This window comes from Bos indicus x Bos taurus, chromosome 1 (genome assembly GCF_003369695.1).
Source record: "Bos indicus x Bos taurus breed Angus x Brahman F1 hybrid chromosome 1, Bos_hybrid_MaternalHap_v2.0, whole genome shotgun sequence".
Taxonomy (NCBI): domain Eukaryota; kingdom Metazoa; phylum Chordata; class Mammalia; order Artiodactyla; family Bovidae; genus Bos; species Bos indicus x Bos taurus.
In genome coordinates this window covers 57,033,154-57,177,332 of record NC_040076.1, presented here as the reverse complement: position 1 = coordinate 57,177,332, position 144,179 = coordinate 57,033,154, and the positions used below count along the sequence as shown (strand labels likewise).

General features: G+C 38.9%; 3 protein-coding genes across 11 annotated transcripts; 2 read left to right on the top strand and 1 right to left on the bottom strand.

Moving 5' to 3' along the window:
* The first annotated feature begins 2,139 nt into the window (after window positions 1–2,139).
* On the top strand, window positions 2,140–38,543 carry CCDC80 (coiled-coil domain containing 80). The gene is made up of 8 exons (XM_027519411.1): window positions 2,140–3,011; window positions 3,426–5,326; window positions 13,299–13,455; window positions 24,301–24,437; window positions 26,191–26,339; window positions 34,121–34,224; window positions 36,663–36,743; window positions 37,462–38,543. Exons 2-8 carry the CDS (start codon window positions 3,437–3,439, stop codon window positions 37,806–37,808), a joined length of 2,865 nt encoding a protein of 954 aa, XP_027375212.1. The 5' UTR covers window positions 2,140–3,011; window positions 3,426–3,436; the 3' UTR covers window positions 37,809–38,543.
* Window positions 38,544–50,331: 11,788 nt separating this feature from the next.
* SLC35A5 (solute carrier family 35 member A5) lies at window positions 50,332–70,990 on the bottom strand. Of its 9 annotated transcripts, XM_027518960.1 has the most exons (9): window positions 70,750–70,947; window positions 69,763–69,908; window positions 64,906–65,004; window positions 63,447–63,580; window positions 62,181–62,227; window positions 61,091–61,154; window positions 60,712–60,779; window positions 53,640–54,420; window positions 50,332–52,010 (listed from the first exon to the last, which is right to left on the bottom strand). In XM_027518960.1, the coding sequence occupies exons 6-9, from the start codon at window positions 61,091–61,093 to the stop codon at window positions 51,942–51,944; spliced, it is 921 nt and encodes a 306-aa protein (XP_027374761.1). In that variant the 5' UTR covers window positions 61,094–61,154; window positions 62,181–62,227; window positions 63,447–63,580; window positions 64,906–65,004; window positions 69,763–69,908; window positions 70,750–70,947; the 3' UTR covers window positions 50,332–51,941. The 9 variants fall into 9 exon arrangements, with proteins under 9 accessions (XP_027374761.1, XP_027374842.1, XP_027374521.1 ...); XM_027519041.1 differs by lacking the exon at window positions 62,181–62,227; XM_027518720.1 differs by lacking the exons at window positions 61,091–61,154; window positions 62,181–62,227 and having other exon boundaries at window positions 70,750–70,990.
* A 90-nt stretch (window positions 70,991–71,080) lies between these two features.
* On the top strand, window positions 71,081–105,680 carry ATG3 (autophagy related 3). Its single transcript, XM_027519324.1, has 12 exons — window positions 71,081–71,571; window positions 74,445–74,486; window positions 78,333–78,382; window positions 81,257–81,327; window positions 91,940–92,047; window positions 94,727–94,776; window positions 96,848–96,929; window positions 100,924–100,958; window positions 101,196–101,351; window positions 101,999–102,126; window positions 103,834–103,902; window positions 105,414–105,680. Exons 1-12 carry the CDS (start codon window positions 71,500–71,502, stop codon window positions 105,493–105,495), a joined length of 945 nt encoding a protein of 314 aa, XP_027375125.1. The 5' UTR covers window positions 71,081–71,499; the 3' UTR covers window positions 105,496–105,680.
* Window positions 105,681–144,179: the final 38,499 nt, after the last annotated feature.

Below are 144,179 nucleotides of genomic sequence, written 5' to 3'. Positions count from 1 at the left end.
TTGCCAACAAAGGTCTGTCTAGTCAAGGCTATGGTTTTTCTAGTGGTCATGTGTGGATGTGAGAGTTGGACTATAAAGAAAGCTGAGGGCTGAAGAATTGATGTTTTTGAACTGTGGTGTTGGAGAAGACTCTTGAGAGTCCCTTGGACTGCAAGGAGATCCAACCAGTCCATCCTAAAGGAGATCAGTCCTGGGTGTTCACTGGAAGGACTGATGTTAAAGCTGAAACTCCAATACTTTGGCCACCTGATGCGAAGAGCTGACTCATTTGAAAAGACCCTGATGCTAGGAGGGATTGAGGGCAGGAGGAGAAGGGGACAACAGAGGATGAGATGGTTGGATGGCATCATCGACTTGATGGACATGGGTTTGGGTAGACTCCGGGAGTTGGTGATGGACAGGGGGCCTGGCTTGCTGCAGTTCATGGGGTCACAAAGAGTCGGATACGACTGAGTGACTGAACTGAACTGAATGTTAAGGACCTATTAAGAAAGGCAAAAAGTACTGCTACACAATTATTTTAGAAAGTAGGACTCTAAAACTATAAGCTCTCTGGTTGAACAAATTAATGAGACTTTTCTATGAATCTGGGAAACAAAAACAAATTGAAGGAAAAGAAGAAAGAGAAGGTGTGAGAAGAAAATGAAAGGGGGAAGAGGCAGGATAACCCAATGCTTTGTAGACAGTTCTACATCTGGGTTCAAATTTCAGGGCCACTTCTTAGCATTTGTGTGACAGTGAGCAATTGCCTAAATTCATTCAGTCTCAGGTTGCCCATCTGCAAATGGGAGATGAGCCCACCTGTCTCTTGGGGATGCTGTGAGGGTTAAATAAAAGCATATATGAAAGTGCCAAGCCCAGAGCCTCATGTGAAAATGCTCAATAAATGGTAGTTATTATTAGCAGAGAGAAGACAAAAGGAAGAGAAAGGAAGGAAGACAGGAGGCTCAGCAAGGGATTGTGTAGAACACATTATGATGTGAGAAAGGAAGTCACATCTAGGACTGTGCAATTCACCACTAGGCATTTGATCAACTTAACAGGTGAATCCCATGAAAGGAAATCTCTGTCTTCAGGGGACAGAAGGTCTCTGCCTGAAGCCCACGTTTGTTCTGGACTTACAGAAGGCCAGAACAGAAAGGCTCCACAGAAGGCCCTTCCTCCTTGGCACCCCCCAGGTCTTCATGCTGTGAACTTACAACCTGACACTCAACCCTCCACAGATCTTCAATTCAGTGCCGGGAGCTCATGTGAAGGAAAAGTAAATGACCAGTCAGAGATGGTGCTGATGAAAAGGAACACCCAGGACCAGGTTTTATCTAGAGAGGGTAGACATTAACATGATCTAGCTTACAGGAGGCCTCCTGAAAACACTGATTCGCCACTGTCTGGGGCAGTTAATACTGACTGAATGCACTTGGAGAGGCTGGAAGAAATATCTGTATAACCCGAGGCACCTTCCTTCCCTGCTAAAAGCTGATTCCTCATGGCAGATCTGTGAGGTGGATCCACAGAGCTGCTTCAGTATCTCCAATATAGCTATTTCTAAGGATTGTTTAAAGCCCTCTGGATACTGGAAGCCTCTGGAGTGCAAGATATTGCAACACACACACACACACACACACACACGTACATACACTCGTGCCCTCTGAGGAAGCTCTTAGCCTACCACAGCCAGAGCTCAGAATTGGAGGTCGTAGTGGCCTTTCCCTGTGTAATGGCTGACCACAATCTCAGGGGAACAGCAGCCATTGCTTGCATTTCTAACCTTTTACCAGCTTCCTTTCATGCCAAGGAGAAACTAGGAATAAGAATACAGTAATATGATCCCCAATTAGCATAAAATAAAAACAACCCAGCCATGTTTTCCATCGGCATTTCCAACCTCAAATGAAACACATGAAGCAGGGAGAAAGAGATAAAAATATATTCATAAACCTATAAATATATATCTACTGTCTGTATATGTACAGCCGAGCACTCTGACCCCAATGACTATCTGTCTCTGGAAAACCAAGCAGTCAGATGTAGAAATCTGAGAATTTTCCCTTTCCCAAGCACAATGTGTGTACAGACAGGAAGGGACAGTGTCCTGATGACTCAGTAGGGAAGGGGTTAAGTTCTCAGCCATCCTGTTCCAAAGTGATTTATGATGATGTTCAGTGTTTCAACACCCCCACCCAAAGAACAGCCCCTTCTCTCCCTCCCAGTCCAGGCTCACCGCTCACCATGCTGAAATGGGAAGGAGGCGGTGTTTTGCTGATCTGTTAAATTCTTAGTGAAGTTTCCTTGATTTCCAGTGGCTGCTGTTGTTTGAGTTTCGTTTGGATCAAAACTGAGGTTGTCCTGGCATTTCTGGGACTGAATCCAGGCAAGAGGAAGAAGAAAAAGGAGAAGGAAGAGAGGAGAGAAAAGGTGGGAAGAAATAAAGGGAGGAGAGAAGCGTAAGGAAAAGAAAAAAGTCCTTTTCAACATCACATTCCTGTGTTTTCCCTCGGCCTGGAAAACATATTAATCCCAGTGCTTCTACGCTCGGAAACAAAGAGACTAAGCCAGACTGTGGGGGAAAGGGTGATAAGAAGGATCCTGGAACTCGAAAAGGAGAAAGAGCGAGATTTAGAAATAGCTGGGACTCCACTTTAAGGGGCGTCCAGCGCTGTCGGCCGGCCGGGAGGGATTGGCATTCGCAGACACACAGCCCGAGCAGAAGCTGCAGACAAATGGAGATGCAAAGACTTAAAAGGACAGCTCCTTTCACCTCATTCTACTTGTCAAGAAGGTAAAAAAGCACAGCCAGAAAGAAAAGAAGAAAGTTCAGCCCTCAGGACCGGACAGGCGGTGGTCTGTGTGCGGCTCTAGGAGCTGGGGCTGCAGCACACCCCTTTGTATCGGCCAGCCTTGCAAAGGAGAAAGAGAATTGGGAGGAAAAGTATTTCATCTAGGAACTGTCCTGGGAGCACACTTCAGATTGCTGTTTAAAACCTCTGCATTCCATCTCCATGAGCCACTATGTAAGTGTGTGATCCTGCCTGTCTTTACTGTGTTTGTTTCTTTGTCATTTATTTGAAGAAATGAAATAGGAATGTTGTCATAATTAATATGCTCAGTGTGCATTTTCTCTGGAGCATCAGACAGTTGAAACAGTGCAAGCATGCTGAATGGGGAACTGATTTGAGTTTCCTGCTTAATGTAAACTGTCTCTGCTAAGCACTGACAAATTACAGGGACTTAAAAGCAACAGGATCTCATCCGATTTTCCATTCTCTGACCTCCCTCCTTCTTCTTCTCCAACTACCCCTTCCCCCTCTCCTTGGCAAAGATAGATAAAGAGATAATGCCCAGCTCTGTTTGCAATTAAATGATTCTTTTTTTTTTCTCTCTCTGCCCTCCCCTTTCTGTGTTTTGACCCTGCTGTCTCCCCAAAGAGGACTGCACAATGACATGGAGAATGGGACCCAGTTTTACTATGCTGCTGGCATTGTGGCTGGTGTGTGGATCAGAACCCCATGGGCAGACCATGAATAGAGGGAGCCGCGGAGGGCAGAAAGTGCCTCTGGTTTCCGCCGTCAACAGAAGGCCAGCTCGGTTACTGAGGCACACGGGGAGGTCTCAGGGAATTGAGAGAACCACTCTGGAAAAACCAAACCTTCAGCCTCTCCAAAGAAGGAGGAGCATACCGGTATTGAGAGTAGCTCATGCCACCGCACCGCCAGCCTCGCTGGGCATCCATGGGGCCCCAGTAAGAACTCAGCAGAGCCCAGGAGCTCGGAGCTCTCCCCGTGAGATGGTCCGAGATGAGGGGTCCTCAGCTCGGTCAAAAATGTTGCGCTTCCCGTCTGGGTCCAGCTCTCCCAACATCCTTGCCAGCTTTGCAGGGAAAAACAGGGTATGGGTCATCTCGGCCCCACACGCCTCGGAAGGCTACTACCGGCTCATGATGAGCCTGCTGAAGGACGACGTGTATTGTGAGCTGGCTGAGAGGCACATCCAGCAGATCGTGCTGTTCCACCAGGCAGGCGAGGAAGGAGGCAAGGTGCGAAGGATCACCAGTGAGGGCCGTGTCCTGGAGCAGCCCTTGGACCCCAGCCTCATCCCAAAGCTGATGAGCTTCTTGAAGCTGGAGAAGGGCAAGTTCGGCATGGTGCTGTTGAAGAAGACCCTGCAGGTGGAGGAACGCTACCCTTACCCGGTCAGGTTGGAGGCCATGTATGAGATCATCGACCAGGGCCCCATCCGCAGGATAGAGAAGATCAGGCAGAAGGGTTTTGTGCAAAAATGTAAGGCCTCTGGAGTCGAGGGCCAGGTGGTAGAGGAGGGGAACAATGGTGGAGAGGCAGGAAGGCCAGGCCTGGGCAGTGAGAAGAGGAAAGAGGAGCAGAGGAGAGCCCAAGTGCCACCCACCAGAGAGAGTCGGGTGAAGGTGATGAGAAAACCGGCCACCACTGTGGGGGCCCCTCCCCCACCTCCTCCAACCCCACGGGCCACCACGCTGCCTCCAGCTCCGGTCACAACAGTGACGCGGGCCACGTCTCGGGTGGTGACGGCAGCTGCAAGACCCACAACCACCACGGCCTTTCCGACCACCCAGAGGCCTTGGACCCCCCGAGTGCACCTTTCTTCAGCCCCCCACAGGCCCCCCGCAACAGCCGAGGTGACCACTGCCAAGGGGCCGGTGGCCTCCGAGAATCTCTACCCTCCGCCCAGGAAGGAGCAGCCCAGGGAGAGGCCGCTGACCACTAGGAGGCCCAGCAAGGCCACCAGCTTCGAGGTCTTCACAGCTGCCCCTTCCATCGCCATCTCCGAGCCCAGCACCAGGGCCGGCGCGGGCCGTTTCCGGGACAACCGCACAGACAGGCGGGAGCATGGCCCCCGGGACCCCAACGTGGTGCCAAGTTCTCACAAGCCAGCAAAGGGGAAACCTCCCAAAAAGAAAGCCCAGGACAAAATTCTTAGCAATGAGTATGAGGATAAGTATGACCTCAGCCGGCCGACCACCTCTCGGCTGGAGGAAGAGTTGCAGCGGGGAAATATGCCCCCCAAAAAAGCGAAGGAGTCTAAAAAGCACGAAAAACTTGAGAAACCCGAGAAGGAGAAGAAAAAAAAGGTGAAGAGTGAGAAAGCAGACAAGTTACTCAAGAGTGAAAAGCAAGTGAAGAAGGACAAGGCTGAGAAAAAGAGTAGGCAGGAGAAAGAGAAGAACAAGAAGAAAAAAGTGGGGAGGACAGAGCAGGATGGCCACCTGAAACCCACAAAACCCTTCACTCAGAATCCCAGGAAGCTGGTGACCGACCTACTGGGGCCCTTTGAAGGCAAACGAAGGCTGCTTGTAAGTAATCTTCTCCTTGGTATTGTTCTGTAGGCTGTGGCAGTGTTAGGCCTTGGAGTGTTATTTTTCTAAAATCACATTATTGGATAGCAGGCTATGGCTAAACAGGTAATCTGTCAGGAAGATCAGGAGGTTTGTCAAAGAAGGACAGCCAGGCCAGTAGCTCCTTTTGACTTAGATATTCTATGACTTAGATATTCTATTCTCTATCCACACAGACCCATGGCCCTAAGCAGTCGGTGACTGGGGGATCTTAGCCATCAGCCCAGGGAAGCACTCAGCTTCTTCTGTGCTCAACTTCTTCCAAACCCACCAGACCCATCCCCCTCTTACGACTCTCTTCCACAGGACAGTTCTAGATACACCTCCCTTCTGCCAAGTTCAAAGAAGAATAAAATAATTAATAAAATGGAATGCATTAATGGCAGTCACAATTTAGGAAAAGGATTTCTTTCTGCATGAGCTTAAAAACTAGAAGCATGTGTATGGGAAAATAGCAGGTCTATATCAACAGTTAGATCTATATCAACAATTGGGAGACTCAAAGGGGAAAGTGTGGCAGCCTGGTTGGGGAGTGGGTATGACTGGTAGTGGGGAAGGGTCCTTGTTTGTCTGGCCCCACAAATATATTTTTAAAACCAGCTAGCTAAAATTTTTCTCCTAAAGCCTGCCTCCCCCACAACTGCCCGACTACCAGTAAGAAGCAAAACGAATGAAGTGTGGAAGCTGGGTTAATTGCTCCATTTTCTGATCCCTTAGAGGCATATCTGAATTTGGAGTCAAGATGTCATGTCAGTTTCTCCTGGGCCTCTAGAATGTGTGCGTGTGTGTGTGTGTGTGTGTGTGAAAAAAGACACGTGAGGTCCTATTTATACTTTGCCTGTGATTCTGAGTGCCCTGGGTACTGAGCAAGTCCCAGGTCCATCTCAGTAACTCTTTTGGCCATTCCTTGCCACCATCCAAAGAATGACACCAGAATCTAGTCAGACCCCAGAGGGCTTTGGGCAAGAATAAGCATCATCTTAAATGTATGGGAAATTTTTACCATCGATGGGAATGATTCATCTTTTCTCAGTGTCTCCTTGCCCTTATTTTAGTGCCCTTCTAAGATTTTGCCCCTAGCTTCTTAATGCTGCATTTTAATCTAGGCTGACTAGGAGGAAAAGGGCATGATGTAGTTAATTCAGAGAAATAGATCTGTAAGTTAATGCTGGGTAACCTGAGTCAGGAATAGTTCTCTCAGCTAGCTGGCTGGGAGGGAACTGCCTCATGCCAGTGAGGACAGCATCTATCCTGCTGCAGACACAAGGTGACTCCATGCCCTGCATTCCCACAGCCAAAAGAGATAGATGCTCATCTCTCAAGGCATCTCTTAGAGAGTCTTTTCATTTTTCTAACTAAATTTGGATTAATGATCTGAGCAAAGTGACTCTGGTGCCCATTTATCTTTTAGGGGTTTCAAAAAGTTCAATGTGCTCACTTTGAAATGTTATTCAGAGCAGAATCCCTTGTGATAGTTATCATGGATGGGGCTTGTCCCCAAATTCTCTTAGCTGTTCCATCTAGTATATCTTTGTAATAGAACAAAACCTAAATTTTGATTGATTCTACAGATTCATGTGTGTATGTATGTCTTGTTATATATATTTTGTATGTTGGTACTTGTTTCTAACCAGAACCTTAAAGTAACTATATAAACTTAGGTTAGCAGAGGATAGGCTGACTATTAGAGTAGTTTAACAACTATTTGGTTATTGCCAGAGTACACAGGTTTGAATGGGAATGTTCCAGCCAAAAGCAGAAGAATCACTGATTTTAGAGTAGAATTCTACCTGGTACAGAACTGTTGGAGGCAGACTGCTCTCTTTGGGGTATGAGAAATCATCAGTAGCATTTTCTGTTGGTCTCTTTCTGAGTACCTGGAACTTTGTCCGGCGTGGTCAGGTTTTAACCAGGGGGGAAATAATCATGGGTAAAATGTCCGGATTGTAATTGTGCACCCATCTGGCAAATACTTCCACTGCCTCTAGCTCATGAGTCAGAAGAAAGGGGTTTTCATACTATATCCCTGATATTAGTCATGCCTTTCATTTCTTTCCACTCCCTTAGTCAGGGATTTGAAAGCCCGGCTGGGTCTTTTCTGCTTTTAACAGTATCCCTGATCATAAATTTCTAGCGAATGAAAACTCAGACAACAGCTTTTGCTGATGTCATGTGAGGCAAAACAGAAACCAGCTGGGCTTGCTCATGGCAGTGTTGCTCTTTGGGGTTGGACCAAGATCCAGGATTGTTATTAGAAAGAAAATACCAACAGGAGGCATTTTAGCTTTGCGTTTCAGTCCCATGTGTGCCTGGCTGACGATCGTATCAGAACTGTGTTCTCTGAAGAGCTAATAATGTTGAAAATAAAAATGGATTAGAAAAGACATTATAAAATAAATGCAACGGAAAGTCAAAAGATGGAGAGGAATCTTTAACCAGACAGAGAGGAGACCAGTGTCTCTGGGAGAAAGATTTTGCTGGTGCCGCTTATCTCTTTTCCATTCATTTTTCCTGTCAAACATGGCTGATGTTATTCAGGAAGTTTCAGTGATTTAATTAATATTCATTAAAGCATAGCAGCCTCCAAGCTATTAAAGTACAGATGACAACATAGCCGCCCCCCCCACAACTGGCCTCAACCTAACCCAGTTTGCTCAAACTGAAGTGAGATTTGCATTCCAAGAAATTGTGCAGGCCTTTTAGCTTATCTTTCCAGATTTTCAGTAACCTGGTGCTCAGTGACAATAACCTAGTCCTTTGCATTTATTTATATCCTTCTTTAATACTTAACTACTTAGAGAAACACTGGCAGTGATGGTACAGGTTATAGTTGGATGAATAGCATCCTAGTGGTCTTCAGAGGAGTTACAGGTAGAGCTAGGTCAGAGGTCACACCTCCAAACCTTCTGTCTCTCAGCCTGTCAACCAACAGGGGCACATCCTGCAAGGTGCTTTGCGGAGACTGTGGGTTAATTTTCACAACAATCCCATGAGGAAGGACTAATTAACTCCATTTACAGAAGCTTAGACAGATTGAGAAATTTCCCAAGGTGTATAGCCAATACATGACAAAGCCAGAATTAAAACTGAGATATGTTTGATTTTAAACTCAAGGTCAATCACTTCCCCGTTCTGCCTTCCCAGGGATGTGAGCTTACTGTGGGCTTGTGCCATAAAGGGAACCAGAAACTGAGAAATGAACCTGTTAGTAATACAAATGTTTTAAAATTCCTTTTCAATCTTGAATTACTCAGAAAAACAGTAAGATATACCAATTGTCAACATTTTGTGCTAGGCAACAATGTAGAGTTTCTGCCTTTAATACCCAGCTAGTTCTTTGTACCTCAACTCACTGGCTTTCCACCTAGTCAAGTGGAGAACAATAGATTGAATCCCAGTTAATCTAATCCCTCAGACTGATTGATGCTGGTCTGGGGATGACAAAATTGAGAATATGGATGAGTCTTTTATCATGGAAACATTGGAATACGTGGGGTATAGCTGAAAAGTCATCATGCTGTGCTCTGCGCCCATTGACCTGTTTGTCAATGAACAAGATGCCTCATCACGCTGAAATACACAGATCCAAGTTCAAGTATTCTTTGGAGATTGGATCTCCTGTAATTCAAGTATGTTAGTACTTTTAACCTTACTACAGAAATTTGGATATTGGGACAATAATCTACTTACTTGGTTTAATTTTAGAAAAGAATATAAACCTCCTATTTACTGAGGCAGACTACCAGCTGGAATGCCTTTTCTCAGAATCCTGTAAAAGTCTAATGTTTTGAGCTTAACACAATACTTGGAGTAAGCTGACTTAAAATATCCTCCCTCCAGCATCTTCCCACTCCCATTTGCACCCTTTACTTATGCAAACTAGCTTCCTTATAGTCTGAGGCTCCTTGTGCCGACATGCCAGTTGGAAAGTTGGAACAGAAACATAAAAAAGAACAACACAATTCTAGCTTCATGATACATGCCCTGATTTATCACCACCAGACTAGAAAGAGGCCAAGTGCCAGACAATAATGTTTACTGGGAAGTTCTGTGCTCAGTCTCTTCAGTCTTCTAAAATGCTCTTTTTAAAAAGAGGAGACTGGAAATGGTTACCATTTTAAACACTGTTTGAAGTACTGCCACGCTAGAAAATGAATGGGACATAGATGTCAATACACAGGGAAAGAGTCACTGAAATATGTTCGGATGATCAGCCTCCTTCACTTTGCAGCACTTTGTGTGCTGCAAACTCAAGGAGCAGATTGAATGTAAAGGAGAGTGTCTTTACTAATGGTGTGTGGGCTGCATCGAGCAGGGAATCACACCTCTAGCAGGAGTGATGGATGTAACCTGAGGAGCACTATGCTTCTACTACCTACTGGGCAGTAGTGGGGCTGGGGCTTCAGTGCCTTGATGAATTGGTACTGTAGTTATGGAGATGTGACATAAGCGTAAAACAAAATGGTAAATCAAGGAAATACATAAATTCCAGGTAAGCCATGCAGATAATAAGAACAGTAATTAAAAGGAGAAAGTGATCGTTGTGGAATAGATGAGACTTTAAGGAGGATGCTGCATTTGAAGAATGACTCCGATTCTGATAAGGTGGAAGGGAGGGGAGGCGATTCTGGGTGAGAAGGGTGGCATGGATGAAGGTAAAGGAAGGAATGTGAGTGAATTATTCAGAGGCAGCACACATCCATGATGCTTTGGTGTACACTGCCTGTATATATTTATATAATATATATACTAATATGTACGCTTGATTCTCACTATTTTATGAGTTCATAGGGAAGTTGTTCCAAAGGTTAGAAAACCAAGGTTTAGAAGGTTAAAAGGCTTTGTTGAGGCTACAGAGTAGCCAGGGGTTGAACTAGGACAAAAATGCAGGTCTTCGGATTTTGACTACAGTCACCCTTTCTCTGTGCCCTTCAGGTTCCTCTCATTTCATAATTTAGCCCAGTCCAGCTACAGGGTGAAGAGGTCACATAAGGGAGGAATAGGAGGAAAGTTTAGCAAGAGAGAGCCTGAGGCCAGGTTGTGGAGGGCTAGAATCTAGGAAGTGAGTCATGCTAAATGAATGTCACCTCCCAGGTGGGTTAAGGCTTCCCTGGGCAAAGGGCTTGAGGTGAAAGTAAACTTCAGAGCCCTCTACTTATTTAAGTGCAGTTCCCACTGGGTATCCCCAGCCTAAGGCTACTATGTTCAGAGATACATGGGAGAAGCTGCCTGGCAGGATAAGGTTCGGTATGATTGTATATTCTCTGAAATTCTGTTATGCACAAGGGGAAGAAAGAGACCAGAAGGGGCTTTGAGAACTCTTAAAATCCTGTTATAACATGATCTGTCTGTGGACTGTAAGGGTCCATGAACGGAATGGAGTCTATGCATGGATCTGAAGTTTCAGAGCCAGGTAGTTATCAATCATCTAGCATATATTCTAAATATGAGCCTATCCTTCCTTGGGGGCTTCCCTGGTGGCTCAGACAGTGAAGAATCTGCCTGCAGTGCAGGAGACTGGGTTCAACCCCTGGGTTGGTAAGATCCCCTGGAGAAGGGCATGGCCGCCCACTCCAGTATTCTTGTCTGGAGAATTCCATGAAAAGAGGAGCCTGGCGGACTACAGCCATGGGGTCTCAAAGAGTCTGGCAGAACTGAGCAACTAACATTTTTACTTTCTTTCATCCTTCCTTTAGGTCAGGGAGTCCAAAATCATTACCAGGACATGTTACTTTCATTTTTTTTTTTTTTTTTTTTTTACTATTTTGTGTTCTCACTTAAATAGTCATTTTATGTATTTCAAAATAGTGTATCTATGAGCAAAGAAAAGCCAAAAATAAAAGACTAAAATACACCAACTGAAAACAAAACACCTGGATGTGGACTACCATCAAAACTAAAGAAATATTTTCAAATGCCATGTAGCTAATTAAAAAACTAACAAAGCAAAAATACCATCACTGTATCTTTCTATAGCCTCCTTAAATCTTTTTTAAGGCTAAGTGTGAATGAATAAATTAAGGGAAAATTTTATTATTTTTCCTCTTGGGGAATTATATTTCTAAACCAAGCATTTCCTACCCACCCTGTCCATATGAAAAAGTACATAAACACAAAATCAAAAATAGATGAAATCACGTCTTCTTAAAATAAATAACAATCTGAGAAAACATAAACAAATGCTTCATCGTGGAAAAATCTTTGTTGATGTTCTACTCAAAAGCTATTGAACTCATTTTGATTTCCATGAGGGATAGTATTTTTGACAAGTACAGAGAATTCTTCGAAGGGAACGCCTGCAGGCCACAATAAATACATTTTGGACAGAGCAAAATAAACAGCAAAATGAGCTGGGACCAGATTTATTACTATCTTGATAAAGTATTTGATAAAGAGTTTAACATGGTGAGACTTCCCTTCTGCAAAATGCCAAGCTAATAGCCACAAACTTCAGGAATATTTTGTAAGGTTAGACGGAACTAACTTTTTTTAAGCACTTTTTTTCAAAGTAGAACAGTGCTTGATAAATTGATCAAATGAAAGGAAGTGTATAGATGGGGGAACTCTCTGGTGGTCCAATTCAATCCCTGGTCTAGAGGTTGGCCTCTGAGCTAATGAGAAGCCTGCATAGGGTGACTAAACCGTGTTTTTTGCAGACATCAGCCGATTAAGCTGTTTAGGGTTAAAGAGATAAAAAAAAAAAAAAATCTAGTCATCATCAGAATAAAATTTCATGTCCTTCCACCTCAGGGCAAACAGCACATGCCCACACATTCGTCAGACGTGCTACACAATCCTGGTTTCTGCTCAGGAAGAAGCTAGTAAAATTGGAGAAGACTCAGGAAAAGGCAACAAAAATAATCACCATAGTAGAAAGGCTTCTATATCTGGCTAGATTACAGCGGTGAGGCATTCTTAGGGAGAGAGTTCAAGAGGAACCTTGAAAAATAAGAGTATCCTCATTTTATCCAAAATAGTGAAGTCTGTGTTTTCCCAGATAGCTGGTGACTAAAGCATCTCTTTTTATTGCTCTGTCTTCTTTTTCCTCAGGGGAAGTGAAGGGGTCAAATTGAGTGAGAGAGACACAGGGGCTAGGTGAAAAATGCCAGGTTTGAATTGGAAAGAAGACTGAACAGAAAGAGAAAAATTCATCCTCTTGGAGGGTTTTAGCATCACAGACATCCACCACGAGCTGCAGGCCCAGTGTGACAGTGATTATGTTCTGAGACAGAACTGGGCCAAAGGGCCATTCTAAAAATTCTCTGAATTTTACCTAATGAAAATTCTAAGCCGTGGAGTGTTTCATAGTGCCCAAGACCTGGCTATGAAACTCAGCCCTGTAAGATGTGAAATAATAGTGGTAGCCACCGAATTCACGAGTGTCTGAGCAGCCAATTAAGGCAATGAAGATCAAAATAAAGGGAGAGAGATAGCATTTATTGGACAATTATTGCATGCCAAGTGTCATATAATGCCTACAACAAACAGCCTTGTGAAAGAAGTATTCCTGTGCAGAGTTCATAAATGAGAAAACCAAGATACATGGAGACTGATAATGAAGGCAAATGATAGTGGAAGTGAGTAGAAACTCTAAACTGTCTGGAATCATTTTTTTAAAAAGGCCTTTCCAAATGGTCTCTTTTGGCTTTAATTATGCTAACTATCCAACAAAATGATCCAGTTTAGGTGTCAGTCTAGTTTAGGAATGGCAACCTACTCCAGTATTCTCGCCTGGAGAATTCCCTGGACACAGGAGCTTGGTGGGCTACAGTCTGTAGGGTCACAAAGAGTTGTACATGACTGAGCGACTAACACACACATCCTGTCAGTCACCACCAGCCCTGTAGTCTAGATCATCCCTTTGATTTTTCCCTCAGTGTGAAACTATCACTGTGAGTTAATTGTTTTGCTTGCTTTTGCCCTCCTCCAGCTGATCACTGCTCCCAAGGCTGAAAACAGCATGTATGTGCAGCAGCGAGATGAGTATCTGGAAAGTTTCTGCAAGATGGCCACCAGGAAAGTCTCCGTGATCACCATCTTTGGCCCTGTCAGCAACAGCACCATGAAAATCGACCACTTCCAGCTAGGTTCTCTGAAACAACTTAATGATTATATTACTGATTTTCTCTTAGCTAAGGTGGGGCATGCTTTACGGGAGAGGTCGGTGGGGAATCAAAAGGAAAATTTGGGTTTCCAGAGGGCTATTTTCTTGTGGTAACAAAGGTCAGTCTGCCTGACTACTTATATAACTGTCCTGGATGGTTCTGGCTTAAGTTTTGGACACTAAAATGAAAAATTTGCAAACTGTCTACAGTTTGAAAGTCAGTAAGATGGAGGACAAGGAGAGAAGTAATTCAGTGGGGCAGGGTGGGGGAGGTATTCTGATATAGAATAGCCAGAGAGGTATTCTGACACTTTCTTCTGTATCCTGAGTCTTCTTGCCTATGAGCAGCACCATCTGATCCTCCTTTAGCCTCTATGCTGTAGGTAACTCCCTCATAAATAGGGTCCCACACACCCTTCGGAGTCCTTGACTCTGGCCAGGCTTGGGGAGAGTGAGCGGGGGCTGAGAGAAGCTGTGAAACTAAATGGAAAGTCACTGGAAATACGGACTGAACGGCGCCCACATCCTTTTGGAAAGCAGAAGAATTTGGCTGAATGTAGAGGTTTCACAGTTTTTCATATTAATGATGATGTGAGGCATACAACTCAGTGTTGGGCAGCTAAGGTCTAACTCGCCGCGGTTCTTGTGGGAACATGGCAAATTTACTGTGAGTAGTTATGCCTCATGGTCAGAAGCCCCAGATCTGATCCACCCAGTTTCTTTTATAACTATTACATCTCTAGAGCTTTATTTTAAAACAAAAATCTTTCTTTCTTACATAATTTCTCTACTTTTGTTTACTGTTGTTTCAACTATAATGAAAATCCTTTTTGTGTCATTTGCATATCCTGCATATTTTTCATAAAATATATTTTGTCTGAAAGCACATAAAACATACTTTTTCCCATTAGTTAGCAATTTGTGAGGGAGTGGGGGGCCTTACCGCGGCATGTGGGAATCTTACTTCACCTACCAGGGATCAAACCCTTGCCCTCTCCTGTGGAAGTACAGGATCTTAACCATTATATCACCAGGGAAGTCCCTCCATTAATTAACATTTAACTTCATTAAATATAACATGTTACTTCATGGATTTTTCTGTCACATACTCTTAGTGCTATGAACATGTATCGTTGTAATTAAGTCATGATAATGTCAGTTGATTTTTAACATAGTCTAGCTTTCTAAATCATATATATTTTTTTACTTTTGTAAAGACACTTAGTGTGAGATCTATCCTCAACTAATTTTTAAGTGTGCAATACAGTATTATTTACTATAGATACAGTGTTGGCCAGCAGGTCTCCCTAATTTATTTGGGTATGAAGTTTCAGCTGTGCATTCTCTATTTTTATTAGCTCATTTTCCCCTGAGATAGTTCAAAAGGAAAATAAATAGCATCCTTTCCAATGTCTTAGGAGCCCCTGGTGGCTCAGATGGTAAAGAGTCTGCCTGCAATGCAGGAGACCCGGGTTCTACCCCTGGGTCAGGAAGATTCCCCTTACAATGCATATGTTTTTCAAGGAGAACAAAAAGAGAGAGTGTTCTTACCAACAACAACCAATAACCATACAGGCAAAAGACACAAAAGAGGTTCTAGAGTCAAAGAGGTTCAAATCCACAGTCACAATGTATTTGCATGTAACCTTGAGCTAGTTAATGGTAACCCACTCCAGTATTCTTGCCTCGAAAATCCCTTGGACAGAGGAGCCTGGCAGGCTGCAGTCCATGGGGTCGCAAAGATTCGGACACGACTGAGCTTTATCATCTTTATCATCATCTTGAGCAAGTTACTTCCTAAGGCTCAGCTTAGAACATTGTTATATGCATTTCATAGGTGATGATGAGGATTTAATGCTGTTACTGTGGTCAATGAGCTGTCAGAGGGCCTAGAGCACTATAATTGAAAAATACTTGTAATTGCTTTCTGCTCATTAACAAGGAATCCTCACAGCTGCTCCTCAGGGTCAGGCTGCATTAATCCTGTCGGTGACAAAACTGAAGGCCTAGAGACTAATACTGCAAAGCCACATATTTGGTGCTTAACTGGGAGTCAACCTTTGGCTTCCAGTATTGTCAAATGGTAGCAGGAGCCAGTGAGCTTGATTATAATCCAGATGTCTTGAGAGGAAGTAGGCATACAATCCATTACAGAGACTTGCTGGCTGGTGATGAAAGGCTTCCTCCACCAGGTGTTCCTGGTGGCAAATGTGTCACCCATCAACTCACACAAAGAATTCTCGATCCTTATTTCAGAGAAGTTTGGAAAAATCATTATGTCTTCCACCTCGACCTGTGCATGGTCCTAACTGCTACAAACATCTGGTGCTGCCTTGGCAACATGTTAGCATGAATCCTGCTGTCTTTTAGACATCTGGATTGAATATGAACTGTAGAGGATGAAGATTTTCTTTTCTGCCTTATTGGAAGTCAGGTATTGTGATTTGGGTGTTTGCCACTCATTGAATGGCAGCTTGGACATGATTTGGGGGGCCTTTGATTTTGTTCCTCATCTAATTCCTGGAAGGCCTGTCTCTCCTTGTGTCATGTCCCAGGTTACCCTTATGGGAAAGGCTGTAATGCATTCAGCCAAGACTGGGAGTCAGCCATGAGAAAATAGAAGTTGGCATGCGCCGTGGTCTCAGTAAACCAATCTCCAGCCTTGACCGATTTTCAGTTGGAAATCTATCAGATGGCCTTACTTTCCTTAAAAATAAATCAAGCACTCTCTACTCTTCCAGACTTTTACGGGGCCTTAAAAACAAAGGCCCACATCCAGCTACAGTGTAGGCTGTACTCACCAGCTGGTCCATCTTGCTAAATGTATTTGAATTATACGTGATGGACCTACAAACACCAGGAAGAGTTAAGATTTCAGTCATTAGCCTAATGAAAGTTATTCATTCTTAAGCAAATTCCAATGCAGAAGAAGCCTATCCAGTTTTGGCAGTCCAGAGTATATTAAATGTGAGGGTTTAGAATGACCTAACATACACACACACACACACAAATTAAAAATAAAGAAAAAAAATTTTTTAAGATAAAATATAGAGTGACCTAACACATAAAGGCATTCTTAATTGTCAGACATATTTAAAATATCAATTTGAAATAGGAATATTGGTGTCTGTGCTAAAAGGATGGATTATAGAGGAAGTTTGTCAGGTGGGAAGGAGTTGCTGGCTAAAGGCATTTTATTACAGAATGAAAAGAGAAGAGGGAGGAAAACATAGCGGGCATGTATATATGTATAGATGCTTCCCTGGTGGCTCAGACGGTAAAGCGTCTGCCTGCAATGTGGGAGACCCGGGTTTGATTCCTGGGTCGGAAAATCCCCGGAGAAGGAAATGGCAATCCACTCCAGCACTCTTGCCTGGGAAATCCCATGGACGGAGGAGCCTGATAGGCTACAGTCCATGGGGTCGCAAAGAGTCGGACAGGACTGAGCGACTTCACTTTCACTTTCTTTCATATATGTATATTTATATGCTTAGCAAAATATATAGGTGAAAAATATTTTTGACGCTGGTATTGATCACTAAACTTTAAGAGCTAAAACATAGGACATTTTTGCGGGGGGAAAGGCAATTTTTTGATAGCTTCTTCTAAAGGAAGGAAAAAAGGAAGGAGGAAGAGTTGGTGGAAGTGGAATGTGGCAACAAGGAGAGGCAGTACTGATTCCTTATTCATATGAGTAGGGAATTTCTAGGTGAGTCTCTGGAGTAACTTTTATACCTGAGTCTGATAGAATCCATTTCAGCCTATAATACTCTGTCTTTGATCCTGTTGAGAATTGTCCTTTATGGACAACCTCACAACCATCTGGATCCATAAGAAGGCAGAAATACTGCTTCCCCACAGAAGCATCTGAAAAATTGACCCTTTGTCCCAATTCCTCCCTTCTTCAGTGGTGACAATGCCTAGCAGCTGCCTTCTCTAGACCCTGCCATTCTGTGCTAGGAGACAAGGCTGGGTGAGTGATCAGACTTCCAAACAATGCCTTTGGTGTCCCTCTCTGTTTGTTCAGGTTTTGATTATCACTCTGTCCCCTAACTTGTGTCATCACCCATTGCACTGCCTCTAACATCAAGCTTATCGCTGTCAAGATCAACGCCTGACAAGCAAGGGGTTAAAAGTGCCTGATAAGTCAAGTGTATAAAACAAGCGCTTGAAGAATGTGGTGAAGGGACAAGCTTATCCAGTTGCGGTTATCACAGTATTGTATGTATCACAGAGTTTTGAAAAGGGAGCGGATTTAAAGGAAGAGCCTTGAAACTGAGTAGATTTTTTTTGATAGATGATGACTCTATCAAAAGTACTTTTTGTTTTTATTCAGTTTTTTAAACAAATGATACATTTTTTGGATTCCAAAGTCAAACACTATATAAAAAGGCATTAACAGACAAGTCTTACACCCATTCTTGACCCTTATTATTCTCTGCTCGCACAGTAATATTTATGATTCCTTGTTAATCTGTTTAATGGCCTCTTTATGCAAACACAAATAAATATAGATACCTATAATTCCCCTTCTCTTTTTTAAACAGAAAAGTGTTTTATTACCTTGAGTAGGAAAAAAAAAATTTTTTTGTTGTTGAAATATAGCTGATTTACAATGTTGTATTAGTTCCAGGTGTATAGCGAAGTGATTCGTGTATATATAATTATAAACTCTTCTTCAGATTCTTTTCTGTTACAAATTATTACAGAACATTGAATTCAGTTCCCTGTGCTACCCAGTAGTTCCTTATTCTTTTTCCCTTCTTTTTTTTTTTCCTTGTGTTGTTTTTTTTTTTAATTTTATTTTATTTTTAAACTTTACATAATTGTATTAGTTTTGCCAAATATCAAAATGAATCCGCCACAGGCATACATGTGTTCCCCATCCTGAACCCAATCAGTTCAGTTCAGTTGCTCAGTCGTGTCCAACTCTTTGTGACCCCACAGAAGCATCTGAAAAATTGACCCTTTGCCTCAAAGGGTCTGCAGCATGCCAGGCTTCCCTGTCCATTACCAGTTCCCAGAACTTGCTCAGACTCATGTCCATAGAGTTGGTGAGGGCATCCAACCATGTCATCCTCTGTCGTTTCCTTCTCCTCCTGCCTTCAATCTTGCCCAGAATCGGGGTCTTTTCTTATGAGTCAATTCTTCACATCAGGTGACCAAAGTATTAGAGCTTCAACTTTAGCATCAATTCTTTCAATGAATATTCAGTACTGATTTCCTTTAGGATTGACTAGTTTGATCTCCTTGGAGTCCAAGGGACTCTCAAGAATCTTCTCCAACATCACAGTTCAAAAGCATCAATTCCTCGGCACTCAGCTTTCTTTATGGTCCATCCATACATGACTACTGGAAAAACCATAGCTTTGACTAGACGGACCTTTGTTGGAAAAGTAATGTCTCTGCTTTTTAATATGCTGTCTAGGTTTGTCATAGCTTTTCTTCCAAGGAGCAAGCGCTTTTAATTTCATGGCTGCATTCACCATCTGCAGTGATTTTGGAGCCCAAGAAAATAAGGTCTGTCACTGTTTCCATTATTTCCCCATCTATTTGCCATGAAGTGATGGGACCAGATGCCATGATCTTAATTTTTTTGAATGTTGAGTTTTAAGCCAACTTTTTTACTCTCCTCTTTCACTTTCATCAAGGGGCTCTTTAGTTCCTCTTTGCTTTCTGCCATAAGGGTAGTGTCATCTACATATCTGAGGTTATTGATATTTCTCTGGGCAATCTTGATTCCAGCTTGTGATTCATCCAGCCTGGCATTTTGCATGATGTAATTTGCATATAAGTTAAATAAACAGGTGACAATATACAGCCTTAACATACTCCTCTCCCAATTTGGAACCAATCTGTTGTTCCATGTCCGGTTCTAACTGTTGATTCTTGACCTGCATACAGATTTCTCAGGAGACAGGTAAGGTGGTCTGGGATTCCCATCTCTTGAAGAATTTTCCACAATTTGTTATGATCCACACAATCAAAGACTTTAGCATAGTCAGTGAAGCAGAGTAGATGTTTTCCTGGAATTCTCTTGGTTTTTCTATGATCCAGCTGATATTGGTAATTTGATCTCTGGTACAAATATTGTATATCTGTTTTGTATTTTTTTTTTCACCTAAGTGTATTTCCCGGAGATCTTTTCTTATGAGTACACAGAGATCTTTCTCATTCTTTATTAAGTCATACTGAGATTCTACCATAGTTTATTTAACCACTCCCCTTGTTGAGTAACATTCGGATTGCTCTCAGTATATTGTTATTATAAACAATTTCAGACTTAACCTTGTACACATATCACTCTATGTATGTGGGTATTTCTTTACAATAGATTCTGAGAAGTAAGATTGTTGGGTCAAATGGAAAGTGTATCTAGCTTTGGTAGATATCACCAAATTTCTCTCCATGTAAGTTGTATGATATTGCAAAACCACCAGAAATGTGTAAGAATGTCCATATCTCCAAACATCTTCAACAGAATATATGATTAGACTTGTGAATGTTTTTAGCCAGTGCTGTATGTGAAAAATGGTATCTTAGTGTGGTATAGAATTGGGTTGCATTTCTCTTTTTATAAATGTGATTGAAGATTTTTTTCATATGTTTCAGGCAACTTTATATTTTGTTTTTAGTGTCCTTTGCTTATTTCTCCATTGGGTTGTTGGTCTTTTTAATCTCAATTTATAGGTATTCCTTATAAGATACTGACCCAGTTTGGGGGTGGAGTTCAGGAGTTTGTTTTAAAAGTGTTTCTCAAGTGATTCTGATTTGCAGTTAAATTTGGTCTAGAGCAGAAAGTTGAGTGGCAGAGAGAAGGGAAGAGAGGTCTAGAAATGTAGATTGGCACCAATTTTAGATAATTTCAAATACCAGGAGAGAGAATTCAAACTTAATTTGGTAAATTAAGTGAAGTCACTAAAGATTTCTACACATATTTTTCAAATAAATTTCAAATAACTTCTTAGGTTTAGTAGTCAGTCTGTAGGACAGAAAAGCCCCTGACAGGACACATTCTTCATGGATAAGACAAATTGTTCGTTCTAGGGACCAAATGCAAGCTTCAGCTTTGAGATGAGAAATGGCCAGGCTAGTGCCACATACTCATTCAATTCAGTCACTCACTCATCCCACAACTGGGTGCTAGGCAGGGAAACAACTCACTCATAGAGTAAAACAGAAGGGAACAAGCAGATTGACAACAAAGTTAGTTAAATTTATCCATTATCAACTAAAAACAATTCAGCCTCTGCTGGAGTCTTTACTTCCAGATTTATCCAAAATGCAACCAAGAGATTTTTGACTTCTTGAATAGGATAATTATATTTTAAGTGCCTTATAAGTATGTTTTATTTACATTGTGCATTACTTCAGGACAGGGTTTATTAAGGTCTGGTGGTGCAGCAAAGTCAGAATGTCAAAGGAAAATGGAATATATTACTCATTCATTACCCAAAGAGGAAACTGCACCACACCTCACAAGGTCATGGGAGGAACACCAAGTTTTGGTCAGGAAGCAGAAGCCAGAGTGAAGAGAGAGCCTAGACCATGGTTATTATTGGGGTTTCCATGGGAAACACAAGGTGTTCACCCAGCTGGTTAGGCTTGGGGCTGTAGGGTATTACCTAATTGTCCAGTTCCTGGCCCTGAGACAACTGATTGGTGCTCCTCGGGCCATGAGCCAGATAGATCTGGGTCCAAGGATTGTAATTTTACATGCACTCCAGGTGCTCATGATGAAGGTATACAGTGAATCCTACTTTGAAAAACTGCCAGAGCAGATTTGGAGCTCCTGAAGCAAACAGAGAGCTGAAGTTGTCCCAGGACACTGGAGGAATGGCCTGAATTTAGGGATGAGAAGGAGGAGGAGGAGAAACCATGGGTATCACAGAGAGGCAGCAGTCACAGCTGGAGGCTTTAGATACAATGCCTGGCATACAGTTCGTATTTAATAAGTTGCCTTTGAAGCTGAATTTTTCTGCAGTGTCATTGCTGTCTATAGTCAGACATGGAAAAACAAATACATGAAGAAACTTCCTACTACCTGAATTTAACCACTGACTTTTTGGAGTTGGAGTTCTTAAAGGGTGAGAAACTAGGCAAGTGTTTCATTTATAGGGCCAGTCCTCATCAGCACACAGCAGAGCTCACCCTCCCTGCTGTCCCTCCTCAAAAATCTTAGGTCCAGGGGCAGATTCTGTGAAATGACCAAATCCCACAAAATGGGCTTGGATCTATGAATCATTTTAGCTGGATTGGGACCATGTGGACAATTTATAGGATGTATTCCAAGGAAATGGCAACCCACTCCAGTGTTCTTGCCTGGAGAATCCCAGGGACAGGGGAGCCTGGTGGGCTGCCGTCTATGGGGTCGCACAGAGTCGGACACGACTAAAGTGATTTAGCATTCTAAGGAATGTTTGCTTTTAAACCCTGTCACCCTTGACGAACACTAGAGAGCTTTGGCAGAATCTGGATAAATTTAATAAGAAGTTTCAAATGAATAAAAGCAAAAATGAATGTATGTTGAGGATTAAAAATAGCAGTTCCTAGGTTCAAGATAAAATCTGATTTGTACAGTGTTAAAATCAGAACATTAGTTGTTAAAGATGCTTACAAATCAGTTTTTTAATGATTTCCTTCATCATCATGCTGCTGCTACTGCTAAGTCGCTTCAGTCGTGTCCGACTCTGTGCGACCCCATAGACGGCAGCCCACCAGACTCCCCCGTCCCTGGGATTCCCCAGGCAAGAACACTGGAGTGGGTTGCCATTTCCTTCTCCAATGCATGAAAGTGAAAAGTGAAAGTGAAGTCGCTAAGTCATGTCTGACTCTTATCGACCCCATGGACTACAGCCCACCAGCCTCCTCCATCCATGGGATTTTCCAGGCAAGAGTACTGGAGTGGGGTGCCATTGCCTTCTCCGATATTAATATTATTAATCACAAAATAAAATATGCTCCTTGTTAAAATTTAAATAATATAGGCTCACATGAAGTAAACAAAGTTTCTACCTCACCTCTTCTCACTCCCCAGAGACAACTATTATTGTTAGCTCTATGTACTTCTGGACTTTTTCCTATGTATATTCCCATATGGATGTATTTTCTTTTGCTTTATTTCCTTTTAACCAAGAATACCATCATACTTCGGAGAAGGTAATGGCACCCCACTCCAGTACTCTTGCCTGGAAAATCCCATGGATGGAGGAGCCTGATAGGCTGCAGTCCACGGGGTCACTAAGTTGGGCACGACTGAGCGATTTCACTTTCACTTTCATGCATTGGAGAAGGAAATGGCAACCCACTCCAGTGTCCTTGCCTGGAGAATCCCAGGGATGGGGGAGCCTGGTGGGCTGCCGTCTATGGAGTCGCACAGAGTTGGACACGACTGAAGCGACCTAGCAGCAGCAGCAACAACATCATACTTCATATTTTATTCTTCAAGTTGCTATTTTTACACAATAGATAAACTAAACAAAAACCAACAGCATGAAGAACCTAACAATTCTTTTAAATTAACATATTTTATTAATGATAGTATTCTTTCCCCTCTCATTATGATCTACTTGGGAGAATCAAGCTTATTACTTATATACTTTCAACAATCTTAATCAAGTAAACCAAAGTAATACCTAAATTATAATTGCCCCCTTTATATCAGTAAAAGCAGAATAGTCTGTGATACTTAGCTACATAAGCTTTGTAGCTACAAAATTGTGTCTTTTTCTACTGTAGTACTATTCATTGGGTAACAGTGTTGATAATAACCAATAAATTTCCTTCTGTAATAGATTTATTATTACATATTTGCTAACTTTAACATTTGTAAATTTTTTTTAAATACAGGGGATTATTCTACCAATAAAAAATTTAATAAGGTTGAGGGAAGCACTGTGACCTGTATGGGAGGAAAGAAGTAAATAAGCCCTTCTATTACTTCCAAGTGTTTTCCAGGCATGGTATTAATAGTTTGTCATGTTCATACTTCCCATTAACCCAGTGGCACCTGCAGGACCCACTCTGAATTATAGTAGTTCTCAGGCTTGATGTTTGAAATATATATATATATATATATATATATATATATATATATAATATTAAGAACTTCTATAAATTGGGTAACATTTTACTTAACCTTGTATTCACTTACAAAATTTATCTTATGAATAGATTGATTTTTTGGAGTCAAATGACCAGATTTGAACATAGGCTTTTTATTTTTCTCTATGGCCATGACTGGAGAATTCCATGGTCAGAGGAGCCTGGCTGGCCACAGTCCATGGGGTTGCATAGAGTCGGACACGACCGAGTGACTAACACACACACACATAGCAATGACGAAGTTCACTGTGTCCCAAAAAAATGCTCTAATAAAAGGAAGGAACACACCAATTTTAGAGTTAAATAAATAACTAGAACTAAAATAAAATTTTAAGTGAAATAAAGCTTAAGCAAAGAATCTGGGTCTGTTCCCCTGGTAAGTCACAGTAATGACTCATCCCCAGATTGAGTTGGCAGTCTTCTTCCAGGAATGACTCAGTAGCTTCATTCGAACATTGCTCCTTCTGATTCACTATAACCAGGGTGGGCAGAGATGGGGTTTGATCATCTTTGGAAGAGTGACTTTCAAAATGAGCTTATTTATTTATTTGTTTCTATATTTGTTCACTTTGGAAACATTAGTTCAAACAAAGTGCTATTTGAATGTGTGCAACTAATGAAAGCAGTTCTGATTAACTCGGGATGGAGGCTCAGATCCTCCACCCTTTGGTTCCCACTGATTTCTGGTCACATCCATATTTATTCACATTTCATTTGCCTTAAGACAATGAGAAACCTATGCGAGTCGTGGATGATGAGGACTTGGTAGACCAGCATCTCATCAGCGAGCTGAGGAAGGAGTATGGAATGACCTACAATGATTTCTTTATGGTGCTCACGGACGTGGACCTCAGAGTCAAGGTATGGGTTCCTGTTTGGGATAGTGCAGTGCCATTCCTTAAGAGAGAAACTCATTTTGGGGGGATCAGTGAGTCTATTACACATATGACTGAGCACAAATTATTTCATAAATGGGAAATTTTGGAAATGGTCCAAATAGTTACCACTGTCCTCTAGAATTTGTGGTCTATGGAAAATATTGGATTGGATGACCCCCTGTAGCTCAGTTACTTGACTCAGACTAAATTCTTCTGTAACATTAAAGTCATGCATTCACCAGACACTTGTTGAATAGCTATGATGTGTCAGACCCTGGTGATAAAAAATGAAGAGCATTTAGCTTCGGTTTTAAGAAAACTCAGATTTAATATAGGCATACTTTGGAAGAACCTGGAAATTTATCTCCTGATTCAGCATGGGCAAGACGGTAGGGCTTTACACCCAATATCTTCCTATGATAGGGACAAAAGTTCTGAACCATGAAAAATTATGCCATGTAGTCATAATAATAATAATAACAATAATAACTAACTTTATTGAGTTCTTTCATTATGCCAAGCACTCACCTCAAATGTTTACAATTCTTATCTCAAACCTCTAAGAGAAATAACAAGTATTATCTTTGTTTCAAAGAGGCCAGGAATCTAGAGTCGTTAAGTAACTTGCCTAACTTCACCCAGTTAATGTTAGACTTCATATGCACACAGATTGGTTCCAGAGCCCATGCTTACATGAAAATCCTTAGGAAAAAGGCTGCCTGGGCTATTAGAATACCTGGTTCAGCCTGAAGCATTTTTCTGGATCTGGAGAGAGATCCCTTCAATAATTCATTCTGCTTTTGTGTTTTGCCACCTCTAATGTGAAAGGTTGGACTAGATGATCCCTAAGGTGTCTGCCAGCTTACACATTTCATGATTTACTAAAGTCCCATTGAGGGCACAGCTCCAAGCCATGTCCAGACTTCTCTCTCTAGCTTACGCTGATTACGCTCAGCCAGCTCTCAAATCCATTTCAGGTTGCTGTTCTAAGTCCAGACAGCTTTGAGGCAGGAAACTGAATTTCATTATCCTTAACTTAGATTTCCAAAATTTTTTTCTGAGGATACATTAGCAAACATGACCTAATTTTAAGTAATGCTCACTCAATAAAATAGTCCCTGGGAATCACAAAGAGTTTATATAGATTGTTTATTCATTTATTTATTTGCTTTTTTGGTTGTGCCACAAGGCATGTGTAATCTTCCCCCAACAAGGATCAAACCCATAGCCCCTGCATTGGCAGCATGGAGTCTTAACTAACCCTGGGCCACTAGGGGCGTCCCATGTAGATTCCTGATGACCACAGAGCAGGCATCCTTCTGGTGGAAAATTACCTTTATTGCTGAGGTCAGATACTCTTACATGTTCTTGCATTTGATTTTTTTGTGTTAGGTACAGAGTTTCTGACTTTCCAATCGTGTAATGAACAGGAACCAGGTTAGTTCCAGAGATAGGGAAGTAAATCTAGGATATGTGTGGTGAAGAAGGCATGGACCCTTTCCAATAAAAAGAGTTAAGAAGAAATCCTCATGGAAGGTAAAGGAAGTTGTTTCATGGATTCAGAACCTCAAAACATCAGCAGAGGTACTATTGCAGGAGAGAGTTTATAAACGAATGAGCCCTCCAGGCTCTGTTTTCCCCAGAGCTCCCATGAATTCTCCCAGGCTCTCCACCCTTTGGACAGAGGGAAGAAACACCTTTAATGCATTATATACTTCTTACTTTTCCTTCAACAGCAATATTATGAGGTGCCTATAGCAATGAAGTCTGTGTTCGATTTGATCGATACTTTCCAGTCCCGAATCAAAGACATGGAAAAGCAGAAGAAGGATGGCATCATTTGCAAGGAAGACAAGAAGCAGTCACTGGAAAACTTCCTATCCAGGTACATCTTTGGAGACACTGAGGAAGAAGGCAGGAGAGCGTTCTGAGTGAGCTAATGAAACCCCAGAGAAACACAAAGCAGACGTGTCTGTTCAGGGTGACCTTCCCTATGAGAAGGGCAAGTGTCTGTGCTTCACAGCACTCTGCCCGGTAGGCTTATTCTTGTCCTGTTGGAAGTGGCTCTGGCTGCAAGGCTGGCTGGGATCAGATCCAAGCTTGAGTGTCGATTTGGTGGCTTTGGATAAGTCTTTTCTTTCTCTTCTGCTTTTTTTTTTGGCACACTGATACATACTTCTGATTTTCTGTGAGGGTTAATTCATTCAGTTAATTTGGGGGGCTTTGTATATTGTATTTATATTTATTGGGGCCTTTCTAGTTCCAAATGGGATTTGGAACACTGCTTGATTTTCTGCTTCCTTCCAACTCTGCAGAGAACAAAAGTTCCACTAAGACCTTAAAAGGAGAAATTCTCTTGACCCAGATGCCTGATCCCTTGGGGAGTGTGGTTTGTTGAAAACCCTTGTAGGGAAACTCCGGTACATACACAAAAAAGTGTTTTTAAAAAAATCACTCTACTTTTTCCCTTCTTCATCCCTTCTCTCATGATGGATGAAAATTCTACAGATATTTGGGACTTTAAGGGGTGCAGGGATGCAGAAATTTCACCTACAGCAGCAAAAATTCTATGATTAGGAAATAGATAATCTGAATTCCTCTAGATTCGGGAAGCTTGGGTCTCTTAGGAAATAACATCATGATGCGTTTTAAAGAGCACAGGACTCACCATTCATCCAAGTTTTCAGTTTATAATTTTCTAGATATGTTGTCTGGAGAAGGCAATGGCACCCCACTCCAGTGCTCTTGCCTGGAAAATCCCATGGATGGAGGAGCCTGGAAGGCTGCAGTCCATGGGGTCGCTGGGGGTTGGACACAACTGAGTGACTTCATTTTCACTTTTCACTTTCATGCATTGGAGAAGGAAATGGCAACCCACTCCAGTGTTCTTGCCTGGAGATTCCCAGGGATGGGGGAGCCTGGTGGGCTGCCGTCTATGGGGTCGCACAGAGTCGGACACGACTGAAGTGATTTAGCAGCAGCAGCAGCAGATATGTTGTCCCTATGCTTCCAATTAACCTGCCTTAAAAATCTCTCACCCATGAGAATAACAAGAGCAAGTAGCCCTACCTCCACTCCAGTGTTGCCGTAATCACCTTTTGTGCCAAGCACTTCATCTTCCTTCCTGTTGTTTCACAACAATCCCATGATCTAAATAGTGTAACTATTCTCACACTAATGGAGACCACTGAGGCTAATGGAGATCAAATAACTTTCATCACTGAGTTAGTGTTAATAATGCTGAAAGCTCGACCTCTTTGCACCGGTGCCGAATCAAATCTTGGAGACAGAGTTTTGGGTGTCAAAACAGTCATTTTACATTTACTATATTTCTTTCAATTGCTTGAAATAAGCACAATCTTTCTGAGTATTTAAATGATCCATAAATTTAATAAGTTAATGTTGTAAATACAGTGAAGTTTTCTCAAATGTTCCAGTAACTGTATATGCTTAGTAAGATTTCAACCTAAAACCATACAACTAAACCACTAAACCACGTACTCAATCACACTTCCTAGTTTGGAGTTTCAAGGCTATCATTTCAAGCCAGATACTCTTAAGTTTCACAAGAACATAAATTCATAAAGAAAATCAGGATCCTTCTTAGAAAAATATATTATTACTATAATTTTGATTCTTTCCAAACTTCCTCTTCTTAATTCTAAATCTTCCAGGACTGAAAGATGTATACCCATTGAACCAACCCATTAAACTCAGATAGCCTGATCTGTAAAGCAGACAGTTATCATCTAGCTCATTGGTATTATTTAAAAATCAGGATTTAGGCCAGCCACGAGACCTGCAGTTCCAGACATTATGATGAATTATTCGTGCCATTTCCGGGCAAAGGTTCTTTTTATAATCACAATGTCACGGGTTTCAAAACTTCAAAGGAAAAGCTGGCATTATCTCACTTTTGTTCACTCACAAAGCTTGCAGTGCTCGTTCAAGTTGATCACTGATTTGCATTTGCATTTTTTTTTATTCTTAAGAAATTATACGTATTTTGCATCTAAAGTCTTTTGAACTAGATGAGGTCCTACAACACACAAGCAAATGTATTTTCCTTCCAGTGTAAAAGGCTACAAGTTCTGATATTCACTGCTGTTTCAGGAATATACATTTCTTATGGATATTCAGAATGGCCTATGATTATAATTTAGATGTCCTATGGCTATCTATGACTTATGGTCACAACTCATGGAATCATTGTGCTGATAATTATCATTGATCTTAAAAATTAAAGTGGGATAGTATATTACTTAAAGGCATGATTAAGACAACCCTGAAGTTGATTCTTGGTTTTCCACTTATCAGCTGTGTGACCTTGGACTTACTGCTTAATCTCTTTGGGATTTAGTTTTTTCATTTGCAAAATGGAGATAATAAGTTTATCTATTCTTAAGATCATTATGAAAGGTAAATTCAATATTAAAGGTAATAATAGCCTAGAACTTAGCACAAAGCAAGTAATTAATAAACATTGGTTATTAGTAGTATTCAGTTCAGTTCAGGTCAGTTCAGTTCAGTCACTCAGTCGTGTCTGACTCTTTGTGATCCCATGAACCGCAGCACACCAGGCCTTCCTGTTCATCACCAACTCCTGGAGTCTACCCAAACCCATGTCCATCGAGTCAGTGATGCCATCCAGCCATCTCATCCTCTGTCATCCCCTTCTCCTCCTGCTCCCAGTCCCTCCCAGCATCAGGGTCTTTTCCAATTAGTCAACTCTTTGCATGAGGTGGCCAAAGTATTGGAGTTTCAACTTCAACATCAGTCCTTCCAATGAATACCCAGGACTGATCTTCTTTAGGATGGACTGGTTGGATCTCCTTGCAGTCCAAGGGACTCTCTCAAGAGTCTTCTCCAATACCACAGTTCAAAAGCATCGATTCTTTGGTGCTCAGCTTTCTTCACAGTCCAACTCTCACATCCATACATGACCACTGGACAAACCATAGCCTTGACTAGACGAACCTTTGTTGGCAAAGTAATATCTCTGCTTTTCAATATGCTATCTAGGTTGGTCATAACTTTCCTTCCAAGGAGTAAGCATCTTTTAATTTCATGGCTGTAATCACCATCTGCAGTGATTTTGGAGCCCCAAAAAGTAAAGTCTGACACTGTTTCCACTGTTTCCCCATCTATTTCCCATGAAGTGATGGGACCAGATGCCATGATCTTAGTTTTATGAATGTTGAGTTTTAAGCCAACTTTTTCACTCTCCTCTTTCACCTTCATCAAGAGGCTTTTGAGTTCCTCTTCACTTTCTGCCATAAGGGTGGTGTCATCTGCATGTCTGAGGTTATTGATATTTCTCCTGGCAATCTTGATTCCAGCTTGTGCTTCTTCCAGCCCAGCATTTCTCATGATGTACTCTACATATAAGTTAAATAAGCAGGGTGACAATGTACAGCCTTGATGTACTCCTTTTCCTATTTGGAACCAGTCTGTTGTTCCATGTCCAGTTCTAACTGTTGCTTCCTGACCTGCATACAGATTCCTCAAGAGGCAGGTCAGGTGGTCTGGTATTCCCATCTATTTCAGAATTTTCCACAGTTTATTGAGATCCACACAGTCAAAGGCTTTGGTATAGTCAATAAAGCAGAAATAGATGTTTTTCTGGAACTCTCTTGCTTTTCCATGATCCAGCGGATGTTGGCAATTTGATCTCTGGTTCCTCTGCCTTTTCTAAAACCAGCTTGAACATCTGGAAGTTCACAGTTCACGTATTGCTGAAGCCTGGCTTGGAGAATTTTGATCATTACTTTGCTAGCGTGTGAGATGAGTGCAATTGTGCGGTAGTTTGAGCATTCTTTGGCATTGCCTTTCTTTTGGATTGGAATGAAAACTGACATTTTCCAGTCCTGTGGCCACTGCTGAGTTTTCCAAATTTGCTGGCATATTGAGTGCAGCACTTTCACAGCATCATCTTTCAGGATTTGAAATAGCTCAACTGGAATTCCATCACTTCCACTAGCTTTGTTCATAGTGATGCTTTCTAAGGCCCACTTGACTTCACATTCCAGGATGTCTGGCTCTAGGTGAGTGATCACACCATCGTGATTATCTGGGTTGTGAAGATCTTTTTTGTACAGTTCTTCTGTGTATTCTTGCCATCTCTTCTTAATATCTTCTGCTTCTGTTAGGTCCAGACCAATTCTGTCCTTTATCGAGCCCATCTTCGCATGAAATGTTCCCTTGGTATCTCTAATTTTCTTGAAGAGATCTCTGGTCTTTCCCATCCTGTTGTTTTCCTCTATTTCTTTGCATTGATCGCTGAGGAAGGCTTTCTTATCTCTTCTTGCTATTCTTTGGAACTCTGCATTCAGATGCTTATATCTTTCCTTTTCTCCTTTGCTTTTCGCTTCTGTTCTTTTCTCAACTATTTGTAAGGCCTCCTCAGACAGCCATTTTGTTTTTTTGCATTTCTTTTCCTTGGGGATGGTCTTGATCGCTATCTCCTGTACAATGTCACGAATCTCCATCCATAGTTCATCAGGCACTCTATCAGATCTAGTCCCTTAAATCTAAAGAGGAGACTTAATAAACACATTTCAGAACTGAAACCCAAGCAAAGAGAACCGAATTTTTTTCTTTCTTTTCTATATAAAGCTCTATAAATAAACTAGTATCCAAATGGGAATTTTCCTTCAAATTTGCTGAGTTGGTGGGTCTACACAGCCTGGTTTCAGCTGACCAGACTCTGAAGCCAGTCTGGTCTTTAGTGACACTCATCTGGTTCAGGCTATAATTATCTTTCTCTAAGACAGAAGCCCCAAAGAGTGGGCACATGCACACTAATTTGGGAATGCCAGCTAAGAGAAGCAAATACATACATAGCTTGTAGCTTTTATTTACTGACACTAAAGTGACAAAAAAAACATTTGTCAAAGTAAGTATCTGGGCCACATTCACATCTCTTCTTACTTCCACAGAAGTAGTTCTATTAACAGTTGTTCCTTTAGGGCTGGGAGCTGAGGCCTTGGATCTTAAAATGAAGGTCTGTGGGATAAAGAATCACCACTTAGGGGAAACGACCCTCTCTCCGTTGTGTCTGCCACAAGCCTCAGATCCCAGCCTTCTGTAACCCGACAGCATTCAGTGGTGCACACAGGTAAACAAGCCAAAATAGACCTCACCCAAAATAGCTCCCTCCAGGATACCTGCAGCTCTGTATGGGGGCCAGAAAAGCTGGCCTGGTGTGGGTGCTGGCTGGGAAAGGGTGGGGGTGGGGGAAGCTCGTCTGGCAGGCCTCTTAAGGAACCAGGGAAAGCACAGGAGACCATCTTCTGTGATGCAACAACAGTCCTGTTCCCTTTCCCAGGAAAGCTCGGACAGTCTCAGACTCTCCTCTCCCCTCCTTTGTGCCAGATACATTCATCTTCTATCCTCAGTGGAGATTTAAGTTTTTCTTTCCCTTGGAAGAAAAACAAGCGGAGGAAGCTAACGTAATGTCACAGCAAGCAACTCTTGGCGAGTCTTGCTAAGGCGTCCATTCAGAGGTTGTATTTCATCAGACTATCATTTTCTCTCATTCACCCAAACCACTATTCCCCCAAGAGGCCATTTTCTTTGGGATTGAAAACTCTCCTGTTCACTGAGAGGCTAGAAGGGGCACCGGGAGAGAAGCCATGAATATAATCAACTGGCTTCTGGCTCCTTGAGTGCACTGACACCCTGCAGTCAGCAACACTGAAGGCAGAAAGCAAAAGCCCTTTCTCCAGTGAAGGTGGACTTGGAGACAACTGCACTCAGCCTCTCTCTGGATGCACACCCTCTCTCCTTCATATCCCCTGAGGGACCCTGACAGTGCCCGCAAGCATTAGCTCCTCTGAGAGGGGTAGACCAGGGAAAGCACTGGACCAGGAGTTAGAGAAATCTGAATTTTGGTACCACCTCTTAGATTTACTGGTTAGGCAAGTCACTTCAACACTCTAAACCTTGTTTTTTATCTGCAAAATGGGGAAAGCAAGCTATGCCCTCGATGAACTCCACTGAGGAATGGATGGTTTTTGTTTTTAAATTATTATTTATTTACTTATTTATTTTTGGCTGTGCTGGGTCTTCATTGCTGCACAGACTACTCTTTAGCTGTGGTGCATGGGCTTCTCATGGCAGTGGCTCCTGTTGTTGGGGAGCATGGGCTCTAGGGCATGTAGACTCAGGAGTTTTGGTTCCCAGGCTCTAGAGCACAGGCTCAGCAGTTGTGGTGCATGGGCTCAGTTTCTTGGAGGACGTGGGATCTTCCTGGATCAGGGATAGAACCCATGCCTCCTGTATTGGCAGGCCAATTCTTTACCACTGAGCCACCAGAGAAGCCCTCCAGTGAGGAATGCGTGTTGTGCACGTGAAAGCGAGCTACGAAATGATATACAAACCTGAGGATTAAATCGATTATCATATGGCATCATGATAGATAATGTCCAAGATCTGTTAATGGACAATGGACATTATCCATCTGTCAGACAAAGTTCTAAATCTAAAGCCTGCAGACTAAGACACTGTCACTATCTACACCAACACATGGATAACTTACATTGATGGATTTCCGAGTTTAATTCTTTTTTTAAAAAAAATATTTACTCATTTGCCTGCCTGGGTCTTAGTTGCAGTACTCTGAATGTATAGTTACGGCATGTGAACTCTTAGCTGTGGCATGTGGGATCTAGTTCCCTGACCAGGGATCAAACCCAGGCCCCTGCTTTGCGGGTGTGGAGTCTTAGCCATAGGACCACCAGGGAAGTCCCTAGAGTTTAATTCTTATAACACCTCTTTGAGGCAATACTCTTTTTGATTCTAAAGCTAAGGAAAAACTATGACTTAGATGAATAGAGTGACATGCTCAAGGAACCCAGAAAATGTAGCAGTGAGAAAATATAGATCAAGTTTCTTGGCTACAAGACAAAAGCTCTTTCCACTGCCCAATTATGTTGGAACTATAAGAACAGGAAGAAGTTCACTATACATTCTAAAATCCTATGACTGTAGGTTTAGCTCCATTCTACTTCTTAGGGGTACTCTATAAGTGATGGTTCTTACTGTGATGATAGGGTACATCTTAGAACTAGCATTTGTCTCTGGAAGAACCACTGGCTACTGAGGAAGGTACATAGAGCTTTATTTTTCCAGGAACCTTGCTTGACCCTTTGAGACACTTTTCTATTTACCTTCTTACTGTCACTGCCATCTACTTAAAATTCAGTTCTTTTTTTTTTTCTGTACTATTTCCTGTCCATATTCACCACCACCACCACCACCCCTGCCAAACCAGAGGGAATTCGACCAGAACTTCAGTTTTCTTCAGTTATTTTCTAATTCCTTTATTTCTGTTGCTATAATCTGACAAACAATTTCAGCTATTTTTCATTGTATCTGAGAATTTCTTCTCTCCCTAAGTGACCTCATCAGGCATGGTGACCAGACTCATGCCTGACACATCACGCAAATGCTACAACAGGCAGACCATGAAGTTATAAAGGAAAAAGTGCACGAAATGTGGTAATACAGTTTAATGTTAGGCTTTGAGGAGCTATGAAATATTTCTAAGGTTACTGTTTTTTTATTTGAGGCACAGGAAAAAAGTGACAGTCGACGTTACTCTGCTTTTTCACACTGGCCTCTATTGTTTGAAGCGGTAATTGTGGTCTTCTACTTCTTTTCCAGGTTCCGTTGGAGGAGGCGGTTGCTGGTGATCTCGGCCCCTAATGATGAAGACTGGGCCTATTCACAGCAGCTCTCTGCCCTCAGTGGCCAGGCATGCAATTTTGGTGAGTGGGAAGCCTCGTCATCACTGCTTTCCCATACCACCCTCTTCCTGGTCTAAAATGGAACACAGAAGCTTAGGTCATCCAAATATTCCCCAGCCCAGACTGTAGATTCCCAGACACTTACTCAGTTATATTGAGGATAAAGTTGCTTTCAGACTGGAATCTTAGTCAACTGGGGTCTGTTTTTCTTTTTTCTTTTTTCAATATTCTGCCCTCTCAGGTTTTTTATTGAAATGTTTGAAAATACCTGCTGCTTTACTTACAGTGATCTGTATTATGTGTCTTCTTATTTGCTTTTAAAAAATTTGTCTCAAGATCATAAAACTCAGATATCATCAATTACTTAGGTAATAATTAGGTACCAACACTGAGTACTTTTCCATAGATTTAAGTATTTTTTGTAAGACAGGAATGGCTTTGAGAATTAATTAATGAATTGAACCTCACTGTACTATATTACCAGTCCCTTTGAAAGGATTTTGATCTCTAACTAAGTACTAGGAAGACAGCAAGATTTGTTAAACAGTGCCTTATGCTTTAAGACAAGTAGGTCAAAAAGAAATGCTGTTTATTATTACTATCATTATTTGCAGTGAATTGCTCAGTGTTTTGAAAACTAATGTATGCTTTCTATACCAAACATTATTATTCTAGTGGTCAGAAAGGGCAAATACTATTCTGAATAAATACATATAGAAAGGAAATGCACAATATATAGAACATTATTAATAAGTTCAATGTTGAACCAGAGAGATAATGGTAATTTCAAAAGTTGGAATCACTACAAAAATTTTATTTAAGATACACCTCTGCAGAGGAAGAATTTTTGAGAGTCAGTAGAGAGGTGGAAAGTAGCTAGTGGCCACATATTTAAAACTTCATAATTGGAACATAGATGAATCCACATTATTTTGATATTTCTATTAGGAAGAAGAATCATTTATTAGCTATAAAACTGTGTTTAATTTATAAAAGGGAGGGGTGGTTGTATAAGTTTTGTAAAACATTAACAGAGACTGGGTCCTTGCTATGACCAGGTACCTACAAATAATAAATACATTTCAGTTTTAAGATGTAAAATAATAACAAAAAAAGGCAGAAAACAAGCTTATAACAGTAAGGATAATTAGAAAATTTGTAAATGTTTATTTATACTCTTATTATCAAGATTAATGCTTTAAAAATTTATATCAACATATGTAAGGAAGATTTGATTGTGCCAGTATTTTTAGGCATACTTTAAATTATTAATAGCCACCAACAGTGGTGGGTAAGACAGAAGTTCTTAGAGCAGTTAATGACCCTCCATGATATGAATATATAAATAAGATCATGGCTTGCTAATTTTCTAAAGACATCTTTGCAGCAGCTATTAGGTGATGTTTCATTTTGAATCACTACACAAAGAGTCTAAGTCAAACTCTTGTAGTAGATAGGAAATGTGAACAAGTCATGTTTTAAAGGGATAATTAAATTCATGATCTTCCCTTTTGAAAACATGACTTAACATGCAGAACAGAAATGCTTCACTTCTCTGAGAGAAGAGTAAAGCCCATAAAATTTTTTTGGAATAGCATTTTGCCTGAATTTCAGCTCTTCTTTAGAAGAGCCCTCCACAGTGGCTTTTAGTTTTCTCTCCTGGACAATCAAAACTGTCAGCAATCATATTTATTATTAATAGTTCCAAGTTACTACTGTGACTAGGCTCGGATTTTGTCTAAAACCATGAACTCTAAATAGGATGACTCTACAGCCCCCTTGCCTTCCTATGTTCTTTCTCCTGAATCTTTTCATAAGGGCTTCATCTTCAAAAGAATTCCAGCAAGCTATCACAGCGTGACCTTCTTTCCTTTCCTGAAACTTGAGCTGAGGGTGGGCGGGAAGCAAGCTGTGCTTCCCTCAGTGCCACCCCTTTGAGTCTTCTAAAAAAGGGATAAAAACCCGCCCACTGAGCAGACAAACTTTCGTTTGAGGAAGCCAGAACAATTTCTTCAACAATCACATTGGCTCGCTCTGTAGTCTTTTCTTTGAGAGAAAATTAAATTATCCATGTAAGCTGTTATAACATCAGCCGTGATTTTTTTCCAGAACCAGCTTAGATCATCTCAGATATTTTAAAGTTCCAATGACTTCATTTTTGTTTTGTCATTTAATAGAGTGAGAATCACAGTTTAAGAGCAAATCCTTTTCCAATCTGCAAAAACAAAACTAAACCACATTTGACCCTGTTATTAATCCTAAAATCTGCAATTAGTCTCTTTTCAAGATTTTATAAATGTTTAAATGCATTTTTTATGGAAAAAAATTTTAATGACTTATTTTACCTAATCAGGTTATGTTTTATACTCTTTTAAAACTTGAGATTTTAATTGTCAGATATCCAGTCTTTGGAAGCAAAAGACTTACTACATATTCTATGGCTTTCTTTTTTCTCTCAGGTCTGCGCCACATAACGGTTCTGAAGCTTTTAGGTGTTGGAGAGGAAGTAGGGGGCGTTTTAGAGCTGTTCCCGATTAATGGTAAAATTTTGTTACTTTAAAGAGTATCAACTACTGATAAGTTCAGTTAAGTTATATTAATTCATATGTAAGCAGTGGATGTACCCTCAGTTGAAGAAAGGTCACTAAATGCTCCCTCCTGGTGTGTGCCCCATGCCTGTGTGTGTGTGTATGGGTGTGAGAATGTATGTATACACAGAATGTGTGTATAAGAATGGGAAGGGGAGCATAAGCACTCATATTGTTTTTATTAAAAAACCATTCACAAGTGACAGCAAAGGTATTCATTTCTTAATAGAGATATGTAATTCTTTTGTGTCTGCATAGGGCTTTATTGGCTTACAAAGCATTTTCACCTATGTTATCTCATTTAATTCTTGTGGTAGTTTTATAAGGCACGAGAAATGAAATATTTCCTGCCATGTCAGTGAACAAGGGATGTCAGAGTTGATCTTGATGTGGCAGTTGATCTTGCAAGGATTAAATAAAGGAACTGGTTTTATATTTTATAACATTTCTGTAAAGAGACATTTGCCTGAAAATGTGACCCATGTTGTAGAATAGCAGGAACATTTCATTGCTAGTAGAAAGACCAGCAAAGTTCTTAAATTGGATTTTTAAGCTGTAGAGAATAGATCCTTGGGTCCTTTCTCTGTTCTCACAGTGATTTCTTCTTACTTGATGCTTTCCTCAGTGTTGCCTCTTTAATCCACTAACAACTTTTCTAATCCTATTCTAGGGAGCTCTGTTGTGGAGCGAGAAGACGTACCAGCCCATTTGGTGAAAGACATACGCAACTATTTCCAAGTGAGCCCAGAGTACTTCTCCATGCTTCTAGTTGGAAAAGATGGGAATGTGAAATCCTGGTATCCTTCCCCAATGTGGTCCATGGTGATTGTGTACGATTTAATTGATTCGATGCAACTCCGGAGACAGGAAATGGCCATTCAGCAGTCACTGGGGATGCGCTGTCCAGAAGATGAGTATGCAGGCTATGGTTACCATAGTTACCATCAAGGATACCAGGATGGTTACCAGGATGACTACCGTCATCATGAGAGTTACCACCATGGATATCCTTACTGAACAGAAATATGTAACCTTAGCCCCAGCCAGTTTCCCCTGCAACTGTTAAAGTCACATGTGGCCAGCTACATAAAGGAGAGTTCTTCCACACTGCCTGCACTCCCTGCCTTTTTCTTTCAGTGTTCTTCCAAGATTAAATAAATAGCAACATTTTGCCTACTTGTGAGTTGTCAAGAGACCTTAAATCATAAAGATGTTCAAAAGAATTGCTTCTCTAACTGGAGAATAAGTATTTATACCTCTGTTTTACTTTTTAAAAAGTATTAATTGGTAAGTGAAAACTAGGATTGTTAAAGATCATAGCACAGATGTTTTCAAATAAACATCTGAGCAGATGGAACAGACAGAGCAGATAGCGTCTTAACCCTTTTTGAAATGTCAGTCTAAAAATGATTAAGATGGCTCTGCTTTATACTGTGAGTTTCTTTCCTGAAGCTTGATACCAGAGGAGTCCAGTGATACTGACTTCCAAAGCCAGGGCAAGTACCAAACTCCACTTTGTTACCATAGCTACTTCCTACCCTGTTTCTCTTATCTTTAGTGTCAGGGGAAAGGAAACCCTCAATCACCTCCAGAACTGGCTGTGCAGCTAAAGGTGACATTTTCAGAGTTCTATCAGGTACCATGGAATTCCCAACATGGGAAACCTTGACTCTTCACACTTGACTTCCTGGGCACGCTTGCTAATGGGCCCATTACACACTGGCACCTTGTAAAATAAAATTACAAAGGAGATTATTTCCAGGCATTCTTTTTTTCTTCAAAGGAAAGTGTTCCTAAATTACAGTGGATAAAATTATAACTGGAGTGCAAAATATAATCCTTGTCTTTGAAATAGAGCATTTTCACATATGCGATATAAACTAAATATTCTCCTTTCTTCCCTCCCTCTTTCCCCTCCTTCCTTCTATACTATTTTACTTTTTACCAGCAAACAATGACCAAGTAATATCTACAAGCTTGCCTGAAGGCAGGCAGTCAGAGTCCCTGGATTTTAGCATCCTGACAGTGCCAGCCTCTGTCAGTAATGGGGATGCTTATTTTTTTTGTCACTGTTATTAAAATTGATTTTCCAAATAATCTTGATTATTGGTTATTGATTTAGTGAGTCCAGATATTAATAACTGCATTCAAGTCACATGTGAGTACCACTAGCATTTAACTTATTTGTGCCTATTTGCACAACTCTGTCTTTTACTTCATCTGAACTTTCTTATAATTACAGTAAAAGTGGAATCTCTACCTCAAATGAACTTGAGGGATTATTTCTTTTGCCCCTTATTCTCCATAAAGACCATTCATTCTTACCTGTTTTACAGGTAACTGAAGTTCAGAAAGTACAAGTGACTTCAGAGCATACTTTTCTTATTGTATAAATTATGCTTCCAGTTCACCCCTCCTCCCATGGTGGGCATCTTTCCTCCTCTTTGCTAGAACAGTCTGTACCAGCTGCTTGAGGAGGGCAGGTGCAAGAACCAGGCTGATGTGCATTGTCCTTAAATTGTTGGCAAGGTGAACCACAGTTTAAAATTGCCAATAAAAATGTATTTCTTTATTATTGCCTCTGAAATTACATAGGGGCAATATCTAAGTAAGGGGCCCAAATTGTCTCAATTTCAGGAAATACAATAATGGAGTTTCATCTCCCAAGGAAACTAGGTAAGAATAATAAACATTTTTTTTTTCTATTCCTTCTGTTCTTTTTTTTTAATTTATTTTTTAAATTTACAATATTGTATTGGTTTTGCCATATATCAACATGAATCCGCCACAGGTATATACGTGTTCTCCATCCTGAACCCTCCTCCCTCCTCCCTCCCCGTACCATCCCTCTGGGTCGTCCCAGTGCACCACCCCAAGCATCCAGTATCGTGCATCGAACCTGGACTGGCGACTCATTTCATATATGATATTATACATGTTTCAATGCCATTCTCCCAAATCATCCCACCCTCTCCCTCTCCCACAGAGTCCAAAAGACTGTTCTATATGTCAGTGTCTCTTTTGCTGTCTCGTACACAGGGTTATTGTTACCATCTTTCTAAATTCCATATATATACGTTAGTATACTGTATTGGTGTTTTTCTTTCTGGCCTACTTCACTCTGTATAATAGGTTCCAGTTTCATCCACCTCATTAGAACTGATTCAAATGTATTCTTTTTAATGGCTGAGTAATACTCCATTGTGTATATGTACCACAGCTTTCTTATCCATTCATCTGCTGATGGACATCTAGGTTGCTTATAGAATACTTTTATTAAGGTTCTAGCTCCTATACCTGAAGAAAGAGAACACTTTTTCATAACATGAGGTTACTTTTTCAAGCATTCTTCTGGTTTCACTGGTACTGAGATGGTCTTTAGCAGTCCATTGGAATGGTTCTTCACTCTGATGAGTGGGTGAAAAAGTCGTGGGTAATCATTTAGGGGACTGTAGAATAAAGAAGCCACAGCTCAGCAAAGAGACACATTCGAGGAAGATGCTATTAGTAAATGTCCTTAAATCCTAGAGTCTGGGAAAATACAGAGTAAATCTTAGCAAATGGGAGAGCTGAAGAATAAGGTAACCTGAATCTCTGTTTTCTAGGGCTAGAGATCTGGTAGTTGGAAGTCTGGGTATTTTTTTTTTTTTTTTAATAAAAACATTTCCTTCCCCAAACAGCAACAACAACAACAAAAAAGGTAAAATACAAATAAATTCTAATTTTGGAGAAAGATTATGGAATTACGGTATTTTGAAAGAAAAGCACCCACTGACTTAGGGAAATTTGAAAGACTAAAAAGAACACTGCCTCATCCAAGTTGCCATAATTCCCTTCCATGAAATTCCAAGAACTGTTTTTCATCAGAGAAGTCCCAGGGCTCTAAAAGTGAAATGAAAGGGTTAGTTGCTTAGTCGTGTCTGACTCTTTGCGATCCCATGGACTGCAGACTGCCAGGCTCCTCTGTGCATGGAATTCTTCAGGCAAGAATACTGGAGTGGGTAGCCATGCCCTTCTGAAGGGGATCTTCCCAATCCAGGGAGTAAACCCAGGTCTCCCACATTGCAGGCAGATTCTTTACTGTCTTAGTCACAAGGGAAGCCCAGGACTCTAAGGTGAATGTTAATTCAGCAGAGAGATTCTTCCCCTGCCACAGAGAGTGGTGGCCCAGACATAGCAGTCAGTGGAGCCCGCTGGTCTCATCCTCTACATTATAGTTGATAATGAAGCACGCATCTTCTCAACTCCTAAAACCTTGAGCATAAAAATAGCTCAGGGCCAGGGTGATTGATGGCCTTGGCTGACCCTGATGGATAATCTCAGTACTTAGCAGTATGTGGAGATTCCAGAAAAAGAGAAGCCTCTTGAAAAGAACCTCTGTCCATATCTGTGCCATCACTAATTCCCCTTTGCCTACTGAGGAATCCTTTCTGCTCTGTGGCTGCTCTGTGGTTTGGGGTGTGCAGATAGAGGGTGTAGTCAGTGCATACTCTTAACTTCCAACTCAGGTGAAATGCTAACTTCTCTCTTCAGTCCTCTCAGAGTTGGTGCAAAGCTCCGAGTACAAGATTTTCCTTAGTTTTGTACATGTTACTAGCTACTAAGAATTCAAGAATCAAAGTTAAAGGTGGTGTTTCTTCTGGTCTCAGTCTGAGGATAGTGATGCTATCAGCTAGCAATGCCCGGGGCACTCACCTGGGCCTGCATATTTGAGGTTGCCCCCACAGACATTTTCCAGTAGGAGCCAATGTTGTGGACTGGCCTTTGTGGTTTGTATCATGATCACAAAACGCACCTCAGCAACAACTATGTTGATGAAAAGCTAATCAATAGTTGATCTAAGAAAGAAATAGAAGTTTCTCTTTGAGCCAACCTGAGGATTATAAGCTGGGAGATGGTCTTTCAGAAAGCTCTGAGGTCTGTTCCACCCACCAGAGATCAAAGTAGGCTAACATGAGTTCTTGAGACAGATAATTATGTGTCATTTGACAGTTTACAGATCAACACGTACAGAGCGAGTAGCAGGTCATGGGTCATAGTAGCCCCTGATGGGGTTAAGAAGGAAGGTTATCTTCTAGGGAGGCCTGATTAATCCAGACACACACACAGTACACCCTACAGAGGGTGGGGTCGGGGAGGAAGCCCAAATAGGAAAAGAAAGATTTTATGTTTAAATTTTTCTCATCTTGCCATAAAATATGAACTTTATTTCATCAAACATCAGGAAACTTTGTAAGGAAAAAAAAAAAGGTTTATTACTCAGAGGTCCTGGAGGATATATACACAGCAAGGCTGGAGGGAGAGCAAAGACCTGGGGTTCTGCCTGTATTGGGGTTGAGGTGAGGTTTGTGGGTTACTCTTTATTGGTGAATTTAAAACATAAGAGTGGGGGTCAGTTATGTAGGTGACCCAGGGGTCTCCAATAGGGGAGCTTCATGGGGTTGCTGGATCTTTAGGTAGCTGTGTAGCTGGCAACATGCTTATTCGAGATGGATTCTTTGAAAATGGATGCCTTGACAATCAAAAATTTAATGTTAAGCAGTTACATTACAATCAAAAAAGCTGTCAGGCACTTACACTAAAAGTGACGAGAGGCAAAGGGCCAGTTGTAACCTAATTCGATAGGTGCTTCAAAAAGGCCACTGGACTTGGGACAGCTACTGGTCTTTGCCCTGACCTGTTACTTTCCCTAGGACTTAGTTTCCCATCTCCAAGTAAGATAGGCTTTTAGGTAATAGAATGCAAAGTTCAGAGATTTCCTATCATCCAATCAATGTTAAATTCTCAGAGAACCCAGACTTCATAATTTTGTTATGGGAATGGGGAAGGTATTAAGCAACTTCACTGCATTCTTCCCAGCACAGCCCACTGCTGCGGCCAAGATCCAAAGGTGTCATCACCTCTAACACACTGGCATCCTCATCATTGCCTTCAGGCCTGAGCAAGGAATTCAGGCTGGCAAGGTCTGTGAGCTTCCTGAACTTTTAAAGAGTCCCTTCAACAGGCATATGCTTGTTCTTCAACACAAATTTCCTAATTTGGGAACCACCTGAAGCTTGGAAAACTAGGCAGCCCTTGGGTAGACTCTAGAGTTCTTAACTATGCTTCCTTCTAGAAAGCAAAAGAATGGTCCTCCATCCTCAATCCATGGGTTAATACATATGCCAAGGAGGCTGCTTGTAAAGGGGTGGCATGATTTTAAACATCCAAAACTGACCTTGGGCAAAATTTTCTCTGGCTTTTCTCCTCCACCATAAGCATTCCTTTCCTCTCTCCTGGCCTTTTCCTCCTTCCCCCTTCTCTCATGAACCATTCTGGCTTTCATGAACAGATGGCCACAACTGATTAGGTGTAACTGACAGGCTAGAAGTCCCACCCTTTCCAAGGACATCTACAACACAGGGGAAGTTCCTTGAAGATAGGCAGTAGGGAGAAGGCAATGGCACCCCACTCCAGTACTCTTGCCTGGAAAATCCCATGGATGGAGGAGCCTGGTAGGCTGCAGTCCATGGGGTCGCTAAGAGTCAGACACGACTGAGCAACTTCACTTTCACTTTTCACTTTCATGCGTTGGAGAAGAAATGGCAACCCACTCCAGTGTTCTTGCCTGGAGAATCCCAGGGACGGGGGAGCCTGGTGGGCTGCCGTCTATGGGGTCGCAAAGAGTCGGACACGACTGAAGCGACGCAGGCAGTAGGGGACAGCTTGCCAAGCCATTTCTGAAAGACTGCTAATCTCTGCAAGCAAGCCTCACTTTTCTTCCTAAAAATGTTGGAGAGAGAGTAAATTCATCCTGCAGATTTCACCGTTATTCTGTTTGCTTTCTTTAGTCCTCTTTTCTAGCTTTGACTTGCTTCTTCTTGTGAGCACTCTTCAGAGAGCCATTTTAGAACAAGGTAGGCAGTGTGCTCAGTCACTCAGTTGTGTCAAACTCTTTGTGACCCCATGGACTGTAGCCCTCAAAGCTCTCTGTCCATAGAATTTTTCAGGCAAGAATACTGGAGTAGGTTGCCATTTCCTACTCCAGTGGATCTTTCAGATTCAGGGATCAAACTTGTGTCTCTTTCATCTCCTGTACTAGCAGGTAGATTCTTTACCACTAGCACCACCTGGGTAGGCAGAGGCAGGAATATACCCATATTTGACAAGATTTGATCAAAAATAGCTGAAAGCCTTGATGTATAAAAAGAACCATCTAGTCATTCCAGTTCTTAATCCAAGATACTATTTTCAGGTTATGCTCAAGTTACATGATGAATCTAACATTTATTATATTTATGGTACTTTCTATGTATTCTGCTAGAAACCAGGAATACAGAACTGAAGGACATCTCTCAGTACAGATTAGTAGAGAATATCTATGTACACTGTCAAAACAGTATATAGAAATATAGAATCAATGATGGGGGGAGAGGTGTGAGGAAAGGACCAGGGAGAGAAAAGTGATGACAGTTCTTCAGTTCTTCAACCTTTTGGCAGCTAGAATTATTCCATTGCTCTTCCTGTCAGGTTCCACATGATTTGAACAAGTACCTCATATTGACTTCATTGTCACCATGGGCAATGGCTTTTGGATACTCACAGTGCAGGCACTTATACTCCTGGGAACTTCTTACGTCTCCCAGATTTAAGAAGTTGTCTGGATGTCCATGGAAAGATGGTGGTGCTAATATTAATTCATTCATAAACACTACCCCCTCCCTGAAATAAACCAAAACGAAAAATAAGTATGAATTTATATTAGAAGAAAACTTCTTCAAGATTGGAACTAGGGAATAGCTTTGATCTCAAAGCATGAAATTGGAGTGATGTGTGCCTACTTACCGGAGAAGGCAATGGCAACCCACTCCAGCACTCTTGCCTGGAAAATCCCATGGATGGAGGAGCCTGGTGGGCTGCAGTCCATGGGGTCGCGAAGAGTCGGACACGACTGAGTGACCTCACTTTTACTTTTCACTTTCATGCATTGGAGAAGGAAATGGCAACCCACTCCAGTGTTCTTGCCTGGAGAATCCCAGGGACGGAGGAGCCTGGTGGGCTGCTGTCTATGGGGTTGCACAGAGTCGGACACGACTGAAGAGACTTAGCAGCAGCAGCAGCAGCAGCAGTGCCTACTTAACATCCCCACCTGAGGGAAACTGAACACTAGGAAACGCAAGAAATAACTTGTGGTCTATGGCCCAGGCAAGAATCTGCTGTGGCTGAGAGGCCAAAGATAAGTGACATGCTATATCCTGCCTTTCCCTTCCCCTAACTTCCTAATTGGAAAAAGGAGGTTTGGAGATAAGGGTATAGATATGGAAGATGGAGTTAGTTTACAGTTAGACTAGAAAAGCTCTCTTTATCTCTGGGGACATTATGGTGTCTGTTTTTTTTTACTCTTGGCCAAGTTAAGGGCAGTGAGATTTACGATGTTAAGTTTGAATCTACCCTGGGGATCCCCAGGGTTAATTTCTTTAATGATGGGTTTCCAACTGGCCTAATAGATTATGCAAACCTGATTGCATAGCTAGAGAGGCATAAAAATCCTGGGAAATTCTACTTTGAGCTCTCCCAAAGTCAGGATCCCTCCCATAAATCATGGTAGTTCCAGCTGGAGACACTGCAGTCTTGGTACAATAAGGACCCTGGGAGTTTAGGCATGGGTTCTCTCTTGAATCTCAATGTCTACACTCTCCTTTCTGCACTCTTTTTGCTGCACCTGTATCTTTGCCTTACACAAAAGTCTTATGTAAGTGTGCTCTCTGGAGTCTGGTGAGTCCTTTCAAATACATGAACATGGGAAATCTTTAGCAGGGCAATGACACTCAAATGTTAAGTTTGGAAACAAATATTATGACCATCCCTGTATGCTCAGTCATGTCCAACTCTTTGCAACTCATAGACTGTAGCCCACTAGGTTCTCTATCCATGGGATTTTCCAGGCAAGAATACTGGAGTGGGTTGCCATTTCCTTCTCCAAGGGATCTTCTTTAAGACTTCTCCAGAATCTTAAAGACTTTGCATTTATCATATATATCTTCCCAATCCAGGGATTGAACCCACGTCTCCTGAATTGACAGGCAGATTTTTTTTTTACCACTAAGCCAGCTGGGAAGACTATATACATACAGAAATACATACATGTATAATATAGCAGGGAAACAACTTCTCAGCAACACTAAATGATAAAAAAAAAGAGATTTCTAATGAAAAAAAGGTGCCAAGAATGATTTTTCAGATAAGCCATCATTTATACTAGTTATAGAAAGTAATAAAAATGCAAAATCTCTTTGAGTAGTACTATGACTAGAAAAAAATTCCACTTAGTAAGTAGTTATTAGACACTAAAAAATAAAGAAATAAAAAACCTCAGGAAGTGTATCAAAGACAGTCTCAGAAGAGAAAAATCTATTTTAAGACAGCTCCCAGCTTTTGGGATGAATTGGCATTTAAAAGCCATGAATGAGCAAGTTATGTCATGAACAAATAAAGTTTAATTAGCTATGATAATTGGAACTATAAACTAGAAGGCAAACTGTTAATTCTTGAAAGGAAAGGTACATAATAAAACATTTTAAAAAGAACTTCCGAATTTCATCATTCCAGGACAGCTCAAATCTAAGGGGGACCACCATTTTGTGTCATGCTAAGAAAAACTGTTAAATATATCACTTTCCAGTCATTTAAAATTGTCCTTTTTTATCTTGTTTAAAGAGTCTTAAAGGCTTTGTATTTCTCATGTAGCATTTTCTGATTGCATAAAAAAGGAAACTACAAGTTAAATAAATTAAACTATTTCTAAAACATCTTCCAGCCTGAATCTCTTGAATCACTTCTTGACGCTCAGAGTTGTCGATGTCTGAGGTTTTCCAGGCAGATAGTTCCCTGTACCATTGAGAGATGTGATGATGCTAATGTATTTTAAGAGAGTTTCTTTGCTGTCTCCAAGATCTTCTTCCAAGATATTGACACTCATTCTGTAAAATTTGATGCTGACGTGTTCTTGATCTTACCAGGAGGTATCACAAAAGGCGTTCAGACAACAACCAGGACACTTATTCTCTCCTCAAATGGTCTTTAAGTGGTTTGGTGACTGAAATATCAAGAAGTTGTATGCCCATGCCAAATGCCAGCTTGTGCAAGCAAAGACAACTTCATCCTTACTGCCAGGAGGCAGCAGCTATATTAACATGCCATTGCTTAACACACCCCAACTTCAGATTGTAATATGAAAACATAGGAGTCCTAGAATAGATGAAATACACTATAGTGGACCTGGATAAAATTCTCAGAGCTTATTAAGAAAAATTGGGAGTTGGAAGGAAATGCAATAACCTAAGTTCCACATTTTTCAATGAAAGGAGTCAATGAACATATTTTGAGGTTGAAACATTTTTATAAATGTAAAGTTCGAAGTTTGCTTTTTTAAATGTAAAATACTAGCAATGAAACAGACTAGAAGTGTAAGTTGAATAAATCTAAAATATGACAAGAAACTTTCAAATTGGCGTAAAATATAAAACCAGTATCAACTTTCTCAAAAAGGTTTTTACACAAAGGATGAGTCAAACAATAAAAAAATTCAATAAAATATGCAAATAACAATGGAAAGATTATAGATCTCACCTTCCAACCAAGTGTATAAAAACTAGAAATTAACAAAAGTATGAATGATATCCTCAATGACACTGCTCTTGACTCAAAACGGAATTAGAAAAATAATAACAATTTTATATTTTAAAGTGTTCGGGCTAGAATCTACTTACTCCAGGGAATTTTTATACTAGTTATAAACATGTTCATTAACATGCAAGAAAGAAAATAAATGCATTTGAAGTAGATAAGATGGAAAAACAGCAAATTAAACTTTAGAAAAGCAGGGCATAATAAACTTTAATAAAGTAAAAATTACTTAGAAACTGCTCATTGATCTATTTTTTAAAAAGAGACACTATTCAAACACAAAGTCAAAAATGAGAAAGAATAGAGTAAAAAAGGAAATGGAAAGAATTATGAGAATGATTCATAAATCCCTTTGCAAATAAATTTGAAAACCTAGATGGTTAAAATATAAATGATCGAGTGAATCAAGAAGAGGATGAGATGAAACAAAGAACATTGTGGGGGAAAAAGTACTTGTCAAAAAAGTGCCATGCCTAGGCGATTTTATTGGTGCGCTCTTTCAAAGCTTCAGGGAACACATAAAGCTGACTTTTTAAAAATCTTTCCAGGGCATTGCGGGCAATGGGAGTTGGCAGCTCGACCCACACCACATCCGTATGGGATTGCTGGGGACATGGATTGATAAATCACAGCAGGATTAAATGCATTACCAGCATTGTCAGCAGGTTTCAGTTATCTTGGCAGAGACAGGATGGAGCGTGAAGCTAGTAAAACAGCAAGTGAGGACAGAAATTCCACAGATCTGTTAGGAGCTTATCATTGAGTCCATCTGAGCAAAATAGCACCTTCTCACTAAACTATTTTAATTGAAAATGTACTGGTTAATTTATAGCTTTATTCTTTAAGTGTTCTGTTTTCATATAAAAGCTATAGGCAAGAAGCTACTTTATGTTTGTAGGCATTTATAGTAAAGTAGAAAATAGCTAACTTGAGATCTGTGATTTTTTTTTTTCCTTTAAAGGAGGGATATTTAGTATCAGGGACTTCCCTGGTGACTCAGTGGTAAAGAATCCACCTGCCAATGCAGGAGACCAAGGTTCAGTCTCTGGGACAGATAGAGCTACTGGAGAAGGAAATGGCAACCCACTCCAGTATTCTTGCCTGGAAAATTCCATGGAGAGGAGGAGCCTGGTGGGCTACAGTTCATGGGTCACAAAGAGTCAGACACGGATTAGTGACTAAACAACAGCAACAAATATATTACTCAATTTCAGAAAGTTTGCTCTAGGCTTTAGAGAAGGAAAACAACTCTCTTTCCTTTGGGTTTGACTTTTTCCACCTCTGCTCCATACCAGAATGGTAAGAGTTTGCAAGAAAAATCAGGACTTAAGTAAAGGAGAGGTTGCCAAGGAGGACCTGGTGTGTTTTGGGTCAAGGCTGGGCCTGTACAAGAGCAGGATTCCCTGCAGCCACACATGGTCTAACTTAGCTCCAAGCTGTTGCTTCCCCATGAGGATTCAGGCACAGAAATCCTTAGTTATAAACAAGAAGCTCTTTCCTTAGTCTCCACTGCATATGGACCTTGAAAACCTCTGGCAGGACATGGCTGGCCAAGGATTTGGGATTCTGGGTCTAAGCCATCTTTCCCTCTACAACCAATGGCCACACTCTGCTTCCCCTAGGGATTAGGTGCACTCCTGGATAGAAGTTCGATCCTAGGACCAGTGACAAAGCTGGAATCAGCTCACTGCAGAACATACTTGTGGTCCAACCAAAGACTACTCAAAAACTATGGAGAGAGCAGATTCAGCGCATTAGTTGTAGGTCATAACTGCTTAGAAGAGTATCTAAAAATAGGAAGGGACCTTGGAAATTACTTAGTCCAACTTCTATACAATACCAATGACAGAATCACTTCTGAATCATCCGGTTGATAGAATCTCTCCTTAACACTTCAGTGATGGAGAGTTTACTACTCCTCTCTATCACTCTTCAGGAGGGCCTTCTCCATTGTTGGAAAGTACCATTTGTTAGAAGAGTCTTCTTATACGGAGAGAATAAGCATTACGCCATTAACTTGTTCTTTCGAACAGAAAAGAAGTCTACTTTTTCCACATGACCTTCGTTCTTCTCAGATTATGCACTTGATACAGGAACATCCAAGATGATAGGATGTGGTATCTATAAACTTCGTACCTTACGAAGGTATGAAGAGAATTATTCTCTTATTAAAACAGTAGCACCCACAAAGTACAGGTGTTCCTTGGCATCTGCAGGGGATTTGTTCCAGGGCCCACTGAGGATACCAAAAGCTGAGGATGCTCCAGTCCCACAGACTGCCCTTCATTTCTTCAGTTATGTATCTGAGGATTCAACCAGTGATCATATAGTACCATAAATCTGCATGTCAGTGGACCCATGAAGGTTAACCGTGTTGAGAGTCAACTATACTCCAGTGCATCCACATCAGAACTTAACATTTTATTTAGTTCCAGCTCCTTCCTTCTAATTTGTAAGTTAGCACAAGTAAACCTTACTTTAGGCAAGCAATGCTTTCCTGAAAAGGAGGGTGAAAAAAAGTAACTGTGAATGAGAAAACCAATCTCTATGAATTAGTGGAATCTGCTATTTAATATATTCTGTAGGCAATACCTTCACAAATAATATTGTTGGAATTTTATCTGTCTCATAAGTATGTTTTGTATGCTATATTTCTTCAAAGTGAGGTCTTCCTAGAACTGATTTTCTTTGCCAACTTTAAAGTGAACTGCCATAATAAGGTAATCTTCCTGCTCACAGTACTCTGATGGAAAACCTATGACTAAGAATTTTGTTATTCTCAGAAATCAAGATCTCCTGGAAGAGAAAGTTTTAAAAGTTTTGAAATTAAAAATACTCTGTATTCCACCTCATATGACAAAGTGGCAACACAAGGTAAGGGTTTAATAATTATTTTATTTATAAATTTCCACCAACTCTTGCCATTCATATTATTCTGGCTATCACAGATGGATTAATAGCATCATCTTATATTTATCTACATGAAAATTAGGGGGAAAAAAGACATACAAACTGTATGAAAATGATACCTTAAAGCTCATATTTACAGTATAGTACTCTGTAAACACACAAGCCTATTAGCTAAAGTCAGCTCTTGTCCTATCGCCATCCAGCTGTACAGTCTTGGGCAAATCATTTGTTTCCTCATTTTTAAATTACCTATCACCTGACTCTTCTAACTCATAGACTCAATTGGATGCATGCAAAAATACCTCTAAAAATACCATGCAGTGTAAGTGTGAAATAAGTTACTATAAAGTGCTTTATTTATGACTAGCCTTCCTCTTTTTAGAGTAACACCATTCATAGTTCAGTAAAAGTCATTTGTTTGCAAAGTGACTCTTTTAAAAGGAAGTCTTCGGCACTAGTCTTACCAACAGTCTGGCAGGATCTGAAGCCAGTGGCTTAACCTTTAGGAACAGAATATGCTATAAATACATATAATAATCATAACTTCTATTTAATAACTAATAAAAGTAGCTTATTAGTTCTCTGAAATAGAATAATCCAAAAGTGACATGCTCAAACTGTGGAGAAAAAACCCATCACAGCTGGCTTAACTGATGTAAAATACAAGTGATAACTGAGGACTGGAAACCAACTTTCACCTAAATTGAAGCTTTTTTGTATAGAAAAACATCAAAGGATAATCACTAAAACTAAAATTCCCTGAAAATTCCTAAAAATTAAAATTCTGAGATTTTTGTTGAAAATTTTGTTTCTTTGGCAAAATATTTAGCAGACTACATTATTCTCAAATCAATGTTGTGGCCTTCAAGCAAATTTTTTAGAAAGAGTCACATTGCTTTTTAATTACAAAATGACTATCTCCATGACCTCAAAATTCAAAGGACAACCTAAGTGATATTTATAATGATAAAAAAGGGAAGACTATGGCATGCAGAGCAGAACCACACAATTATGAAAATCTAGCAAACTGATCTCTATTTGTATACTTACAGGGTAAAGCTAACATGATTATCACAAGTTTATTTTGGAATGGAGGAGGAGGAAAATAATTTGCAAATGTATCTTGACTTACTAAGTGTTTGGGTGTGTGCTCAGTCCCGTCTAACTCTTTGAGACCCCATGAACTATAGCCTACCTGGCTCCTCTGTCCAAAGAATTGTCTAGGCAAGAGTACTGGAGCAGGTTGCCATTTCCTACTCCTGGGGATCTTCTCAGCCCTGGGATCGAACCTGCATCTCCTGTAATGGATTCTTTATCACTGTGTCACCTGGTAAGCCCACAATGTACTAAGTACCATGTCATTAATGCAGTCGCCATACTATTACTCTTATGTCAGTTCCTTAGAACTTTTTAGCCTTTAGGTCCTCTAAGCTTTGGTTGGAATTATTTTGGGAATGGTTAGATATATGCAAAGAGTTTTATGCTTTAGAAATGTTCTTGGTTTATCAAAGTGAAAAGATAATTATCACACATAGTGAAAATGTTTGTGATAGCTGCCAACTATTTGGGTACCACTTAGAAAGTATCTTCATCTGATTCAATATCACTCTTGGGTTTGGTAAGTCTTTCCAGTTCTTCTCCATCCTAAAAGGAAACATGAAATCAGTAATTAGGACAAAACTAGAAATGCTCCATTTTTAATGATTACTAATGAGAACCCTTACTAACAAATCATGGATCTTATTTAATTAAACTATAATCTGGCTAAATGAAATGAAATACTTATTCTTGGAAAGTTAATTTTAGACATATAATGAGATCATAAAAATTGGAATGCACTTCTAAGTATTTGAATTTCAAAGTTAACAAGAGCAAAGTAAAGCGCGCCCTCTGCTGGTCCTGAAGGGAAATGACTAAAGGTTGCAAAAATAGGTATAAACTAGGTGTTACCTAAATTCATTTTCTTTTACCTAAAAAAGTAGGGCAAACGGTGTTATTAGACTTTTGGAAAAGAATACAGAATTTATAAATCTATACTCTGACTGAGATCAGAGCAGGCTTATAGTTTTTCCATTTTAAGAATCTGTCGTATCATCACTTCAGAGGCATTAATGAGGGAAGTTCTACCATGAACTCTAATAAGCAGCTAACTTTCTCAGAGTAAAATGTTCATTGTATGTATGAACTATTACACGAAGTATGTTAATTGTGTGAACTATCTTTTGTGTTCATGAGAAATGTAAATTTAAACCTAGATAGAGGACTCTTATTTTATGTTTTATTTAAACATACATCTAACTCCTAACTTGAGCCTCCAAAAGATCACTGCTGCTGCTAAGTCACTTCAGTCGTGTCAGACTCTGTGCGACCCCACAGATGGCAGCCCATCAGGCTCCCCGTCCCTGGGATTCTCCAGGCAAGAACACTGGAGTGGGTTGCCATTTCTTTCTCCAATGCATGAAAGTGAAAAGTGAAAGTGAAGTCGCTCAGTCGTGTCCGACTCTTTGAGACCCCATGGACTGCAGCCCACCAGGCTCCTCCATCCATGGGATTTTCCAGGCAAGAGTACTGGAGTGGGGTGCCATTGCAGACCTTCCTAAAACGATTATAAGCACTTAGAAGAATATTCAGAATAACTGCATGTGTACTTTTCTAGAAAACAGTTTTGGTCAACCTGCAGAGATTCTTTTGGGGACCAGCTTCTTAGTGAGATAAACAAGGCATGTCCTTCAGCAACCCTCTGGTTTATGAGTAACTACCAAGAAACGGAAAGAGCTAGGCTTTCAATTTAGTGATACATTTAACAAGACTTACTAATGTTGAAGATCAACTTTTCTTATCAAAGAAGTTTTTTTCCTCAACTATGGTGCAGTGAGAAGAGTAATGAATGGATAAGGAGTCAGACCTCATGGGTTTGTTACAAGCTCTTTCACTTAATATCTGTCACCCAGTAAGCCTCTTAGAGTCTGTTTCTTCATTGTAAAGCTATGGAGACTAGACAAGATAACCTATGAAGCATCTCTGGCTCTATGACTCTATAATATTCTATGATACAGCCAATGGATAAGGCCCTTGACACTCTGATTTATAATTTTTTCAACCCCTGACAGTACTATCATGAGCCCTTACACACAAGGAGTCCAGCAAATGTTGAATGATTTTTTAAACTCACAGAGATCAGATATATCCTATGATAAAACAGCCCTGATCTATTTCTTTTCTCGTATAACCACGCTTTGAATTTGGGAAGCAGCAGCATCCTCACAAACTTACCCCACTGGAGCGCTCCCAAAGAGTGCCACTTAGATCTCGAATCCTTTCTTTCCTAGGTACGTTTTCCACACCTTGAGGATTGCTGGCATTGTAAATAAGTATTGAGAGAAGAACTGATGGGGCTTCTAAGAAAAACTCCAGGGAGGGCCTGAAGTCAAAGACCAAGACAGACACCGTTGTGATGACGACAGTGGTGACCTGTGCCATCAAGACATGGAACATGTTATCCAGGAACTTCAGAATAAAGGCCACCGAGAGGCCCTGGAATGCAGTTACAAAAATAAGGGCTACTGAAAATGCATTGTGGCCATAAAAAATCCCACAATTCTTAATCTGATCACGGTTACCGCTCTGAAGGCCCAGGGTCAGTCCATTAAAAAGAACACCAAAGAAATAGAGTTTGCTGTTCTGTACGAAAATGCTTTCGGTGAGTTGGTTCCCTTCCTTCAGTATCTTTTCATTATAGATATTGGCCATTGAAGAAATAAAACACTGGACTATAATAAGAACATGGCCCAAGCCAAGACGGATGTGACTGAAAACTCTGGCCGTCGTGTTCCACTGAGCTTCAGAAAATGTCCACTCCTTTGCTGTGCAATTGTCTTTCCTGGGACACTCACTTCTGAAGAGAAGACAGGAATTGGATGGGCTGAAGAGGGCGTCATGATGAAATCCATGTCCTGCCAGGCTATGCTGTGAGGTCTCCGTCCCAGAAGTGAGGGCCACAATAGACAAAAACAGAATCAGGAGGGAAGCCCACTGTATCCTGTTTAGATGCCTCCTGTTCAAAGATGAGAAAGGAGATTTTTAATTACTCATTTTCTCCCCTCCCACATCAACTGTTTCTATTGAACACTTAATTACTTGAGTACTTGGTTGCCTGAACCACATCATTTTTGCTAGCATTCTCTACAATTCAAGTTCAAAGGAAACCTGTTGGGTGAGTCTGCTTCTTGAACTTGTTATTTTTATTCACTTTTTAGAGTAATTGTCCCTTAAGGCCATCCAGTCATTTCTCCTAGCTGTTGTTTAGTCACTCAGTCATGTCTGACTCTTTTGCAACCTCCCCTAGGCTCCTCTGTCCATGGAATCTTCCAGGCAAGATTACTGGAGTGAATTGCCATTTCCTCCTTCAGGGGATCTTCACATTGTAAATTTCCTTCGAACTTTTATGTTTAACCAAGTCTCCTCTCTACCTGGAGAGCTGATCTTAGTTGTTTGGTACAATCACTTTTTATCTGGGAATAAAGTACATTAAAGCAGGAATTCTTAATCAAGTTTCCATGAATTGGAAGAAAATGTGATGAACTTTTCTGTGAATTCTTACAGTGTGTGCCAAAGGTTCTATAATACACAGGTGAATTTCTGGCCTTCCCCACCCTCTCCAGGAGACCCTTCAAAGCTCTGTCAAATTTTCAAAAGTATTCATGATCCAGAAATGATTTAAGGAGGAAGCTAGCTCCCTGATCCATAGCCTCATCATAAGGCATTACCCCCCAAACTACTGTTGGATAAGACAAGTTAAAATATATATATATATTTTTAGTGTTTCAGTTGACAAAGTATTTATTTACTTTGTCCAAAAACACATTTTGAGAAAAAGAGGATGTAATGATTATTATTCCATTTTCTAAATTCAGTTTAACGGACACTTAATGAGTATCAACTATGTGCCAGGCATTCTGCAAAGACAAAAAAGACTTGGTCTCCATTCTCTAAGAATTTATACTTTAATAGGGAGAGTCATACCTAAATGATGACAATATAACGTGTGACATGTGATACACAGAACAACTAGGTTACACTGAGGAAGGAACACTTGAGTCTGTAAATAGAATCAGGTATCACTTTGAAGAGGAGATGACACTTAAGCTGAAAGATGAAAAATAAACTGAAGTTTGTCATGTGAAAAGAGAGTTGATGATATATCCAGGCAGAGGCAAGAGTCTATGCAAAGGCTAAAAGAATGTACGTTGACTAAGGAAAGAGGAGGATGGCAGTCAGGTGGGAACAGCCAAGGACGCTTCTGGAGGTGACAACACCTTCAAGTTTGACGATCAGTCAGTCAGATGAAGAAGAGGGATACCAAGAATAGAGCAACATAAACAAAGGCAGATGTGTAAAGCAACAGGTGAGAACTAGAAGAATTCTGCAGCATTTGTTGAGCATCTACCATGGGTCAGGCAGTTTGTTCTAGGGCAGGAAATGGTTCTCAGAGGTTAACTGACCTCCCTAAGGTCATGTATTCATGAGAGCAAGGAAGCAGTCCGAGTTATGGTTTTCTTAAGTCCTCCTCCTGGACCAATGCAATTCTTATGTATCAATACAATTCTGAGTACCCAGTATGACTATATGAGAATACGTGTTTGATCTTACCAATGCTTCCATAGAGTTTCATGCTGTGAAACTGCTAACTACACAGTCTCAAAAGCAGCACTATCTGATCATGTCATATGTCTTCTTGTGCAGACACTTTCAAATAACCAGATCTAGCACTTTGTGACTGGACTAGCATAGTCCTACTTCATGAGGTCAGAAACTGTTAACTAGTCACTTACATTTCTGAAGGTGCAAGTGGCACACCTTCAGTGGTAGAAAGCTAATGTGATGGAAATTGAAGACACAGATGAAGTGCTTAATTTATAAGAATCATCATATAAGCAATTACTACACATCAAGGTAAAAGAGGCAATGATAATACTCTACGGTCCTTTAGAAGCTATAGATTTTCACTAATATTGACACTGAGAAAAAAGAACCTAAGAAAGTAAAGCCTTATACAAGCTAAATGGTAACTGCTATAAATAATAACTCATTCAGGAATGTTCTGGGGGTTAAAAATTACTAAGGACTAGGCTGAAAATAGATTTTCAGCAAAGAAAATATAACAGTTAAGTTATTCTGTAAAGTGAGCTGAGAATCTGCACTCTTAGAAATGATGACTGATTATGCCCAGAAGAGTCCTCCTCAGTTTAGGGGATGGACTCATGCAGAAGCTGAAGGTCCAATACTTCTGGCCACCTCACCTGAGCAAAAAGCCAACTCACTGGAAAAGACCCTGATGCTGGGAAAGATTGAGGGCAGGAGGAGAAGGGGACAACAGAGGATAAGATGGTTGGATGGCATCATCAACTCAATGGACATGAGTTTGAGCAAACTCGGGAGACAGTGAAGGACAGGGAAGACTGGCGTGATGCAGTCCATGGGGTTGCAGAGTCAGACACAACTTCGAAACAGAACAACAACAGTAGACACTCAACCGACCTCTCCACTGCTCTGTGAGACATTCAGATTGATGTGTGGAGCTGACCGCTCCTGACTGGACGGCTGCTTGCTGAACCTGAGGGCCTCTCCTCCCAAGTGAACTTTTTGCTCAAAACAAGTGTCAGTTCCAAAACTTGTTTTTGCCAGGTTAGCTCATTATTCTAATCATATATTTTAATGATTATAGAAACCATAAATTATGTGTGAAAGAAAAGGATTGCTATTTTTATGAAAACTAACTTGAAAGCTTTAGGCAAATCACAAGATTTAAAAAAAAACTGCCTTTGAATTAGGTGCAGGTGAGTTTTAAGATTGGGGAATGAATAATAAAGAATCTACTATAAAAATATTTTTAAGGCTTGTTCCACTTTAAAGAAATTGGAACTGGAAACCATGGATGATGTATAATGAAGGTAGGTTCAAGCAAGAAAGAAGCCAAAGAACTCCCATCAGCAAATCCCAGATACACATAAAGGAAAGGCCTTAGCTCTTCATCAAAGGAATGATGAATGAAAACTCACATATCTTAAGTTAAATTTTCTAAAGTGTGTATATATACGTACATACATATACACAAAATACATATATACACCATATTTGGTGGTAAACCAAGGCAGAGCAAGAAAATATTTAAGTGGAAAAATAACTTTTTTCAAAAAACCATACATCATACCTTTCTAATTAGCACAGAGGACGACCAGGGACATATTTATCATGAGAACTTATAAAAAATATTTATCATGGGAATGAATGGTTTTGGGGAAATGCTTATATTACTGAGTGGCACTTTTGTGTTTCCTGCTACTTCTGAAAGTAAAGTTTACCACGCTTCCAAGATACCTATGAAAGTTTCAAAATATGTTTTTTAATAATTTTTTTCCCTGCCCATTGAAGAAATCAGAAAAACTCATACACATTCTTTAGGTAAAAGAAAGTGCTGTTCCTGGTTCTGTTCCCAAATCTCGATGTTCAGGTTGAAATATTATTCCCTAAAGCCTAGCAAACAAGAGTATACAACTCTGCCAAGCCTTAAGGGCAAACCAATGGGGCTCTGAGGCATGCTCATCATATTTCCACTTGAATCATTAATTATACTTCAAAGAGGGAATCTATGCATTCATATGGGATTTAGAATAAGACATTTGGATAGTGGTAGTTTTCTTTTTCTCACTTTCAAATTCTTACAAGTATATTCCTGCATTAGTCATCGGACTTATTTTTTTTCTACCTGTATAGCCTTATACTCTTTACCTGTATGGGGAAGGTATTTGATGGCTTTGCCAGAGTCAAGTATAAGACAAGATCTTCAATATTCTAAATGAGTTATTTATGGCAAACAAATTAAGAACTTGGGATAAAACTCAAACTATTTTTAGGTCAAAATTTTATTGCAAAAGACCATCAAAGAGTCACAAAAATCAAGTTACATAGGGGAAATCAAGCAATATACATTACCACCAATAAAAAGATCAAAACAGAACAAAATTGATTTTAAAATTTATTAACAGGTAATACTTAAAAGGTATTTCCATAAAATACATTATTAGGTTTATTATCATATTTTAGCTCTACTATTTCAAGTAACTTCAGGGCTGATTTGTGAATTACTCAAACTAAGATTCACTCTGGGAACTAAATTAAAGCTCCTGGAAATAATAAAAATGGAGTGATTTATTGTTTCTTTACCAAGTAACTTCTAAGTATTCAAAACAAAGAGATATTCACAAACTTAGAGGATGAACTTGCAGTTGCAGAGGGAAAGGATGGAGTGAACGGATACTAGGGAGTTTGGGATGGACATGTACACACTGCCATATTTAAAATGGATAACCAACAAGGACCTACTGTATAGCCTGGATGGGAGAGATGTTTGGGGAAGAATGGATACACATACTATGTATGGCTGAGTCCCTTCGCTGTTCACCTGAAACTATTATAACACTGTTAATCGGCTATACCCCAAAACAAAATATAAAGCTTAAAAAAAAACAGAGATACTAACAACAAAGTTAACAAATGCCTAAGAATCAATATTACTGCTTTGAATATTAAAAGGTAAAATCATTGAAAAAAAAGTTTGAACAATAGTTCATAATGTTGTTTGCCCCTCTGCCCCCAGCCTATTCACCTAGACTCCCTTCTCTGCAGCCAAGGGGAGCTGCCCAAAGGCTGCAAAATGCTTAGTGGCTCCGGGCTCCAGGCAGGCCCAGTCTAACTGCACCTACCATTAGTGGTCCTTACGGGATTAAGTTAAAATAGGGCGGAGAGGCCCTGTGGAGGCCCTAGGGTTTTCTGGTCACTGCCTGATGGAGAGCCTCCCCGCATAGCTGCCCACATGGCAGTCAGGGCACCCTGGGCAGGGCTTTTCCAAGTGGCCCTCACCTCAGCCTATGGCCCTGCTCATGCTCTGGAGTCACTAAAAAAAACAACCAACCAACTCTGGACACAGCTAGAGCTACTGGCCAATCTCAAGCCAGGCAATAACATACTTTTAACCTTCTCTTTGGGAAAATCAGTTTTAAATTAATGTAATTTTTGCATAATACTTATGCATTACATAGTAACACCATGCATACGCATAAACTATCATTTCATAGGAAGAAAACGTTTTTTTAACTTAAAGGTAAAAAAAAAAACCTCAAACAAAACAAAACAAAAAAATGCATGTTTTTGAAACCATTGCTCCCCTAATAGTGAACCTTTTTGTGTGTCAGTGCCAATAGTTTTTCCTTTATGGAAATGAATCTCAATTTTATCACAGGACTCAATATAAAAATATAATTGCTTACATATATCTCCTTAGAAGCCAACTTTTATCCTACTAAGTGACATTCACGCTGATTTTAAAGACCATAAAATGTTTTGGATTAGCATTCTTTACTTATTAGTTGGACTGAATTATTCTCACAATTCATAAATGAAGAAAGTAATCAAAAAGCAAATTTCAGTTGCTCTAACATTTAAATTGGTTGAAATGCTATGTTCATTTTTTCCCCCATATCTTACATCAACCACTAAACTGAATGCTTCCTCAAGGTAAAAGAAAATCTTTCAAGAATATCATATAATTTCTAAACTGAATGCATCAAGGGATTCCACAAATAACTGCTGAGTGCCTATGTACCAAGCCTTTCACCCTTCTGTGCACATCAATTATGAAAACACTCTGTCACAGTACACTGAGAAAGAAATTAAAAACAGAAAGTAAATGTAAAATTAAAACAATCACAACAAATATAACAAAAAGTTATTTTATTTCCCATCATCACCACCATCATTAAACAACAAATTAAACCGGAGTTAAGTACCCAGATCCTGTATCACTTTAGGACATTCTGGCCTTTTCTTTGCAGCAGAGACTATTTAAATGTGATGCAAATCCTCTGCCAGTTACAGCTTAAATAATATACTTATCTCAAGGACTTTAATAAAGACAATTTGTCACTTTTTATCATCTCCAAACTCCAAATAACAAATACATTAATTTTAGGAACTTCTTGGTTCCCTATTAATGTACAGAGATTCTGTTAAAAAAAAAAAGAAAAAGCTAATGAATTCTTTGTTGAAAATCCGGCACTAAAAATTAAAATAATTAAAATCCAGTCATTTGTCTCTTTTTTTGAGATGCTAAGGAAAAACATTTCAAACAGTGAATTGCAACTGCTTTCCAGATGGGTTAGACAACCTGCCCAATACACAAAGCCAATTAGCAATAAAATCCCAGCCTTGGGATTCAGAGGGTATATCATCTGAAACAAGGCGGTGCCACTTTAAAGTATGATATATGCTTTCACAACAAGTTACTTACTTCAGTACTATCCTGAATAGGAGAGCTGTTGTTATAATGCTAAAATTTGAGAAGATAACAGCCATGGCCTAGAAAGAAAGAGAAGATAGAGTTACAATCCAAACAAAGCACTGACCTCAGAAATCTCCCAGCTTGGTGCAAGTTCACCTGACAAAAAAAGCTTTTTGGTCAAAACCCAGAGGGGTTATTAGGGCAACTACTTCACTAGAGGATTAAATTCTATTTTTATTGCTGGTTGAATTTATGCAGATATGATCAAATCATTGTACAGGCTTTGAAAATGTGCTGAAGTTCAGCAAATGCCTGAGTAATAATCTGTAAGAGCAGATCTGGAAATACTTATAAACTCTAAAGGTTTAAGTCCAGAAATAATAGTTACCATGACTATAAAGCATACTTTTTCAAGCTCTCAAAGAGATTTATATAGTCTTTTAACGCTGATTCTGTGGGTAGAGAGAAAAGGCAAGTACTGTTAGGCTCATTTATACATTAGGAAGACAGAGGTATAGGTTTTTAAGCATTTTTAATGTTCTAGAATGAAATCAATTTACTTGGTTGAACTACAGTGATTCAATATCAGTGATTCATTACCAAACTCATACTTGACAGTCCTTTGGATTTATTCCCATTGTTCTGAACAATGGAAAAAATTAGAAAGGTGCTAGCCAGATTTTTATAAAGGTTTGTTTCTCTGAATTTAGTAAAATTGCACATATGAGAATATTAATCTGAATATATGTACATTTTGGCCCAGGAAGTATGAAATTTATCACTATCCTCATAACTGGATCTGACAATGTTAATTATTTTTAAAAACAAGTCCTACTGCCTTCTTCCTGTCACTTTACATTGATTAAACCCTAAAGAGTTTCCACAATCTATACAACCAGTAAACATGACTAATATACAGCTGAATCAGAGAAATGAGTAAATCCAATAAAAACCAGCAAAAACTCCAAGAATACAACATTGCTCTTTTTCCACTCCACTTTTATGGGAACCATTAAGGTTTTCTCTGTAGATGAATGCTTGCAAACTCCTGGTTAGGAGACAAGTAAGAGGAGATGACAAAAGTATGTGGCTGGTAAGGGGGAAAGTGGTGGCTCTGATCAGTCACAGTAACAGCAGTGCAAAGGTCCACAATGAAACAGCCCGCTGGCCTGGGGCCCTGTATCTACTCTGTCCAGGTAGTAGTACAGAATAAACAAAATATCAGAGCTCTTTGCCCCCAAACTGCCATGCATCTCTAATTCTTTCCCACTAGGCTTGGGCACAGCAATACACAGAATATGAATGCCAAGGGATTTATTTTGTAGTATCTGTGGTTGTAAGCGATGAGGAAGGAAGAGCAAAGCAATAAGTTGTAACAACAGGAAGCTGCAATCTTGCTTCAGTACTGGGGATTTAGCAAAGCAGTATAAATTCAGAGCTAGTCTGTTAGATACCAACAAAACACAACAAACATATACTTGTTGAATGTGAAAAATTATGTCGTTGGGTACAGGAATTCTCAGATCTGAAAAACAAAAGTGAAAGAATTTAGAAGAGGACACAGTTTAGATGCAATGAACTTACTAATAAAATGGACCACAGGTAAAGGAACCTCAGGTGCTCTGGGGTTCTGGCCCAGGTCCTTGCCTTTGGGCTAGTATGGTAACATTATTCTATTTTTATCAAGCAGTTTGGTTTTGCCTGGTTCTAATCTTCTAAACTGTGCAAAAGAATCAAACTCCTGTTCTCTACCTCAGTGCCTTCTTGCACCCTCCTTTTCACCCCACTCTCAAACTGATTTGGCTATACCTAAAGAGGCTTCAAACACAGGATTAGTGTCAACAGAAATCCTACTTATAATCAAAATGAATGAATTTGCTCTTTAAAACACATTTTGTTAAATGCAGCAACAGAAACTTTCATTTTATAAAATAAAATTATAGAGAGGAAAAAAATACATGTGATTCCAAATGAATAATAAGTAAAAGCAGAAGTATGTGTTAATCACTCAGTCGTGTCTAACTGTTTGAGACCCCATGGACTGTAGCCCGTCAGGCTCCTCTATCTATGAAATTCTCCAGGCAAAGAATACTGGAATGGGTTGCCACTTTCTGCTCCAAAAGCAAAAGACCAAAGTTTAATTCTGATTACTAGTGGCTCTCTAAATTGGCACAGGGAATGCCAGGAGAGATAAGAAGCATTTCTAGTATTATCAGTCATGGATAGCATTTAGATTGGGAGGATAGAATCTCTACCCTTAAACAACTTGTTGGTTAAATGACAGGACTAACACAAAAAGAAAATCATACCAATAGAATACATATAAACCACATAAAACAAGTATAAGAGCGGTACACTGAGAATATAATTTTCTGAGTTGAACAACAGAATCAGCCTGGAGGTCCTGGGTATTGAGATTAGCATTAGAGGTGCATGACCACAGGATGGCTCAGAAACTAGGCAGATAGGTTAAGATTACACAGAGATGGCTCTAGATCCAGGGATCAGGAAGCAGCTCCTTCAGATCAGTCAGCACAGTGTAATACAGTTATCTTTCACAGTGGGAGAGTCTGGCAAGTAGATTGGCTGTGCGCAGATGATTCTGGTAAAACCTTAGGAAGGCCAGTGAGGCAATGAGAAACTAACAAAGGTAAGGAAAACAATTAAAAAAGAGAAAAAGGTTAGTTCTGGGATTCATTTCTCTTGTCTTTTCAGTGTTATTTTCTTTGTCTTTATTTACTTACAGGCTGAAGATAGGAAAGGACATAGAAGACAATCAAATTATCCAGGAAATAAAGAAAGGCAGGAATGGACCACTTCATGAAATTGAAGAATTCCTTCCAGGAACCACATCTCAACTTTCTATTTTGATGATCTTCTGGAGAAAGAAATACAGCAATAAATATATAACCTTGATAAGAATGCACATACTTTTAGAGAAAGTAACTTATATCAACTCCTGACAACAATTCTTTAAAAGAGGCTTAACAAATTTGTTTTCATAAGTGACTATTAGTCTTGAGAAATCAAGGACAACACAGGATTTCATTACTGTCTTTCTTCATCCCACCACTGTGTCCATCACTGGTATCACCAACACCTTAGGAATTACGATTTTCTTAATTTCTGCTAACCTGAGATAGATGTATCACTGAAGAATGCAACTCAGGATACCTTTACAGTTTCTCTTACTACTCTGAGCATAAAGCCAAAAGAGATCAACAAGTTCAAATTTTTAAGTGGAAAGAAAAATCAATCACTTGTGCTGGAATTTTTTTACCCTGCCGGGCTGTGTGAGGGGAGGAGGGGGAGGGAATCACAAAAGGGAGATATTAACTAAAACTTAAATAGACGGGAGTAGATAAAATTGACTTTACTCATCCTAGTATGAGTTATTATCCTATCTCTAAGATTCCAAAAACTTAGGAAGGTACTGTAACAGAGAATGTAAAATAAAACAAAAAGATAGAAGTCAATTTAAATTTAAGCCCTAGTAAATGACACATACATTTTATGAGATAAGAAATGTATTCTACCAACTAGAAACGTCGCACAGACTGAAACTTTAGAAAATGAAAAGACATCTTTCAGGGCAAGCCTTTCGCAGTCTAAAGTTCTTTGTTTACCTGATGTGGGAAGGCAGACCAAAGTAGTAGAGAGGTAAGGTTCAATAACTAGAGAATTAATAGCCACAAAAAGCTACTTACTTTAGATGTGAGGAAGGATTAGTACCCTTATTTGATAGCTAATGAAACTGGAACTCAGAAAAGTAAAATAATCTGCCCCAGAATATAGTTTCTCTAACTTCCAAGTGGTATGCCACCTCCCCTAAAGGAAATGAGGATGGCTGTCCAGTATGCTACATATCAAGTTAGACAGCAGCGATTTAGATGATTCTGAACTTGGATACAAACTAACTCCCTATGGGACACCCCACAGGAACAAGTCAAGAGGCAGAGCAGTGGACAGGACACTAGGACAGTTGGGGCTCTGCCCCCTCCTACCCAGCACCACCTCACACTTTCTGTTTGAGCCTGTTCCTTACCTGCCAAACATGGGTAATCATACTTCTATTTGTATCTTAGCATCCTCATATATACAATTAATGGGCTAGGCTAACTGACATAAAATGTTCCTTTCAGTTCTAACATTTTTTGATTCTCTGATTTTTAACCAGTTATATAGTACCATGTCAAGACTCACCTTTCTTTAAAACCCAGAATGACACAAGCGCACAGAAAACCAGCTTTACCAGTTCTGAGCACACATTCACAGTAGTTGGAAGATAATCATATTTGTTCTCTGAAACGAAACAGAAATATTTTTTAACTATAAATTTTGGTCTATATAATGTTTGTTGTTGTTTAGCTGCCCAGTTGTGTCTGATCCTTTTGTGATTCCATGGACTATAGCCTGCCAGGCTCCTCTATCCATGGGATTTCCCAGCCAAGAATACTGGAGTGGGTTGCCATTTCCTTCTCCAGGGGAATCTTCCAGGGATTGAACCTGCATCTCCTGTATTGGCAGGCAGATTCTTTACCACTGAGCCACCAGGGAAACCCATATAATGCTTACATATACTAATGGTTAATAATTTAGAGTTGTTTCTAAACTTAATAGTTAGATTTTAATACTGGTTACATTAAATTTCATCCAGTTGGCTTTGTTCTTTCCGATGTTTGAGTCAATGCACCTAATGTGTTAGTTAGTCCTACCCCAGTATTTTATTATCTTTGAAATTGAGAACTACATCTCTAATGTTTTCATTCAAGTTGTTGAAAAATGTGCTGAGGGGGCTAGGGCTACCAGCAAAGAAAGCTTTGTGGTATGGTGTTAGAGACCACCTTCTAAATGGACTATTACTTAACAATCAGGGCCTGACTCATCAACCAGCTATCAACTTACGTAGTTGAATTATTACCCAGCTCATGGTTCCTCTTATGTGTCTTATGTGCCTTGCTTAAACCAACATACATTCTGTGATATTCCCTAACTCAGAGGTTTCCTATCTGTTTCATATCACGGTCCACATGGAAAACAATATTTGTTAGGCACTTTGGGACAAACAGATGTTGAGGTAACAAGAAGAAAGCAGCCTGAGGCAAGAGGCAACTGGCCCAGGGCTCTGGAGTGGACAAACACGCTCTCAGACACATCCAAACCCACTGACACATTAGGAAGAGATGTCCCAACTTACAAGTCAATCTAATTAGGAAATGAGATTTGGTTAGTACATATTGACTTAGCTGTTACTTCTTTTTTCCAAATGCTTACAAACAACTTGTTCAATAATTTTACCAAGGACAAACATAAATTTTATCCAGTACTATTTTGAGGCATGCATTTTTAAAAAAATATTTGCTTTGTTTCCCTTGGTTGTCATATGAAAAAACCAAACTGGCCAAGTAGAAAGGAAAAAAGCCAACTCAACATTCTTTCTCCCCAGAACATCCTTTCTTCCTCTTTTCTGTGGTTTTCCCTGACCTTCTCAACCCATGCATAATCAATCCTTTATTCTTCTCCAATCCTGTAGCACTACTGTAAGCAGATGAAGTTGGGGGTCTCTGGAGAAAGAGAACAGGCATGGCTCTCTTGACATGAGATGCCATTTTTAGCTTAAGTCATCTGTGACCTAAACTTGGCCACAATGCTTATCTCTGAACAGGTCTCAGTAATTAAGAATCTTATGGAAACAAAAGAATGTAGGAATAAACTGTTATCAGTCAAGATATCAGTTCATAAGATATTTGACCATATCAGTTATAAAGATATCAGTAAAGATATCAGTTCATAAGATATTCGACCATATCGGTTATAAAGACTCCCAGTTCAGTTTCAATGGTAAAGATGACACTGCAGTGTTCAACCACCAGATCAACCAGAAGCTAAGGGATGGCGATGTTGATCTCTTCTGCCCCTCGCAACTTCAGTCAGCTACAGTTTGGATTCTGTCAATAACCCAAGCCCCTTCATAAAATGCAGCTTAACTTAAAACTTCCTCAATTTTGCTGTTTGGGGAGACACTGCTTTGGGAAAGCTCTCAGGTGTTCTCCTTACTTGCTACAAGTAATAAATCCTTTCTTCTCCTGACCTTTGGCCTGGTTGTATCTTTTGGTTCAACACCTATCAAGAGATGAACCCAGTTTTCGGGTAACTACCTATAAATCTTTTAACAGTGCTTATAACACTGTATTATGTTTATTTTTTATGTTGTATGTCTTACCCTTAAAATGTAAGCTTCTAATAAGACAGGGACCATGTTAGTCATCTTCCTATGCCTGGCAGTTAAGTGTTCTGTACTACAGGAACTTACTTAACTGCCTCTTAAACTTCGTCCATCATTAAAAGCTTAGCTAAGAACATCTTTCCCTCCCTTTCTGAGCTCAAAGCTAGACTGAAATCACATTCTATTATCCTCCAACAATACTTGCATTATTCTCTGGCATGATATACATGAGCATACATGCACACACAAAAATGGAGGGCCTCAGACCACAACTTTCAAACTCTTGTCACCGCTTTTCAACTCATTCTTGTGTTTTGTTTTTTTCCTTGCATTTCTCTCATGGCTGATTCCAAATCATGCCATGGAATCATTCCACTCATCTTCTGCCCACACTCACAATCTTGTCTACACCACACTCATCCTTACTGGTTTCTCTTCAGTCCCAGAGAGGACAGCAATGGCCTCACTATTCATCCATTCTCCCCATTAAAACCTTCCCTTCTCTTCAGGAGCTTTGTTACAGTAAGTATTTCCTCTGGCTTCAGTGTATCTTTTTTGTCTTTCTATTAATTGCCTTCTTCTCCTCTCCTACAAATATGCTCAAGATTACCAACTCAAAAAAAAAACCTCCATTATACTCACTTTCCACTCAGAGCTTGTCCCCAAACAGTCTGGTTTCTGATCCCACCTCAGTACTCCAACTATCTAGTCCCTGAGCCTTCTAATTAGTAATTCCAAAGGGCAGGTTTTAATCCTTATCTCATCCTGATATTGCAATTCTCCCCCTGGTCTTCAAACTCCCTTCTACAAGTCATGTGCATTTAGTTCTCTCATCTTTCTAATTCCTTCTTAAGGTCCTTCTGAGTATTCACATGCCTGTTAACCATTGGCATTCCTCAGATTTCTATCTTTGGCTCTTATTTTCTCATTCTGTGTGCTTACCCTGAATGAGCCCTCTTCTCATCAAGTTTTGAATGTCAATTTAATATTAATGTTTCCAAATCTGTATTCTTGAACATTTAATGCTCACTAAATATATCCACATGAAGAACTATCTTCTATTTATTCACTACACTGGCAGTTCCTTGACATGTGTGAAGTGCTAGACACTGCAGGACACAGCTCCTGGCCTCATGTGAGGTACAAGAGCTAAAATTTTAATCTCTATGAGCTCTGTCCAATCTCCTCTTCCTCCTTGGTCTCCATCTCAATTGGGAGCATCATTAGTCTACTGGGCATCTAAACGAGAAACCTCTGAGTGAGCTATCCAATACTTTCATCTCCTTCAGTCTCCACATTCAGTACACTCTCCAAGTCCTGTCTTTTTTTTTTGGTCACACCACACCGCTTATAGGATCTTAGTTCCCTCAACCAGGGATTGAACCAGGGCCCTCTGCCAGTGAGAAAGTGGAGTCCTAACCACCAGACTACCAGGGAATTTTCAAGTCCTGTGTTTTCTATGTTTAGAATATTTCTTGAATCTATCCTCTTTTCTCTACTCCTACTTTAAAATCCTTCATTAGTTTTCATCATCTGTGGCTCGAATTTGTAATAACTCCCCAACTGGCTACTTCTCTTTTCCTTTAGTCTTGTCTTCAGCCAGCTGTTGTAACAGTCTTTCTCATTTTACCCAGCTGTTTACAGTTCTCCAAGTACTCCCTGTCCCCCAGAATCTACAGCCTAGAGAATAAAGTGTCAGATCCTTAGCATGGCCTGTGTGATCAACTATGTGATCATTGCCCTCTCTAGCCAAGCACTCCTTCCTCCCCTCCTCCAAGTCCTTAAAATTTTTTCTCAGTAATTCTGAATGACATGTTCTCACAATCCACCCGGCTTCTTGATACATCTGTCGATTTTTACAGGCTGCTGCTTCTGTTTTGAATACCTTTGCCCACCTTGTCTTCTTGTAGGTCAACTGTCACCTTACCAGGGAAGTGTTCCCTGATCTCTTTGCAGTCCATGTCACGCTCTCTCAGAGAGAATATATCACCTTCTACTCTAAACTACCTCTGCATCTTTGGTATAGAACTGCAATTATACTGTATTTTCTTGATGCATTTACATGTATTTTCTCTACTAATAAACTGTGAATTCTTAAGAATAAGGTCTACATATTATGCATTTTGAACCTTAATACTAACATTTAGCTCAGTGTGAATTAAGCTGTTAAAATATAAATTTTTACATCAGGAATAATAAAAGATTTCTTGAGTACGTATTTACCAAAACTAATAACCTGTACTGTTCCACTGATAATGTAATTAAAATAGTACCTTACAAATGCCAGGTGACCAAATATATCTCCTATTTCAAAATAAGTTATATATTGCTATAGGCTCAGAAACACTTGCTGACTGAAGCAACAGTCAGATGTTATGATCTGTTCTGCAAAAGTTTTGATCTGTACTTAACTGACAAAAATTTTACTCAGCATCAAAAATTTTTCTTGGTAAGGAATGCAAGAGTAAAGAATCATATTTAAACATGTTTTATCATTTACATGAAGCAGAGGGCTTTTAAAGTCAGTCCTGTCAGACTCTTTGTGACCTCATGGACGGTAGCCCTGGATTGTAGCCCACCGGGTTCCTTTGTCTATGGAATTCTCCAGGCAAGAACACTGGAGTGGGTTGCCATTCTCCTCTCCAGGGACCCTTCACCACCTAGGGACTGAACTGGGGTCTCCCACCTTGCAGGCAGATTCTTTACCATCTGCGCCACCAGATGGTGGCCAACTTTTAAGAGTATTATTCCCATTTTATATACAAGGAAACTAAAAACAAGAAAATGTGCAGTTAGATGGAAGTGCTCCATACATATTCCAAATCTTAACTTACCTTCATTAGCTGAATATTTTACCAGTAGGATGCGACTTGAGCTTAAAGTAATGAATATGGCCCCCAGCAGGAATGTATACATTGCTGACGAGGCGCTTAACATGGGATGACCACAATTGCTTTCCATTCCACTGTTTTTTAATTCCCTTAAAGAGAATAATAAGTTCAATCAGCAACCATGCTGGCAGATTAAGCATAACACAAGTACCACTTATTTGTGAAGAACAGAAAAGGAATTTTTTTAGATGTCTAGCTATGGCTATACCTAAACCAAAAGTTGAGGAGTACAAGAGAAACCAGGGGAAAGGAAATCAAAGAGTCAATTTTAAAATCTCTGATCGGAGGGGGGAACTCCTTAGACAGTAAAGACAAGAGCCAGGTTAGAAGTGCTGTCCTCTAACCTGGACACTTTAGAAGGACACTTTAGGACTGCAGAATTCTGCAGAAAAACAATGCTTTAACTTTCATTCTTATGAGCAACTTTGCTCTAGAAGATAATTTCAGATTTGTATTTTTCTCCTCAGTAGCGTCTTTCCATAGGATGAAAAAGCGCTTGCTGGGTAAGATTTCGTTGCCATAAAGACCAAATGAAAATATCCGAAACACTACTGTTAATTTATACTGAATTACTGTTGAAAGTAGAAGACAACTTAAATATCAATGACTCTAAGGCCTTCTTTGGATATATTAAGGCTACTAAACTCTAGGCCGGATAATTAACTTGCCCAAACCAACCTAGTATAAAGCAGCGCACAGGACCTGGGAAACTGATGGGAGACGCGTTGAAAAATGCCAACACCCACAACCCTAGCGGGCCTAAGCCTACAGAGGCCAAAGAGATATCTCCCCTCCTCGGTAAGGACAGGTTTCTCTCCAACATCTAGGAACGCCTTCTTGTCACACATGCGCAAGAGGGATCTGGTCTGCGGCGCCCTCCCGTCAAACGCACGCGCACTTCTTTGCCCCGGGCGCGGGGGGCGCGGTTACCTCGGTCCCTTCGAAGAGCTTCTAGTGGAAGAACGCACATCCTAGAGCTGAGACAATAACTGTCTCGCTCGGCAACAGCAGCAGCAGCGGCAGCTTTTAGGGTCCATAGGCGAGGGAGCTATGAGAGGAAAAGAAAGGCGGATAGGCCTCTGGACAAGACCCTCCTATTCCGGAACAAAAAGCACAATAACGATCCGATGGGGAATGACCGGACCTGCCGCCCATTGCGCAGGCGCGCTCTGTGTTACGCTTCCGGAGGGAGGGGAGAAGCGACCCGATCCCGCCCCAGCGCGGCCTTTCTCGCGTCACGTGTCGGGAAGAGTCCTGTGTCACGTGAGGCCCAGGTGGCGGCGGAGCTACGGCGAGAGAGTGAGAGGAAGAAGGGGAAGCCGGAAGGGGCGCGAGTGAAGCTTGGTGGAGAAGACAGCTCCCCAGAGGGCGAGGGGTGCGCGTGCGCTCGCTTCTCCCCGCTAACTCGGCCCCGTCGCCCTCCCTCGCGGCCAGGTGATAGCTCGGCCGGGCCTGTGGCGCGCTGCCTGGGGCGAGAGGAGCGCGCGCCCTGCCCTCGCGCGCCGCGCTGGCCGCCCCTCCCCCTCGTCCCGTCCGTCCCGTCGCGACCCGTCCCCTCGGGTGCCGCCGGCCGGGTGCTGAGGCGAATCGGCCGCAGCGGGGACATTTTCTGACTCTTGTTCCCTGCCCCGGCTGCCCTTTCCACTCCTTCGCGGGGCCGGCCGCCCCTCCGGCCCCAGGATGCAGAATGTGATTAACACGGTGAAGGGAAAGGCACTGGAAGTGGCTGAGTACCTGACCCCCGTCCTCAAGGTAAGCCGGCCGTGCGAGGGGCTGGCAGGCACACGCTTGGCTCTGCAGGGACCGAGGACCTGGCGCCGGGGTGTCACTGTGGTGTCCGGCGGGTAGCGGTGTAGCCAGCTGGTGAGGGTGGTACGCGGGAAAGGGGCAGCCCCCTACCGCGGTCTTATTCTGTTCTCGGAGCAACGCTCCGTGAGTCTGTACTCTTGTCTACTCCCGTCGGAACTCAGCTCCTCGAGGTACCTTGGGTTGGAAGGTGGTCCGCAGCTAGGTGGGTTTAAGAACGTTAAATCTTAACATCGGAAATCTTTTGAACTTTTAAAAGAAGGATTATTTGCTTATCTTAAATCAGTGTTTGATACTAAAATGACATGTCACTTTTTTCCTTTCAAATTTCATAGTAAGTCTCATAATTAGGAGTTTGAAATAGTTGTGAATGAGGTCGCAGCTTTGTTAGATTTCAAAAGAACAAGGTGAAATTTGCAACATTTTTTTTCACTACCATTGATCCCAGTTTACAGGCAAAGGCCCCCTTTTTCAGGTTTTGAAATAGCTGCAACTAGTTCATCTTGGACTTGAGCAACCTGACCATTCTAAATACATAATTTTATTTTACATTGGCAATAACAGCATTTTAAAAGTAATAATTGTGACATATTATCTATTAAACCGGTGGCTGATTTCTTATTTTCAAAGATGAATTTCTCGAAGTGCATTCGAGTTTTTCTTTTATAACTCAGGGTAATTTTTTTGTTATTGTAACTGTATTTTTCCTTTCTAAAAAGCGAGCAATGATGAAAAATAAATGAATAAGAATTTCTTGCTTAAGTGTTTTTTTCTGTAAGTTTTAAATTAAGATTTTACATTTCTTAGTGTGGGGATGAAATACCCTTGGAAATGGTTCCTCTTTATTCAGGAAGTTACTCTGGTATTTTAAAATTTTACTTTACTACCTTTTCAGGACAATGGGAAATGTTAATCCTGTGTTTTTAAATACTTATTTCTAAGACTTGTTTAAAATTATACCTTTTTGGGCCAAGTTTAAAAAAAATTTATAAATGAGAACTCCAACACTTGCTATGCCTATATATTTGTTTAGTGTGAAACCCATCCTAATTAAGATTATTCAGTCTATTGAAATTGAAAATGATTTTGACATTTAAATCAAGTGATTCTTATGCATATTATGCCATCTCTTCAGAAACATGTCTAACTAGGCATACAGTATTTAAATACTACATGCTTATTAAAACTTTTTAGTTTCAGGGAGAGAGGAGCAAGAGTAAAAGACCTCTTAAACATGAAACTGCTATTGTATTGACCAGTTGTATTTTACTGAACTTACAACAAAAGATTATGTTTTTAGGAAGCGTTCTACTTGTTCACCAAACTGAAAAAATGTCTTAGCTTCTTAGTATGTAGTTCTAGTAATAAGGAAAAAAGAATTAATGACCCTCTTCTTGTTCTTCCCTGTGCAAACTTCCCTGTTTACAAAACTAATTCTTGTATTGATAGTTTCCTACTAGACATGGGAAGGCAAGGAGAAAAAACTAAATTCCTGGGAAAGATAGAATGATTTCTTCTTAGGAAGTAAAAGTTAAGAAAAATCGTGGTTTGAAAGGCATATGTATAGTGAAAGCCAAAGTCTCTACAGGGATCTTCAAGCCTATACTTGTTTTGTGGGTGTTGTTTAGTCGCAGAGTTGCTTCTGATGGTTTTGTGACCCCATGGCCTGTAGCCTACCAGGCTGTTCTGTCTGTGGGATTTCTCAGGCAAGAATACTGGAGTGGGTTGCCATTTTCTACTACAGGCAATCTTGCTGACCTAGGGGTTGAACTGGAGTCTCCTGCATTGGCAGGCAGATTCTTTTAACACTGAGCTGCCAGGGAAGCCCATACTGGTTTGATAAAGGGTCCTATCTCACTCCTGCTCACTTTTGCTTAAAAACCAGTCTAACCTCTATATTATCTATCAAGAGCTCTCAAAAAAAAAAAAAAAACTCTCTTGCCTTGGGTTTTGCATTTGCTCTGAAATGCTCTTCAACATTTGGCTGTTTCTTTTTCTTAAGGTCTCTACTGTCTAGTCACCCAGCAGTGAAGTCTTTGTTCCCTCACCATCCTATTTGAAATAACCATCTCTCTCTCTTTCCACCTCCACTAGTAGCCTGTCTGCCTTATTTTTCTTCCTGGTATTGATTACCATTTGGCTTTTCTCCCTGCACTAGAGTTTAAACTTCTTATGAAGACAAGGATGCATTTGGTCTATTTTATTCACTCTATGTCCCTATTACACAAATAGTACCTAGTATATATTATTTGATATTTTTTGAATCAGTAATGTTCATAAATGGATCTTTGTTTTTGTAGATTTCTACCATAAAATCTTATGTAAAACTTAAACTTTAGAAAAATTTGATAAGTAACATCCTTGCTTTAGGGAGAGTATAATGTATACTATCTTGATGGAGATGAAAATAATGGAAAAGTATTAAATGGTTTAGGACTTCTAGATTTGGTTTCTAATATTACTCAATTTCAGTGAGACATTGGCTGAATTGTAGGATGTCTAAACATCTTAAGATATTTTTACTTGTAAAATAATGATATTTGGTCATTTTACAAAATTATTTTGAGATTTAGTGTTTGTATAAACCTTTGAATGTTTTTCCAAAGAGCTTTGCTCTAATGTAGCATTGATCACACTGTATTTTAATTATTTTCATGTCTGTTTCCTCTGCTACATAATCCTGAGGTCAGGTACCAGTGACAGATTCTTTTTTTGTCATTCCATTACCTAGATGGGTGCCAGGCAAATAGTTGCCCACAAATGTTTGTTCAATTGAAAGTGAGACAGTGTAATACTGTTATTCTTTTTACTGTCTTTAGGAATCAAAGTTTAAGGAAACAGGAGTTATCACCCCAGAAGAGGTGAGTATTGAAGATATTATAAAGCTGTTATATTCTACAGTTACAGAAAACTGGGTGGCTTTTTTGCTTTATAAGAAAACATCTTGAAATTTAATCTTGATTTGAGTAAAATTAGATCCTGTTGACTGTATTAGCAATCTTGTAAGGATTTCTACTTCCCATAAAAGAAAGTGTAACTTCCCTCCCAGTTTGTCATTTCTCATACTTTTCTATAGTTCCTCTTTATTTAAAAATGAGGGTGGGAGAAGAAATGGAAAAGACTCCTGTAGTCATTTATCCTTCAATCATATTTGTATTATATTGAGCTGTGCATTGGACTCTGTTATTTGTTGCATCTTTATTCTTTCTACCCCAAACATGAGTATTCACGGCTTTCCATTTGAAAACTTGGGCTTGATTCTTGGATATTAAGTTTTCTATCAGTATTCAGCTTACATATTTTATTGCTACATACTTAACACTGATTTTTTTCACCATTCTTTCACTTTTTCTACTAGCCAAACAATAGTATCTGCTTAATACTGAAACTCATGGCTCTTTTATAGACCAATTGTGTTTTATTGACCTTTTAACATAAAATTATGTTTTGAGGAATCATTTTGCATGTTCATGAAGCCTATATAATAAAAGGTTTCTTTTTCTTTAGATAATTTATTTTGTTGTCTTCAGAGAAATAAATTCTGGTCTAAAAATCCTTTTGGACTCCAGTTTTATGAGTAGTTACAGTTACATCACATTTATTTTTTATTGTTGATGAATGGCAAATAATTTAAGCTTCACCTTTAGCTCTCATTAAAAGTACCAGTCATTGGCAATGGAAGTTAACTCACTGTTTTGAAAGAAACATTTTGAAATGAGCTATGTTACATGATCATGTTGTAAATTTCAAGACCTGAAGTCAAAGAATTAACTGATTTTTCAGTTTTCAGTTGTGATGCAATCTCTTCAGTCCCAAATCCTTTTAACTTCAAAGAATGGTGTGCTGAACCGACAGTTACATCTAAAATTGTCTTTATTTTTAGTGAAAACACATGGTGGTACTGACAAAACCTGGAAGGCCTGCCTTCTGGACCCATTTTATCCCTCCTATTCTGACTTGGACAAATCAAGCTATCTAGGCACAGGCCTCATGTTTCCTCATTTCAAGATGAGGAGTTTTGTCTTGACATTCTCTAAAGGACCTGTCTGCCTTAGATATCATAAGTTTAATACCTTGAATGCCAAGTAAAACTGAGTTTTGAGCTTAAGGATAATATTGATGTTCTTGCCAGGTATAATTTAGACATGAGTCTTAAAACTCGGTATCTGAAATAAAGAGCAGAGATGATTGTATGCTGTTTTTCTTATTTTTGGCTTTATCTCCTCTATGTGAAAGTGACATTGATGAATGGATAGCTGGAGTTAGAGATGCAAGCCTGTGGTTATTGAATAGGATTAAGCCGTTTTAAAACAGCTACTAATCCTACATTGCACTTAATTGTATCATGAAGTGAGTTATAAATTTTCCCCTTTTTAAAAAAATGCGCAGCAAAAACTAGCTCAGTTGGGTACCAACCACATAATCCTGGATTGAGAATAGAGCACAATTATAGGATTTAGTTTAGAATGAGCCTAGAGGAAGAAGAAGGAAGATCAGAAGACATAAAATGCTTTGTTGTTGTTCATTTGCTAAGTCGTGTCCAGCTCTTTGTGACTCCATAAACTCCAGCATTCCAGGCTTCCCTGTCCTTTACTGTCTCCTAGAGTTTGCTCAAACTCATGTCCATTGAGTCAGTGATGTTACCTAACCATCTCATTCTCTGCCACCCGCTTCTCTTCCTCCCCTCAGTCTTCCCCAACATCGGGGTCTTTTTCAATGAGTCAGCTCTTTGCTCAGGTGGCCAGAGTATTGGAGTTTCAGCATCAGTCCTTCCAGTGAATATTCAGGATTGATTTCGTTTAGGATTGACTGGTTTGATGGAAATACTATACTGATTTGATCTGTTGAGTTGTTTCCTTTTACTGTTTTTGGGCTTCTGGCTGTCAGCATTTAGCTGTCTTTTTGTTTTCATTGAGAGATGTGGAAGTATTGTGTTTAAAACAAGGGACAAGCATTAATATGGTACTTTTTGGACTAAAAATACTTTATTGTACAACATATATATGGCTTGAGTAAGTAGAGTACTAGTAATAAAGGATAGCTTGAAGAATAAAGCTGCTTATCAGAATGTTCAACGTTAATTCCATCTTGTTAGAGTTATCCAGTGTTTAATCACTAAGAGTAAGCAGTACTGAGAATTTAGAAATTTGAATCTTTCATTTGAACATAGGAAGCGTGTAATAAAAATAATGGCCACCACTAACGAGAGCAAGAGTACCATATGCTAAATATCATTGTGGTGCTATGTTCTTCTGTAGTTTTCCTTATCTTACAGTGTTTTTGTTATTTTTTCAATAGATGTCACCAGAGGTGCTAGGGAATAAATACTAGAGTCTTGTGACCTCGAAGCAATACTATTAAAGAATTTTAAAATTTTTAATTCTTTGTTTTGCTTGCATTTTGTTAATACTTTTGTGTTAGTGATGAATTAATTCCTGATAACCACAGAGTTGTTATGTAGCATCTGGTTGCAGTGACCCAAAATGCATAAAACTTGGGGAAGAGAGTATTGCTTTCCTTTGGGTTTTTGTCTTTACCTAATCACTTTAAATAGTCAATAAATTCTTTAAATAAAAGAGTAGAAACATTTTGTAAAGTTGCTGTTGAGAGTATGTTGTTAAATCTTGTTAATCTATCTTCTTAGAAGTTACAGAATTCTTAAGTTTTACTCTCAAATTGAAATAGGATATCACATATATAGATATATACTTTTCTCAGAAAGGCAATAGAAGATTAAAGATAATGTAATTTTTTTGCTATGTAATAAACATATGAACACTACATGATTTTAAGTTAGAACTGTTGTTGTGAAATAGAATTAGGAAAGTGTGTGTATTGCTTGAGTCAGGACACTGCAGTTATGCTTAACAGACTCATTTTCTGCTTTTAAGAATAAGCAGAATTTCTGTCTTGCAATTAAGATCAGTCCATGCTCACGTATAATGGAAATTTTCAGAAGGTTAAACTATTTCTTCCTGAGTCTGTTTTTCATTTTTGAAGAAAAACAAAAACTTGTACAATATTCAGCCTGACCAAAAAGTCCAAGATTTGTTAGGATTCAATTTCATAATTGTCATGTTGTTTTCCAATTCAATTCAAAAGCTTCTAACTTTTTCCCATTGGTTGGCAGTACATTTCTCTCTTTTATTAGTGATTGCTGTAACAGCGTGAAAAAGCTTTCAAAATTATGTTACTTAAATTTTTTTTAAAAATGAGGAAGAAAAACTGTACACTATGAGGTAATAAACTATTCTTTCATAATAGAACTGTGTTTATTTGGTAATTTTTTCAAAGATCTTCATTGAGTTTTCAACTGTTAGCAAGAATCTCTCTTCATTTTATTCACCCATAAAGTGGTTTTGGTGTTTTAAAATACTGTTGTATTACTTTTATTTATTTCATGATGCTGTATGCTTTTGGCATTATCTCATCCAGTGATTAAAATTGAATAAAAAATTAGTAGCACTCAATATTTTCTCTACCAAGATTAATTTGGACTTTTTTGGGTGTTAAAATTTGTAGTTTTAATACATATTCAAAAATAAATCTTCAGGCTGTAGAGCACGTTGGTGCTGTTTACATTTTAATTGACGATTTTGTAACAAGATTGCACAAGATGATCCCTTTGGTATTCTGCCACCTTACTTTCAGTGATGTTCAGTTTTTCTTTTTTCCTTTTTTTCATATTTCTTCTAAATCTTGACTAGTTTGTGGCAGCTGGAGATCACTTAGTCCACCACTGTCCAACATGGCAATGGTAAGTACTCTTGATTGAGGAAAAAAGTTCATAAAAGGTATGACTTCATGAGTATGGCAGTTTACAAATAGATTGGTGCATGAAAATTAGAATAACCAGTTTAATTTTCCTCTTGTAGATTGTTCTTTTAAATAGTGCCCCAGTATTACTCAAAGTGAAATAACTAAAGAAAAATTGAACATTACACCTGTTTTGTTTTGCTGTGTTAACACAAGAGATGGACATCTTTGAGATCAGTGCCTTCCTTTGCCAGTATTCCCTTTCTTTAACAGTGTTTAGGTCAGTTCTTGTGGTAGGTCTTTAAAAAATATTTTCAAAAATTTAATAATTTTGATTATTTTTCAAATTAAAATATTGAATTTTTTATGAAATTAATAGATACAGAATTTTTCAGAATCTCATGTTTCTTTACCATAAGAACTTCTTTGAAGTTCAAAAGTTTCTCCCCAATTTTAGGAATTTTAGCTCAAAAGTTGAGAGATTCATGATACCAAATAAAGTCTTGATTGGAAATCTATCTGTAACAGACTTTTCTAATTTTTGTTTTTCTCATTAACTTTTCTTTTAATTATAAATAATTTAAGCAACTTAGCAGTTCTCATAATGTATCTTTAAAATATCTGAATAATAATAAATTTAGTTTCATTACTTTGAGTACTTATGATAAAGCCACCTGGCAGTAGCTGAAGAAGTGATCTCAGTACTGGCACACTATTTTATTTAGGCTAGAACTGTTTGGAATTATTACCTTATTTGGATATGAGTGGTTCAACTTGTTACATCTTTTTTTTCCCAGTGACACTTTTTCAGTTGTAGTTGAAAGGTAGAGTTTTGATTGGGGAGCAGGGATTTTAGGATTAACAAGGTTCTAATTGATAATGTTCTCTAAAGAGCTTAAGTAAACTATTTAAAATCACAGTTGGAACTCTATTTCATCTGTGGCCTGTTCTATTACCTTTAATTTTTATATTTTAACACATCCAAAATAGTTCTACTTCTCGAACATTGTTTCCTGTGTACCAAGAAAGGCTGAAATGTCAGGTTCATTTACTTTTATGTCTTGTCTTTCCTGTGTATATTTCTGTTCCATATTTTAAATTGTGTTCATATCATAGAAGCTCTCAGATTTAGACTTTTCCCCACCTTCTAAATTGTTAAAACTGTATTTAGTTACATTCTGATCTACAGTATATCAATATATATTTCAAGTCAAATAGGTGTATAACATTTAAAATAATAAGTCATTTTGCAGGAAAAGAACTAAAGGATTTTTTTCAATACATATGTGATAGATATACATTTTCTTTATTCAGATTTGATTGTTGTAGTCCTTCGTTGTCTAATTATATAATTTATAGTATTATTTTAAGGGTTGATATCCATGGACAGAATCATTGTTTAGCAGATAGTATTTATAGTTCCCACTTCATGAATTATGGTTGAAATAATTTTATTGTAACTTAGAACTCAGTTATATCACAGTCCAGTGTTTATGCTTCTGACTGAACTGTTGGGGCTAGAGGAACAATTTATTTTAAATCTGTGCTAGAAGCCGACCATTTCTGTGCTATATGTTCATGTTTACAGGTGCCATCATGACTGTATTATATCATCTTCCCTCAGAACTTCAGGCATTACCGTTTCATTGTTGAGTTTGACGCTTGGGAATGGTCTAAAAATCCTAGAAGCCTGACAGATTTTTGGGGGGCATTTACTAGGTTTATCTTGTGCTCAAATCTATGATTTGAAGTTTAGATGGAAGCTTAAGGCAACAGAACTCCAAATAATTTATATTTGTGACAGATACCACATGCCACCTCAGCTCTGACCAGTTCTAGTAAGAGTCAACTCAGAATAATCTTTGAAGAAATTTCTTAGTGAGATATTCCAGAGTAGCCCCCCAAATCAGAGATGTTATGCCTGGCTCTGACCCACAGAGGGTGCACTATTCAAGAGCAGGAGCCCCAGAGTAACTTGATCCTTGCTTCTTTATACCTTCTGGTTTTATGACTATGGGCAAGGTGACTTCTTTAAGCTTTTGTTTAACGTATAAACTGGGGCTATTAATATTATTCACTTCTTAGATTTCTGGGGATTATATGAAAATAATGCATTTTGGAGTTCTAGATCCTGTACTTAATAGAAATAAAGTGAAAGTGTTAGTCGCTCAGTCCTGCCGGACTATTTGCAACCCCATGAACTGCAGCCCACCAGGCTCCTCTGTCCATGGGATTTTCCAGGCAAGGATAGTGGAGTGGGTTGCCATTTCCTTCTCCACGGGATCTTCCTAACCCAGGGATCAAACCTGGGTCTTTTGCACTTCAAAAGACAGATTCTTTATCAACTAAGCTACCGGGAAGCACTCAGTAAAAGGTTTTATTGTTTATTTCTGTCATTATTATTCTCAGCATTATCATCTGGTGATTCAAAGCATCTTATCTCTGAGTTCCAGTTTTAATACAGGAGTATGAATGTGAATTTTGTCAACTACCTACTTTGTTATGCAACATCATACAGCTATTTTTCTGCCTCCTCTTGGTCTTATGATCAGCCCTACTTTAAAAATCTGGTTCAGATTATTTTTGTTTCAAGGAAGACATAATAGTTGCTTAATATAGTTCTGTATTATCCTTTTTTTAATTTAATCTAAATTCTCTTGGTCTGTCTGCAGTCTCTTAATACATTTCACTTAAATACATTTCATTTATATTATTGCTATGCTCTTCATTGCCCCAAGATACATCACTTTTTGGATCCTTCCCAAAGCAATCCTAAAATAGTTTTCTCAGGGGTGTGGGTTGTGTGGTGTTGAGATTAACGTGATATTTTCTGTTTTTGCCTTTTAAAATATTTTTTGTATTTTGGTTTTTAAAGGGCTACAGGGGAAGAATTGAAAGTGAAGGCTTACCTACCATCAGGCAAACAATTTTTGGTCACCAAAAATGGTAAGAATTATGTTGCATATATAATTAAAAAAAAAAAAACAACTTAGTACTTACTAAACTTTTTTTTTTTTTACTTTTTTATTGAAGGATAATTGCTTTACAGAATTTTGTTGTTTTCTGTTAAACCACCACATGAATCAGCCATAGGTATACATATATCCCCTCCCTTTTGAATCTCCCTCCCCATCCCACCCCTCTAGGTTTATATAGAGCCCCTGTTTTGAGTTCCTGAGCCATACAGCAGATTACCATTGGCTGTCTATATTACATATGGTAATGTAAGTTTCCATGTTACTCTTTCCATACATCTCACCCTCTCCTCCCCTCTCCCCATGTGCATAAATCTATTCTCTATGTCTGTTTCTCCATTGCTGCTCTGTAAATTAATTCTTCAGAACCATTTTTCTAGATTCCGTATATGTGTGTTGTAATATGATATTTATCTTTCTCTTTCTGACTCACTACACTCTGTATAATAGTTTCTAGGGTCATCCACCTCATCAGAACTGACTCAAATGCATTCCTTTTATGGCTGAGTAATAGTCCATTGTGTATATGTACCGCAACTTTATCCATTCATCTGTTGATGGGCTTGCTTCCATGTTATAGCTATTGTAAATAGTGCTGCAGTGAACAGTGGGATACATGTGGCTTTTTCAACCCTGGTTTCCTTGGTATATGCCTAGGAGTGGGATTGTGGGGTCATATGGTGGTTTTATTCCTAGTTTTTTAAGGAATCTCTATACTGTCTTCCATAGTGGCTGTATCAGTTTACATTCTCACCAACAGTGCAAGAACATTCCCTTTTCTCCACACCCTCTCCAGCATTTATTGTTTGTAGACTTTCTGATGATGGCCATTCTGACTGGTGTGAGGAGATATCTCATTGTGGTTTTGATTTGCATTTCTCTAATAATGAGTGATGTTGAGCATCTTTTCATGTGTTTGTTAGTCACCTGTATGTCTTCTTTGGAGAAACGTCTGTTTAGGTCTTTTTCCCGCTTTTTAATTGGGTTCTTTTCATCAGCATCTTGTAATTTTCTGTGTACATTTTTTTTTGTCTCCTTAGGTAAGTTTATTCCTAAATATTTAATTCTTTTTCTTGCGGTGGTAAATGGATTGACTCTTTAATTTCTCTTTCTGATTTTTCATGTTAGTATATAGAAATGCAAGTGATTTCTCAGTATTGATTTTGTATCCTGCAACTTTGTTAAATTCACTGATTAGCTCTAGTAATTTTCTGATACTGTCTTTAGGGTTTTCTATGTATAGTATCATGTCATCTGCAAACAGTGACAGCTTTACTTCTTTTCTGATCAGGATTCCTTTTATTTCTTTTACTTCTCTGACTGCTTTAGTTAGGAATTCCAGAACCATGTTGAATAGTAGTGACGAAAGTGGACACTTACCTTGTTCCTGATCTTATGGGGAAAGCTTTCAGTTTTTCACCATTGAGCATAATGTTTGCTGTAGGCTTATCATATATGGCCTTTACTGTGTTGAGGTAGATTCCTTCTGTGCCCGTTTTTTGAAGAGTTTTAATCATAAATGGGTGCTGAATTTTGTGTCAAAGGCTTTTTCTGCATCTATTGAGATGATCATATGGTTTTTATCTTTAAATTTGTTAATGTGGTGTATCACATTGAGTTATTTGCGTGTATTGAAGAATCCTTGCATTCCTGGAATAAACCCAACTTGATCATGGTATATGAGCTGTTTTGGTGTGTTGCTGAATTGTTTGCTAAAATTTTGTTAAGGATTTTTGCATCTCTGTTCATCAGTGATATTGGCCTGTAGTTTTCTCTTTTCGTGTTGTCTTTGCCTGGTTTTGGTATCAGGATGATGGTGGCCCTGTAGAGTGAGTTTGGAAGTGTTCCTTCCTCTGCAATTTTTTGAAAGAGTTTTAGAAGAATAGGCATTAGCTCGTCTCTGAATGTTTGATAGAATTCTCCTGTGAAGCCATCTGGTCCTGGGCTTTTGTTTTTTGTGAGATTTTTGATCACAGCTTCAATTTCAGTGCTTGCAATTGGGTTCATAATTTCTATTTCTTCCTGGTTCACTCTTGGAAGATTGAACTTTTCTAAGAACCTGTCCATTTCTTCCAGGCTATCCATTTTATTGCCATATAGTTGTTCGTAATAGTCTCTCATAGTCCTTTGTATTTCTTCATTGTCTGTTGTAACTTCTCCTTTTTCATTTCTAATTTTGTTGATTTGATTCTTCTCTCTTTTGTTCTGGATGAATCTGGCTAAAGGTTTGTCAATTTTATCTTCTCAAAGAACCAGCTTTTAATTTTATTAATCTTTACTGTTATTTCTTTCATTTCTTTGTCATTTATTTCTGCTGGGATCTTTATGATTTCTTTCCTTCTACTAATTTTGGGGGTTTTTGTTCTTCTGTTTTCAGTTGTTTTACTGTTTTCAGTTGTTCTAGGTGTAAAGTTAGGTTGTCTGTTTGGTTTTTTGTGTTTCTTGAGGTAGGATTGTATTGCTATAAACTTCCCTCTTAGAACTGCTTTTGCTGCATTCCCTAGGTTTTGAGTTGTGTTTTCATTGTCATTTGTTTCTAGAAATATTTTGGTTTCCCTTTTAATTTCTTCAGGAACATGTTGGTTATTTAGAAATGTGTTGTTTAATCTCCATGTGTTTGTGTTTCTTACACTTTTTTTCTTGTCATTGAAATCTAGTCTCATAGCATTGTGGTTGGAGAAGATGCTTGATATGATTTCAATTTTCTTAAATTTACTGAGGTTTGATTTGTGACCCAAGATATGGTCTGTCCTGGAGAATGTTCCATGTGCACTTGAGAGGAAGGTGTATTCTTCTGCATTTGGATGGAATGTCCTGAAGATATCAATGAGGTCCATCTCATCTAATGTATCATTTAAGACTTGTGTTTCCTTATTAATTTTCTGTTTTAATGATCTGTCCATTGGTGTGAGTGGGGTGTTAAAGTCTCCTACTATTATTGTGTTACTGTCAATTTCTCCTTTTATGTTTGTTAGTGTTTGTCTTACATATTGAGGTGTTCCTATGTTGGGTGCATAGATTTTTATAATTGTTTTGTCTTCCCCTTGGACTGATCCCTTGATCATTATATAGTGTCCTTCCTTATCGCTTTATTTTAATGTCTATTTTGTCTGATATGAGGATTGCTACTCCAGCTTTCTTTTACTTCCCATTTGCATGGAATGTATTTTTCCATTCTCTCACTTTCAGTCTATATGTGTCCTTAGATCTGAAGTGGGTTTCTTGTAGACAGCCTGTATATGGGTCTTGTTTTTGTATCCATTCTGCCAGTCTGTGTCTTTTGGTTGGAGCATTTAATCATTTACATTTAATTATTGATATATATGTTCCTGTTGCCATTTTCTTAATTGTTTGGGGTTGATCTTGTAGATCTTTTTTCTTCTCTTATGTTCCTTGACTATATAAATCCGTTGAACATGTTGTAAAGCTGGTTTGTTGGTACTGAATTCTCTTAACGTTTGCTTGTCTGAAAAGCTTTTTATTTCTCCATCAATTTTGAATGAGGTCCTTGCCAGGTACAGTAATCTTGGTTGTAGATGTTCCGCTCTCATTACTTTAAATATATCCTGCCATTCCTTCTGGCCTGCAGTTCCTGCTGAAAGATCAGCTGTTAAACGTATGGGGTTTCCCTTGTATGTTACTTGTTGCTTCTCCCTTGCTGCTTTTAATATTCTTTCTTTGTGTCTAGTCTTTGTTAGTTTGATTAGTGTGTGTCTTGGCATGTTTCTCCTTGGGTTTATCCTGTATGGGATTCTTTGTACCTCTTGGACTTGATTATTTCCTTTTCCATATTGGGAAAATTTTCAACTATAATTTCTTCAAAAATTTTCTCATACCCTTTCTTTTTCTCTTTTTCTGGGACCCCTGTAATTTGAATGCTTGTACATGTGATATGGTCCCAGAGGTCTCTGAGACTGTCTTCAGTTCTTTTCATTCTTTCTATTTTATTTTGCCCTTCAAAAGTTATTTCCAGCTCACTGATTCATTCTGCTTCAGATATTCTGCCATTGATTCCTTCTAGAGAATTTTCAATTTCAGTAATTGTGTTGTTTGTCTCTGTATGTTTCTTCTTTAATTCTAGGTCTTTGTTAGTTGATTCTTGAGTTTTTTCCATTTTGTTTCCAAGGTTTTTGGTCATCTTACTATCATCATTCTGAATTCTTTTCCAGGTAGTTTGCCTATTTTCTCTTCATTTATTTGGACTTCTGTGTTTCTGGTTTGTTCCTTCATTTGTGTAGCATTTCTCTGCTGTTTCTTTTTTTTTTTTTTTAACTTACTGTTTGTTTATTTGTTTGTTATTCCTCTGATGTGCAAGGCTGAGTGAAGTGATAATCCTGTCTGCTGATGACTGTATTTTTGTTCTGTTTGTTTAGATGAGGCGTCCTGCACAGGGTACTACTGGTGGTTGGGTGATGCTGGGTCTTGTATTCAGGTGATTTCCTTTATGGGAGTTCTCACTATTTGATACTCCCTAGGGTTAGTTCTCTGGTAATCTAGGGTCTTAGAGTCAGTGCTCCCACTCCAAAGGCTCAGGATTTGATCTCTGGTCAGGAATGAAGATTCCACAAGTGGTTTGTTATGGCATTAAGTAAGATTAGAACAAATATCCCAAATGAGAAACCAAAGATGAACCTCAGACAAATGGCAGTTATAAAATCAGGCAAATAATACTTAAAATAATGGTATATACTCATATACATATATACCCATGAGCAAAGTCAAAACAGTCCAACAAAATAAAGTACAATAGATTGACCCAGCGAACATGGGAAATCAAAGGTTATATTTACCAGTTAAGAACAACACTAACTAAAGCACAAACTGGAAAACAAAACTAAAGCAAGGTGCCAGTTGGGAATAAAGCAATGAAAATAATAGTAACAAATACGTTGAGAGGAAAGAAAGACAGGAAAGAAAGAGTAGCTATGCAATGTTAAATAGAGGTAGATGAAGACGATTTATATACATTGAAGATTAACTGCAAGGGGAAAAGGAACAGTAGGAAAGGCAAACAAAGGAAGAAAAGTAGAAAGTATAACAGATTTAAGAAAATTATAATTATGAAATAGAGAAAAGAAAAAATACAGAAGAAGAAAGAGAAAAGAAAGAAAAGGAAAACTCCACAAAACTTCAAAGGCCCAATGTAGAGGCAGAGGTTTATAATGACTATTAAAAGTGTTACTGGATATACACATGTATATATACACCCATAAGCAAATTCAAAACAGTCCAACAAAAATAAAGTACAGTAGATTGACCTGGTGAACAAAGGGAACCAAAAATTATATCTATCAGAACAAAATTTTATAAAGCACAAACTGGAAAACAAAACTAAAGCAAGGTGCTAATTAGGGTAGAAAGCAATGTAAATAAAACTAACAAATATGTTGAGACTAAAGTAAAGAAGGAAAAGAAAGAAAAAATAGATATGCAAAGTTAAATAGACATAGATAAAGAAGATTTATATATATTAAAGGTTAACTGCAAGGGGAAAAGAACAGTAGGAAAAGCAAACGGAGGAATAAATGTAGAAAAATAATAATAGGTTTAAAAAATTAAAACTAAAAAAGAACTCACCTAACTGCAAAAGCCCAATATAGAGGCAGAGGTTTATAACAGCAATAAAAAATGTGACTTAAGGGGGAAAAAAGGCTCAAAAGCTTAGTTAGATTTCATAGTACCAATAAAATTGACAACTACAACAGAGGGAGGGGGAAAAAAATCCAGAAGAATCTACAGAACAAGTCAAAACATAAGAATAAATGTTTTTCTTGAGTCACTGCTGTCAGAGTACTTTCCCTCACTGGGAGTCGCAGTTCACCTCACCTCCCTAGGATGCCCTTTAACACTGTGCTGATCTCTGGACCTGCTGTGAGGGCAGCTCAGATTCTAATCTGGTCCTTGTATGTGTTCTTGCCTCCAACGTCCACAGCTATCAGAACTCGTGCGTTTTCTTTTGTGGGAGCTCTCAATGACCTTTTTTATATTCCACAGACTCAAAATCTGCCTAGTTGATTGTGTGGATTTAATCTGCAGCTTGTACAGCTGGTAGGAGGGTTTGGGTCTTTTTCCTTAGTGACACTGCCCTGGGTTTCAATTATGGTTTTATTTCCACCTCTGGATATGGGTTGTCCACTGGGGTTTGCTCCTGAGGCTGCCCTGGAGGGCTGCCCCTGTGAGGGGCAGGTGTGGAGGTAGTGCAGCTGCTTGAGTCGCAGGGGTGCTGGCACTCAGAGGAGTTGGGGGCTCAGGCAGCAGGAAATACAGTGCTCTAGAAGGGTTTGGCAACTAGTATTGGCCAATATTGGAGAAGGAAATGGCAACCCACTCTAGTGTTCTTGCCTGGAGAATTCCAGGGACAGAGGAGCCTGGTGGACTGTCGTCTTTGGGGTTGCACAGAGTCAGACACGACTGAAGCGACTTAGCAGCAGCAGCAGCATAGGCCAATATGCTCCAGTATTCTTGCCTGGAGAACCCCCGTCCCTGACAGAGAAGGCTGGCAGGCCACAGCCCACAGGGTCACAGAGAGTTCGACATAACCTAAGAGACCCTGTGTGCATAGACACGACTTTTTTTTGCCTGTGGCAGCTCTACCCCAGTGAGAGTTCAGCATGAAGGTAGCGCAGCTGCTTGGCTTGCGGGTACCCTCGCGGCGCCAAGTGTGCAAGGACACGGACTACCTCTGCCGCAGGAGTTATGGCCCTATCAGTTTTTTTGAGCCTTTTGTAGCTGGTGATCAGAAGACCTATTTGGCCAGTCTTTGTCTGTAGTAGCTCTGCCCAGATAGGCACTTACAGGGCTCCCTTGTGTGGGGTCCTTCTCTGTTGTTTGGTACATCAGGCACATAGAGGGGCCCCCTGCCTGGGATCCTACTCTGTAGATTGGCGCATCAGGCACTTAAAGGGGCACCGTGGGTGGGGTCCTACTCTCTAATTCAGTGCATCAGACATTTGATGGGCCAGCCTTTCTGTTGTTCAGGGGCTGATGCTGGCATGTCAGGGGAGAGAGATTATGATTATGGCTCTACCCCCTACACATGACTCAGCCGTATTGCCTTGCTTCCTTGGCTGCCTGGCTCTCCTCCATCGGCATTTCCCACCACAGACTCCTCCTTCACATCCCCTCAGTCCATCTCTCCGCAGTCAACAGCAGCCCTCACCCTGGGATTGCTCCACGATCCCTAAACTCCAGTTCCCAGCCACTGCGCTGTGTAGGGTATGTATGGCTGCGGCAAGGACTGTCTGATTCTCATTCCATTATAGTCAGTCAGTTCAGTTGCTCGGTCGTGTCAACTCTTTGTGACCAATGGACTGCAACACACCAGGCCTCCCTATCCATCACCAACTCCCGAAGTTTACTCACTCATGTCCATTGAGTCAGTGATGCCATCCAACCATCTCATCCTTTGCCCTCAGTGAGTGGGGGAACTGAAGCAGAGGTCTGATCCCCACATTGGGGTGTCTGAGTCACAGGAGAAACATTTAAGGCTAAGAGGGAAACAGCTGATTTGTGACAGCCTAAATGGCTCCAAAATCATTGCAGATGATGACTGCAGCCATGAAATTAAAAGGCCTTTGCTCCTTGGAAGAAAAGCACTTCTGTGTCCGAAGGTGTATTCCTGATGTATCCATGGAGAGAGATGTATTCCACGTCCACCTGCTACTCTGCCATCTTGTTCCTCTTCCTTACTGATTGTAATTTGTGCTTAAAGTTGTACTTCTAGCTTCTCTCCGACAGAAAGTTGGAAATTTAATGACATTCTGAATGTTATATGAAAGTGAAAGTCATTCAGTCATGTCCGACTCTTTGTGACCTCATGGACAGTCCATGGAATTCTCCAGGCCAGAATACTGGAGTGGGTAGCCTTTCCCTATGGTAAAGTTTTTTTTTCCTATGGATTTTCTATGGTAGACTATTTTTTTCCATACTTGATTTTATCTCCATTTTGTTATTTCTTTTTGCCAAAAAGTGTAGATTGATGATGGGAATGGCTCTAAGCAAAATTGGACTTCTTATTGGGCTTTTTTTTTTTTTTTTGCTGCACTGACTGCAATGGCATACAGGATCTTAGTTCCCTGGCCAGAGATTGAATCCATGCTGCCTCCAGTGGAAGTGCAGAGTCATATCAGCAGGACTGCCAAGGAAGTCCCCTTGTTGAACCTTTTTTTTTTTTTAATGTATTTATTTTAATTGGAGGTTAATTACTTTACAATATTGTATTTGTTTTGCCATACACTGACATGAATCTGCCACGGGTGTACATGTGTTACCCACCTCCCTTCCCATCCCATCCCTCTGGGTCATCCCAGTGCATCAGCCCCGAGCATCCTGTATCATGCATTGAACCTGGACTGGCGATTCGTTTCTTATATGATATTATACATGTTTCCATGCCATTCCCCCAAATCATCCCACCCTCTCCCTCTCTCACAGAGTCCAAAAGACTGTTCTATACATCTGTGTCTCTTTTGCTGTCTCGCATACAGGGTTATCGTTACCATCTTTCTAACTTCCATATATATGTGTTAGTATACTGTATTGGTGTTTTTCTTTCTGGCTTACTTCACTCTGTATAATAGGCTCCAGTTTCATCCACCTCATTAGAACTGATTCAAATGAATTCTTTTTAATGGCTGAGTAATACTCCATTGTGTATATGTACCACAGCTTTCTTATCCATTCGTCTGCTGATGGACATCTAGGTTGCGTCCATGTCCTGGCTATTATAAACAGTGCTGCGAGGAACATTGGGGTACACGTGTCTCTTTCCCTTCTGGTTTTCTCAGTGTGTATGCCCAGCAGTGGGATTGCTGGGTCATAAGGCAATTCTGTTTCCAGTTTTTTAAGGAATCTCCACACTGTTCTCCATAGTGGCTGTACTAGTTTGCATTCCCACCAACAGTGTAAGAGGGCTCCCTTTTCTCCACACCCTCTGCAGCATTTATTGCTTGTAGACTTTTGGATAGCTACCATTCTGACCGGCGTGAGATGGTACCTCATTGTGGTTTTGATTTGCGTTTCTCTGATAATGAGTGATGTTGAGCATCTTTTCATATGTTTGTTAGCCATCTGTATGTCTTCTTTGGAGAAATGTCTATTTAGTTCTTCAGCCCATTTTTTGATTGGGTCGTTTATTTTTCTGGAATTGAGCTACAGGAGTTACTTGTATTTTTGAGATTAGTTGTTTGTCAGTTGCTTCATTTGCTATTATTTTCTCCCATTCTGAAAGCTGTCTTTTCACCATACACAAAAATAAACTCAAAATGGATTAAAGATCTAAACATAAGACCTTCAGAAACTATAAAACTCCTAGAGGAGAACATAGGCAAAACACTCTCTGACATAAATCACAGCAGGATCCTCTATGACCCACCTCTCAGAATATTGGAAATAAAAGCAAAAATAAATAAATGGGACCTAATTAAAAGCTTCTGCACAACAAAGGAAACTATAAGCAAGGTGAAAAGACACCCTTGTTGGACCTTTTAAGTGGACTTCATAATTATAATCTTTTCAGCTACTTAATATCAGTCTTTTTTAAACCTAAGTTTTTCATGGAAGGTATAATTGATACTACTTTTGATATCTAAAATCTCAAAGCTAGAGGTTTTATTATCCATTGTATCATTGAAAGATTACCTGTAGGCACAAACGTGTTTCTGAAACAAGTATTTATGAAATTAATGAGGTTATTATGAAGCTAATTTGAAAACATCAAAAGGTTGTTACATTCACAGTCTAATGACATATAACAATGCATTGATTTGTGTTCTACTCATTATAGGAAAGGCAAAATATGTACAAAACATCACTTTTGTATCAATACAGTTTATATCAATATAGTTTTTGATGGGATTGGTCAGTTTATATCAATATAGTTTTTGATGGGATTGGTCATGTCTATCTTGCTTGTTTTTAAAAAAAATCAAGAGATTAATAGCACTTTGGTGACCCCACACTGCAATGTTTTTACCTTATAATTTTTCAGTTTTAGGCTTATGTGAATAATACCTGTTGATCGAAGCATATGCTATATGAAGAACTTGGCACCAATTTGTGTAAGAGAGTAAAATTTAGCAGATTAGTGAACTTTACACTGGTTTATCCATTATTAATAGCTGGAGCTTAAATACAAATTATGAAGCTCATATTGAAAGTTACTTTAACGTTGTAAACCAGAGGTCACCTCTACCACCTCTGAGTATGACAAGTAGTGCCTCCATGTTCTGAGAGTAAAGTACTAAAATGATATGTTATTCATTAGCCTGAGGTTGAACAATGTCATCTCTGACTTCAGGTTTGCTGATCACAGATCATAAAGGTAGAGCATACTTTGAACACTCTCAGTAGAGCCTTTCTACTTGTCTTCTCACAAAGCTATTTAGGGAAAGATAAGTGTCATCAAATAATTATATGTCTGTTGATTGAGTGTAACTCTTAAATACTCTTATTAGAAATAAAATATAATATTCACTTAATATTTTGATGGTAGGAATATATTTTGTGGAATAAACTCTCTTTTAAAAATGGATTTACAGAAAGCAGAATATATCCTAGTAACTGCCCTTGGCATTTCTTTATAGTTCCATGCTATAAGCGGTGTAAACAGATGGAATATTCAGATGAATTGGAAGCTATCATTGAAGAAGATGATGGCGATGGGGGATGGGTAGATACTTATCATAATACAGGTAAGAGGAGAATAGAATGGCATGTGTTTAATTTCTTTTAAACTCTTTTGCAATCTTTTATAACAGCCTTGATTTAAAAAATAAAGCAACACAAGGTATAGTTTTGTACCAGAAGATTTTTATGTGAAAAGAAGCTGGAGAACAAATTAGGAAAAAATGCCTTTGGAGTGTACCACATTTTATAGTACTGTGCTGCTTGCCACTATGCACTGCCAAATATACCATGAAGGCAAAATTATTGCTTTCAGTTGAGATTCACTGCAGTAGTCAGAATGCTAAATAATCTGCACAGGAAAAAGTACCTCTTTCAGTTCGTTTTTCCTCTGCTCAGGAAAGGACACTGCCATCTGTTTCCTTAAATGATTCAAAAACAGATTCAGGACCTGAGTTCCTTGAAGCTTTCTTGTTCCTTAATGAGTTGAATATTGTTATGTCAAGGCCTAGAGAAACTAGCAGTTTGAACAACTTCTTAAAATAATTTCAAAATCATCCTCTTTCCTCAACTGAATAGTGCTGTTAGACTTTTTGTATGTTTTTTCCCCTGCATCTTCCAAAAATCTTTCCATTTTTCTGTTTTTGTCTTCATTACTGGAAGATGTGGATGGCATGTCTGTAAGAAATTGCCTGTTGATAGAGTAGAGCCACTGGTTATAGCACTGTGTTTCTGATGTCAAGTTAGCCTCTCAGTTGTCTAGTTGTATTCCTTAATCCCTGTCCCAGAATCCAGGTGCATATTTACAAAGGCATTCATCACAGAGATAAGCAGGTGTTGGAATGATTGTGCTGTGCTGTCCTTAGTCAGTCAGTTGTGTCCAATCCTTTCCATGGACTGTAGCCTGCCAGGCTCCTCTGTCCATGAGGATTCTCCAGGCCAGAATACTGGAGTGGGTTGCCGGATAACCCTTCCTCCAGGGAATCTTCCCAACCCAGGGATTGAACCAGGTCTCCACATTGCAGGTGGATTCTTTACAGTCTGAGCTACCAGGGTAGCCCAAGAATACTAGAGTGGGTAGCCTATCCCTTCTCCAGGGGATCTTCCTGACACAGGAATCAAACTGGGGTGTCCTGCATTGCAGGCAGATTCTTCACCCTCTAAGCCATTAGGGAAGTCCTTTTACATGATTGTGGAAGCTAGCAATTCTGAAATGTAAAGGACAGGCTGGCCAGCAGCCTAAAGACTGGTAATGATCAGTTGATACAGCTAGAGTCTGAGGCCAGTCTGGAAGTAGAATTAATTCCTCTAGAGACTGTCTTTTTTTCTTAAGAAAAAAAGTCTATTAAGAGACTAAGTCTCTTTTTCTTAACCATCTGCTGATTGAATGAGGCTCACCTACATTATGGAGAGTGATCTGCTTTACTCTTAAGTATACTGATTTAAATGTTAAGCACGTTTAAAAAATAACCTTCAGAAGTAACATTTAGACTGCTGTTTGATCAAACTATGGGATACAATAACCTACCCAAGTTGACATATGAGATTAACCATCACAACTGGTACAGTGTTACCTTCATAAGAATCCTTTCAGCTTTCTTTTTCTTTTCCAATGTGTCCTCCTTTTAGGAGAGTCTGATTTAATGGGATGCTACTGCATTATATTTAGATGGATTGAAGAGGTTTATTTTGTTGGTTTCTGTGAAGTAGTCTCAGTGAGTTGTAATAGAAATCCATTATGTTAATAATCATACCTATTATAAAATAATTTCTAGAAAAACTACTCTGATATAAAAGCTTTATGCTTGAGCTATGGATTGTGACTGACATTTTCTGTTTGAAAGTAACTCTTTGGATTGGATATATTGAACAGATATATCAAAGCTTCAGAAGATAAACAAAGGAGCAAAGCAATATTTCGTGTTTAGGGTTTTTTTTTTTTTCCTTTACTGTTTCCCATCCTTGTTGAATCATTTGAAAACACTGATGGATGTCTTGAATTAGAAATATTATTTAGCTGACTTATGATCCTGCCATCTTCTTAATGTCACCTTCATTGAGACAAGTGGTTTCCAAGGTAGCTGTTTAATGAGGTACAGTGGACAGAGCACTGAACCGAAGAGTAGGTGTGGATTTGAATCCCAGGTTCTTCATGTAACTGTGAGATTTATACAAGTTTCTTTCTCTGGAGACTTCATTTCTTTATAGGGAGAAACCATTACCGTGACTACTTTACAAAACAGTGTTTGTGAGAACTATATAAAATACAGAAGCAGTAAAATAGAAAGTCTTATATAAATCTGATGTGAATATTACTTCCTTTGGATGTCCTAGATCTCTGAAGCAAATAACATATTTAACATAACCATTATCTTACTCAGAAAATTTCATTGCGGGTTATATGACCCCTATTGTCTCTTTACTTTGTGAGAATATTTATTTTGATAGGCTCACACAAGGGAAGTAAATAAAATAAATGAAGGATACTAAATGAGGAAAGATAGGCTAGGATAATTTATGGTAAAATATTAAACTGATAATTTAAAAGTTATTTAATTTTGAGAAGTACCTTTGTGATTATTTATTACCATTAGAGTTCATTTGTAAAAGTTCTGCTAACATTGCTTTCTCATTTCAGAGAATTTTGAGAATTTGGATAATGTTAAAAGTTTTTATATTGCTCAAATCAGGTAAATTGAAGATCTTTACAACTTAATTTTAGTTATTTTCTGCTGAATTTTAAACAGGTATTGCAGGAATAACCGAAGCAGTTAAGGAGATTACACTGGAAAGCAAGGTAATGGTTAATTAGTTATGTTTTTAAATTCAGTGACCTAGTTATTTGCTTGTATATTTATTTTGAGGTTATTCATATCATTCATATGCAAACTCTTACTATCAGTATTTATTATCAACTCTTAAATTCCAGCTATTTTATTTCCTCTTATTTTTCTGCATCAGCATACCAAAACACTACTGTTTTCCCAGAGCTTCTCTTTTCTTTACTCTGTCAAATGGTTAAGAAAAACATTTTTTTGAGACTGTAACTGGTTAAAATCTATAAATTTTTACTATTTGGGAAGATTTCTAGGCCAGTTTACAAGAAATGGCTTTTTATTTTTAAACAAAAGTCCCACACATTCTGTAAGTGGAGGTTTTTGAGGGGATTTACTTACTTGCTGATTACTTTAATAGATTGCTGATATAAATATCGTGTTTAAATTTGTAGTTTAAACATTGTCTTAAGCAGTTTATTCATTTCTTCTGAAGTTTCTTAATTTACTGCTGATTTGAGGGATTCTTATTTTTTGTTCTGTTTTTCATTTTGAAAATTTAAAGGAAGCTTTATAGCATCCAAAATCATGACGTTTTGAATGAGTGAAAGCTAAATCACTTGGGTTATATTGTACAGTTTATTTGAAGGAAGGGTAAAAATATACAATTGGGTAGAAATTTTCTGCTTGAAACTTTTCAGTAATTTAGACTATCTATATTAGCTTTTCATTTCTAAAGAATATTTATAGTTGTCTTCATATTTTTATATAGTTGTTTGAAATATAATGCAAAACACTTTCACCTTTATATTTTCTTAACTATTTTGTTAAATAGTCCATTCTCGTAGAGGATAGACTATTTGACAGAGTAACCATTCTTTCTGTCTTTCTGAAACAGCCGCAGCAGTTCCTAGTTTAAGATCATCGTCTTTGTGTGTTTTTGTCACTTGGATCTTTTGGGATTTGTTACTGGGGCTTAACAGAAGGTGTTAAAAACCCAAACAAGGTTTTTTCTTTTTTTTCCCAGGGTACAATTTAATGCTTGCTAGGGATTACGGTTCAGTTCATTAGTCTGAGAATTCATCCTTTTGAAGTTCTGCTTTTTGGAGAATTTGACTAAGGAGAAGTTACATAAATGGCCTTGCTGCTTCAGAAGCTCTTGTTTATTCTAGCGATTAATGTGTATGGATCAGACTTTGGGAATAATAAATGGCAGAGTGTGGATCCATTGTTTTGATAGGTTTATGATAAACCCTCTCAGGAATTTGTAATAAATTTAATAATGGTTTATATGGTACTTAGTATCCCACTTAGCATTCTCATGTCTTACTAATGGTTGAGTACTTGGAATAATTTACAACTAGAATTTATCTTCCCTGTCATTTCCTATTTAATACAGAATTTACATGATTTTTTTAAATAATTTAGTGCTTAGAATACATACTATTAAAATAAAATTATAAATTAGGTGAAACTAAACGTCCAGTTTTTTGACCTACTACATTGACTTCAGATTTTTAGAATATTAATTTTGTGAAAGTGATAATTGTATATTATATTAGGCTTGTCTTTGGTTAGCATTATGTCATTTTGATGCAGATATAGTTAAGAAATTGAACTAAAATCTTATATGTTATAATAATTGTAATTGCTTAATTCAACCAGGAATGTTAAATTAGAGAATACGATAGTATTTGATTTATAATAATAATAACATATAAATGTATTGTGATTTATAAATATATATATTTATATATTTTTTCTCCTTTAAGTGTATGAGTTAACTTTGAACTGACTTTCTAATACTGGTGAATTGGTTAGCTAGAAATATTGTTTTGTCAGAAGTGCAACCGGCAACAATTTTTAAATGACTCCTGGTGCTTCTATACTTTTTGTATTTTTCAGTCACAGTGGTTAGCACATGGTTTTTAATGATTGGTTTATGGGTTTATCATGAAGTAGGAGTTTTTTGAGTATAAGAAATATCTCATCATGCTTACTTTTGCAGTGGTTAGCACTGTGCTGGCATGTGGGTGCTCAGTATTTGAACTCATGAACATTTTTAAATGACTTTAAATTTAATTAATTTCAAAGGACAGTATAAAACTCCAAGATTGCTCAGCTTTATGTGAGGAGGAGGAAGAGGAAGATGAAGGAGAAGCTGCAGATATGGAAGGTATTTGTGTTATGGATTTGTTTTAATCACAATAGAGTATTGATTGTAGACTACATGTAATTGGTATGGATTAAGAATTCTACTTTATTGAGTTCTGAATTTTAACATTTAACAGCCTAGAGAGGATTTGTTTAGTTTAAATTTAATCAGTGCAGAACTTACCTTGCTCTTAGACTTTACCCAGAGCATGGCCTTGATAGCATCATTTCTGCTGGATCAGTATTGATCATAAATATTTAATGCTGGAGATAGCCATAAGATACAGATTCTTAAGCTAATTCCTAAATTCTTTCAGAACAGAAGAAAATTTGTTTAGGGATTTAGTATTTTCTTTTTCCTTTTTGATAGCATCTTACTACTTAAACCTTATGATAGTTATTCTTAATGGGGCCTTTTGAATCCTCCCACTGCTTCCTAAGAATCGGAAGTGCCTTCCTAGGATTGCCAGTTGAGAGTTGAGACTTAATGTGTTAGTAAATAATTGTTACAAGAGATTGAAACCCATTGTACTAACAGAACACAGTAATACAGGTCTAAAAGTATATGGCTATTCAAAACTTCATATTTTATTAGCATGATAATCTTTAATATGAAATTTCAGATATTTAAAAGTAGATGGAAGAAATTGCTGTCACCAGGACAACCTCTCTATTAAGCCCAATCTGTCTTTATAGTACTTACCTTCTCTGTATATTTGTTTGATTCTGTTAACCTTTTCCTCCCTTGGTTTTTATAACATGGAATTTTCCTCCTCCTTCCTTGACTGTTTCTTCTAAGTCTTCTTCCCAGGCTCTTTTACTTCTGCTTAGCTGTTAAATGTTGCTATTTTATGGTATTTCACTCTCTTTTTCTGCTCACTCCCTACACTCCCAGGTAGATTTTTATCTACTCTTGTAACTTCTGTAATTGGAGACTGTAGTCTGGCAGGAAGAATGGTGTGTAAAATGCATTAGATTTTCTGTGAGAGTTTAAATATGAATATATGTATGTATAGAGAGAGGGTTAGCAGTTGGAAAAAAGAAGAGAATATGAAAAATGACAGCGCAGGCATTTTGGAGGCTGTAAAGTGGCCAGATCCCCCCAGTACCTAGAATTTAGTGAGATAGAATGCAGAAGTAGAAGATAGTATCTGTAGAGATGGCAAGTGGTGTCTGCTGAAGAGGCAGTGGCAGCTTAGCCTAATCAACCAGAGTAGCCTTGACTTAAAAAGTGAAAGTGTTAGTTGCTGAGTTGTGTCTGACTCTTTGTGACCTCATGGGTTGGACTGTAGCCTGCCAGGCTCCTCTGTCCACAGGGATTCTCCAGGCAAGAATACTGGAGTGCGTTACATGCCCTCCTCCAGGGCATCTTCCCAACCCAGGGATCAAACTCAGGTCTCCCACATTGCTGGAAGGTTCTTTTACCATCTGAGCCACCAGGGAATCCTTTGACTTAAAAGTACCTTTCAAAAAGAATTAAGTAACTTTCAGTTTTGTTTCCTAAATTACTTTTGAGCTTCCATGAAACCTAGCTGTATATCTGTTCCTGGAGTCTAGTGAGAATTTTATCCTTATTTCCATGTATACTTCTATTCGTTGAAGAAATCCAGATGAGTTTACTTGTAACCAAAATTGATCACAGGAAACTCATATACCATGTCTACACTCAAGACATCCACGACTAAACCCCAACCCAGATCTACTCATTTAGATTGATTTCCACATGGAAGTCTCATAGTTGTCAGACCACCTTCTTGCACAAATGCTCATTTCTGGATTCTGTCTCTCAATGGTATACAGTTGTTAAGTTGGAGCAGGAAACGTTATGAATGAAGTACTGTTTTAGTACTTCAATACTTTGGCCACCTGATGTGAAGAACTGACTCGTAAGAAAAGACCCTGATGCTAGGCAAGATTGAAGACAGGAGAAGGGGATGACAGAGGATGAGATGGTTGGATGGCGTCACGAACTTGATGGACATGAGCTTGAGCAAGCTTCGGGGGTTGGTGATGGACAGGGAAGCCTGGTGTGCTGCAGTGCATGTGGTTGCAAAGAGTCGGACATAACTGAGCAATTGAACTGAACTGAACAGTTTTTAGAGTTCAAGCTATAGAATTGCCTTAAATATCTGACCACCTTCTAGTATGTTTGTTACATTTCCCTTGGATAGAATTAAAGAATTGCTATATATGGAATTTTGCTTAAAAAGTGTCATTGGTACCTAATATAACAGTTAATTTTCATCCATTTTTCAGCAAATATTTATTGAGCAAGACAGTGTCTATATATCAGATACTACATTTGGTGGTGGAGATAAAGCAGTAGACATGATCTCAGAGAGCTAATATTTGATTTAGGGGACACAGACAAAACAATAGATAAAGCAAAACATAAACTGTCTCAGATGGTTATAAGTGTTAGGGAGAAAAGTAAAGGCAGGCAGAAATAGGGAGTCTTGTAGTAGGATGAGTGTTGTAATTTTTAAATAGGTTGGTTAAGAGAAACGTCACTGAGGATATGCCTTTTGAGTATAGCCTGACAAGTAAGCGGACAAACTGTTTGATTATCTGAGGAAGAGTACAAAGGCCCTAAAGTGGGAACACATATGACTTATATAAATACTGCAAGGAGACTCCTATTTTTAGAGAGGCGCGAGGAGAGGGTAATAAGGCATGGAGTTAAGAGAGGTAACCTGGGAACCAGATGGTGTAGGGCCCTGGCTTTAACTCTGAGATGAGAAGCTGTTGGGGTTTTTTTAAGTAAAGGAACAACAGAATGAGATTTTAAGATGGCTATGACTGCAGTGTTGAGAATAAAGACTGAATGGGTGTGGGACAACAGTTAGGTGTCTATTTTGATAATCTAGGCAAGAAACGACTGTGACATGGGCTCAGGTGGTAACTGGAGGTGATGAGAAACTGAGGATTCTAGATATTTTGAGGGTAGGGCCAAAAGAGTATTTGTTGCTGGGTTGAATGTGACACGAGTGGTCACGTGTGACTCCAGGGTTTTTGACCTGAGTGTGTAGAATGATGTTATTCAGATGGGGAATGAATGGCTTTGGAGAGGAAGTCAGGAGCTCAGTTTTTGACATGTGATACTTGTGCTGCCCCCTAGTCATTCATTCGAGTCATAAACAAATAGTTGGGTATCAATGTTTGCAGTAAGGGAATAAATTCAAGAGTCATCAGCATTTAAAGTCATTGGGACTAGATGAAATCTTTAAGGGAGTTGGTGTGGATGAAGAAGAGGCAAGTTCCAAAAACTCAGCTTTCGGTTACTGTAGATGTTGAACAGGACCAGCATAGGAGATCGTGAAGGAAAAGTTAGTGAGGTGGGAGGAAAGCAAGGAAAATGTAGTATCTTAAAGGCTGAGGAAGGAAAACGTTGCAAGGAAGAAGAAATAAATCATGCCAGATGTTCTTAAGAGGCGAAGAGTTGACTCATTGGAAAAGACCCTGATGCTGGAAGGGATTGGGGGTAGGAGGAGAAGGGGACGACAGAGGATGAGATGGCTGGATGGCATCACTGACTCGATGGACGTGAGTCTGAGTGAATTCCAGGAGTTGGTGATGGACAGGGAGGCTTGGTGTGCTGTGATTCATGGGTTCGCAAAGAGTCGGACACGACTGAGCAACTGAACTGAACTGAAGATGAAAACGAGGAATTTACCACTGGATTCAGCAAGTAGAAGTCACTGATGACCTTAACGAGCATGTCTTACGCAGTTATATAAATATCCTTGCGTACCCTATGGAGTCACCAAGGACCCTGTAGTATTATTGTGCCACTTGGTATTAGTAATAGATCAAGCCTCAAGTATGCTGACTTTCTCTGGCACTGTTAGGTAGAGTATCTGCTTCTTTAGAAATATAGAATTAGCTCTCTCATTTATTCAGTATCTTCAGTCGAAACTAAAGCAAAAACCCAGGTTTTGCATTCTCTGAAGTAATATGTAATTTGGTTTAGGAAATTATTTTGAACTTGATTAATCTTTTGTTGCTTTTTATAACAGAATATGAAGAGAGTGGATTGTTGGAAACAGATGAGGTTTGTAAATCGAGTTTTCTTTAGTTAATTTTTAACGAGTAAACTTGGGGATTAGTGTTCCTAATATCTTGATCTATCAAATGAGTTTTTTATGTGTACTTTGTTTATAGCATGTAACATTTTAGCTTTGAATTTTGTTATATCTGCTGTTGAATAAAAAATACATAGGATGGGAAGATTTGCCAAAACACCACATAGTGATTTTAATGGTTGTAAATTTTTCTCCACTATTACCAGGCTACTCTAGATACAAGGAAAATAGTAGAAGCTTGTAAAGCTAAAACTGATGCTGGAGGTGAGGATGCTATTTTGCAAACCAGAACTTATGACCTTTACATCACTTATGATAAATATTACCAGACACCACGACTATGGTTGTTCGGCTATGATGAGGTAAAACTAAAGAAAAATTTATTTTAGTGTAAATATTTAAAATTTGAGGGTTGAATTCTTTTGTCATTAAGTCCATGGGTATATATTTTGGCCTTTAAAGTTTTAGGAATCATTTGTTTTGTTATTTTGTGATTAATGTTGAATTCGATTCTTATTTTGAAGAAACTAGGAATTATTCAATGTGAAACAACACTGCTAAGGATTAAACAGAAATAATCTGTTAACGTTTATTCCTTGGTCCCTAGAGCTTACCCCTTCGAAATGTGAAGAAAATTGAAGTTGGTTTGTAATAAAGGAAAACTAAAATAAAATTAACTTGTTTAACCTGTCATTCCAGTGACTATAAATGGAAAACAAGTAGGCCTAAAAGATGTTATAAAGTTATAAAATGTTTTGATAGCTCTGAACTTGCCTTTTTGTGGACTTTTTTCTGTATTAGATGATAGCTGATGTCACATAGCCTTGATGGACAGACTCTCTTCCCTGCCTACTTGGTACTTTGCCCCAAATGATCTGGTGATTCTAAATAGTATAGAATTTGAATTTGCAAGTGATGTGGAAGGTGGGGCTAAGTATATTTATAAAGACTAAAGTTTAGGCCTAAAAGTTCTTAAACAGTAATTTCAAAGCATTTTTTATGGTTTCAGCAACGGCAGCCTTTAACAGTTGAGCACATGTACGAAGACATCAGTCAAGATCATGTGAAGAAAACAGTGACCATTGAAAATCACCCTCATCTCCCACCACCTCCTATGTGTTCAGTTCACCCATGCAGGTGTGTGTTGTGTGTGTGTACACTTCATGGATTTACCACTTGAGAGTCTGTATAAACAGTGTCTGAACAGAAAAAAATTTACTTCATAAATAAAATTCTATTGTCTTCCTTAGAAATGTTTTTGTGTTTAAGTAATATATAAGACCAAAAAAAAATTTATCAATTTCTTCTAAGTTTCAATTCATTAAGAATATTTTTTTGTTCTTTTGTGTTGTGTTACAGTATAGATTTTTGTGATTTTACTCCTTTTATTAGCTCCAGGAATATTTTGGAAGATTCTTTTTAGATTAAAAAATACTAATGGTTTGCTCTGTTGTGATCTTTCTGTGAATGTGGAATATAAAGTTACTGCTGCTGCTGCTGCTAAGTCGCTGCAGTCATGTACGACTCTGTACAACCCCAGACGGCAGCCCACCAGGCTCCCCCGTCCCTGGTATTCTCCAGGCAAGAACACTGGAGTGGGTTGCCATTTCCTTCTCCAATGCGTGAAAGTGAAAAGTGAAAGTGAAGTCGCTCAGTGGTATCTGACTCTTAGCGACCCCATGGACTGCAGCCTACCAGGCTCCTCCATCCATGGAATTTTCCAGGCAAGAGTACAGGAGTGGAGTGCCATTGCCTTCTCCGATATAAAGTTAACTTTGTGCTTTTTCTAGGTGACCTATTAATCTCCTTTTATTGGTTAGTGAAGGGAGATGTGTGCAAAATTTCTATTCTCCTCTACTTTTCAGTTAAGTTTCCAACCCTACCAAATCAAGTACATTTTCTAATTTGGTATTTCTTTGTATCAGTGTGTTTTCACAGGGCTAAAAAAGTGACACTGAGTCTATATACATAATCAAGGCATTTTAGGCCTTGCCATTGGCTGCTTCAGATTATGTCTTCATATTCTCAGGGCCAGTACATTTACTCTCATCTTCTAAGTTGATTGCCTCTGTCATGAAGGTTGCATTCAGAGATTGAAGTAGTGTTATTTAAGCCAGGATACATATAAAAGTTCATTTCTTCTGTATGATGCCCTTTACTCAGTTAATTTGCTCAGATAATTACTCTGATATCCCTGTTTTATGTAGCATAGGAGATTTACCAGTTGGCCATGAAAAGATTTGTGGAAAACTTTAGATAAAGATCCTTTATATAAAGGCAAAATTTTTTTTTCTAATTAGAATCAGATAATTTTTATCTGAAAAAATATATATATATGAACTTTGACCAACTGGCTTTTCTTTAACTGAGTTGTGGCTTATTCTCTATTAAATATTTAAGCAGTCAAAATCACAGCATTATAAATACTTCTTTTTTGTTGTTGTTTTTTACCAACCATTTTCATGTAACTTTTTTGAATTTGTCTGGTTGGATTCTTGTTTATTTCTCAGAGCAGAAAGCCCTTGCTCTGCAGTTGTGCCCTGGTATGATTTCCCTTTCTCTGATTTTCTTCCCTACCCCACTTCCGCCCCCATCATAGGAAAGCTAACTAGTTCTATTGTGTTCCTTTGTGACTACCATAGCTTTTTAAAATTAGCCCCTCCTCCAGTAAAATTGTCTGCATGACTCAACAGTCTGGCTTGTTGGAGAGTAGGGAGGAGAATATTTTACGTAATTACTGTTATATATTAAAGTCACTGACAGTAAAAATTTTCACAAACAAAAACTTGCTTTTCCTATTTTGATCCAGTTGACCTATGCTAATATTTATTCTTTTGCATTTAGGCATGCTGAGGTGATGAAGAAAATCATTGAGACTGTTGCAGAAGGAGGGGGAGAACTTGGTGTTCATATGTATCCTTACCTGTCTGTGTATGTGACTAGAGGCAAAGTGCTTCTGGGATTTTTTCCCCCTTTTTGAGAAATTTAGCCCCTCATATGTGGAAATTTTAGTGGGAGTCTTTATTTGGAAAATGTTGCACTGTGATAGTTCTGGCCTGGTTCAGTTGTTGAGCACGTATCCCTGTGTGAACCAGTTCACTCTGCTTTATTACAGAGCTTCAGAGCAATATGTGCTTCTAGGTAGCAGGTTGCCAAGTACCTTTGTTTGTTCAGAAGGCAATGGCTGAGAGTATGCAATTCATAACTGTTAACTCTTGATGGGAAAGAAACTCAAAACGCTTAGTCTGTTGATGAAAGATGAGTAACCTATGAATTTAGAGGATAACACATGAATATCTTTTCCTCAAGATATATTCCTAATTTAGCATGTTATCAAAAGTGTACTTTCCTATCAGGTAAAAAGTAAAGTTGGGTTTTGTCTGAGATCTCTGAAGTGAAGAAAAGTAAAAAGCACATGAATTCTATTTCAGGTAGTCTTCAAATACAGTATTCTCATTTTTCTCCAGATATGAGCACCCATTTATTTTTCTGGGGTTGACAAGAGGAATTAAGTGAACTACTGGATCCTGAAATACACATGCCCATAGCCTGGATGTGTGATAAGCAACCAAAGTCAGTGGTTTAAATACCAAACAGCTTAAATGAGTGGTTCATGCCACTCACTGTTAGATGTAGACTGAGGGGTTGCCACTGTCTTGGAACTATAGATAACATAAGCACTGCTAACAGAATGTGTGTCCCTCAGAGAAACACTGAGCTGGTGTGATATTGAAACAACCAGGAGTTTTTGGTCCAAACCAGATTTACTGTTGAAAGCCTATTATGCATAATATGAGTATTCATCTCTATTTTTGAAGCTATATAGCAACTTGGAAGACTCTATGTAATTCTAATTGAGTCATCAATTAAAAATTAAGCTCTTAATGTTTCTAAGTGCAGTGGAACATAGGAAAAAAATTCAGAAATTTGTTAGACAGTCCAGTATAGCAGATTCTATGGCAGGTACATATACTAACCAAGAATCAGTCCTTATCGAGGATTTTTACCTATTTTTTGTTCTTTTGCTTCAGTATTTTTATATTCTTCACACTGTCTCATTTTCTAACATACTCTAAAAAACTTATAGGCAGTAAAAAAGCCATTTCCCACTCATTTAAGTATGTGCAACAATGTCCTTATTTATATATTAAAATATTTGGGCTGATAAGAACTTGTACTTTTTAAGAAGTCTTAACATGCAAATATTAAATCGGGATAAGTCAAGCATTCTTAAAGTTGTAGAGAGCCTTGTGTTGAATAGACACCAGCTTGCATGAATGAATGTTTTTTTTTTTAATATACTTGATTTAAGGTTCTGTGTTCTATAAATTTTCTGAGGAGTTACTGCTTAATAAAATGGATAATTACAATGTTAGCTTAAATCGGAATTTACCAATCTATTTTCCTTAGCTAAAAACCTTTAGGTATCTTCTAATTTTCTTGAAATTTGTACAAGCTGTCATTCCAACAATAGAATATGACTACACAAGACACTTCACGATGTAACAGAGAGTATAGAATCTATCCTAATTATTGGTTCTGATTTTTAAGGAATTAACCCATAGATGTGACCATTGACCATATTCACCAATATGTACAATTTCTCTAATAAAGAGACTTATGTTTATGCATTAAATAAAAAATGTTCCACTACCAGCCTTATTTGTTTAATAAAAATGAGTGTAAAGAGACTGTTTTTCTTGCTTCTTATCAAAAAGGTGGTAATAGCATTTTTCTTAAATAATAATAATTCTTTAAGTGTAGAAATATACAGAATGATGATAAGAGTATTTTTGGTTCACATTTATGAGGAAGGTATTTAAATGTGTGTTTGTGTGTGAGAGCTGGGACTAGAAAATACTGCATGCTAGACTCCCTCTCCCTTCTTTTCTCTTGCTCTTTGTTCCTTTTGTTTTCCCTCTATCTCCCTAAGTCTCCTATCTGCTAATAGTTAACATTGATGAAGTACTTACTGTACGCCAGGAAATTAAGTGCTTATTTTGTTAAGTTAATGCTTCCAGAGTAATTCTTGATTCAAGAATATTTTTCTTATTGTGATTGCCTGTGTGTGCGTGTGTACACGTGCATGCTCAGTTCTGTCCATCCAACTCTTTGTGACCCCATGGACTAAAGCCCACCAGGTTCCTCTGTCCATGGGATTTCCCAGGCAAGAATACTGAAGTGGGTTGCCATTTCCTTCTCCAGGGGATAGAATATTAGCATTTCAATTGAATTAAATTTAATTAACATTAAAATTAAGTTAATATTAAAGTTTAAAGAAGTCCCTTTGTTGTATAGTTTATAGATCTGGGTCTGGGAGTTCAGAAAGGGTAAGTGTGCAAGAACACTCACAGAGCCAAGGAGTAGCAAGAACACTCACAGAGCCAAGGAGTAGAACGCAGGCCCTTTGAGAACTCCATTTACATTCTGTTACCGCTTTAGCACGTACCAGGAGTGGCTGACCGCGTTTAAGGAACCTTAGTTTCTAGGTTTGTTTTTTTTTATCCTCATCATTCAAAAATACTCTCTTTACCTTCAGTGCCCCTTTATTTTTCCCCCTTTTCCAATTTTAACCCAGTTTTTGTGTTTTAAGGAAATCTCCATAATGAAAATAATGACTGAATAGCCTGCTTGCTCATGTATGCCACCAGGTTACTCTTTAAATTAATCTTCAGCTGATGTTGGGCTTCCCTGGTGGCTCAGACGGTAAAGAATCTGCTTGCACTGTGGGAAACCTGGATTTTATCCCTGGGTTGGAAGGATCCCCTGGAGGAGGACATGCCAACCCACTCCAGTATTCTTGCTTGGGGAATCCCCATGGACAGAGGAGCCTGGTGGGCTGCAGTCCATGGGGTTGCAAAGAGTCGGATATGACTGAGCAACTAAGCACTCAACTGATTTTACTGAAATATCCTATTTTTTAATACCTTTAAATGATATGTAATAATAGGTATTATCATATTGTCAACGTTTTCTCCCAATTAAGCCTTATTTATTGTAAATACAGATATTCTCAAATCTTATTTTAAGCTAACAGTCATTTATTTCAGTCACCACTAGGTGGCATAAATGATTTTGTTGGTCAAACCTTAGTTTCAGATCTTTTTTTTCCTATTGAAATCTTTGTATGGGTGCCTACTATATAAAAGAGGGTTTCCCTAGTGGCTCAGTTGGTAAAGAATCCACCTGCAGTGCAGGAGACCCAGATTCAATCCCTGGGTGGGGAATACCCCCGGAGAAGGAAATGACAACCCCAAAATAGAAATGGAAATGTTAATGGTATAAGTGTGTTATAGAGTTCAGGTTTCTAGCACTCAAGAAAAATGGGGTTGGTTTGATGAACAGTGAAGTTGTTGATGAACTTAGAATTGGTATTCAGATTATGTGCGACAGTCTTATAAGCCTTCACATCTAGTTTATTTTTTATATTAGCTTCATGTCATTCTTAAATGTCTGATTTGCATATGTAGTAGTAAATGATGATAGTTTTTTTTTCCTAACTTTTTTTTGGAAATAATTTTATATTTTTGGAAGAATTTCAAGTCCTGTACATCCTTCGCCTAGTTTCCTCTAATGTTAATACCTTGCATAACCATGATACACTTATCAAAACTAAGAAATTAATGTTGATACAATACTATTAAGTAAACTACAGATTTCTTTGAGCTGTTTGTGCATTTTTTTCCTTGCCTCTTTTATGGTAGTGAGATACAATATTACATCTTTTCATGTGCCTGTTGGCCATCTGCTTTTCCTTTGGAAAAATGTCTATTCAGTTCTCTGCAGTTTTAAATTAGATTTTATTTTTGATGATGAGTTGCATAGGTTATTAGTTTATGTTGAATATTAACCCCTTATCAGTCACATTATTTGCAAATATTTTCTCCCATTTAGTCGGTTGTCTGTTTTGTTGGTGGTTTTCTTTGTGGTATAGCCATTTTAGAGAGGAAACTGGTAGTAAGTGGTCACATTAAGTATGTCTCCTCAGGTTCAGTAATTTTGCTGAAGTGGCTAACAGAACTCAGGGAAACATTTAACGTTTATCAGTTTCTAAAGGATATGATGAAGAGCACACATGAGCAGCTAGATGAACAGTGAGGTCTGGAAAAGTCCCGGTACAGAAGCTTCTGTTTCTGTGGAGTTGGGGTGCATCACCCTCTCAGAGTGGATGTATTTGCCAACCTGGAAGATCTCCAAACACCATACTGTTGGGATTATTGTTCCTTACATAGGCGTGATCAGTAATTAACTCTGTTTCTAGCCCTCTTCCCTCTCTGGAGGATGGGGAGGTGGGACTGAAAATTCTACACTTCTAAGCATGGCTTGGTCTTTCTGGTTATAAGTCCAATCCAAGAGCCCACTCAAAATTATCTTGACAGAACAGAAGATGTTCTTAGTGCTCTTATCACTTTGGAGTTTAAGGATTTTAGGAACATTGTCAGGAACTGAGGGTAGAGTCCTGTGTGTGTGTGTGTGTGTGTATGTATATATATATGTGTGTGTTATATATATATATATATGTTTATGTGTGTGTGTGTATATATATATACACACACATAAACATACATTGATTATTATAGGGAACATATAGGAGGATGCTTGTTGCTGTTTTGTTTCTGGTGACAGGAGTTGGAAGTGATCTGGGAAATAATCATTGGTTGAGATACCAGGTCCTATACAACCATTAAATACATACTAGATAGACATGAAACAGCCTGGCTAGATCTTAAACATAGTTGTAAATTTAGTAAGTCTCAGTTGTTTCCTTTTATAGTTTCCTCTCTCATTTTTATTTTGTTCCTATTTAATCTCAAATATGTCTAAAGCAAAACTCCTGATTTTATATTCACTGCCAAACAGCACCTACCATAACCAAAATGCTAACAATAAAAACCCATTCACTTTCAATTCTATCCACTTGACACCACTGCTACCTGCCCAGCTGCTGAGCCAAAACCCTGGGTCATCCTCTTGCCCTCTGTCTACCCTATCCCACTGATACATTTCAGGTCTCTCAAAAAATGAGTCCTGTCTTCTACTTCCACGACATGTCCTGGTGCCTGGGACTCTGTATTAAACCAGCAACTCACAAGGTTTTATTGTAGCAGATTGATTCATGGATCACAGTAGAGAAACCTAAAGAAACACTCTCTGTTGCTCTTAGTTGAGTTTGAACTTCCTTTTTGATAAATTTTGGGGAAAAATTAGAGGAAGATACTTTGAGAGGCTTTTTCAACAAGTTACTTTTGTGATTCCTTTATTAACAGTTTATCAACTGGTCGTAAAAGGTAATACCTTCCAGATTTATCTCCCAGTACAGCTGATAGCATGGAAGTTTAGAAAACAGGAAGTAGCTAAGAGCTGTCTCTGAAGCCAATATTTTAATTCCATGGTCCTTTTCTGGGATGTTGGTTGGTTCCCTTGTCACTGAACATCCAGGTTCCTCACCTACAAAGGGAGCATAGCATTTTCTAGCCGTAGAGTTGTTAGGAGGGTTGAAGGAAATGATGTATGTAAAGCATTTAGCATAGTGCTTGACCTCTTTGCTGGGCTGCTAGTGTGTTGATGATAGTGATTATAAATAACTCCCCACTCTAGAACTTGCAGTTTTGATGACAGAATGATCACATCCAGCAGAGGGCAGTAGAAGAACACAAGGTTAAGCATTTAAGCATTCTGAAGATGGCAGTTATCAAAAATCATGTCTTTGTCTTAGTTTTTTTTTTTTTTTTTAATGGGGAAAGGAGGTGTATGATATTGGTTACCTCCCGAGGTCCAGCCCCGGCTGACCCAGGGTATTCGAAGGAGAGATGGCTTCGGCAACCTATTTATTTATTTATCAAAGATATAAAGAGTAATAGAATGAGGATAGCTCAGTAGGAAAATTCAGTGGAGAAAAGAAGCTGAGTAGCTTGGTTTACGCGGAAAATCAATATAACCTGTGACACCAGGTTAGCTCTGACCACGGAGGCCGCAGGCGCCCTCTCGAATAGCAGAAGGTGCCCCACCTTAGACACCTTCTCAAGTGGGTCTTAGAAGCCCAGGCGAATAAATGGTCGCAGAGGATTTCCACGCTCCAGTTGGAGACTCAGCTGGAAATTGAGGGGAAGAATGACATGGGGAGACCAAGCTTTGGTGAGCAAGGCCCGTAGCTTTATTTTCAACAGGGGTTTTTATACCCTAAGTTACACATAGAGGATAATAGGGGATGCAAAGTCAGCAGTCTTTGATCCTTATCAAAAACCAGGTTTCTTTCTGCAAATTTATCATATACAAATGGTTTAGGTGATTTACATAATCTTCTGGCCAGAAGGCCTATTAACATTTTATGACTCTTGACAAAGACTTATTTTCTCTAAGAGTAATTATTTTAAGGTTTGGCGCCATCTTCTGAAGGTGTTAGATAAAATTGCATTCCTATAGGGCGGATGTGTAATGGGTTTACAACAAAGGAAAGAATTTATTACCTTAAGGGTCTAAAGTTGCTAACACCAAGGCCACTACTTACATTTTTTCTACATACCAACTATATTAATTAATACATATTCAAGGATACAATACAGGGGATGTGGAAACTTGGCAGCAAGCATTGGCTCATCAATGAAATCTTTTACTAGTTTTGACAGTTTCTAACTCTCTCAGAGGCTCTAAGCTATTTGAATATCTTAAGCTTCCGGTGCCTCTCCAGGCTGGGAGACTGTAAACAATCGTAGGCATAGCTGTAGGAGTCCGGGTAAACTTGTCAGGCGAGTTAGAGAGCTGTCTGAGGGATTTGGATTTAAACACTCCTAATTGCCCAGGAACTTTATTAATTGGAGCTGTAAGTTAACTCTTTGACAGAGTGAGATGGTGGTGGGGAACAGCCCCCAGTAAAGTCAGAGGTGAGAGCATAAAGCAATAAAGTAGGCAGACTCTGGTTTTTTGGGGGATAGATGCTCGAGAATATCCAGCGGGACTCCTGAGGCTCAATCCCACCTTTGTGTATGCCGAGCCTCCTTCCTCATGACCTTTGTCACGAGTAGAATGCCTCACCGGCTCCTGGCAGTTAGCCTCCTTTATGTTTGAGATCCTCACCACTTAGTTTATTGAAAAACAGCAAGGCATTCAGTTTGTCCAGTGTTTGCTTGCAGTTACTTGGTGTCTTCCCTGTCCTTCATATCTACCTTTCAGAATTAAGGGAATGGATTGATTTTTAAATTGTTTTAAAGTGTACTATGTGATGATTTGATATATGAATAATTTGAGAAGTATTCTCACAATTGAAACAACATATCCATCATTTCACATACTTTTTTTGATGAGGATGCTTAAGATCGATTTTCTTACCTAAATTTCAGTTGTGCAGTGTTATCAACTATAATTACCACACTATAATTAGATCCTTATACCTTACTCATAACTGAAAGTTTAAATATCCTTTCGGAGGAGGAGCTAAGATGGCGGAGGAATAGGACGGGGAGACCACTTTCTCCCCCACAAATTCATCAAAAGAACATTTAAACGCCGAGTAAATTCCACAAAATAACTTCTGAATGCTGGCAGAGGACATCAGGCACCCAGAAAAGCAACCCATTGCCTTCGAAAGGAGAGAGAAGAAATCCAGCTCCACCCACCAGAACACCGACACAAGCTTCCCTAACCAAGAAACCTTGATAAGCCACCTGTACAAACCCACACACCGCGAGGAAACTCCACAATAAAGAGAACTCCACAAACAGCCAGAATACAGAAAGGACACCCCAAAGTCAGCAATATAAACAAGATGAAGAGACAGAGGAATACCCAGCAGGTAAAGGAACAGGATAAATGCCCACCAAACCAAACAAAAGAGGAAGAGACAGAGAATCTACCTGATAAAGAATTCCAAATAGTGATAGTGAAATTGATCCAAAATCTTGAAATCAAAATGGAATCACAGATAAATAGCCTGGAGACAAGGATTGAGAAGATGCAAGAAAGGTTTAACAAGGACCTAGAAGAAATAAAAAAGAGTCAATATATAATGAATAATGCAATAAATGAAATAAAAAACACTCTGGAGGCAACAAATAGTAGAATAACAGAGGCAGAAGATAGTATTAGTGAATTAGAAGGTAGAATGGTAGAAATAAATGAATCAGAGAGGAAAAAAGAAAAACGAATTAAAAGAAATGAGGACAATCTCAGAGACCTCCAGGACAATATTAAATGCTAAACATTCAAATCATAGGAGTCCCAGAAGAAGAAGACAGAAAGACCATGAGAAAATACTTGAGATAATAGTTGAAAACTTCCCTAAAATTGGGAAGGAAATAATCACTGAAGTCCAAAAAACCCAGCGAGTCCCAAACAGGATAAACCCAAGGCAAAACACCCCAAGACACATGTTAATCAAATTAACAAAGATTAAACACAACAAATATTAAAAGCAGCAAGGGAAAAACAAATAACACACAAGGGAATTCCCATAATGATAACAGCTGATCTTTCAATAGAAACTCTTCAAGCCAGGAGGGAATTGCAAGACATACTTGAAGTGATGAAATAAAATAACCTACAGCCCAGATTATTGTACCCAGCAAGGATCTCATTCAAATATGAAGGAGAAATCAAAAGCTTTACATACAAGCAAAAGCTGAGAGAATTCAGCACCACCAAACCAGCTCTCCAACAAATACTAAAGGATATTCTCTAGACAGGAAACACAAAAAGGGTGAATAAATTCGAACCCAAAACAATAAAGTAAATGGCAATGGGATCATACTTATCAGTAATTACCTTAAACGTAAATGGGTTGAATGCCCCAACCAAAAGACAAAAGACTGGCTGAATGGATACAAAAGCAAGACCCCTATATATGTTGTCTACAAGAGACCCACCTCAAAACAGGGGAAACATACAGACTGAAAGTGAAGGGCTGGAAAAAGATTTTCCATGTAAATAGAGACCAAAAGAAAGCAGGAGTAGCAAATACTCATATCAGATAAAATAGACTTTAAAACAAAGGCTGTGAAAAGAGACAAAGAAGGTCACTACATAATGATCAAAGGATCAATCCAAGAAGAAGATATAACAATTATAAATACATATGCATCCAACACGGGAGCACAGCAGTATGTAAGACAAATGCTAACAAGTATGAAAGGAGAAATTAACAATAACACAATAATAGTGGGAGACTTTAATACCCCACTCACACCTATGGATAGATCAACTAAACAGAAAATTAACAAGGAAACACAAACTTTAAACGATACAATAGACCAGTTAGACCTAATTGATATCTATAGGACATTTCATCCCAAAACAATGAATTTCACCTTTTTCTCAAGCACACACGGAACCTTCTCCAGGATAGATCACATCCTGGGCCATAAATCTAGCCTTGGTAAATTCAAAATAATTGAAATCATTCCAAGCATCTTTTCTGACCACAGTGCAGTAAGATTAGATCTCAATTACAGGAGAAAAACTATTAAAAATTCCAACATATGGAGGCTGAACAATACACTGCTGAATAACCAACAAATCAGAAGAAATCAAAAAAAATCAAAATTTGCATAGAAACAAATGAAAATGAAAACACAACAACCCAAAACCTGTGGGACACTGTAAAAGCAGTCCTAAGGAGAAAGTTCATAGCAATACAGGCATACCTCAAGAAACAAGAAAAAAGTCAAATAAATAACCTAACTCTACACCTAAAGCAACTAGAAAAGGAAGAAATGAAGAACCCCAGGGTCAGTAGAAGGAAAGAGATCTTAAAAATTAGGGCAGAAATAAATGCAAAAGAAACAAAAGAGACTATAGCAAAAATCAACAAAGCCAAAAGCTGGTTCTTTGAAAGGATAAATAAAATTGACAAACCATTAGCCAGACTCATCAAGAAACAAAGGGAGAAAAATCAAATCAATAAAATTAGAAATGAAAATGGAGAGATCACAACGGACAACACAGAAATACAAAGGATCATAAGAGACTACTATCAGCAATTATATGCCAATAAAATGGACAACGTGGAAGAAATGGACAAACTCTTAGAAAAGTACAACTTTCCAAAACTGGACCAGGAAGAAATAGAAAATCTTAACAGACCCATCACAAGCACGGAAATTGAAACTGTAATCAGAAATCTTCCAGCAAACAAAAGCCCAGGTCCAGACGGCTTCACAGCTGAATTCTACCAAAAATTTAGAGAAGAGCTAACACCTATCCTACTCAAACTCTTCCAGAAAATTGCAGAGGAAGGTAAACTTCCAAACTCATTCTATGAGGCCACCATCACCCTAATACCAAAACCTGACAAAGATGCCACACACACAAAAAAGAAAACTACAGGCCAATATCACTGATGAACATAGATGCAAAAAATCCTTAACAAGATTCTAGCAATCAGAATCCAATAACACATTAAAAAGGTCATACACCATGACCAAGTGGGCTTTAACCCTAGGATGCAAGGATTCTTCAATATCCACCAATCAATCAATGTAATACACCACATTAACAAATTGAAAAATAAAAACCATATGATTATCTCAATAGATGCAGAGAAAGCCTTTGACAAAATTCAACCTCCATTTATGATAAAAACTCTCCAGAAAGCAGGAATAGAAGGAACATACATATGTTGAGGTAACATAATATGTTGAGGTAACATAATAAAAGCTATATATGACAAACCCACAGCAAACATTATCCTCAATGGTGAAAAATTGAAAGCATTTCCTCTAAAGTCAGGAACAAGACAAGGGTGCCCACTTTCACCATTACTATTCAACATAGTTTTGGAAGTTTTGGCCACAGCAATCAGAGCAGAAAAAGTAAAAGGAATCCAAATTGGAAAAGAAGTAAAACTCTCACTGTTTGCAGATGACATGATTCTCTACATAGAAAACCCTAAAGACTCCACCAGAAAATTACTAGAACTAATCAATGAATATAGTAAAGTTGCAGGATTTAAAATCAACACAGAAATCCCTTGCATTCCTATACACTAATAATGAGAAAATAGAGAAATTAAGGAAACAATTCCATTCACCGTTGCAACAAAAAGAATAAAATACTTAGGAATATATCTACCTAAAGAAACTAAAGACCTATATATAGAAAACTATAAAACACTGGTGAAAGAAATCAAAGAGGACACTAATGGAGAAATCTACCATGTTCATGGATTGGAAGAATCAATATAGTGAAAATGAGTATACTACCCAAAGCAATTTATAGATTCAATGCAATCCCTATCAAGCTACCAATGGTATTCTTCACAGAGCTAGAACAAATAATTTCACAATTTGTATGGAAATACTAAAAACCTCGAATAGCCAAAGCAATCTTGAGAAAGAAAAATGGAACTGGAGGAATCAACCTGCCTGACTTCAGGCTCTACTACAAAGCCACAGTCATCAAGACAGTATGGTACTGGCACAAAGACAGAAATATAGACCAATGGAACAAAACAGAAAGCCCAGAGATAAATCCATGCACATATGGACACCTTATCTTTGACAAAGGAGGCAAGAATATACAAGGGATTAAAGACAATCTCTTTAAAAAGTGGTGCTGGGAAAGCTGGTCAACCACTTGTAAAAACAAAACAAAAAAAAAGAATGAAACTAGAACACTTTCTAACACCATACACAAAAATAAACTCAAAATGGATTAAAGATCTAAACATAAGGCCAGAAACTATAAAACTCCTAGAGGAGAACATAGGCAAAACACTCTCCGACATACACCACAGCAGGATCCTCTATGACCCACCTCCCAGAATATTGGAAATAAAAGCAAAAATAAATGGGACCTAATTAAACTTCAAAGCTTCTGCACAACAAAGGAAACTATAAGCAAGGTGAAAAGACAGCCTTCAGAATGGGAGAAAATAATAGCAAATGAAGCAACTGACAAACAACTATTCTCAAAAATATATAAGCAACTCCTACAGCTCAATTCCAGAAAAATAAATGACCCAATCAAAAAATGGGCCAAAGAACTAAATAGACATTTCTCCAAAGAAGACATACAGATGGCTAACAAACACATGAAAAGATGCTCAACATCACTCATTATCAGAGAAATGCAAATCAAAACCACAATGAGGTACCATTTCACGCCAGTCAGAATGGCTGCGATCCAAAAGTCTACAAGCAATAAATGTTGGAGAGGGTGTGGAGAAAAGGGAACCCTCTTACACTGTTGGTGGGAATGCAAACTAGTATAGCCACTATGGAGAACAGTGTGGAGATTCCTTAAAAAACTGGAAATAGAACTGCCTTATGATCCAGCAATCCCACTGCTGGGCATACACACTGAGGAAACCAGAATTGAAAGAGACACGTGTACCCCAATGTTCCTCGCAGCACTGTTTATAATAGCCAGGACATGGAAGCAACCTAGATGTCCAACAGCAGATGAGTGGATAAGAAAGCTGTGGTACAAATACACAATGGAGTATTAGCCATTAAAAAGAATACATTGGAATCAGTTCTAATGAGGTGGATGAAACTGGAGCCTATTATACAGAGTGAAGTAAGCCAGAAAGAAAAACACCAATACAGTATACTAATGCATATATATGGAATTTAGAAAGATGGTAACAATAACCCTGTATACGAGACAGCAAAAGAGACACTGATGTATAGAACAGTCTTATGGACTCTGTGAGAGAGGGAGAGGGTGGGATGATTTGGGAGAATGGCATTGAAACATTTATAATATTATATATGAAACGAGTCACCAGTACAGGTTCGATGCACAATACTGGATGCTTGGGGCTGGTGCACTGGGACGACCTGGGGAGATGGTATGGGGAGGGAGGAGAGAGGAGAGGTCAGGATGGGGAACACATGTATACCTGTGGAGGATTCATTTTGATGTATGGCAAAACCAATACAATATTGAAAAAATAAAATAAAAGCATACACATATAAAAATAAATAAATAAATATCCTTTCACCCGCCTCTCCCCTCCCATTTTCTCTCAGCCCCTGGAAATCACCTTTCTACTCAGTTTCTAAAGGATATGATGAAGAGCACACATGAGCAGCTAGATGAAGACTGAGGTCTGGAAAAGCCCTGGTACAGAAGCTTCTGTTGCTGTGGAGTTGGGGTGCATCATCCTCTCAGAGTGGGTGTATTTGCCAACCTGGAAGATCTCCAAACACCATACTGTTGGAATTACTGTTCCTTACATAGGCATGATCAATATTAATTTAAGTTTCTAAATATAAAGGGTAACATGAAGTATTTGTCTTCTATTTAGCTTATTTCTGGTGAAATGCCCTTTTTAATCCATGTTGTTGTAAATGACAGGACTTCCTATTTTCTTAAGGCTGAATAATGTTCCAGTGTATATATACATCACATTTTCTTTATCTGCATCCTTTGAAGGATACCTGGGTTCACAATCTTGGCTATTGTGAATAACATGTGAGTACAGATATCTCCTTGAAATAATTATTTTACTTCCTTTGGATATATACCAAGAAATGGGATTGCTGGATCATGTGGTAGTTCAATTTAATTTATTGAGGAATTTCCATACTGTTTTCCATAGTGACTGTACCAGTTTATATTCCCCAACAACATATGTACGAGTGTTTCCTTTTCTTCGTAACTTTGCCATCATTTGTTACCACTGGTCTTTTTCATAATAGCCACCCTAACAAATGTGAGATGATACCTCATTGTGGTTTTGATTTGCATTTCCCTGATAATTAGTGATGTTGAGTATTTTTTTATGTACCTGTTAGCCATTTGGATGTCTTCTTCAGAAAAATCTGTTCAAGTACTTTGCTCATTTTTTAATTGGATTGTGGGTGTTTTTTTGTTTTTGTTTTTGTGGGGTTTTTTTGCTATTAAATTTTATCACTGGGGATAATGGGCATCCTTGTTCTGTTCCTGATTTTACAAGAAAAACTTTCAGCTTTTTCTCATTGAATATGTTAGCTGTAGGCTTATCCATAAATGGATTTTATTATGTTGGGATACCTTCTATCTGTACCTAATTTGTTGAGAGTTTTTAACATGAAAGGATGCTAAATTCCGTCAGATGTTTTTCTGCGTATATTGGGATGGTCATGTGAATTTTATCCTTCATTTTGTTAATGCAGTGTAGCATATTTATTGATTTGCATATGTTGAGCCATCCTTGCATCCTAGGAATAAATCCCACTTGATCATGGTGTATGATTCCTTTAATGTACTGTTGAAATTGGTTTGCTGGTATTTTGTTGAGGACTTTTGCATCTATGTTCATCGGGGATATTGCTCTAAGAATTCTTGTCATGTTCTCATCTGGTTTTGATATTAGGATATTGCTGGCCTTGTAAGTTTGAAAGTGTTCGTTCTTCTTCAAATTTTTGGAAGATTTTGAGAAGGATTACTATTAATTTTCTTTAAATGTTTAGTTAGTGAATTAGAATTAGTTAGTTAGTTTAGTTAGTGAATTAGAATTCACTAATGAAGCCATCATCATGGATTTTTCTTTGTTGGAAGATTTTGATTACTGATTCAATTTTCTTATTATTATGTTCAGAATTTCTCTTCATGATTCAATGTTGGTAGCTTGTGTGTTTCTAGTAATTCATCTGTTTCTTCTAGTGTCTAATTTGTTGGCATATATCATTCATAATAGTTTCCTATGATCCTTAGTGTTTCTGAATTATCAGTTGTAATGTCTATTTCTAATTTTGTGTCTTCCCCTTTTTCTTAGTCTAGTTAAAGTTTCTTTGGTCTTTGCTATTGTCTTTCTAGTCTCTGTTTCTCCTGCTCTGATGTTTGTTATTTCCTTCCTTTTGCTAAATTTGAGCTTAGTTCTTCTTTTTCTAGTTTCTTGAGGTATAAAATTAGGTTGTTTATTTGTACTCTTTCTTTTTTTTTTAATGTAGCCACTTATCACTAAAAAATTCCTTCTTCATGTTGCCTTTCCTGCATCCATAGTTTTTAGCATGCTATGTTTTCATTTTTGTTTGTCTGAAGATAATTTTAAACTTTTCTTCTTGTTTTCTGTTTGACTCAATCACTATTTAAGAGCGTGTTGTTTAGTTTTCATGTATTTGTGAATTTTCCAGATGCCTTGCCTGTTGTTGATCTAGTTTTATTCCAAGTTATTATAAAAATTACTTGGAATGGTTTCAGTTTTCTTAAATTTGTTGACTTTGTTTTGTGTCCTAACAGGATCTCTCTTGGGCAGCGTGTTCCATATACTCATTGAGAAGGATGTGTATTCTTCTGCTGTTGTGTAGAAGGTCCTGTATATGAACTTTCATTGATCTAGAGTGTTCATGTCAGCTGTTTCTTTATTGGTTTTCTGGATAGATGTTCTACTCACAGGTGTAAGCAGGGTGTTGAAGTCCCCTACTGTTGCTATATTGCTGTCAGGTGCATGCATTTATTTCTGGGCTTTCTATCTTGTCCCATTGGTCTGCATTTCTGTTCTGCCAGTACCATACTGTCTGGATGACTGTAGCTTTGTGGTATAATCTGAAGTCAGGAAGGTTGATTCCTCCAGCTCCAGTCTTCTTTCTCAGGACTGCTTTGGCTATTCAGGGTCTTTTGTGTTGCCATATGAATTGTGAAATTTTTTGTTCTAATGCTGTGAAAAGTGCCATTCGTAATTTGATAGGGATGACAAAGAATCTGTAGATTGTGTTTGGTAGTATAGTCATTTTCACAATATTGATTATTCTTACCCAGGAACATGGAATATCACTCCATGTGTTTATGTCCTCTTTGATTTCTTTCATTAGTGTCCTATAATTTTCTGTGTACAGTTCTTTTGTCTCCTTAGGTAAGTTTACTCCTAGATATTTAATTCTTTTTGTTGCAATGGTGAATGGGATTGATCCCTTAATTTCTCTTTCTGATTTTTCATTGTTAGTATATAGAAATGCAAATGATTTCTGTGTATTCATTTTGTATCCTGCAACTTTGCTAAATTCACTAATTAGCTCTAGTAATTTTCTGATACTATCTTTAGGGTTTTCTATGTACAGTATCATGTCATCTGCAAACAGTAAGAGCTTTACTTCTTTTCCGATCTCGATTCCTTTTATTTCTTTTTCTTCTCGGATTGCTGTAGCTAGCTAGGACTTCCAGAACTATGATGAATAATAGTGGTGAAAGTGGACACCCTTGTCTTGTTCCTGATCTTAGGGGGAATGCTTTCAGTTTTTCACCATTGACATAATGTTTGCTGTAGGCTTATCATATATGGCCTTTACTGTGTTGAGGTAGGTTCCTTCTGTGCCCATTTTTTGAGGAGTTTTAATCATAAATGGGTGCTGAATTTTGTCAAAGGCTTTTTCTGCATCTATTGAGATGATCATATGGTTTTTATCTTTCAATTTGTTAATATGGTTTATCACATTGATTGATTTGCATATATTGAAGAATCCTTGCATCCCTGAAATAAATCCAACTTGATCATGGTGTATGAGCTTTTCAATGTGTTGCTGAATTCTGTTTGCTAAAATTTTGTTGAGGATTTTTACATCTATGTTCATCAGTGATATCAGCCTACGGTTTTCTCTTTTTGTGTTGTCTGTGACTGGTTTTGGTATCGGGTGATGGTGGCCCTGTAGAGTGAGTTTGGAAGTGTTCCTTCCTCTGCAATTTTTAAAAAGTGTTTTAGAAGGATAGGTATTAGCTTTTCTCTAAATGTTTGATAGAATTCTCCTGTGAAGCCATCTGGTCCTGGGCTTTTGTTTTTGTGAGATTTTTTATCACAGCTTCAATTTCAGTGCAATTACAATAATTGGTTTGTTCATAATTTCTATTTCTTCCTGGTTCAGTCTTGGAAGATTGAACTTTTCTAAGAATCTGTCCATTTCTTCCAGGTTATCCATTTTGTTGCCATATGCTGCTGCTGCTGCTAAGTCTCTTCAATTGTGTCCGACTGTGTGCGACCCCAGAGATGGCAGCCCACCAGGCTCCCCTGTCCCTGGGATTCTCCAGGCCAGAACACTGGGGTGGGTTGCCATTTCCTTCTCTAATGCATGAAAGTGAAAGTGAAGACACTCAGTCGTGTCTGACTCTTAGCAGCTCTATGGACCACAGCCTACCAGGCTCATCCGTCCATGGGATTCTCCCGGCAAGAGAACTGGAGTGGGTTGCCATTGCCTTCTCCATTCATTGCCATAGAGTTGTTCATAATAGTCACTTATAACCCTTTGTATTTCTGCATTGTCTGCTGTAACATTTCCTTTTCATTTCTAATTTTGTTGATTTGATTCTTCTCTCTTTTGTTCTTGATGAGTCTGGCCCAAGGGTTGTTAATTTTGTTTATCTTCTCAAAGAATCAGCTTTTAGTTTTCTTAATCTTTACTATTGTTTCTTTCATTTCTTTGTCATTTATTTCTGCTGGAATCTTTATGATTTCTTTTCTTCTACTAATTTTAGGTTTTTGTTGTTGTTCTGTTTTCAGTTGTTTTAGGTGTAAAGTTAGGTTATCTATTTTATTTTTTTCTTGTTTCTTGCGGTAGAATTGTATTGCTATAAACTTCCCTCTTAGAACTGCTTTTGCTGCATCCCATAGGTTTTGAGTTGTCGTGTTTTCATTGTCAACTGTTTTTTAAAATTTCTTATGATTTCCCTTTTGATTTCTTCAGGAATCTGTAGATTATTTAGAATGTGTTTAAACTCCATGTGTTTGTGTTTCTTACAGTTTTTTTTTTTTTTTTTTCCTGGAGAATGTTCCATTCGTACTTGAGAAGAAGGTGTACTCTTCTGCTTTTGGATGGGATGTCCTGAAGATATCAATAAGATCCATCTCATTTAATGTATCATTTAAGACTTGTGTTTCCTTATTAATTTTGTTTCGATGATCTGTCCATTGGTGTGAGTGGGGTGTTAAATCCTCTTACTATTATTGTGTAACTGTCAATTTCTCCTTTTATGTCTGTTAGTGTTTGTCTTATGTGTTGCGGTGCTGCTATGTTGGGTGCATAGATTTTTAGAATTGTTATGTCTTCCTTTTAGATTGATCCCTTGATTATTATGTAGTGTCCTTCCTTATTGCTTTATTTTAAGGTCTATTTTGTCTGATATGAGGATTGCTACTCCAGCTTTCTTTTACTTCCCATTTGCATGGAATGTATTCTTCCATTCTCTCACTTTCAGTCTATATGTGTCCTTAGGTCTTAAGTGAGTTTCTTGTAGACGGCCTGTATATGGGTCTTGTTTTTGTATCCATTCCGCCAGTCTGTGTCTTTTGGTTGGAGCATTTAATCCATTTACATTTAAAGTAATTATTGATATATATATTCCTATTGCCATTTTCTTAATTGTTTGGGGTTGATCTTGTAGATTTTTTTTCTTCTCTCGTGTTCCTTGACTGTATAAATCCGTTGAACATTTGTTGTAAAGCTGGTTGTTGGTACTGAATTCTCTTAACGTTTGCTTGTCTGAAAAGCTTTTTATTTCTCCATCAATTTTGAATGAGGTCCTTGCCAGGTACAGTAATCTTGGTTGTAGATGTTCCGCTCTCATTACTTTAAATATATCCTGCCATTCCCTTCTGGCCTTCAGAGTTTCTGCTGAAAGATCAGCTGTTAAGCATATGGGGTTTCCCTTGTATATTACTTGTTTCTTCTCCCTTGCTGCTTTTAATATTCTTTCTTTGTGTCTAGTCTATGTTAGTTTGATTAGTATGTGTCTTGGCATGTTTCTCCTTGGGTTTACCCTGTATGAGATTCTTTATGCCTCTTGGACTTGATTGACTATTTCCTTTTCCATATTGGGAAAATTTTCAACTATAATTTCTTCAAAAATTTTCTCATACCCTTTCTTTTTCTCTTCTTCTTCTGGGACCCTTATAATTCGAATGTTGGTACATTTGATGTGGTCCCAGAGGTCTCTGAGACTGTCCTCAGTTCTTTTTATTCTTTTTACTTTATTCTGCCCTTCAGAAGTTATTTCCACCATTTTATCTTCCAGTTCACTGATTCGTTCTTCTACTTCAGGTAATCTGCTATTGATTCCTTCTAGAGTATTTTCAATTTCAGTAATTGTGTTGTCTCTATGTTTCTTCTTTAATTCTTCTAGGTCTTTGTTAATTGATTCTTGCATTTTCTTCATTTTGTTTTCAGGGTTTTTAATCATCTTTACTATCATTATTCTGAATTCTTTTCCAGGTAGTTTGCCTATTTCCTCTTCATTTATTTGGACTTCTGTGTTTCTAGTTTGTACTTCATTTGTGTAGTATTTCTCTGTCTTTTCATTATTTTTTTTAAATTTATTGTGTTTGAGATCTCCTTTTCCCAGGCTTCCGGGAAAGTTGAATTCTTTCCTTGAAGAAGGTTGAATTCCTTCCTTTTGGTTTCTGCCTTCCTAAAGTTGGTCCAGTGGTTTGTGTGAGCTTGTATAGGGTGAGATTTGTACTGAATTTTTGTTTGTTTGTTTGTTTGTTATTCCTCTGATGGGTAAGGCTGAGCGAGGTGATAATCCTGTCTTCTGATGATTGGGTTTGTATTTTTGTTTTGTTTGTTGTGTCCTGCACAGGGTGCTACTGGTGATTTGGTGTTGCTGGGTCCTATATTCAAGTGGTTTCCTTTGTGTGAGTTCTCACTGTTTGATACTCCCTAGCAATAGTTCTCTGGTAGTCTAGGGTCTTGGAGTCATTGCTTCCACTCCAAAGCTCAGGGTTTGATCTCTGATCAGGAGAGAAGATTGCACAAGTGGTTTGTTATGGCATTAAGTGAGATTAAAACAAATATCCAAAAACGAGAAACCAAAGATGAACCTCAGACAAATGGCAGTTACAAAATCAGGCAAATAATACTTAAAATAATGGAATATACACATATATGTATACACCCATAAGCAAAGTCAAAATAGTCCAACAAAAATAAAAGTACAATAGATTGACCTGGCAAACAAAGGAAGCCAAAAACTATATCTACCAGTTAAGAACAAAACTAACTAAAGCACAAACTGGAAAACAAAACTAAAGCAAAGTGCCAATTGGGGAATAAAGAAAATAAAAGTAATAATTATGTTGAGAGGGAAGGAAAGAAAGAACAGATATGCAAAATTAAATAGAAGTAAATAAAGAAGATTTATATGCATTAAAGATTAACTACAAGGGGGAAAGAACAGTAGGAAAAGCAAACAAAGGAATAAATGTAGCAAAAATAATAATCAGTTTAAAAAATTAAAATTTTAAAAAGAGAAAAGAAAAAAAAAATGGAAAACTCCACAGCACTGCAAAAGCCCAACACAGAGGCAGAGGTTTGTAACAATTAAAAAAGTGAGGAAGAAAAAGCTTAATTGGATATCATAGTGCCAATAAAATCAACAACTACAACAAAGGGTGAAGAAAAAGGAAAAAAAAATCCAAAAGAATCTACAGAACAAGTCAAAAAATAAGAATAATAAATATTTTTATTTATTTATTTATTTATTTTTTACATAATTGTATTAGTTTTGCCAAATATCAAAATGAATCCATCACAGGTATACATGTGCTCCCCATCCTGAACCCTCCTCCTCCTCCCTCCCCATACCATCCCTCTGGGTCGTCCCAGTGCACTAGCCCCAAGCATCCAGTATTGTGCATTGAACCTGGACTGGCATCTCGTTTCATACATGATATTTTACATGTTTCAATGCCATTCTCCCAAATCTTCCCACCCTCTCCCTCTCCCACAGAGTCCATAAGACTGTTCCATACATCAGTGTCTCTTTTGCTGTCTCGTACACAGGGTTATTGTTATCATCTTTCTAAATTCCATATATATGCGTTAGTATACTGTATTGGTGTTTTTCCTTCTGGCTTACTTCACTCTGTATAATAGGGTCCAGTTTCATCCACCTCATTAGAACTGATTCAAATGAATTCTTTTTAATGGCTGAGTAATACTCCATTGTGTATATGTACCACAGCTTTCTTATCCATTCATCTGCTGATGGACATCTAGGTTGCTTCCATGTCCTGGCTATTATAAACAATGCTGCGATGAACATTGGGGTACACGTGTCTCTTTCCCTTCTGGTTTTCTCAGTGTGTATGCCCAGCAGTGGGATTGCTGGATCATAAGGCGGTTCTATTTCCAGTTTTTTAAGGAATCTCCACACTGTTCTCCATAGTGGCTGTACTAGTTTGCATTCCCACCAACAGTGTAAGAGGGTTCCCTTTTCTCCACACCCTCTCCAACATTTATTATTTGTAGACTTTTGGATCACAGCCATTCTGACTGGTGTGAAATGGTACCTCATAGTGGTCTTGATTTGCATTTCTCTGATAATGAGTGATGTTGAGCATCTTTTCATGTGTTTGTTAGCCATCTGTATGTCTTCTTTGGAGAAATGTCTATTTAGTTCTTTGGCCCATTTTTTGATTGGGTCATTTATTTTTCTGGAGTTGAGCTGTAGGAGTTAGTCATTGCTATCAGAGTCCTTTCCTTCGCTGAGAGTCACAGTCCACCTTACCTCCCTTGGATACCCTCCAACACTGCTGATCTCTGGACCTGCTTTGGGGGCAACTCAGATTCTAATCTGAGTCCTACTCCTGTGTATTCTTGCCTTCAATGTCCACAACTATTAGAACTAGTGGATTTCCTTTTGTGGGAGCTCTCAATGACCTTTTATATATTCCATAGACCAAGAGTCTGCCTAATTGATCATGTGGATTTAATCTGCAGCTTGTACAGCTGTTTGGAAGGTTTTGGGTCTTCTTCCTTAGCCACACTGCCCTTGGGTTTCAATTATGGTTTTATTTCCACCTCTACATGTGCGTCACCCACTGGGGTTTGCTCCTGCGGCTACCCTGGAGGACTTGGGTCTCCTCCTGCGAAGGCCAGGTGTGGAGGTGGAGCAGCTGCTTGGGTTGCAGGGGTTCTGGAAGCCCTGGGTACTTGGGAGTTGGTGGCTAGGGCAGCAGGAAATACAATGCTCTAGAAGGGTATTGGCCAATACATTCTGGTATTGCCTGGAGAACCCCCCTCCCTAACAGAGAAGCCTGGCAGGCCACTGTTTACAGAATAACAAAAGTCAGACACTACTGAAGTGACCCTGTGCGCATAGGCACAAGACTATTTTTGCCTGTGGCAGCTCTGCCCCAGTGAGAGTTGAGTGTGAAGGTGGCCCAGCTGCTTGGCTTGTGGGTACCCTGGTGGTGCCAAGTGTGCAGGAACACAGACTGCCTCTGCCACAGACGTTATGACCCTATCAGAGTCTTTTTGAGCCTCTTGTAGCTGGTGATCAGGAGGCCTCTTTGGCCAGTCTTTCTCCTTAGCTTTGCTGGTTCAGGCACTTAGAGTGCTCCATTGCCTGGGGTCCTTCTCTGTTGTTCCGTGTGTCAGGCAGTTAAAGGGGTACCCTGGGTGGGGTCCTACTCTAATTCAGTGCATCAGGCTCTTGATGGGCCAGCCTCTCTGTTGTTCAGCTGCGGATGCTGGCTGTGTGGGGAGAGAGAGGCTACGGTGATGACTCCATCCCCTTCACATGACTCAGCAGTATCACCTTGCTTCCATGGCTGCCTGATTTTTCTCCAATGGCATTTCCCACCACGATCTCCTTCACATCCTCTCAATCCATCTCTCCACAGTCAACAGCGACCCTTGCCCTGGGATTGCTCCATAATCCCTAAACTCCAGCTCCCAGCCGCTGTGCCTTCCAGGGGACCAGCATTCCTGTCCAGGATATGTATGGCTACAGCAAGATCTGTCTGAGTCTCATTCCATTTAGGCTGCCACAGATCTGCTGTTTCACTCTTAGCCTTTAATGTTTCTCCTCTGACTCAGACAACTGCCCCACTGTGGGGATCAGACTCCTGCTTCAGTTCCCTCACCCGCTGAAGACAGGTCCAACCCATTGCAAGAGATTTGGGTTCACTAAACAGTGTTTCTCTTCTGCAATGCAAGCCACTGTGTGTGCAGGTGGTTTCTAGCCCTCTTGTGTCACCCTGTGAAACTGGGGTTTGAGAAAGTAGCACAAGAAAATGATAATATGGTAGGTACTACTATTGTTAATGAAATAAACTATACTTTACAGTGGAACTAGATTTGTGTCTTCTGCTAGCATCCATGACAAGCTGATTTGGTTAACTTGGAAGTAGAGTGCAATCTTAACTGTTTATAATTCTTGGCAATGACCTTAATCAAATTGTGGAAAGTCCCTTCTATTCATAACTTTTATGAGGGTTTTTTTTTTTTTTTTTTAAGATCTGATTCTCAGGACTTCCCTGGTGGTTCAGTGGTTAAGACTCTGCTTCCACTGCAAGGGGCATGGGTTTGATCCCTGGTTGGGGAACTAAGATTCAACATGCTGCCCTGTGGTGCAGCCAAAAAAAAGTAAAAGATCTAATTATCAGGACTCTCAAGTTGCAGATCATTAAATGTAATAAATTTAGAACTTTTGGTATAAGTGGCTGCCATGCCTGTTGCCATTCTGAATGATGATTATCAGTGTATCACCAGTACATTAACTTTAAAAAATTCAAATAACTTACTCTTTGTGACACTGAAGGAACTCTGAAAATAAAAAAATTATATATATGTACTCCAAGTAAGGCTTGCCTTCTCCTTAAAAAAACTCAGATTTTTAAAATCATGAATGAGTGTTGAATTTTATTAAATGCTTTATTTTTACCCATTAAAATTATCAAATACTTCCCCCTCCCCCATTTTTGTGAATTACATTGATTTTTTAATGTTAAACTAACCTTAATACACACTATTTGTTTATAATGTATTATCCATTTTATATGTAGCTGAATTTGATTTGCTAATATTTTGTGGATATTTTACACCTATGTTCATGAGATATATTGGTCTGTAATTTTTCCCTTTCCGTTCTCTCCATCCTTTCATTCAGTCTCTCTCTGTGTCTGTCTTTCTTCTTTCTCTATATTTTGTAATATTTTTGTGAGGTTTTGATATTTTGGACATACTGACCTCATAAAACTAGTTGGGAAAACTTCATCTTCTATAAACTGACCAGATTTATGTAAGATTATGATAAAATTTATGTAAGATTTTGGGCTTCCCAGGTGGTAATAGTGGTGAAGAACCCGCTTGCCAATGCAGGAGACTTAAGAGACATGGGTTCAATCCCTGGGTCAGGAAGATCCCCTGGAGGAGGGCATGGCAACCCACTCCAGCATTCTTGCCTGGGTTGCAAAGTGTTGGACGTGACTGCAGCAATTTAACAGCAGCAGCATCTAAGATTCTATATTCCTTAAATATATGATAGACTACACTAGTGCAGTCACCTGGATCTATAGTCTTTCTGAGAAAATTTTGATAATAGATATAATTTCTTTAATGGATGTAGGGAGGCCTATTAAAATGTCTGTGTCTTTTTGTGTTTGTTGGTGTTATTTTTCAAAGAATTTGTCCATTCATCTAAGATGTCAAATTTGTATAAAGTTATCCATTATATTTTTATTGTCTTTTTAATGTATGTGAAGTCTGTGGCAATACTTTATTTCTTATATTGAAAATTCTTTCTAGCTAGAACTTTATCAATTTTGTTGATCTTTTCAAAGAACTTACTTTTGACTTTGATAACTTTCCTTGTTGTTTGCTTGTTTTATTTCAAGGCATTTATATCTTCTCTTTATTATTTATTTTGCTTTTCTTTTCTTAGTTCTTTGAGCTCTAAACTTAACCCATTAATTTGACCTTTCTTCTTTTCTGAAATCAGCATTCAGAACTATAAATTTTTCTCTAAGCACTGAGTTAGCTTCATTTACATACTTTGATCGGAGAAGGCGATGGCACCCCACTCCAGTACTCTCACCTGGAAAATCCCATGAACGGAGGAGCCTGGTAGGCTGCAGTCCATGGGGTCGCAAGAGTCGGACACGACTTCACTTTCACTTTCAGTTTTCACTTTCATGCATTGGAGAAGGAAATGGCAACCCACTCCAGTGTTCTTGCCTGGAGAATCCCAGGGACGGGGGAGCCTGGTGGGCTGCCGTCTATGGGGTCGCACTGAGTCAGACACGACTGAAGCGACTTAGCAGCAGCAGCAGCAGCACATACTTTGATAAGTTATATTTTCACTATCATTCTATTCAAAATAGTTTCTAGTTTTTCTTATGATTTCTTCTTTGACCCATAGGCTATTGAGAAGTCTGTTGTTTAATTTCTAAATTAGAGAATTTTTCTAAATATCTTTCTATTGATTTATAATTTAATTCATTTGTCAAAGCAGACTCTATGATTTCAGTCATTTTACATTGATTGAGACTTGTTATTCTATCATTGGTCTACTTTAAACCATGTGCACTTGATTTGAAAGAATACCTATTCTGTCGTTGCAAGATATATTTTTGTATAAAAATCAATTAGATCAAAGTGATTGATAGTGTTATTCAGATCTGTCTTTACTAACAATTGCAAGTATATAGCAAATATGTTAGTCACTTCAGGCTAGTAGCATGTATGAATAAGAAGAAAGGAGGGGAAAAGCACCTTTTATCTATGAGTTTGATATTTTAGAACTTGACTTTATTGTAATTTTATATTAAAGATTTCTCTGTATAGTTACTAATTATAGGAGCTACTGATTGGGATAATTATGGTTAATTACCCATTCATGCTAATAGAAATAAACAAAAGGTCCATGTCAAGGACCAGTGGGAGGAAAAATAGTTAAAAGTAGGAGGGATTAGATTTATGATAGTTTGAGTCATGGTAGGGTTTCCCTGAAAGCTCAGTTGGTAAAGAATCCACCTGCAATGCAGGAGACCACAGTTCAATTCCTGGGTTGGGACTATCCCCTGGAGAAAGGGATAGGCTACCTACTCTAGTATTCTTGTGCTTCCCTTGCGGCTCAGCTGGTAAAGAATCCTCCTGCAATTCTGGAGACCTGGGTTTGAATATTCATTGGAAGGACTGATGTTGAAGTTAAAACTCCAATACTTTGGCCACCTGATGCGAAGAACTGACTCATTTGAAAAGACCCTGATGCTGGGAAAGATTGTGGATGGGAGGAAAAGGGGACAACAGAGGATGAGATGGCTGGATGGCATCACCAACTCAATGGACATGAGTTTGAGTAGACTCCGGGAGTTGGTGATGGACAGGGAGGCCTAGCATGCTGCAATCCATGGGGTCACAAAGAGTTGGACATGACTGAGTGACTGAACCAAACTGAACTGAACTGAGACATGGTATGTTGGGTTGTGGCAAGTTTGCTATGCAGTCCCTTTCTATTGAAGAAAAGCAATCCACCATTACTGAGTTCACTCTATTTGCAAAACATTGTGCAATAAACTTAACACATGTATGAGGTAGATATAATCATTACTATTTTCCAAGTGACATAACTAAGAAAAATTAATTGCCAGGTTTATGAGGTTAGCATAGCAGAAAACAATGCTTTGTGTTCATCAATATTTATATTGTTTTCCTGCCTAGACTTGAAAAGTTTGCTTCCCATCTCCCTTGTAATTAAATGGAGCTGAGTAATACTTCTTATCAATGAGCTGTAACAGTAAAAAGTCCCTCAAAATTCTTCAGTGTTTCCCCTCTCCTGGTACTCAGAGATTAAACTATGAATGGAGAATGCCTGAACTGTTGAATCACCACTGGAAATATGGTGCCCTGTGGTTGCACCAAGCAGATATTTGAGAAGTGAGAAGCAAACTTTGGTTAAACACTGAGACCTGGGAGTTGTTAGTGTATAAAAAAATCTATCCTGAATAAAGTAGAGGGAGCTGGAGTTTGAATTCAGGTTTATTAAACTGAAAGCCATGGTTTTTTTTTTAATACCTCTGATGTTTCCCCAAAGGTCCAAGAATCAGGGTAGATACAGAAAGAGTGAGGGTTGCACTATAAAGAAAGCTAAGCGGTGCAGAATTGATGCTTTTGAACTGTGGTGTTGGAGAAGACTCTTGATAGTCCCTTGAACTGCAAGGAGATCCAACCAGTCCATCCTAAAGGAAATCAATCCTGAATATTCATCGGAAGGACTGATGCTGAAGTTGAAACTCCAATACTTTGGCCACCTGATGCAAGGAACTGACTCATTGGAAAAGACCCCGATGCTGGGAAAGATTGAAGGCAGGAGGAGAAGGGGATGAGAGAGGATGAGATGGTTGGATGGCATCACTGACTCAATGGATATGAGTTTGAGTGAACTCCAGGAGTTGGTGATGGATAGGGAGGCCTGGCATGCTGCAGTCCATGGGGTCACAAAGAGTCAGACACAACTGAGTGACTGAACTGAACTGATAGACATCTTTCATTAGCCAGAGGGGTTGGGATGGATGTGTATATTAAGGCTGTATATTGTCTCCCTGCTTATTTAACTTATATGCAGAGTACATCATGAGAGACGCTGGGCTGGAGTAAGCCAAGGTGGAATCAAGATTGCTGGGAGAAATATCAATAACCTCAGATATGCAGATGACACCACCCTATGGCAGAAAGTGAAGAGGAACTCAAAAGCCTCTTGATGAAAGTGAAAGTGGAGAGTGAAAAAGTTGGCTTAAAGCTCAACGTTCAGAAAATGAAGATCATGGCATCCGGTCCCATCACTTCATGGAAAATAGATGAGGAAACAGTGGAAACAGTGTCAGACTTTATTTTTGGGGGCTCCAAAATCACCGCAGATGGTGATTGCAGCCATGAAATTAAAAGATGCTTACTCCTTTGAAGGAAAGTTATGACCAACCTAGATAGCATATTGAAAAGCAGAGACATTACTTTGCCAACAAAGCTCTGTCTAGTCAAGGCTATGGTTTTTCCAGTGGTCATGTATGGATGTAAGAGTTGGACTGTGAAGAAAGCGCCAAAGAATTGATGCTTTTGAACTGTGGTGTTGGAGAAGACTCTTGAGAGTCCCTTGGATTGCAAGGACATCCAACCAGTCCATTCTGAAGGAGATCAGCCCTGGGATTTCTTTGGAAGGAATGATGCTAAAGCTGAAACTCCAGTACTTTGGCCACCTCATGTGAAGAGTTGACTCATTGGAAAAGACTGATGCTGGGAGGGATTGGGGGCAGGAGGAGAAGGGGACGACAGAGGATGAGATGGCTGGATGGCATCACCAACTCAATGGATGTGAGTTTGAGTGAACTCCGGGAGATGGTGACAGACAGGGAGGCCTGGCGTGCTGAGATTCATGGGGTTGCAAAGAGTCGGACATGACTGACTGACTGAACTGAACTGAACTGAAGCACTAGTTAACTATTTTTTGGAAACAGAAGTTGGGCTTTGGGGGGCTTTCTGGGCTTCCCTGTTGGCTTAGACAGTAAAGAATCCACCTGCAATGTGAGAGACCTGGTTTTGATCCCTGGGTTGGGAAGATATCTTGCAGAAGGGCACGGCAACCCACTCCCATATTCTTGCCTGGAAAATCCCCATGGACAGAGGAGTCTGGTGGGCTACAGTCAATAGGGTCACAAAGAGTCGGACACAACTGAGCAGCTAAACATGTATACTGGTGTCCAGTGGTTAAGAATCCACCTTGAAATGCAGGGCACACAGATTCAATGCCTGGTCAGGGAACTAAGATCCCACATGCCATAGAGCAACTAAGCCCAGTGCCACAACTTGAGAAACTGCACACTGCAACAAATGAAGCCCATTGCCACAACTACTGTGCTCATGCGGCATGACTAGAGAGTCATGCATCACAATGAAAGATCCTGTATGATACAATCAAGATCCCAGATGCTGCAACTAAGATGCAGCCAAATACATATTAAAAAAAAAAAAAAAAAGAAATTGGGTTTCTTAATCTGCTCTATGTACTTCTCTTTTTTTAAATTTAACTTAATTTAATTTTTTAACTTTACAATATTGTATTGGTTTTGCCATATAATCAAAATGAATCCGCCACAGGTATACATGTGTTCCCCATCCTGAACCCTCCTACCTCCTCCCTCCCCATACCATCCCTCTGGGTTGTCCCAGTGGACCAGCCCCAAGCATCCAGTATCATGCATCGAACCTGGACTGGCGACTCGTTTCATATAAGATATTATACATGTTTCAATGCCATTCTCCCAAATCATCCCACCTTCTCCCTCTCCCACAGAGTCCAAAAGACTGTTCTATACATCAGTGTCTCTTTTGCTGTCTCGTATACAGGGTTATTGTTACCATCTTTCTAAATTCCATATATATGCGTTAGTATACTGTACTGGTGTTTTTCTTTCTGGCTTACTTCACTCTGTATAATAGGCTCCAGTTTCATCCACCCTATTAGAACTGATTCCAATGTATTCTTTTTAATGGCTGAGTAATACTCTGAGTAATTGTGTATATGTACCACAGCTTTCTTATCCATTCATCTGCTGATGGACATCTAGGTTGCTTCCATGTCCTGGCTATTATAAACAGTGCTGCGATGAACATTGGGGTACACGTGTCTCTTCCCTTCCGGTTTCCTCAGTGTGTATGCCCAGCAGTGGGATTTCTGGATCATAAGGCAGTTCTATTTCCAGTTTTTTAAGGAATCTCCACACTGTTCTCCATAGTGGCTGTACTAGTTTGCATTCCCACCAACAGTGTAAGAGGGTTCCCTTTTCTCCACATCCTCTCCAACATTTATTGCTTGTAGACTTTTGGATCGCAGCCATTCTGACTGGCATGAAATGGTACCTCACTGTGGTTTTGATTTGCATTTCTCTGATAATGAGTGATGTTGAGCATCTTTTCATGTGTTTGTTAGCCATCTGTATGTCTTCTTTGGAGAAATGTCTATTTAGTTCTTTGGCCCAGTTTTTGATTGGGTCATTTATTTTTCTGGAATTAGGCTGTAGGAGTTGCTTGTATATTTTTGAGATCAGTTGTTTGTCAGTTGCTTCATTTGCTATTATTTTCTCCCATTCTGAAGGCTGTCTTTTCACCTTGCTTATAGTTTCCTTTGTTGTGCAGAAGCTTTGAAGTTTAATTAGGTCCCATTTGTTTATTTTTGCTTTTATTTCCAAGATTCTGGGAGGTGGGTCATAGAGGATCCTGCTGTGGTGTATGTCGGAGTGTTTTGCCTATGTTCTCCTCTAGGAGTTTTATAGTTTCTGGTCTTACGTTTAGATCTTTAATTCATTTTCAGTTTATTTTTGTATATGGTGTTAGAAAGTGTTCTAGTTTCATTCTTTTACAAGTGGTTGACCAATTTTCCCAGCACGACTTGTTAAAGAGATTGTCTTTAATCCATTGTATATTCTTGCTTCCTTTGTCAAAGATAAGGTGTCCATATGTGTGTGGATTTATCTCTGGGCTTTCTATTTTGTTCCATTGGTGTATATTTCTGTCTTTGTGCCAGTACCATACTGTCTTGATGACTGTGGCTTTGTAGTAGAGCCTGAAGTCAGGCAGGTTGATTCCTCCAGTTCCATTTTTCTTTCTCAAGATTGCTTTGGCTATTTGAGGTTTTTTGTATTTCCATACAAATTGTGAAATTATTTGTTCTAGCTCTGTGAAGAATACCGTTGGTAGCTTGATAGCGATTGCATTGAATCTATAAATTGCTTTGGGTAGTATATTCATTTTCACTATATTGATTCTTCCAATCCAGGAACATGGTATATTTCTCCATCTATTAGTGTCCTCTTTGCTCTATGTACTTCTAATTACTGACCACACGTCAACTGTACACTGAAAAAAAATTCATTCTTACATAGGTTTTTGTTTTCAATACAAGCCACCTGACCTGAGTAGATAAAACTGTTGTTAACGGCTGTTATTGGATCCCTGAACAGTGGTTTGCAACATTTTGATTGTAAATATATATGTGCACTTTTAGAAGTCTATACACTAAAGAGCTGTGGTATACAATATAGTAGCCACTAGCCACTGGGGACTATTTAATTTTAAGTGAATTAAAATTAAACAAATTAGATATTCAGTTCGTTAGTTTGCACTAGATCAGATCAGATCAGTCGCTCAGTCGTGTCTGACTCTTTGCGACCCCATGAATCACAGCACACCAGGCCTCCCTGTTGATCACCAACTCCCGGAGTTCACTCAAACTCACGTCCATTGAGTCGGTGATGCCATCCAGCCATCTCATCCTCTGTCACTAACCACATTTCAAAAGCTTGATAGTTCATTTCTGGCCAGGTAGCCACTGTATTGGACAATGCCAATATGGGGCATTTTCATCATCCTAGAAAGTTCAGGAGGACAATGCTACTGTAGAACTTTTGTCAGTTATCAAGATCAGATCAGATCAGTCGCTCAGTCGTGTCTGACTCTTTGCGACCCCATGAATCGCAGCACGCCAGGCCTCCCTGTCCATCACCAACTCCCGGAGTTCACTGAGACCCATGTCCATCGAGTCAGTGATGCCATCCAGCCATCTCATCCTCTTTTGTCTCCTTTTCCTCCTGCCCCCAATCCCTCCCAGCATCAGAGTCTTTTCCAATGAGTCAACTCTTCGCATGAGGTGGCCAATGTACTGGAGTTTCAGCTTTAGCATCATTCCTTCCAAAGAAATCCCAGGGCTGATCTCCTTCAGAATGGACTGGTTGAAATGTCCTTGCAGTCCAAGGGACTCTCAAGAGTCTTCTCCAACACCACAGTCCAAAAGCATCAATTGTTCGGCGCTCAGCCTTCTTCACAGTCCAACTCTCACATCCATACATGACCACAGGAAAAACCATAGCCTTGACTAGACGAACCTTTGTTGGCAAAGTAATGTCTCTGCTTTTGAACATGCTGTCTAGGTTGGTCATAACTTTCCTTCCAAGGAGTAAGTGTCTTTTAATTTCATGGCTGCAGTCACCATCTGTAGTGATTTTGGAGCCCCAAAAAATAAAGTCTGACACTGTTTCCACTGTTTCCCCATCTATTTCCCATGAAGTGGTGGGACCGGATGCCATGATCTTCATTTTCTGAATGTTGAGCTTTAAGCTAACTTTTTCACTCTCCACTTTCACTTTCATCAAGAGGCTTTTTAGTTCCTCTTCACTTTCTGCCATAGGGTGGTGTCATCTGCATATCTGAGGTTATTGATATTTCTCCCGGCAATCTTGATTCCAGCTTGTGTTTCTTCCAGTCCAGCGTTTCTCATGATATACTCTGCATATAAGTTAAATAAACAGGGTGACAATATACAGCCTTGACGAACTCTTTTTCCTATTTGGAACCAGTCTGTTGTTCCATGTCCAGTTCTAACTGTTGCTTCCTGACCTGCATACAAATTTCTCAAGATGCAGATCAGGTGGTGTGGTATTCCCATCTCTTTCAGAATTTTCCACAGTTTATTGTGATCCACACAGTCAAAGGCTTTGGCATAGTCAATAAAGCAGAAATAGATGTTTTTCTGGAACTCTCTTGCTTTTTTCTATGATCCAGTGGATGTTGGCAATTTGATCTCTGGTTCCTCTGCCTTTTCTAAAACCAGCTTGAACATCTGAAAGTTCACGGTTCACATATTGCTGAAGCCTGGCTTGGAGAATTTTGAGCGTTACTTTACTAGCATGTGAGATGAGGACAATTGTGCTGTAGTTTGAGCATCCTTTGGCATTGCCTTTCTTTGGGATTGGAATGAAAACTGACCTTTTCCAGTCCTGTGGCCACTGCTGAGTTTTCCAAATTTGCTGGCATATTGAGTGCAGCACTTTCACAGCATCATCTTTCAGGATTTGGAATAGCTCAACTGGAATTCCATTGCCTCCACTAGGTTTGTTCGTAGTGATGCTTTCTAAGGCCCACTTGACTTCACAGTTATCAAAGGAGTCTGTGATTGCAAAAAGGGTAAAAACGATTGAGTTAGTACAGGCAGTTGCCTCATGTTGTAAAAAAATAGCTTTGTCCTTGAGAGGTGGGCTATACCTGTGTTAATGATGATTCTAAGGTATGAAATATAAACTCCAGAAACATAATCCCCTGATCCCTTCAGGTGGTGGTAAAGGAAATTAGAAGCTTTCTATGTGAGGGGATCTCAGTCACCTTTTTCTGATGTTTGCATGGTAGAAATCAAGTAAGGGTATTATAGTAGTGTGCTTGGGCTGCCAAAACAAAATACCACAGACTGTGTGTCTTAACAAAAATTTAGTTTCTCACAATCCATCTCACAGTCCACGACTGAGATGCTGGAAAATCTGTTTCTAGTGAGGACTCTTCTTGCTTGCCGGTGGCCGCCTTCTCACTGTGTCTACACAAGGCCTGTCCTCTCTGGGGGTGCAGAGACTGGTGGGAAGAGAAGGAAATCTTTTCCTCTTCTTATCAGGCCACCAGCCTTATCTCCTTATGGTTTCTCTGAAACTTTATTGCCTTCTCATATGTTCTATCTCCAAACATAGTCACACTGGGATTAGGGCTTCACATGAATTTGGAAGGCAGGGGAATAGCAGGGGGAGGTGAAGGAAGACACAATTTAGCCCAGATAGGCATTTTCTATTGTGATACAAACCACAATTCCTGTAGTAAATGGCAAGAAACAGTTTTGGGTGGTTTTTTTTTTTTTGGCTGCACCACGTCTTAGCTGTGGCATGAGAGATCTAGTCCTCCTCCCCTTGCATGGGGAGCCCAGAGCTTTGCCACTGGACTACCAGGGAAGTCCCAGAAACAGGTAATTTCTTCACAGAATAAGTGCCAGGGGAACAGTGAATAAAGAAAAGTTTAGTAGTGTTAGCCTGAGGTATGGAGTTCTTTTAAAGGAAACGAGTCTTTCTCGTTCATTTATTTATTTGAGAAAGAGTTATTGGACATCTCCACTATGCCTCAGGTTATGTTAGCATTTGATGAACATATATGATGAGCATATATGAACACATATGATGACCATAGATGATGAACAGGATATGGTAAATGCCATTGACCATCTCGAGTCAGCTGGCTGATGTGGGAATGCACACATTCAGATGTGTGCAGGACGCCGGTAGCCTGGAATCCTGAGCTTGAGTCATGGATCCTGTTGTGTAATCTGGGACCTTTGTTTCAGGGTTAATATTTTTGTTTTAGATTTCCTGTCTTTATTATGTGCCACAATTAGAGATAGTTCGAGATTAGCTCAGAAGAGTTTTGAAGAAAATGAGGCTCCTGGAGACTTGCTTTTTCCTAATTAGCCCTCTAGCCTCAACATACAGCAATACACCTCAAAATATTAGAGTCAGTGGTGAGGGGAGGCTCCCAGGAGAACACCTTTCTCAGTTGGGCAAGGAGGAGAGTCTGGACAAAAATGATAATTTAGTCAGGGCCTTTCCGTGTGAACTAATACTTAAGGACCACACATTTTGACTTTAGGGCAAATTTAATTCCCTTGTTGGTGAGGGACAGGGAAACCTGGCGTGCTGCAGTCCATGGGGTCATGATTTGGCAACTGAATAACAGCTTTACAAACAAGGGAATGTAAGCCCAGTGAAATTAAAAAAGCTTGCCTACACAGAGTGCTATTGACAGAGACCAGAATAGCATCCTGGTTCACTTCCTCTTAGTGCTACTCAGGTGTGCTGGTGTTTATTTTATTTTCAAAATGTGTAAGTACAGAAATTTTAAGTAAAGAAATTGAAAGCCCACAGAAAGTTCCACAGCCGTTTGACATTGCCACAACATCCAAGCACTGGATCATTTTTCTATTAATTAACTTTTATTGATTTTACAAAAGATGGCAACACATTGGAAAGAAGAAAATTGGTCTTTCACCACAATTAGTGTGCCAACTCTCAGAGAGTACCTGGTAGAGCAGTTGGGTTGATTTAATCCATGTCTGGGGGCAGCCTAAGCACTGGGAGACCCTGGCATATCCGAGAGAACAGCGCTGGGTCCCTGCCCTGCTGCATCCTGCTCTCCATCCATTTCCTCCTGCCACAACAAATGTCATTCTCTCCCCAGGGCTCGCCGCTGATTCCCTTCTCTTCTTTCTCTCCACTCCTTTGAGTCCTCATTTCCTCTCTCTGTGTTGTATTTATAGACCTGTCTCCCCAAACTCTATTTCCTGCCTCAGGCCCTCTCTGTGACTCCAGTCTCTCATTTTCATTGTCCTGTTTCTCTTCATCAACTTACTTCAAGTTTATAAAGCACAAAATTCTCTTCTGCCTAGCACAAGCACTCAGTCTCTGACCCTCAGTTATCCTTACTCCCTTCCACTTTCTCAGTGCCCTATCTAATTGTTCATCATCGTTCATCAAAAGCATATTTTAATTTTTCCTTCAAAATATTTTTGGCACCTCCCTCTTCTTTCACCCCTCTGCCACCATGGCAGTTCAGTTCTTTGATGGCTGAGATCTCCTTGCTGGTCTCTCTGCTTCCACATGCCCTTCTTTTGAACATATTCTTCAGGCACTCCTAAAATGCTCTTTTAGTTGGTAGAACTTTTTCCTATTTAAAAACCTTCAATGACCAACTGTAAGATAAATTCCAAACCTTTACTCAATGATAAAGGCCATGTCCAATTTCCTGGTCCCAATCCATGTTTCCAGTCTTGCTTCTTACTCCTCCATTACATACCATCTGCTGCCAGACAAGTGGAATTTCCTAACGGGTTTTAAGACATTCACTTCATTTTCTCTGTTGCATTTCTGTTCAAGTTATTTCTTCAGGTTAGCATGTTCTCCCTCTCATTTCTGCCCGCTAAATGCCACTCATCCTTTAAAACCCAGCTCAGATATTGCTCTTCTCAGCATTGTCAGAACTGATATTTCTGCCTATTGAACTAAAGAATTTTGGTTGTGCCTCCATTGTGACACTTATTTCATATTATTTTGCAATATAGTTATTTGTGCACATGTAAAATCTTTCCTAGATTATCTGCTCCATGGGAATGGAGTTCACATATTTTATGCATGTAGTTGGTATGTTGAATAACATTGACACATGGATTATAATCAAAATATAACTTTATTTTTATCTTTCACCATTCCTTCAAAATTTATTAAGTAGCAGCAATCTACTCCTTACTTTGAGTAGAGTTCCAGCTGACCCATAGCTGTTCTGATCTTTCTTGAATAATAGATTGTTCTAGAATCATTTTTGCAGTCAATCATAATTCAATAATCACTATGCTCAATCTAACATGGAAGGAAAAACCCTTGAAGTGACACTAAGCTTTCTCTCTTGGCTTTGCTAGGATAGACATGCTCTTTATTCTCTTCCTGCCTACTTCATTGATCACATTTGATTGATTTTAAAATATTGCAGCTACCCATTTATTTGCTTATGTATCTTATCTTTGGCCAATAGGAACCTCTTCAAGTTGGCTCTGAATCCAAGGCCTTGTCCTAGCTTTGAAGAGGGAGGAAAGGAGACACCAGCCAGGGAATGTAAGTGGTCTCTAGAAGCTAAAAAGTCAAGGAAATGGATGCTGTTCAAGAGCTTTCAGCTGCAGCCTGCTGTCACCTTGATTTTAGCCCAATATGACACATTTTGGAATTTTGACCTCCAGAACTGTAAGATACTGTGTTATTTTAAGCCACTGTGTCTGTAACGGTTTGTTACAGGAGCGGTACAAAACTGATGTTATATGCAACAGCTTCCTCAGTCCCTATGTTTTGTGTTTGCTCTCAGAGTTTCTGGAGGTGGGGATTAAGTGCCTTATCTACAGTGGTAATTGTCTTGAAAACAAACCACATATTTGCTTCCTTCCCATTCCTGTCTAATTTTTTCATTCTCACGTGTTGGAAACACTTCTGAAAAAAACTGCTTATACTCAAGTCCTTGAACTGAGATTTGCTTCTGGGAAAACAATCTAAAACAGAAGCTCAGATGGTTTTGGTGAGAGACTGATATAGGACCTGTTTAAATTCTTCAGTTTTGACTGAAGAAGAGAGTTCTGTATTTATGAGAAATTGTTATTAAAAAATTCTTTCTCAAGATTGCCAGTCCAGGTTTGATGCACGATATTGGATGCTTGGGGCTAGTGCACTGGGACGACCCAGAGGGATGGTATGGGGAGGGAGGAGGGAGGAGGGTTCAGGATGGGGAACACATGTATACCTATGGTGGATTCATTTTGATATTTGGCAAAACTAATACAATTATGTAAAGTTTAAAAATAAAATAAAATTAAAAAAAAAAGATTGCTATGGCTGTTTGAGGTTTTTTGTATTTCCATACAAATTGTGAAGTTATTTGTTCTAGCTCTGTGAAGAATACCGTTGGTAGCTTGATGGGGATTGCATTGAATCTATAAATTGCTTTGGATAGTATACTCATTTTCACTATATTGATTCTTCCAATCCATGAACATGGTATATTTCTCCATCTATTAGTGTCCTCTTTGATTTCTTTCACCAGTGTTTTATAATTTTCTATATATAGGTCTTTAGTTTCTTTAGGTAGATATATTCCTAAGTATTTTATTCTTTTCATTGCAATGGTGAATGGAATTGTTTCCTTAATTTCTCTTTCTATTTTCTCATTATTAGTGTATAGGAATGCAAGGGATTTCTGTGTGTTGGTTTTATATCCTGCAACTTTACTATATTCACTGATTAGTTCTAGTAATTTTCTGGTGGAGTCTTTAGGGTTTTCTATGTAGAGGATCATGTCATCTGCAAATAGTGAGAGTTTTACTTCTTCTTTTCCAATTTGGATTCCTTTTATTTCTTTTTCTGCTCTGATTGCTGTGGCCAAAACTTCCAAAACTATGTTGAATAGTAATGGTGAAAGTGGGCACCCTTGTCTTGTTCCTGACTTTAGAGGAAATGCTTTCAATTTTTCACCATTGAGGATAATGTTTGCTGTGGATTTGTCATATATAGCTTTTATTATGTTGAGGTATGTTCCTTCTATTCCTGCTTTCTGGAGAGTTTTTATCATAAATGGGTGTTGAATTTTGTCAAAGGCTTTCTCTGCCTCTATTGAGATAATCATATGGTTTTTATTTTTCAATTTGTTAATGTGGTGTATTACATTGATTGATTTGTGGATATTGAAGAATCCTTGCATCCCTGGGATAAAGCCCACTTGGTCATGGTGTATGATCTTTTTAATGTGTTGTTGGATTCTGATTGCTAGAATTTTGTTAAGGATTTTTGCATCTATGTTCATCAGTTATATTGGCCTGTAGTTTTCTTTTTTTGTGGCATTTTTGTCAGGTTTTGTATGGAAATACAAAAAACCTTGAATAGCCAAAGCAATCTTGAGAAAGAAAAATGGAACTGGAGGAATCAACCTGCCTGACTTCAGGCTCTACTACAAAGCCACAGTCATCAAGACAGTATGGTACTGGCACAAAGACAGAAATATAGACCAATGGAACAAAATAGAAAGCCCAGAGATAAATCTATGCACATATGGACACCTTATCTTTGACAAAGGAGGCAAGAATATACAATGGATTAAAGACAATCTCTTTAAAAAGTGTTGCTGGGAAAACTGGTCAACCACTTGGAAAAGAATGAAACTAGAACACTTTCTAACACCATACACAAAAATAAACTGAAAATGGATTAAAGATCTCAACATAAGACCAGAAACTATAAAACTCCTAGAGGAGAACATAGGCAAAACACTCTTCGACATACACCACAGCATGATCCTCTATGACCCACCTCCCAGAATCTTGGAAATAAAAGCAAAAATAAACAAATGGGACCTAATTAAACTTCAAAGCTTCTGCACAACAAAGGAAACTATAAGCAAGGTGAAAAGACAGCCTTCAGAGTGGGAGAAAATAATAGCAAATGAAGCAACTGACAAACAACTGATCTCAAAAATATACAAGCAAATCCTACAGCCTAATTCCAGAAAAATAAATGACCCAATCAAAAACTGGGCCAAAGAACTAAATAGACATTTCTCCAAAGAAGACATACAGATGGCTAACAAACACATGAAAAGATGCTCAACATCACTCATTATCAGAGAAATGCAAATCAAAACCACAATGAGGTACCATTTCACACCAGTCAGAATAGCTGCGATCCAAAAGTCTAGAAGCAATAAATGTTGGAGAGGGTGTGGAGAAAAGGGAACCCTCTTACACTGTTGGTGGGAATGCAAACTAGTACAGCCACTATGGAGAACAGTGTGGAGATTCCTTAAAAAACTGGAAAATAGAACTGCCTTATGACCCAGCAATCCCACTGCTGGGCATACACACTGAGGAAACCGGAAGGGAAAGAGACACGTGTACCCCAATGTTCATCGCAGGACTGTTTACAATAGCCAGGACATGGAAGCAACCTAGATGTCCAACAGCAGATGAATATACATATACACAATGGAGTATTATTCAGCCATTAAAAAGAATACATTGGAATCAGTTCTAATGAGGTGGATGAAACTGGAGCCTATTATACAGAGTGAAGTAAGCCAGAAAGAAAAACACCAATACAGTATACTAATGCATATATATGGAATTTAGAAAGATGGTAACAATAACCCTGTATACGAGACAGCAAAAGAGACACTGATGTATAGAACAGTCTTTTGGACTCTGTGGGAGAGGGAGAAGGTGGGATGATTTGGGAGAATGGCATTGAAACATGTATAATATCTTATATGAAACGAGTCGCCAGTCCAGGTTAGATGCATGACACTGGATGCTTGGGGCTGGTGCACTGGGATGACCCAGAGGGAGGGTATGGGGAGGGGGGAGGGAGGAGGGTTCAGGATGGGGAACACATGTATACCTGTGGTGGATTCATTTTGATATATGGCAAAACCAATACAATATTGTAAAGTTAAAAAAAAATTCTTATGAGAAATTTATCATAAAATTTGCTTATGAGAAGTTTCCAAGGTGCAGGAATGGAGGAGCCTTGTGAAGTGAGTGGGAGCCTAAGACTCAGGTGACAAAACAGAGTCACTGCCTTTTTCCCCTCTTCTTTGTGTCTTCATTGTGTGCGTCCTCAATACTTGGAGTAAGACTGTGTTGCAAGTCTCCAGAAGTGACACCTAGGGCTTCCACAAACACCAGGGACTATAAATCTGAGTTGGAATTTTAAGGCAGATACAGTAGATTGGTTCACCATACACCAGAGTTTCTCAACCGTGGTACCATTGATATATTGAGCTGGATAATTCTTTTTTTGTTTATTTTTGGCTGCGCTGGGTCTTTGCTGTTGTTCAGGCTTTTCTCTAGTTGTGGTGAGCCGAGGCTATTCCAGTCAAGGTGTACAGTGGCTTCTCTTGTTGCAGAGCACAGGTTCTAGGCATGCGGGCTCAGTAGTTGTGGCACAAAGGCTTTGTCACCTTATGGTACATGAAATCTTCTGGGACCAGGGATCAAACCCATGTCCCCTCCACTGGCAGGTAGATTCTTAACCCCTGGACCACCAGAGGAGTCCCTGGGTAATTCTTTATTTGCAGTCCATCTTGTGCATTGTAGGATATTGAGCAGCATCCTTGGCCTTCACCCTC

Coding starts and splice junctions, on each gene's coding strand:
- CCDC80 (XM_027519411.1), top strand. CDS start 3,437: ATGACATGGAGAATGGGACCCAGTTTTACTATGCTGCTGGCATTGTGG. Junction 26,340..34,120: donor CTGGAAAACTTCCTATCCAG/GTACATCTTTGG, acceptor CTTCTTTTCCAG/GTTCCGTTGGAGGAGGCGGT. Junction 34,225..36,662: donor TGGCCAGGCATGCAATTTTG/GTGAGTGGGAAG, acceptor TTTTTCTCTCAG/GTCTGCGCCACATAACGGTT.
- SLC35A5 (XM_027518551.1), bottom strand. CDS start 70,667: ATGTGTGACAAGAAGGCGTTCCTAGATGTTGGAGAGAAACCTGTCCTT. Junction 63,581..64,905: donor ATTCTGGGTTTTAAAGAAAG/GTGAGTCTTGAC, acceptor TTCTTTCTCCAG/AAGATCATCAAAATAGAAAG. Junction 52,011..53,639: donor TTTGGGAGCGCTCCAGTGGG/GTAAGTTTGTGA, acceptor GTTTCCTTTTAG/GATGGAGAAGAACTGGAAAG.
- ATG3 (XM_027519324.1), top strand. CDS start 71,500: ATGCAGAATGTGATTAACACGGTGAAGGGAAAGGCACTGGAAGTGGCT. Junction 101,352..101,998: donor GGTTGTTCGGCTATGATGAG/GTAAAACTAAAG, acceptor TTATGGTTTCAG/CAACGGCAGCCTTTAACAGT. Junction 103,903..105,413: donor GGAGAACTTGGTGTTCATAT/GTATCCTTACCT, acceptor AAAAACCTTTAG/GTATCTTCTAATTTTCTTGA.